The sequence below is a fragment of the Oncorhynchus mykiss genome, chromosome 22 (assembly GCF_013265735.2).
Source record: "Oncorhynchus mykiss isolate Arlee chromosome 22, USDA_OmykA_1.1, whole genome shotgun sequence".
NCBI lineage: Eukaryota > Metazoa > Chordata > Actinopteri > Salmoniformes > Salmonidae > Oncorhynchus > Oncorhynchus mykiss.
Genome location: NC_048586.1, coordinates 29,095,630 through 29,227,409, shown reverse-complemented (window position 1 = coordinate 29,227,409; position 131,780 = coordinate 29,095,630). Strand labels below are relative to the sequence as shown.

At 43.7% G+C, this 131,780-nt stretch overlaps 2 protein-coding genes across 13 annotated transcripts; both read right to left on the bottom strand.

The window, feature by feature from the left end:
- Positions 1–14,567: 14,567 nt before the first annotated feature.
- Positions 14,568–48,539, bottom strand: LOC110501703 (E3 SUMO-protein ligase RanBP2). Of its 6 annotated transcripts, XM_036959060.1 has the most exons (31): positions 48,314–48,539; positions 47,640–47,728; positions 47,410–47,521; positions 46,222–46,374; positions 45,678–45,908; positions 45,451–45,593; positions 45,099–45,294; positions 44,706–45,006; positions 44,444–44,625; positions 43,266–43,444; positions 36,783–36,906; positions 36,295–36,453; positions 33,279–33,416; positions 32,962–33,093; positions 32,025–32,240; positions 31,775–31,885; positions 31,500–31,641; positions 31,267–31,367; positions 23,503–28,276; positions 22,939–23,016; positions 20,063–20,218; positions 19,874–19,960; positions 19,553–19,758; positions 18,440–19,430; positions 18,177–18,287; positions 17,882–18,027; positions 16,539–16,812; positions 16,255–16,430; positions 15,966–16,139; positions 15,413–15,746; positions 14,568–15,371 (listed from the first exon to the last, which is right to left on the bottom strand). In XM_036959060.1, exons 1-30 carry the CDS (start codon positions 48,383–48,385, stop codon positions 15,441–15,443), a joined length of 10,260 nt encoding a protein of 3,419 aa, XP_036814955.1. In that variant the 5' UTR covers positions 48,386–48,539; the 3' UTR covers positions 14,568–15,371; positions 15,413–15,440. The 6 variants fall into 6 exon arrangements, with proteins under 6 accessions (XP_036814955.1, XP_036814954.1, XP_036814956.1 ...); XM_036959059.1 differs by having other exon boundaries at positions 14,568–15,746; XM_036959061.1 differs by having other exon boundaries at positions 14,568–15,746; positions 19,553–19,755.
- Positions 48,540–59,656: 11,117 nt separating this feature from the next.
- Positions 59,657–125,297, bottom strand: LOC110501702 (LIM and senescent cell antigen-like-containing domain protein 1). 7 transcript variants are annotated; one of them, XM_036959055.1, is made up of 11 exons: positions 124,626–125,297; positions 79,661–79,820; positions 72,483–72,549; positions 72,125–72,245; positions 71,585–71,734; positions 64,056–64,206; positions 62,919–63,011; positions 62,555–62,603; positions 62,316–62,391; positions 61,798–61,971; positions 59,657–60,011 (listed from the first exon to the last, which is right to left on the bottom strand). In XM_036959055.1, the coding sequence occupies exons 1-10, from the start codon at positions 124,661–124,663 to the stop codon at positions 61,842–61,844; spliced, it is 1,035 nt and encodes a 344-aa protein (XP_036814950.1). In that variant the 5' UTR covers positions 124,664–125,297; the 3' UTR covers positions 59,657–60,011; positions 61,798–61,841. The 7 variants fall into 7 exon arrangements, with proteins under 7 accessions (XP_036814950.1, XP_036814952.1, XP_036814949.1 ...); XM_036959057.1 differs by lacking the exon at positions 124,626–125,297 and adding an exon at positions 104,959–105,086; XM_036959054.1 differs by lacking the exon at positions 124,626–125,297 and adding an exon at positions 92,956–93,331.
- Between the last annotated feature and the right edge of the window lie 6,483 nt (positions 125,298–131,780).

Genomic DNA, 131,780 nt, shown 5'->3' with positions numbered 1-131,780 from the left:
GTTGATAGTGTTAGGTTCTAATTATCAGAGTAAAAACTTGACAGACAAGTTTATTTTTAAACCAAGTTTATTCTTCCCAAAGGATCGAACAGCTGAATCGACAAAGGCATGGTTACAATAGTGGTGGTATATGTACCCCACTTTAGGTGGAATCTCCTCCTTCTCGCTAAACATTGCTATACATCTTTATTGCTAGGCAGGAAACGAAGTGATATGGGCAATAAACGGTTCCTTTTCCCTTAACGTGACCTGACCTCGACCCCCTTATCCACGGCTCTCTCCCCTTATCAGTACTGCCACGTGACTGCTTTCCCTGCATTCAGCCCCTCCCACCCACCATAACACTCCCTCCTACAGACATCTCCTGGTGTAAACTCTGGGCTATTGCACCCCTCATGTCTCTATTAGAACTAATGATTAATAATAGTTAAAGCTCAGAAATCCAAACCCATCAGTAGTATAGATTCTGGAATGTTCATTCATGTTACCGCTTCTACCTCAAACACGACAGCAAATTAGTGATGGGTCCTTTGCTATTGAACAGATCTTTTTCGTGAACGTCAGGAACCAAATCGTGAAAGAGACGTTGTCAGGTGCGTGAATGAGGACAGTACCCCCCCACTCACCGAGCGCCTCCTGGCGCACTCGAGGAGGAAACCTGGCGGCAACGGAGGAAATCATCGATCAGCGAACGGTCCAGCACGTCCCGAGAGGGAACCCAACTCCTCTCCTCAGGACCGTACCCCTCCCAATCCACTAGGTACTGGTGACCACGGCCCCGAGGACGCATGTCCAAAATCTTACGGACCCTGTAGATAGGTGCGCCCTCGACAAGGATGGGGGGGGGGGGGGGGAAGACGAGCGGGGGCGCGAAGAACGGGCTTAACACAGGAGACATGGAAGACCGGGTGGACGCGACGAAGATATCGCGGAAGAAGAAGTCGCACTGCGACAGGATTAATGATCTGAGAAATACGGAACGGACCAATGAACCGCGGGGTCAACTTGCGAGAAGCTGTCTTAAGGGGAAGGTTCTGAGTGGAGAGCCAAACTCTCTGACCGCGACAATATCTAGGACTCTTAGTTCTACGTTTATTAGCAGCTCTCACCCGCGCCCTATAACGGCAAAGTGCAGACCTGACCCTCTTCCAGGTGCGCTCGCAACGTTGGACAAAAGCCTGAGCGGAGGGGACGCTGGACTCGGCGAACTGAGATGAGAACAGCGGAGGCTGGTACCCGAGGCTACTCTGAAAAGGAGATCGCCCGGTCGCAGACGAAGGAAGCGAGTTGTGGGCGTATTCTGCCCAGGGGAGCTGTTCTGACCAAGACGCAGGGTTGCGAAAAGAAAGACTGCGTAAGATGCGACCAATAGTCTGATTGGCCCGTTCTGCTTGACCGTTAGACTGGGGGTGAAAGCCGGAAGAGAGACTGACGGAAGCCCCAATCAAACGGCAAAACTCCCTCCAAAATTGAGACGTGAATTGCGGACCTCTGTCCGAAACGACGTCTGACGGAAGGCCATGAATTCTGAAAACATTCTCGATGATGATTTGTGCCGTCTCTTTAGCAGAAGGAAGCTTAGCAAGGGGAATAAAATGAGCCGCCTTAGAGAACCTATCGACAACCGTAAGAATAACAGTCTTCCCCGCTGACGAAGGCAGTCCGGTGACAAAATCTAAGGCGATGTGAGACCACGGTCGAGAGGGAATGGGAAGCGGCCTGAGACGGCCGGCAGGAGGGGAGTTACCGGACTTAGTCTGCGCGCAGACCGAACAAGCAGCCACGAAACGACGCGTGTCATGCTCCCGGGTGGGCCACCAAAAACGCTGGCGAATGGAAGCAAGCGTACCCCGAACGCCAGGGTGGCCGGCTAACTTGGCAGAGTGAGCCCACTGAAGAACGGCCAGACGAGTAGGAACGGGAACGAAAAGAAGGTTCCTAGGACAAGCGCGAGGCGACGGAGTGTGAGTGAGTGCTTGCTTTACCTGCCTCTCAATTCCCCAGACAGTCAACCCGACAACACGCCCCTCAGGGAGAATCCCCTCGGGGTCAGTGGAGGCTACTGAAGAACTGAAGAGACGAGATAAAGCATCAGGCTTGGTGTTCTTAGAGCCCGGACGATAAGAAATCACGAACTCGAAACGAGCGAAAAACAGCGCCCAGCGCGCCTGACGCGCATTAAGTCGTTTGGCAGAACGGATGTACTCAAGGTTCCTATGGTCAGTCCAAACGACAAAAGGAACGGTCGCCCCCTCCAACCACTGTCGCCATTCGCCTAGGGCTAAGCGGATGGCGAGCAGTTCGCGGTTTCCCACATCATAGTTACGTTCCGACGGCGACAGGCGATGAGAAAAATACGCGCAAGGATGGACCTTGTCGTCAGAGAGGGAGCGCTGAGAAAGAATGGCTCCCACGCCCACCTCTGACGCGTCAACCTCGACAACGAACTGTCTAGAGACGTCAGGTGTAACAAGGATAGGTGCGGATGTAAAACGATTCTTGAGGAGATCAAAAGCTCCCTGGGCGGAAACGGACCACTTAAAGCACGTCTTGACAGAAGTAAGGGCTGTGAGAGGAGCTGCCACCTGACCGAAATTACGGATGAAACGACGATAGAAGTTCGCGAAGCCGAGAAAGCGCTGCAGCTCGACGCGTGACTTAGGGACGGGCCAATCAATGACAGCTTGGACCTTAGCGGGATCCATCTTAATGCCTTCAGCGGAAATAACAGAACCGAGAAATGTGACGGAGGAGGCATGAAAAGTGCACTTCTCAGCCTTCACAAAAAGACAATTCTCTAAAAGGCGCTGGAGGACACGTCGAACGTGCTGAACATGAATCTGGAGTGACGGTGAAAAAAATCAGGATATCGTCAAGGTAAAGATGTTCAGCATGTCTCTCAGGACATCATTGACTAATGCCTGAAAGACAGCTGGAGCGTTAGCGAGGCCGAAAGGAAGAACCCGGTATTCAAAGTGCCCTAACGGAGTGTTAAACGCCGTCTTCCACTCGTCCCCCTCCCTGATGCGCACGAGATGGTAAGCGTTACGAAGGTCCAACTTAGTGAAAAACCTGGCTCCCTGCAGGATCTCGAAGGCTGAAGACATAAGAGGAAGCGGATAACGATTCTTCACTGTTATGTCATTCAGCCCTCGATAATCTATGCAGGGGCGCAGGGACCCGTCCTTCTTCTTAACAAAAAAAAACCCCGCTCCGGCGGGAGAGGAGGAGGGGACTATGGTACCGGCGGCAAGAGCTACAGACAAATAATCTTCGAGAGCCTTACGTTCGGGAGCCGACAGAGAGTATAGTCTACCCCGGGGGGGAGTGGTTCCCGGAAGGAGATCAATACTACAATCATACGACCGGTGTGGAGGAAGAGAGGTGGCCCTGGACCGACTGAACACCGTGCGCAGATCGTGATATTCCTCCGGCACCCCTGTCAAATCACCAGGCTCCTCCTGTGAAGAAGAGACAGAGGAAACAGGAGGGACAGCAGACATTAAACATTTCACATGACAAGAGACGTTCCAGGAGAGGATAGAATTACTAGACCAATTAATAGAAGGATTATGACAAACTAGCCAGGGATGGCCCAAAACAACAGGTGTAAAAGGTGAACGAAAAATTAAAAAAGAAATGGTTTCGCTATGATTACCAGAGACAGTGAGGGTTAAAGGTAGCGTCTCACGCTGAATCCTGGGAAGAGGACTACCATCCAAGGCGAACAAGGCCGTGGGCTCCCTTAACTGTCTGAGAGGAATGTCATGTTCCCGAGCCCAGGTCTCGTCCATAAAACAGCCCTCCGCCCCAGAGTCTATCAAGGCACTGCAGGAAGCTGACGAACCGGTCCAGCGTAGATGGACCGACAAGGTAGTGCAGGATCTTGAAGGAGAGACAGGAGTAGTAGCGCTCACCAGTAGCCCTCCGCTTACTGATGAGCTCTGGCTTTTACTGGACATGAAGTGACAAAATGACCAGCGGAACCGCAATAGAGACAGAGGCAGTTGGTGATTCTCCGTTCCCTCTCTTTAGTCGAGATGCGGATACCTCCCAGCTGCATAGGCTCAGCACCCGAGCCGGCAGAGGAAGATGGTAGTGATGCGGAGAGGGGGGCAACGGAGAACGCGAGCTCCTTTCCACGAGCTCGGTGACGAAGATCAACCCGTCGCTCAATGCGAATAGCGAGTTCAATCAAGGAATCCACGCTGGAAGGAACCTCCCGGGAGAGAATCTCATCCTTTACCTCTGCGCGGAGACCCTCCAGAAAACGAGCGAGCAAAGCCGGCTCGTTCCAGCCACTGGAGGCAGCAAGAGTGCGAAACTCAATAGAGTAGTCTGTTATGGATCGATTACCTTGACATAGGGAAGACAGGACCCTGGAAGCCTCCTCCCCAAAAACAGATCGATCAAAAACCCGTATCATCTCCTCCTTAAAGTCCTGATACTGGTTAGTACACTCAGCCCTTGCCTCCCAGATTGCCGTGCCCCACTCACGAGCCCGTCCAGTAAGGAGAGATATGACGTAGGCGATACGAGCAGTGCTCCTGGAGTAAGTGTTGGGCTGGAGAGAAAACACAATATCACACTGGGTGAGGAACGAGCGGCATTCAGTGGGCTCCCCAGAGTAACACGGCGGGTTATTGATTCTGGGCTCCGGAGATTCGAAAGCCCTGGAAGTGGCCGGTGGATCGAGGCGGAGATGGTGAACCTGTTCTGTGAGGTTGGAGACTTGGGTGGCCAGGGTCTCAACGGCATGTCGAGCAGCAGACAATTCCTGCTCGTGTCTGCCTATCATCGCTCCCTGGATCTCGACGGCTGAGTGGAGAGGATCCGAAGTCGCTGGGTCCATTCTTGGTCGGATTCTTCTGTCAGGTGCGTGAATGAGGACCCAAAAGCGAATTAACAAAACAGAGTTTCTTTAATGACGAAACACACGTAGGCTCAGATGGACAGGCAGATTCCGACAGGACAGGACAAGGTTAGATGAACAGTCAGATTCCGACAGGACAGGACAAGGTTGCAGCAAACACGACGATAGTCTGGTTCAGGCATGAGTAACACAAACGAGAATCCGACAAAGACAGGAGCAGGAACAGAGAGAGATATAGAGACCTAATCAGAGGGAAAAAGGGAACAGGTGGGAAAAGGGGTGAACTAGGTAGTTAGAGAAGACAAGGAACAGCTGGGGGAAAGAGGGGAAGAAAAGGTAACCTAATACGACCAGCAGAGGGAGACAGGGTGAAGAGAAAGAACAGGAACAGGACACAACATGACAATACATGACAGACGTTCATTTTGGCTCCCTGATTTGAACCTACTACTACTGCTTTTTGAGCTCAAAGTAAAGTTTTTCTGCAGATAAGTTACAAAATAATTATCTAAAGAAACTGGCCATCTTTTATTTCACCTTTATTTAACCAGGTAAGCCAGTTCAGAACAAGTTCTCATTTACAACTGCGACCTGGCCAAGATAAAGTAAAGCAGTGCGACAAAAACAACACAGAGTTACACACAAACAAACGTACAGTCAATAACACAAAATAAAAGAAAAATCTATGTACAGTGTGTGAAAATGTAGAAGATTAGGGAGGTAGGCAATAAATAGGCCCTAGAGGTGAAAATAATTACAATTTAGCATTAATATTGAAGTGATAGATGTGCAAATGATGATGTGCAATTAGAGATACTGGGGTGCAAAAGAGCCAGAGGGTAAGTAATAATATGGGGATGAGGTAGTCAGGTGGGCTATTTACATATTGGCTGTGTACAGGTACAGCTGCTCAGACAGCTGATGCTTAAAGTTAGAGAGGGAGATATAAGTCTCCAGCTTCAGAGATTTTGCAATTCGTTCCAGTCATTGGCAGCAGAGAACTGGAAGGAAAGGCAGCCAAAGGAAGTGTTGGCTTTGGGGGTGACCAGTGCAATATACCTGCTGGAGCGCATGCTACTGGTGGGTGTTGCTAATAATTTGGAGAGGTAAAAATGACCTACCTTTTGCACAATATATTTGAGATTTGCTAATTTTTTCATGGTACTAGGTATATTTTTAAAATCATTTTAAACAAAGTTTCAAAAGGCCATCACCGAAAAGACTTGGAATGCCCATAGCCACTTTTCCATCCATAGTTTTTATGAAAGTCATACTGTGTTAATGAAAACCACGACAGTTTTGGTAGAAAGAGGAAGGTTCGGTACAATTTCATTAATACCTACAGTGGGGCAAAAATGTATTTAGTCAGCCACCAATTGTACAAGTTCTCCCACTTAAAAAGACGAGAGAGGCCTGTAATTTTCATCATAGGTACACTTCAACTATGACAGACAAAATCAGAAAAAAAATCCAGAAAATCACATTGTAGGATTTTTAATGAATTTATTTGCAAATTATGGTGGAAAATAAGTATTTGGTCAACTACAAACAAGCAAGATTTCTGGCTCTCACAGACCTGTAACTTCTTCAAGAGGCTCCTCTGTCCTCCACTCGTTACCTGTATTAATGGCACCTGTTTGAACTTGTTATCAGTATAAAAGACACCTGTCCACAACCTCAAACAGTCACACTCCAAACTCCACTATGACCAAGACCAAAGAGCTGTCAAAGGACACCAGAAACAAAATTGTAGACCTGCACCAGGCCGGGAAGACTGAATCTGCAATAGGTAAGCAGCTTGGTTTGAAGAAATCAACTGTGGGAGCAATTATTAGGAAATTGGAGACATACAAGACCACTGATAATCTCCCTCGATCTGGGGCTCCACGCAAGATCTCACCCCGTGGGGTCAAAATGATCACAAGAACGGTGAGCAAAAATCCCAGAACCACACGGGGGGACCTAGTGAATGACCTGCAGAGAGCTGGGACCAAAGTAACAAAGCCTACCATCAGTAACACACTACGCCGCCAGGGACTCAAATCCTACAGTGCCAGACGTGTCCCCCTGCTTAAGCCAGTACATGTCCAGGCTCGTCTGAAGTTTGCTAGAGACCATTTGGATGATCCAGAAGAAGATTGGGAGAATGTCATATGGTCAGATGAAACCAAAATATAACTTTTTGGTAAAAACTCAACTCGTCGTGTTTGGAGAACAAAGAATGCTGAGTTGCCAATTGGTGGCTGACTAAATACTTTTTTGCCCCACTGTACATATAATTTGTTCGTTCTACATGGTGGGATCTTTTATGTCGGCAAAATTAATTATGCAAGTGTAGCGGATGTGAAATGGCTAGCTAGTTAGCGGTGGTGCTTGCTCTGAGACCTTGAAGTAGTGGTTCCCCTTGCTCTGCAAGGTCCGCGGCTTTTGTGGAGCGATGGGTAACGATGATTCGAGGGTGACTGTCGATATGTGTAGAGCGTCCCTGGTTCGCGCCCAGGTTGGGGCGAGGGACGGACGTAAAGTCTATACTGTTACATAAGAAATGGTGGTGGAAAGGTTAGTCCCCTCCTGTACGACTGCGTGGCCAAGCATGACATCAACACCATCATTAAGCTCGCTGTCGACACAACAGTGGTAGGCCTGATCATAAACAACGATGAGACAGCCTATAGGGAGGAGGTCAGAGACCTGGCAGTGTGGTGATCGTGGACTACAGTAAAAGGAGGGCTGAACAAGCCCCCATTCACATCAACGGGGCTGTAGTGGAGCAGGTCGTGAGCTTCAAGTTCCTTGGTGTCCACATCACCAACAAACTATCATGGTCCAAACACATGACAATGCCTATTCCCCCTCAGGAGACTAAAGATTTGGCATGGGTCCTCAGATCCTCAAAAAGTTCTACAGCTGCACCATTAAAAGCATCCTGACCGGTTGCATCACTGCCTTGTATGGCAACTGCTCGGTATTCGACCGTAAGGCGCTACAGAGGGTACTGTTCATCACTGGGACCAAGCTTCCTGCCATTCAGAACCACTGTACAAGACGTTGTCAGGGGAAGGCCTAAAAAATTGTCAAAGACTCCAGCCACCCAAGTCATAACCTGTTCTCTCTGCTACCGCACAGCAAGAGGTACCGGAGCACCAAATATAGATCCAAAAGGCTCCTTAACAGCTGCTACACCCAAGATCTGAGACTGCTGAACAATTAGTCAAATGGCTACCTGGACCTTGTCCTGTTTTTACACTGCTGCTACTCACTGTTTATTATCTATTTATAGTCACTTTACCCCTACCTACATGTACACATTACCTCAATTACCTCAACTAACCTGTACCCCCATACATTGACTCTGTACCGGTACCCCCTGTATGTAGCCTTGTTATTATTTTATTGTGTTATTACTTTTTACTTTAGTTAATTTAGTACATATTTTCTTAACTTTTAACTTGAAACTGCATTGTTGGTTAAGGGCTTGTAAGTAAGCGCGGTAAGGTTTACACTTGTTGTATTCGGCGCATTTGACAAATAACATTTCTTTAGATTTAAATTATCCCTCCTCTCTAGCAACTTGCGCCGCCCATTGGAATGATGTTTTTTATTTATTTATTTATTTTACCTTTATTTAACCAGGTAGGCAAGTTGAGAACAAGTTCTCATTTACAATTGCGACCTGGCCAAGATAAAGCAAAGCAGTTCGACAGATACAACAACACAGAGTTACACATGGAGTAAAACAAACATACAGTCAATAATAAAGTATAAACAAGTCTATATACAATGTGAGCAAATGAGGTGAGAAGGGAGGTAAAGGCAAAAAAGGCCTTGGTGGCAAGGTAAATACAATATAGCAAGTAAAACACTGGAATGGTAGTTTTGCAATGGAAGAATGTGCAAAGTAGAAATAAAAATAATGGGGTGCAAAGGAGCAAAATAAATAAATTAATTAAATACAGTTGGGAAAGAGGTAGTTGATAGGGCTAAATTATAGGTGGGCTATGTACAGGTGCAGTAATCTGTGAGCTGCTCTGACAGTTGGTGCTTAAAGCTAGTGAGGGAGATAAGTGTTTCCAGTTTCAGAGATTTTTGTAGTTCGTTCCAGTCATTGGCAGCAGAGAACTGGAAAGAGAGGCGGCCAAAGAAAGAATTGGTTTTGGGGGTGACTAGAGAGATATACCTGCTGGAGCGTGTGCTACAGGTGGGAGATGCTATGGTGACCAGCGAGCTGAGATAAGGGGGGACTTTACCTAGCAGGGTCTTGTAGATGACATGGAGCCAGTGGGTTTGGCGACGAGTATGAAGCGAGGGCCAGCCAACGAGAGCGTACAGGTCGCAATGGTGGGTAGTATATGGGGCTTTGGTGACAAAACGGATTGCACTGTGATGGACTGCATCCAATTTGTTGAGTAGGGTATTGGAGGCTATTTTGTAAATTACATCGCCAAAGTCGAGGATTGGTAGGATGGTCAGTTTTACAAGGGTATGTTTGGCAGCATGAGTGAAGGATGCTTTGTTGCGAAATAGGAAGCCAATTCTAGATTTAACTTTGGATTGGAGATGTTTGATATGGGTCTGGAAGGAGAGTTTACAGTCTAACCAGACACCTAAGTATTTGTAGTTGTCGACGTATTCTAAGTCAGAGCCGTCCAGAGTAGTGATGTTGGACAGGCGGGTAGGTGCAGGTAGCGATCGGTTGAAGAGCATGCATTTAGTTTTACTTGTATTTAAGAGCAATTGGAGGCCACGGAAGGAGAGTTATATGGCATTGAAGCATGCCTGGAGGGTTGTTAACACAGTGTCCAAAGAAGGGCCGGAAGTATACAGAATGGTGTCGTCTGCGTAGAGGTTGATCAGAGACTCACCAGCAGCAAGAGCGACCTCATTGATGTATACAGAGAAGAGAGTCGGTCCAAGAATTGAACCCTGTGGCACCCCCATAGAGACTGCCAGAGGTCCGGACAACAGACCCTCCGATTTGACACACTGAACTCTATCAGAGAAGTAGTTGGTGAACCAGGCGAGGCAATCATTTGAGAAACCAAGGCTGTTGAGTCTGCCGATGAGGATGTGGTGATTGACAGAGTCGAAAGCCTTGGCCAGATCAATGAATACGGCTGCACAGTAATGTTTCTTATCGATGGCGGTTAAGATATCGTTTAGGACCTTGAGCGTGGCTGAGGTGCACCCATGACCAGCTCTGAAACCAGATTGCATAGCAGAGAAGGTATGGTGAGATTCAAAATGGTCGGTAATCTGTTTGTTGACTTGGCTTTCGAAGACCTTAGAAAGGCATGGTAGAATAGATATAGGTCTGTAGCAGTTTGGGTCAAGAGTGTCCCCCCCTTTGAAGAGGGGGATGACCGCAGCTGCTTTCCAATCTTTGGGAATCTCAGACGACACGAAAGAGAGGTTGAACAGGCTAGTAATAGGGGTGGCAACAATTTCGGCAGATAATTTTAGAAAGAAAGGGTCCAGATTGTCTAGCCCGGCTGATTTGTAGGGGTCCAGATTTTGCAGCTCTTTCAGAACATCAGCTGAATGGATTTGGGAGAAGGAGAAATGGGGAAGGCTTGGGCGAGTTGCTGTTGGGGGTGCAGTGCTGTTGACAGGGGTAAGAGTAGCCAGGTGGAAAGCATGGCCAGCAGTAGAAAAATGCTTATTGAAATTTTCAATTATGGTGGATTTATCAGTGGTGACAGTGTTTCCTATCTTCAGTGCAGTGGGCAGCTGGGAGGAGGTGTTCTTATTCTCCATGGACTTTACAGTGTCCCAGAACTTTTTGGAGTTAAGTGTTGCAGGATCAATTTTCTGCTTGAAAAAGCTAGCCATGGCTTTTCTAACTGCCTGTGTATAATGGTTTCTAGCTTCCCTGAACAGCTGCATATCACGGGGGCTGTTCGATGCTAATGCAGAACGCCATAGGATGTTTTTGTGTTGGTTAAGGGCAGTCAGGTCTGGGGAGAACCAAGGGCTTATATCTGTTCCTGGTTCTAAATTTCTTGAATGGGGCATGTTTATTTAAGATGGTTAGGAAGGAATTTAAAAAAAATATCCAGGCATCCTCTACTGACGGGATGAGATCAATATCCTTCCAGGATACCCCGGCCAGGTCGATTAGAAAGGCCTGCTCGCTGAAGTGTTTCAGGGAGCGTTTTACAGTGATGAGTGGAGGTCGTTTGACCGTTGACCCATTACGGATGCATGCAATGAGGCAGTGATCGCTGAGATCTTGGTTGAAAACAGCAGAGGTGTATTTAGAGGGCAAGTTGGTTAGGATGATATCTATGAGGGTGCCCGTGTTTAAGGCTTTGGGGAGGTACCTGGTAGGTTCATTGATAATTTGTGTGAGGTTGAGGGCATCAAGTTTAGATTGTTGGATGGCTGGGGTGTTAAGCATGTTCCAGTTTAGGTCGCCTAGCAGCACAAGCTCTGAAGAAAGATGGGGGGCAATCAGTTCACAAATGGTGTCCAGAGCACAGCTGGGGGCAGAGGGTGGTCTATAGCAGGCGGCAACGGTGAGAGACTTGTTTTTAGAGAGGTGGATTTTTAAAAGTAGAAGTTCAAATTGTTTGGGTACAGACCTGGATAGTAGGACAGAACTCTGCAGGCTATCTTTGCAGTAGATTGCAACACCGCCCCCTTTGGCAGTTCTATCTTGTCTGAAAATGTTGTAGTTTGGAATTAAAATGTCTGAATTTTTGGTGGTCTTCCTAAGCCAGGATTCAGACACAGCTAGAACATCCGGGTTGGCAGAGTGTGCTAAAGCAGTGAATAGAACAAACTTAGGGAGGAGGCTTCTAATGTTAACATGCATGAAACCAAGGCTATTACGGTTACAGAAGTCGTCAAAAGAGAGCGCCTGGGGAATAGGAGTGGAGCTAGGCACTGCAGGGCCTGGATTCACCTCTACATCGCCAGAGGAACATAGGAGTTGTAGAATAAGGGTGCGACTAAAAGCAATAAGAATTGGTCGTCTAGAACAGAGAGTCAAAGGAGGTTTCTGGGGGCGATAAAATAGCATCAAGGTATAATGTACAGACAAAGGTAAGGTAGGATGTGAATACAGTGGAGGTAAACCTAGGTATTGAGTGATGAAGAGAGAGATATTGTCTCTAGAAACATCATTGAAACCAGGAGATGTCATTGCATGTGTGGGTGGTGGAACTAATAGGTTGGATAAGGTATAGTGAGCAGGACTAGAGGCTCTACAGTGAAATAAGCCAATAAACACTAACCAGAACAGCAATGGACAAGACATATTGACATTAAGGAGAGGCATGCTTAGTCGAGTGATCAAAAGGGTCCAGTGAGTGGAGAGGTTGGTTGAGGGTCACGGCGATTTAGACAGCTAGCCAAGCCAACCGGTAGCAAGCTAGCATAGGATGGAGTCTGTTGTTAGCCACCTCTTGCGTTCGGTCAGTAGATTAGTGGGGTTCCGTGAGGTAGAGGGGATTAATCCAAATCACACAACAACAACAAAAATAAGAACAATAGATATAGTTATAGAGGCCCGAGAAGAAAACATAATAATAATAAAAATAAATAAATTGTCCGATTGTCTATTCAGATAGCAGCCGGTAAGACAGCTAACGGTTAGCGGGCCGCAGATGGGCGTTCAGGTAACGTCGCGACAGAGGAGCCAGCCGGATCTCCTTCAGGTAGATAACGTCGGCAGTCCAGTTGTGAAGGCACGGTGGGGCTCCGCGTAGGCAGTGAAACGGGTCCGGATAGGTGACTGCAGCCCAGGAGTGAATGATGGAACTCAGGAGTGATTGACGGAGCTGGCTAGCACCGGAACAATCGATGTTTGCTCCGGAATCGACGAAAGCCGACTGTCACACGGATAGCAGCTAGCTAGCTGTGAGATCCGGGTATGAATGTCCAGAGAGCAGTTGAAATCCAGGGACATGGAGAGAAAAATTGGTCCGGTATGTTCCTTTCCGAGCCGCGCTGCGCCGTACAAAACTGGCGATAGATTTTCGAGCTAAAGGATAGCTGATGACCACAAACCGTGGTTAGCTGAATACTAACGATTTGCCAGTAAAGAAGCTAACTAGCTTCTGATTAGCTTCTGGATTAGCTTCTGGGCTAGCTCCTGGCTAGTTTCTGGCTAGCTTCTTGGAGTTTCTGGCTAGCTTCTTGGAGGATTACAGATCTGAGGTAAATAATATTTTTTTTATAAATATAAATTGGTGAGGCTGGTTGCAGGAGAGTGTTTAGAAGATGAGTTGATGGAAAATAAAAATAAAATGTATGTGAAAAAAGTTGTAAATATATATATATATACAGGACACGACAAAAGACGTCTGAACTGCTATGCGATCTTGGAGAAGGAGATACCATACCATCTATACCATAACAGATGAGAGGAAGGGATGTTTTAGGATGTGGGTAGCGCAACTCCAGGTGAGCTGATTAGGTTAGCCTCAAACAATCCCCACTGAATACAGGCTCTACTCCAGATAAATTGTATTACCTTAAATAATCATCACATGCATTCACGATCAGGATGATATGAAACTAGATTTGTACCACAAAGCAGGATAAATGATTTGCCTAAATATTCTGAAATCATTTTAAACTGTTTTAATTGGGCATGGGCTCGTTGACTCAACAACCAAACACATACGTGTTGCTTTCTTAGTGAACCAGAAAAGCAATAGTTATGGTTGTTTATCAAAGGTAGCCTGATTTCTAGTACGCCCCACAGTCATCTTTTTAGGTGCATTCTGTCGATAACGAAAAGCCTGAAACCAATACGTCTGTAGTTTTTGTACACTTAGCTAAAACACATACAATATACAGTAGCAGTCAAAAGTTTGGACAAACCTACTCATTCCAGGGTTTTTCTTTATTTTTACTATTTTCTACATAGTAGAATAATGGTGAAGGCATCAAAACTACAAAATAACACATATGGAAACATGCAGTAAACAAAAAAGTGTTAAGCAAATCTAAATATATTCGATATGAGATTCTTCAAAGTACCCACCATTTGCCTTCATGACAGCTTTGCACACTTGGAATTCTCTCAACCAGCTACATGAGGTAGTCACCTGGAATGCATTTAAATTAAGAGGTGTGCCTTCTTAAAAGTTAATTTGTGGAATTTCTTTCCTTCTTAATGAGCCGAGCAGTGGAAAAAAATAGTGGTCTGGGTCTGTTGTTCATGGTTTGGGCTAGGCCCCTTAGTTCCAGTGACCGGAAATCTTAATGCTACAGCATACAATGACATTCTAGACAATTCTGTGCTTCCAACTTTGCACCAACAGTTTGGGGAAGGCCTTTTACGGTTTCAGCATGACAATGACCCTGTGCACAAAGCGAGGTTCATACAGAGGGAGTTTGTCTCAATCGGTATGGAAGAACTTAACTGGCCTGCACATAGCCCTGACCTCAACCAAATCAAACACCTTTCGAATGAATTGGAACGTTGACTGCGAGCCAGGGCTAACCGCCCAAGATCAGTGCCAGACCTCACTAATGTTCTTGTGGCTGAATAGAAGCAAGTCCCTGCAGCAATGTTCCAACATCTAGTGGAAAGCCTTCCCAGAAGAGTGGAGGCTGTTAAAGCAGCAAGGGGGACCAACTCCATATTAATGACTATGATTTTGGAATGAGATGTTCAACAAGCAGGTGTCCACATACTTTTAGTCATGTAGTGTGTTTGAAATCGTAAAGGGCATCCTCATAATTATCAGTATAAAGCAACTTTATTTCTAAAGACATTCTCCAGCATCATTTATATATTGACAATAAGAATGGTTTCAATTCCAAGTGATATTTGTCAACAGAATACCATAGAAGGTTCTTACACAACCAAAAGTTATGTCATACCTCTCCCAAAGTGTCACACAGCAGGTTATAGTTCATCATATTCCTACTTTCCGAGTTTAAGATGAACAAGGTTCGTCTCAATGATTTGTACATTATGAAATAAATGTATACACAAAAACACACCACCACACCTAAAAGTATTCACAGGGAGCAGGAGAGAGGAAAATCGTTCAAATGAACAGAGGTTGGTTCTTAAACAAGGTTTCTTGTTAATCTCAATGAAGGCTTAATTATGCAAAACAATCCAGTTAGGGAGCTTATGAAGGAACCAGTGTTTTCAACTTTTAATAGAACACATGAAAAGAACCCCCCCACCCAAAAAAGAATTGAATGTATACACAAAAATAAAGTCTGGAGATTCACACAGTCACATGCTGCCCTCAGGGTGGGGCAACACTTATGAAAAGGAGACCATCTCTGTCTCAAATGACACCCTATTTCCCCTGTAGTACACTACCAGAACCCTTAGTGCACTCCACATGGGCTCTGCAAAAAAACTAAACATGTTTCACATTACATGAGGTATAGGGTCTCATTTGAGATTTTCCTACTATAGTTGTCCACTCCACAGTTTGAAAGCCTATCACTGTCCAGTCCATGGCCAGAGCGAAGGCCGATAGACGTCCAGTCAGTGACCAGATCTCAGCCCTACAGTTGAGATGTCAACAGTCAGTGACCAGATCTCAGCTCTACAGTTGAGATGTCAACAGTCAGTGAACAGAACGAAGCTCTACAGTTGTCCACATTCGGTGATGACAATCTTCTTGCTGGGTTGGCCAGTCTTGGTGCCCAGCTTTCCCATGCTGCGAACCACATCCATGCCGTCTCTGACGAAGCCAAAGGCCACATGTTTGAAGTCCAAGTGCTCAGCCTTCTTCAAAGTGATGAAGAACTGGGAGTTGTTGGTGTCTCGGCCGTGGTTGGCCATGGACAGCAGCCCCGGGCCTGTGTGGCGCACGTCAAAATTCTCATCCTCAAACTTGTGACCGTAGATGGATTTCCCTCCTGTCCCATCCTGGTTGGTGATGTCTCCACCCTGAGGAAAGAGGACAATACAGAGACCGGACCAAGCAGAGTTATACATTCTTGCAGAGGTTTACAAAATGTTTTGTGTTCCAAGAGGCACTAACTGTGACCTATGTTTTGGGAAACATGGTATTGAAGGTTATGAAAGCACTTTGGCTCTGATTGTTGTCTGGTTTGAGGCTAACCCCACTCTGGTTTGAGGCTAACCCCACAACTCCCCGCTTCTCACCTGACACATGAAGTCGGGTACGACCCTGTGGAAGACAGTGTTGCGCAGCCCGAAGCCTTTCTGTCCTGTACACAGAGCTCTGAAGTTCTCAGCTGTCTTGGGGACGATGTGAGAGAACAGTTCTATGGTGACCGTTCCCAGGGGCTCGTCGTCAGCGGAGATAGAGAGGTACACCTGGGGGCAGGGTTTGGTGGATTCTTTAGAAATATTATGAAACATTATTGTAGGTGGAGGGGACAAAAGTGGTAGGCGGTCCACCTATACATTAGCAGACAGGGGAAACACTGACCTGGGGATTGGTGTCTCTGGAATGTTCCTGTACCCTGGACAGCTGGGGGGAGGAGAGGGTGGAGGCCTCTGATTGGCTCATTCGACTCTGACACTCACAGAAGATCTTCCTGAAACTCTCGGCCAGCTCCGCGGTCTTAAACTTGGCTGCCAACTGTTCCACCTTACCCTCACCCTCTGGATTTTTTTGTTGTTGATAAAAAATATTTATCAATTCAAATTATATACGAATCAATATATTTATGTAGCTTTGTGTGTGTGTTGCCGAGCTATGTATAGACCTACCTGAAAAGTCAGTAGCTGTCCAGACTAGGGCTTGGTTAGAGGTGTTCATGGGTTTGAGCTCCATGCTCTGACAGATGGTGTGATTGGCACAGACCTTCAGCACCTGCTCCCTCCTCATCAGCACCCGGTAGAACCTCTTATCGGGGTGGAAGAGGATCTTGATGTCTCCCACACCCCTCTCCTTCCACTGGCCCAGGTCTCTCTCCCAGCGGTACAGCTTGGTACGCTCCTTAAACAGGATCTCCTCATCCTCCTCCCCTGACTTAGTCTCCACCTGGACAACACAGTTACATGCAGGTTAATGACGAGACCAAGGGCTCATTAATCAGGAGGGTGTAAGATTACAGAACTCATATAGAAATGTATTGAGTAGAACATGCAAGATTCTCTGTCATATAGATAGTGTAGAGCTGGCATTACTCCACATTCTATGCCTCCACCTAGAACACATTTAGTCAGTTATAACGATGACGTAGAGTCTCTGCTTGGAACTCAGCATTAAAGGAAAGGTTCACCCATTTTGAACGTTATACTGTTTTTGTGCATCTATGAGTGATGTTCTATCGATTCCCTGGGTAATTTCATGTTTTCATGTGTATCAGAGTTATTGTGGTTCGAGCAGGCAGAAATGCCTCCGGTATGACGTAGCACTGTGATAAAGTCGCTCACTACACTGGAAATGAAGAGGAATAAGCCTTTTAGATCGCAAAATCATCTATCATACATGTCAGATTTCAATACTGGCTGATGTCACAACTCGGGAGGATGTCTTCTCTCAATGTTTCCCATGTGCCTTAGAGACTCCACTCTGTAAGGCACATCGATCTGCAGTTTGAACACGGTGAGATTGTAGACTCCTAAATTGATAGTGCAGTTTGTTTAGGAGATTTTACAGCTAACTAACATGCTGATATTATCTTCTGTATTATAGCGTGTAGCTACGTTTGCCCGTAGAAAGAGCATTGCATTGTGGATTTTGTAGACGACTTGAGATGCAACAAATTTCCATGTTGCTACAAACCTTATTATGATGGCAAAATGAAAAATAAATTCACAAAAAATGTTTCTCACATTTTAGTGTTATTTAACCCTGTAAATTAAAGAATTTGTGGTTTTATTTGGATTTTTCCTTTAAAAAGCGAGATTGGGGTAAGGCCCTGCGATAGACTGGTGTCCTGTCCAGGCGGTGTACTTGTACAACAAGCTGCCTCACTACAGAAACCGGTCTGCTCCTATGAGCCGTTCTGGCTCGCACACACCAAGGCTACTTACTTTACTTCATAACATGACATTCCCAGTAAGGGGAAGTGGAGATAGATGAGTAGCAGTGCATTGATAAGTACCTCTGGTAGAGAGACTATGGGTTCAAAGTCAATGCCCACATTATTAGTGTCCCCTTCATCACACTCCTCCTCCCCTCCGTCAGCTTTGGCTGGGTCTGCAGCTCCAAACAAAGTAGCCCCGGCGTTCGCCCACGAGAAGTTGGAATCTAACAATGAAAGATAAAAAGTTAAATGAAATGTTTGTTTTCACTGAAACAAAGCTCAGTTGTCATGGTGACAAATAGAAATCTTAAGAACACACATCATATTGAATTTTCTTCAGTCAATCGTATTCAGAAAACTTAGAAGTACCAACCTTGTTTTCCAAAGGCAAATTCCCCCCCAGTGTTCTGTGCCAGATCAGCAAAGGAGAATCCTTCCCCTCCTAGAGCACTGAAGCCCAATGAGCCAAATGAGTTAGGAGCATCTGTAAAAGAGAAAGTAAGGAAGAGAAGACAGCTCAGTTTGCTGCATTGGTGTCAGAAGTGGGATTGTGTTGCTGGGAGGACATAGAAGGAATTGCCTAGAGTTAAGTGTGGGTAGAATTCAAAAGGCTTTGCAGTGATAAATGTTTCATACCCTGAGTAGTGGTTGTAGTAAATGTAGTATTGGAGTCAGGCTCAGAGGTCTTCTTGGCAGACAGGTCTATAGGGCTGCTGCTGGTAGCTGCAGGAGTAGATTCTGACTGATCTGGAGCCTGTTCCCCGCTGCTGGCAGCAGGGTTTAGAGTTTGACAAGAAACACAACTGCTTGCAGACTCCTCATTTCTAACAAGACACATGTCACACTCCCACTGCCCTGGTTTTTTGCCAAACTGTGCACCAAATCCAAAACCAAATGAGGGGGTTACCAAAGCTGGGGCACTAGCAGCAGGTTTTTCTGAAGGGTTTGGAGTTGTAGCCTGCTCCCTGCTGCGGGAGACGGCAGTCTGCGATGGTGTTGAAGTGGAGTCTGACTGATCTGGAGTCTGCTGCTCCTTTGTAGAGGACTGGACCTCTGCCTCCTGAATGGTTAATGACTGAACTGAGACCTGTTCTTCTGCTGTAGAGGACTGGATGTCTGCATCCTGGATGGAAACTGACTGTTCTGTGGCCTGTTCCTGGCTACCTGGGGTTGGGATGTCAGCCTCCTGAATGGTTAAGGACTGATCTGGGACATGTTCTTCTGCTGTAGAGGACTGGACTTCTGCCTCTTGGATGGTAACTGGCTGATCTGTGGCCTGTTCCTGGCTACCTGGGGTTGGGATTTCAGCCTCCTGTATGGTTAAGGACTGATCTGGGACATGTTCCTCTGCTGTAGAAGACTGGACTTCTGCCTCCTGGATGGTAACCGACTGTTCTGTGGCTTGTTCCTGGCTACCTGGGGTTGGGATTTCAGCCTCTTGTATGGTTAAGGACTGATCAGAGACCTGTTCTTCTGCTGTAGTGGACTGGACTTCTGCCCCAGACTGATCTGAAGCCTGTTCCTGGCTGCTGGGGTACTGGTCTGGGACCTGTTGTTCTGGCACTGTATCGCAGGTGCTGGAGGACACATCCTCAGATGAAACAGGGTCTGAGCTTCTCTCAGCATCCTGAAACACAATAACTAAAACAGTTAACATTTGCTTGAGAGAACCACTTTCAATTTCTTATAACCCAATATCACAAAAGTTGTTTACCTTTGTGCAAACAAATGCATATCATATAATCTCACCAGAGCCTCCTGTGCTTTGCGGAACTCTGTCTCAAAGTCCTCTGGCTTGTCCTTCTCTGCCTCGCTGTCGCTGCCTACACCACAGAAGAAGGTTGAAGGCAGCTGCAGGTTCCTGGCTTTCTGTTCCTCCTCTGGAGTTGGCCTCTTCTCCCATAAAACCTCAACCTCTGGGTCCAGACCTTCAACACCTGCCTCGGCCTGGCCTGCTGAGAGGAGACGAGTGGGGCAGGTTTATTCGTGAAGTAACTTTTGAGGAGAAATTTCACTCCAACCTGTCCTATTCATACCCATCTCTATAGCTGCTTTGGCCATGAAACTTACCAGAACCTGCACTTGCAGCCTCTCTCTCAGGAGGATCCCGGTACAGTTTTCCATTCAGGGCTTTAACTGCTGTCTCAAAGTCCTCATCTGCAATATTCACAGCACAAACTAACGTTAGCAACACTGTCAACTACAATTACCAAACGGTTGCTGATGCAGGTAAAAAAAAAGTTTGAGAGTGTTTCTCACCATCAGTCTGGTCGTCGCTGGTATATCCTGGTTCGTTCTGGTAGCAGAAGAAGGTGAGAGGCAGCAGGAGTTCCCTAGCCAGAAAAGCCTGCTCAACTGTTGGCTGCCTCACATACACCACTTCCACCTCACTGTCGGCCTCCGCATGGGAGGGTGCTATAACACAACACAAATGGTGAGACAACTCAGTCAGGAGGCCCCCTTCCTACAGAAAAGTGTACAGAACAGAGAGACACTGAGAGCAGGAACCGATTAATACAACTATATTCATCTACAAGGGGAATTTGATTTATTATTATTATTGAAAATTGCATCTACAGAAACTGTAATCTGATTCTAAAAGGCAGGCTAACATTTTATTAACTAGAAAGTCACAAAACCATTTCACTAAGCAGATAGGTGCATGTCTAGGGTTAGTTCCTCATCAAAACACATGCATCTAAAATAATTGACACCGTGCATTTCACCACACCGAGCGAGATGTCTCCTGTATCTCTGACAATGCTATTACTACTGAGTAAGTCAATCTCAAAAGCATCATAAACATTAGAACCATGGATCTATAGTGTACATGAGGCCAACCATAGAGGATAGCAGTTATACCATTTCTTCCTGCTGCTCTAAAACCAATTCAAAGATTACTGTCTAGTGGTAGAACAAGTTTTGCTTGTGACATACAGAACATGCTACCGGAGTTTCAACTCTGGCTCTTTCACTGGGACATATTGTAAATCTCTGGAACAAACCGAACCAGAGTGGGATTTGATTTTACACTGTTGCTACACATCCTGGACTACAAATGTGGGTGTGACAGCACATTTCTGTCAGCAAGCATGGTTGGAATCTCCCCGTGTCTCCTTTTAAACAGAGGGAGAAGTACTCTGAATCAGCGTCAACACAACTGGCTGCTACCAGGAACTTAGTCATTTCACCCCTCCAATAGCTAAACAGCTATCCTAACTTTCATCTGTAGAAATCTATATTTCACTAGAGTAAGAGTTAATGTCGAGTATCACACATGGGCATGCAGCTCATTAGGTTTGTACAGTGCATTCAGGAAGTATTCAGACCCCTTCCCCTTTCCCACATTTTGTTAAGTTACAGCCTTATTCTAAAATGGATTAAATAAATAAAACATCCTCCTCAATCTACACACAATACCCCATAATGACAAAGCGACATTTTTAGAATAAAAATGAATAAAACACTTTATTCTTTTTTTAACCCCTTCTTTCTCTACAATTTTGTGATATCCAATTCATATTCACAGTCTTGTCCCATCGCTGCAACTCCCGTGCAGACTCAGGAGAGGCGAAGGTCGAGAGCCATGTTGTTAGTATAATTTAATTATTATATAGGAAACACTGTAACTGATGACCGTGTCAGGGTGCTTTCAACCGGACCACCACAGGAGTCGCTAGAGCACGATTGGACAAGGAAATCCCGGTCGGCCAAACCCTCCCCTAACCCAGATGATGTTGGGCCAATTGTGCCATGGGCCATGGGTCTCCTTAGACTGCTGCGCCACTCGAAAGGACCAGAATTTTTTGCATATTTCATTCAAATAAAAAACAAAGAACTTATTTACATAAGTATTCAGACCCTTTGCTATGAGACTCGAAATTGAGCTCAGGTGCATCCTGTTTTCATTGATCATCCTTGAGATGTTCCTAAGACTTGATTGGAGTCCAATTGTGATAAATTCAATTGATTGGAAATGATTTGGAAAGGCACACAACTGTGTGTGGTCCCACAGTTCATGTCAGAGAAAAAAATCAAGCCATGAGTTCGAAGGAATTGTCCGTAGAGCTCTGAAACAGGATTTTTTCAAGGCAAAGATCTGAGGAAGGGTACCAAAACATTTCTGCAGCATTGAATGTCCCCTAGAACACAGTGGCCTCCATCAATATAATGCTTTATCTTGGCCAGGTCGCAATTGTAAATGAGAACTTGTTCTCAACTTGCCTACCTGGTTAAATAAAGGTAAAATAAAATAAAATAAATAAAAAATCTTAAATGGAAAAAGTTTAGAACAACAAAGACTCTTCCTAGAGCTGGCCCCCTGGCCAAACTGAGCAATTAGGGGAGAAGGGCCATGGTCAGGGAGGTGACCAAGAACCCATTTGTCACACTGAAAGAGCTTCAGAGTTCCTCTGTGGAGATGGGAAAACCTTCCAGAAAGACAACCATCTCTGGAGCACTCCAACAACCAGGCCTTTATGGTAGAGTGGCCAGACGAAAGCCACTGCTCAGTAAAAGGCACATGACAGCCTGCTTGGAGACAGCCAAAAAGGGTCTAAAGGACAGACCATGAGAAACAAGATTCTCTGGTCTGATGAAACCTAGATTGAACTCTGACATGAATGCCAAGGTTCAGGTCTGGAGGAAATCTGGCACCATCCCTACAGTGAAGCATGGTGGTGGCAGCATCATGCTGTGGGGATGTTTTTCAGCGGCAGGGACTGAGAGACTAGTCAGGATCAAGGGAAAGATGAACAGAGTAAAGCACAAAGATCCTTGATGAAAACCTGCTCCAGAGCGCTCAGGACTGGGGCGAAGGTTCACCTTCAACAAATTAGTGAGTAAAGGGTGTGAATACTTAGGTAAATGTAATGTTTATTTTTTAGACATTTGCAAAAATGTCTAAACCTGTTTTTGCTTTGTCATTGTGTGTAGATTGTGGGAACCAACAATTTTAGAATAAGACCAATGTAACAAAATGTGGGAAAAAATCTACTGTCTCTGAAAACTTTCCGAATGCACTGCATGTTCCACTCGTTGCGTGCTGGTTAAGACCGGCTACCAGGCAAGGCCAGACAGGTGCCAGCTGTGTAGGTGACGTGTCACAGAACACACATAGTGTGGTGACAGAGTACCTGGGGGCTCAAATTGGGTGGATGAGGTGCTGGTCCAAAAAGTCTTTGGGTTATCTTTGAAAAGCCTAAAGTCCAATCCTACAAAATAATGGTTGGCATGTGAGACAAACTAGAATTGGGGGTGGTTGGATTAAGAAATGAAGATGTATGAATGCATATTTGGTTAGCTTCAAGTTGCTGAACGTCATTGCATTAAGTAAGCGTAATGGATTAGGCCTATATCAATCTTTCTATATTTCGGTCCTGTCCCATAGAGAATGCTAGAGATATCTTTATATAAGTTCCATTATGGTGTCTGTAAACTCACGGGCAGCGCCATTGAGGCAATTTCCATTATTATTACCTCCTTCTTCTCCTCCTAGTTGGCAAACAAACTGAAAGGGTGCATACTGCCAACTAGTGTTTGCTCAGAAGTATAATTTACTGGCAGATGACTCGGATTAAATCATGTGATCCTTCCGTAACCCATAGGAAGTTCCACCCAGTTGACTACTTTCAGAATGGTGGGGACAGTGAACCACAATATCAACAAAAACGATCAAGAAAGGAAAACAAAAGGCTTACCCTTTTCTGAGATTTTGAATGCAGTTAAAGGCTGGGAGGTCCGACCGCTGTCTTTAACCTTGGAGCTCTCTGGAGAACTATCCTCCTTGGATGACGGTGGGCTGCTGCCGAAAAACTTTTGGAGAGAGTCTGTTCCAAAGAGGAACTTGGGTGGGGACATCACCATCCTGGAGAGGTTGAGAGGGCTATGTGGAGTACCGGTGGAGGACTTACAGTCAGGGGTGTGTAAAGTCTCATGATACAGCTCCGTCCGTTCTGTGGTGGTCTCCTCCAGGATGGCCACAGCAGCTCGTCCACACACGGTTGTCCCCGTCGCTATTGCTTCCTCCTGAGTAAAGGTCTCACTGGAGGCGATTGGAGTGACCAGAATCTCATTCTCTTGGGCAGTTTTAGCCTGGTCAAATATATCTCTGAAGGAGTTAGCCACATCCTTCAGTTTGAATCTCACAGCTAACTGCTCAACATTTCCCTTAGTTACCTCGGCAAAGTCAATAGCGCTCCAGACCCAGGCCTTCTCAGCACCCTTCATGGGCTCCAACTTCATAGAAGATGTGACCCAATGGTTGGCGCAGATTTTCAGGACTTGGTCTCTCCTCATGATGAGTCTTACTCGTTTGGTATCGCAGTTCTGCAGTATCTTGAGGTCTCCGATGCCTCTCTCCTTCCACTGGTTCAGGTCTTTGTCATAGCGATACAGCTTTGCCCTGTGGCTGAAACACACATTTTCATTCTCCTCTCCAGTGGAGATCTCCACCAGGTCTGGCAGGGGAACCACAGGCTCAAAGTACAGGCCGTCCCGCTCCTCCTCCTGGCTAATGTCCTGCTCCTCGTCCGCAGACACCCCGCTCTGGTTCATCTTGGCCAGCGACTTGGCGGGACTGACGACAGGCTGGAAGCTGAAGTTGAAGCCCTCTGTGGATTCTCCAAAGCAGAAGAGGTTCTTCCTGATTGGGCTGCTTTCCAGGGGTAAGGCGTAGACAGAGGTGTCAGCACTGTTGTCCAGAGCCTCCTCTCTCAGGTCATAGTTGTCCCATTCTAAGGTAGGGCCAGTGTTCTCTGCGTGGGGCTTGATATTCAGACCAGAGGTGTTACTGGCTGTCGTGATGTTAGCATGGCTGTCGTCCTCCTTGATCTTGGTTTTGTCATCGGTCAGGAAAGATTTAAGATCTTTCAGGCCGGACTTCATCTCCTCTGCCTTCTGGATGAGATGTGCAGTTCTGCCTGTGTCAACAAGCTTGTGAGGAGTCTGCAGTGGGATGTCTAACAGGAGCCTCTGACACTCCTCAAACTTCAGCTTGAACTCCTCAGCCAGCTCAGGGGTTTTAAACTTGGCAGCGAGTTGCTCCAGTCTGGCATCTCCATCAGAGAAGTCATTAGCCAGCCACATCCAGGCCTTGTCGGAGCCAGCCAAGGGCTTCAGGTTCATGGTGGTGGTGATCCAGTGGTTGGCACACACCTTCAGGACCTGCTCTCTCCTCATCAGCACTCTGAGCCTGCCATTGGTGGCGTTCTTCAGGAACTTGAGGACCCCAACGCCCCTCTCCTTCCACTGGCTGATGTCTCCATCAAACCTGAAGAGCTTCACTCTCTGGGAGTAGAGGGCCTGTTCGTCCTCTTCTCCTGTGACCAGGTCCACTTTCTCTGGCATCTGGACCACAGGCTCAAACTGGATATCGTCAATATCCTCTGTCTTGTATATGCCCTCTTCATCCTGGTCAGCTGAGGTGTCTGCCCTCTGGTTTGACTGAAGGGATGTGAACAACTGCTCACCAGCGCGGGTGAAGCCTTTGAAATTGGAGTCAGTCTGACCAAACTGGAAGTCTCCTTGTGAGTTTTTAGCCAAGTCTGCAAAACTGAAGTCGTTGGGTTTGCCAATGAAGAGGGGATTTTCATCCTGACCCGTCTTGTCCACTGACAGCACTGATGCATATACACTGACACCAGATTCCTTCTCTCTGTGCTGCTCTGCGATATTCTTCAGGAACATTGACGCAGATCCTGAAGCAGGGGTCTGAGTTTCAGCTGGTAGGGTTTCCTTTGCAGTTTCCTGAGTGCCAAACTTAAAGCCACCTGCTGGGATGGGCATGGTGAAAGAGAAGCCTGCAGCACTGGGGGTACTGCTTTCAGCCTGAGGAGGGGTCTCAAACTTGAAGGATGCAGGGGAACTTTTATCAACTTTGCCTGTGCCAAACTGCAAAGAGCTGTCACCCTTGAAGTTCGCTTTAAACCCAGTGCCTGTGGGTTGAGTAGAGGCAGTCCGACTCCCGAAGTTAAAGCTGAAGGATGAGCTGGAAGTGGCGGCTGTGGCGGCTGTGGCTATGCTCTTAAAATTGGGATTGGGCATCTGACAGGAGACACATTGACTAGCAGAGTCGTTGTTTCTGACTAGACATGTGTCACAGTCCCACTGTCCCTCCTGCCTGGCAAACATGGCCCTAAGAGAGGAGCTGCTAGCATTGGGGTTGGGTGTCTGGCAGGAAACACACTTAGAGGCAGATGCATCATTCCTCACTAGACAGGTGTCACAGTCCCATTGTCCATCCTTCCTTGAAAAAGCAGCACCAAAGTCTGACACTGTTGGCTCTGTTGTTGGTGCTACCTCTACTGTTGATTTTGCTGAAGGGTTAGGAGTTTGACAAGAAACACAACTGCTTGAAGAAGCCTCATTTCTTACAACGCATGTATCACAGTCCCATTGCCCTAGCTTTTTGCTGAATTGGGCACCAAATTCAGACCCAGTTGAGAGGGTTGCCAAAGCCGGGGCACCAAATGGCATGGTTGAGGGCTTTGATTCTGCTGCTCCATCTACATCTGTTTTGGCTACAGAGTTTGGAGTTTGACAAGAAACACAACTGCTAGCAGACTCCTCATTTCTAACAAGACACGTGTCACACTCCCACTGCCCTGGTTTTTTGCCAAACTGTGCACCAAATCCAGACCCAATTGAGAGGGTTGCCAAAGCCGGGGCACCAGCAGCAGGTTTTCCTGAAGGGTTAGGAGTTTGACAAGAGAGACATCTGTTTGCAAATGCCTCATTTCTTAAAGTGCATGTATCGCAGTCCCACTGCCCTGGATTTATGCCGAACTGCACACCAAATCCAGAGCCAAATGGCATGGTTGAGGGCTTTGATTCTGCTGCAACTTTTGTGGTTTCTTGCCTCTTTCCAAACTGGGCACCAAAACCAGCAGCAGGTATATAAGTGGTGCCACTGGTTCCAAACGTAAAGGAGGAGGGTATCTGAGCTCCAAAAGACCCAAATCCTTTTCCAATAGATCCTGCGCTGCTGGTGTCTTTTGACGAGTCAGCTCCAAATCCAAAGGTAAATCCTCCCACTGAAGCTGCCCCACTAGTAAAGCCTTTGATGTCAGTAGCCGGTGCGCTGTCCAGCTTTGATGGGGCATTAGGGTTGGCAGTCTGGCAGGCAACACACTGCATAACTTTAGCTGCATTTCTTACACAGCACACATCGCAGTCCCACTCCCCGTACTTCTTTGCAAATTGGGCAGCAAAGTTTGTCGCCAATGGAGCAGAGAGTTTAGGAAAATTATTTTTCCTATATGACTGATCTTGCTGCATTTTTGGAGATTTGGGAACGATCTTCTGAGCCTCTTCAAACTTTGTCTTGAAGAGCAATGCCTCGTCTTCCGTTTTGTACCGGATTGCCAGTTGCTCAGGCCTTGGTTCCTCATCTGCATAATCAACAGCATTCCAGACCCAGGACTTGTCAGATCCAGCATTTGGTTTCAGGAGCATGTCTGGCGTGATGTAGTGGTTAGCGCAGATCTTCAGAACCTGCTCCCTCCTCATCAGCAGACGCACTTTCCCTGATGTATTGTGCTTTAGGATTTTGACTAAGCCGATACCTCTCTCTTTCCACTCTTTTGTCTCCGCATCAAATCTGAACAGCTTGGCCCTGTTACAGAACATCTCCTCCTCTTCCTCCTCTCCAGTCTTCACGTCTACTTTGTCAGGGAGGGGCACAATAGGCTCAAAGTGAGGCCCATCCTCGTCCTCCTCCACATGAGTGCTGTCGTTATTGCTCTCGGCTCCCTTCTCCTCCTCTGCTGTGTTTGCCAGCCCAAATACCGGCGTGGTTACATCAGTGAAACTAAATGGCTGGTCAAATTTTCCAAACAGGTTTGGTTTGTCCTGGATCTGGATTGTGTCAGCAAAGGAGAACTCAGACGCACTTTTAGGGCCAAAGGTAAAAATCCCTCCCTGACTAGGAGGCTCTTGTGGCTTCCCCTCTGAGGGACCCTCAGATTTGGTGGGAATGTCTGACGTCAGAAGACCTAACAGGCTCTCATTGTTTTTGGACTTGAAGGTGAAGTCCCCGTCATTGGATTTAAAGTTGGAGTTGAATTTAAAGGCAGCGGATGATGGAGTGGACTGGGCGACTATTCCAGCACCAAAGCTAGGCAACTTAGGAGGCTCAGCAGGGATCGGCTGGCCAAAAGAGATCTTCCCAAAGCCCACAGGCTTCCCCTCGATGCTCTTTGGTGGTTGGACAGGTACAATGGAGGGCTTGGTGAAGTAGCCAGGCTCTGGGAGGGGAGGGTTTGTGGTGGGCTGAGAGTGTCCGTAGTATTCCTCACTGTATGGGGAGAGTAGACTGGTTGCTGGTGACTCGAAGCGGAGAGGGGCGCCGAAGACCTGATCTTGAGGAGGGTAGATGCAGGCTGGTGTTGACTGTAGGGGAGGTGTGTTTGTGGGCTGCTGGTAGGCATACATGTGCTGCTGGGGTGGCAGGCGGTTGATTCCATACACAGGAGCCTGAGACACAAGAGAAAGAAAAATGTATTCAAACTAAAACCTGTGCATTTCATATTTGCCACTGAAAAGTAGGGCTGGGCAATATCAAATTAAGTAAATTAATTCCAATGTATGTCTTTGCGCAATATTCCAAATGCCTGTATTGCAAGAATCAAGGTTTTTTTGTACTTTTCCTTTTTATAAAGGAAACGTCTCGTCTCCTTCGCTTCTTCTGTACACCCTCCCATTGACACCAGAGATCTGCATATAATGACGAGATGCACGTCTCCGCCCTAACAATGGGAGTTGGTGTCACCAAGGCAGGAAGGCATGCGACAAGCTTAGGCCCACAATAAGCCCATAGAAACGCATTTGGCTTATTTTGAACAGACTTTGCCTCTTCCTCACAGAATCACAGGCACACACACCAAGCCCCTCACGAAAACAAAGATGAGAGATCACATCTTCCTCCCTGAGGAGCTGTTTTAACTCACTATTTGCATTTGACGTCTGGTCCAACAGAATCGGTCATATGGACACCAAAACACATTGAGAAATGATTTTACCATAATAGAGATGTTAAAACGAGAGTAGCCTATCAATGACCATTGATTCTGGAAAATGAATGCTCAGTTTGTCGCATGTGGCATTGCGGTATCAAGTACCGCTAGCAGCATTTTAGCCAAATACTTTTATACTAGCTGTCTAGTCTGTGTTTTATAAATGTGCAATAAGCATAAAACACAACTGTATAAAGAAATTTCAACTTGTTTCTGAGGCCACTCGATTTCAATATCTGAACAAAGTGGACAAGCTAACATGCTGTTCAAACAGTTGGAGATGGACAGAAGGGTGTGTTGATAATCCAACTGTTCTGCCTTCTTAGCTAGAAAATAGATCCAGGTTAGCTAAAATTTAAATATAAAGATTAGCTAACTAGTCACTAGCACATGGGCTTGTGCTTGAGATGAATTGAGACCTTTATTAATTTTCTATAGCCTAATGCCTGCTACAAGAAGTTAGTCATTATTAGTGAATGTGCATTTTGCATGGTTCTGGTTAGACAGATCTGTGCTTACAAAAAGGCAGGTTAAATCATTTTGATAAAATATTACATTAGTGGGTCTTATTTTTATTTATTTAACTAGGCAAGTCAGTTAAGAACAAATTCTTACTTACAATGACGGCCTACACTGGCCAAACACAGACGAAGCTGGGTCAAATGTGCGCCGCCCTATGGGACTCCCAATCACGGACAGTTGTGATGGAGCCTGGATTCGAACTAGGGACTGTAGTGATGCCTCAACCACTGAGATGCAGTGCCTTAGACCGCTTTGCCACTTATGATTGTGGACGCCCTATATTTAGCCGAGGTATAACTTCACAAGCCCTGAATTCATTAGATTATTTCTGACTGTTTGAAATGCAGTGTATTTGACCTTTTAACTGTACAAAGCTTACTTCGAGAACTTTTTTTTTTTTTAGATATACGTACTAGTCAACTGTTTGGACACATACTCATTCCAGGGTCTTTCTTTTTTATATTTTCTACATTTTAGAATAATATTTAAGACTCTTCAAAGTAGCCAACCGTTGCCTTGATAACAGCTTTGCACACGCTTGACATTCTCTCAACCAGCTTCATGAGGTAGTCACATGGAATGCATTTAAATTAACAGGTGTGCCTTTTTCATTTGTGGAATTTCTATCCTTCTTAATGCATTTGAGCCAATCAGTTGTGTTGTGACAAGGTATGGGTGGTATACAGAAGATAGCCCTATTTGGTAAAAGACCAAGTCCATATTATGGCAAGAACAGCTCAAATAAGCAATGAGAAACAGTCCACTATTGCTTTAAGTCAATCTGGAAAATGTCAGGAACTTTGAAAGTTTCTTCAAGTGAGGCCGCAAAAACCATCAAACGCTATAATGAAACTGTCTCTCATGAGGACCACCACAGGAAGGGAAGACCCAAAGACTCTGCTGCAGAGGTAACTTGCCAGCCTCAGAAATTGAAGACCAAATAAATGCTTCAGTTCAAGTAATAGACACATCTCAACTTCAACTGTTCAGTGGAGACTGCGTGAATCAGGCGTTCATGGCCGAACTGCTGCAAAGAAACCACTACCAAAGGACACCAATAAAAAGAAGAGACTTGATTGGGCCAAGAAACACGAGAAATGGATATTAGACTGGTGGAAATCTGTTCTTTGGTCTGATGAGTCTAAATTTGAGATCTTTGGTTCCAAACGCCATGTCTTTGTGAGACGCAGGGTAGGTGAACGGATGATATCCGCATGTGTGGGTCCATGAAGCATGGAGGTGGTGTGGGGGTGCTTCGCTGGTGATACTGTCAGTGATTTATTTATAATTCAAGGCACACTTAACCAGCATGGCTACCACAGCATTCTGCAGCAATACACCATTCTATCTGGTTTGCGCTTATGGGGACTATCATTTGTTTTACAACAGGACAATGACTCAACACACCTTCAGACTGTGTAAGGGCTATTTGACCAAGAAGGAGAGTGATGAGTGATGCATCAGATGACCTGGCCTCCACAACCACCCAACCTCAACCCAATTGAGATGGTTTGGAATGAGCTGGACCGCAGAGTGAAGGAAAACCAGCCAACAAGTGCTCAGCATATGTGAGAACTCCTTCAAGACGGTTGGAAAAGCATTCCAGGTGAAATTGGTTGAGAGAATGCCAAGTGTGCAAAGCTGTCATCAAGGCAAAGGGTGGCTACTTTGAAGAATCTCAAACCCCTTTTTTGGTTACTACATGATTCCATATGGGTTATTTCATAGCTTTGATGTCTTCACTATTATTCTACAATGTAGAAAATAGTCTTAAAAAATATATTAAAAAACCTTGAATGAGTAGATGTGTCAAGAAATCAATATATTCATTTTTAGGCCATATCACCCAGCCCTACTGAAAATACTATCCCACTTTAAGTAACTAAACCATTCTCAATTCTTAAAGAATCCCAAGGTATAAACACATACCTTTGTTGGAGTAACATTGGCTGCCGTACGAAGGAGATACTGTCCGGCATTATAAGCGGGGGATTGATTGTAATACATAGAGGGTGCCTGTGTGGTGGCAACTGGAAACAAAAAGAGGAGGAAAGAGGGTATAATCAACATTCAGAATTTAATATCCTAAAAACATTGCTATTTCATTATTCCTTATATCACACAGTCAAACTACACAACTCAGTTGTGTACTGTGTTCCTACCAGTGAGGGGTGCTCCATGGAAGGTCTGTGCTGGGGGGTAGCCCTCCTGCATGCTCTCAGCCCCGTACCCATCTCCATACATTCTTTGGTGGGGTGACGCCATGCTGTCTGACGAGTGATGCCTCAGGTCATGGACCTCATTCTGCAACACAACCACACAGCACTTATCAACATAGAAACCATACATTAACATCTATAATTTAATTAATATGCACACTTGACATGGCTAACATCCATCTCCCATATCCTCAAAAACAATGAAGCCAAGGGCTGACCTTGAGGCTCTCCACCTGCTGGCAGAGCATCTGCAGGAGGGACTTCTGGTCCTCCGCCCAATGAGGTGGCGTCTTTGGGGAAATCTGGAAATGGAGGATAGTTTTTCCCCCCCATAAAGATATTTAAAATATTTATGTGAGAAAAACAACCTGTACAGTAAATCTGAGTGCATGTATGTTCATGTTTGAAAAATAGGAAGAGCAACTGTCTCACATATGTTTACAAGTCAACATTTATAATTAAAAGTACCAGGTGTCTTTTGGAGGGAGAGGCCAAGCTCTTGCTGGGGGAGGGGGTTAATGGGGCGAATTTGACACAAGAGACTGAAGCAGCAGGCTTAGTAAACTTTAGGCTGGAGTGGACCGGTCCGCCGTCGTCCTCTTCATCCATCGCTTCTCCACTCTCCTCCAGCTGCTGTTTCACATCGTTCAGGAGATCCATCACCTCCTCCATCGAAACGGGCAGCTGGGACATAACACAGTGAATATGGTTGAATGTCATGTCATGCTTCCAACTCTTAAACGTTTGATTATATGAAGGTAACTGTAGCCTACTGTTCAGGTGGGTTAAATGGAAACTCAAATCTGGACACTGATTGTAGGCCTATAACTTCTCACATAGCTTTAATATTAACTGCGGCAGGATTAAGCATTTCTTGCAGTAAAATGATACACAAAATATAGGCAACATTTTTACTCGGGAACAGGAGTGGAGAAATATGATTTCTTTCTTTCAGCATCTTGAGAGAATGGGAATGCTCAGTTAAATACCATCGGTAGAGGTGCCATCTTTATCTTTTTGTTGTTGTTGAGTTATTGCATTTTCTCAGATGTCAACTAGATTGAAGCATTCATTCTATCAATTTATTCTGGTGAGCAAGGGTTTATTTAGTCTTCTAGGGCAACATTTAATGACAGAAGAGAAGCTGCATGTATTTAATTATAGAGAAGATGACTAACAAATAGCCTACCAAAATGTCAGAAATTATTAGTAGAAACGTATCAAAATCATGCAACAACAAAAAAATCAAGCAACCCTATCAAAGAATGGTTCTGCGGTCTTTGACTATAGCCTATAGCGCATATTCTATATTTGTGGGTTAGGGTTGGGTGCAGGCCTCAGATTTAGCAATTGCGGGCAAGTGAACAAATAGCTGCCCGGCGCACCACTAGTGTGTGTGTCTAACCTTATCCATGTCGTCAGCGTTGGCGTTGTAGATCTTGGACAGGTAAGTTCTGAACTTCCTGAGGAACATGATGCACCTGTCCTGTGTCTCCTCCACCCCGCTACCGGCCTCCTCAGACAGACGCTGGAAGATCTACAAAACACAGATATATCAAAAGACAATTCATAACAAACACATTTTGTATGGTAAAACAGAGAAAAATGCTGGCAGAATTTATTTTTATTTTTTTACTGGGAGCTGCACTTAAAAGCATGGTGATAAAGTGCAGGTGACAGACTCCAAGACCAAGGTCGAGCAGTGAACCCCTCACTACATACCCTAGCTAGGTGCCAGTTAGACGAGATGTTGTTAATGGTCTCCAGGGTAGCGATAGCCTCCTCTGTCTTCCCCTCGATGTCCAGGAGGGTCGCAAATGCTATCTTGGCCTCCTCCTCAAAGCCCTTCACTGATGGGATCTGCGATGAACACAAACACACTAACCAATGAAAATAGAGCAATGCATACATTAAAACTGGTCTTGTCAATTTTCCAGCTTGGCAACAGTGATTACATGACGCCGGAGTGAATAGCGGCCGTTTTACAGGCTCCTGACCAATTGTGCTATTTTGTGTATTTTTTTGTCGTAATCTGAACTTTTTTGTACATAATGTTTCCACTATTGTTTCCTATGACCGAAAAAAAGCTTCTGAACATGAGAACAGCTATCACTAACCTCCATTTGGACGAGGACTTCTACTTCAATGAGTCGGAGGCAAAAGACATGGATTATCCCGGACCAGGCCCTGATCCACGACACTCGTATAGAGGCCGGCACACGAGCACCCTGGTGAGACTACCCTCGGTTCTATTGGCGAATGTGCAATCGCTGGAAAGAAAATTGGACGAGCTCTGTTCGAGACTATCCTATCAACAACTGTAAAATACTATGCTTCTTGGAGCTACAGCTGAACAAGGATATAGATAATATAAAAGCTACGTGGTTTGTCAATTCATCGACAGTACAGAACGACAGATCCAGGGCGGTGGTGGTGCGTTTCTTTATTAACAACAGCTGGTGCGCATTCTCAAATATTAAGGAAGTATCGATGTTCTGCTCGCCTGAGTTAGTGTAACTCATGATAAGCTGTAGACCATACTATTTACCAAGAGTATTAATCTGTATTTTTCCTAGTTGTATTCACCGCCACAAACCGATGCTGGCACTAAGACCGCACTCAACAAGCTGTATAAGACCATAAGCAAACAAGAAAATGCTCCTCCTTATGGACTGCACCAGATTTGCCAGTTCTTGCTGTGAGATGTTACCCCACTCTTCCACCAAGGTACCTGCAAGTTCCCGGACATTTCTAGGGGGAAATGGCCCTAGACTTCACCCTCTGATCCAACAGGTCCCAGACGTGCTCAACAGGGTTGAGATCGGGGCTCTTCGCTGGACATGGCAGAACACTGACATTCCTGTCTTGCAGGAAATCACACACAGAACGAGTAGTATGGCTGGTGGCATTGTCATGCTGGAGGGTCATGTCAGGATGAGCCTGCAGGAAGGATATCACATGAGGGAGGAGGATGTCTTCCCTGCAATGGCAACAAGCTCAGTCCGATGATGCTGTGACACACCGCCCCAGAGTATGACGGACCCTCACCTCCAAATCGATCTCACTCCAGAGTACAGGCCAACGGTGTTACGCTCATTCCTTCGACGATAAAGACAAAACTGCGACTCGTCAGTGAAGAGCACTTTTGTCAGTCCTGTCTGGTCCAGCGACGGTGGATTTCTGCCCATAGGCAACATTGTTGCCGGATATGTCTGGTGAGGGCCTGCCTTACAACAGGCCTACAAGCCCTCAGTCCAGCCTCTCTCAACCTATTGCAGACAGTCTGAGCACTGATGGAGGGATTGTGCGTTCCTGGTGTAACTTGGGCAGTTGTTGTTGCCATCCGCAGGTGTGATGTTCAGATGTACCGATCCTGTGCAGGTGTTGTTGTGACACGTGGTCTGCCACTGCGAGGACGATCAGCTGTCCGTCCTGTCTCCCTGTAGTGCTGTCTTAGGCGTCTCACAATACGGACATCGCTATTTATTGCCCTGGCTACATCTGCAGTCCTCATGCCTCCTTGCCGCATTCCTAAGGCACGTTCACGCAGATGAGCAGGGACCCTGGGCATCTTTCTTTTGGTGTGTTTCAGAGTCAGCAGAAGGGCCTCTTTAGTGTCCTAAGTTTTCATAACTGTGACCTTAATTGCCTACCGTCTGTAAACTGTTAGTGCCTTAACGACCGTTCCACAGGTGCATGTTCATTAATTGTTTATGGTTCATAGAACAAGCATGGGAAACAGTGTTTAAACCCTTTACAATGGGGATCTGTGCAGTTACTTGGATTTGACAAATTATCTTTGAAAGACAGGGTCCTGAAAACAGGACGTTTCTTTTTTGCTGAGTTTATGTATGTATGAAAGTGGAGGAGAGATTGAATTAATCCCTGCTTGTATTTATGGGAGGTATTGACATGTTGAATGCACCGAGCTGTCTGTTTGAACTACTGGAGTACAGCTCGGGCACCCATGCATACCAAACAAGACATGCCACCAGAGGTGTAGTATCCATGTAGTCTCTTCACAGTCCCTAAGTCCAGACTATGGAAGGAGCACAATACTAAATAGAGCCATGACTACATGGATCTCTATTCTACATCAAGTAACTCATGCAAGCAGTAAAATTAGATTTAAAAAAACAGATAAAAACCTTGTGGAACAGCGGGGACGGTATAAAGCAACACAAACATAGGCAGACATATGATAGCATACACACACGTACACATGGATTTTGTACTGTATATATGTGGTAGTGGTGGATTAGGGGCCTGACGGCACACGGTCTTGTGAATGTATTGTAATGTTTTGAAAATTGTATAAACAGTCTTAATTTTGCTGGACCCCAGGAAGAGTAGCTGCTGCCGGGACCCATAATAAATACAAATATAGATCCTGATTGCCTAGTCACTTTTAACCCGACCTACATGTACTGTGTACACAGTGTATTACCTCAATTACCTCGTACCGCTGCTCATTGACTCGGTACTCCTTGTATATAGCTTCGTTATTGTTTTTATTGTGTTACTATTTCCCTTTTTATTTAAACAAAATGTGTCTTAACACTGCACTTCTTTGAATGGGCTCGTAGGTACGCATTTCACTGTAAAGTCTACACCTGTTGGATTCGGCGCATGTAACCAATAAAATTCAATTTGATATCAAAAGTCTACACACATGCCAATGCTTTAACTCAGCAGACTAACAGTGTTGGTCAAAGAAGCAGCTGTGGTGGTAGCTCACCTCTATGTCTCTAGAGGGGAAGTGTATGAACAGGGGGTCCAGGGGTTCAGGGATGCCACGTCTCCTCTTGATCTTGTCCAGCAGGGGGAGCACCACGTTCCAGTAGTGGACACTCCGCCTTATGTACTCGTGGTCGCAGTATGAGTTCACACCAAACCCCTGGGAATTACATCAGAACAGATTTAATGGAATTACATGCAGAAATGTAATTCCTTCAAAACCATGAATTTTTACTAAGGACACCTCATTCAGTGTTGCATTCTCAGTTATTTTGTTTTATATATAGTCATAATTTACTTTACCAAAGGGATTTTGTGGAATATTCTCGCTAGTCTGAGAGTTATAAATAATAATCATACAAAGTTATAAATACTATTGAATAAATGCGGAGGTAATCATTTCAGACAGACACCTAGCACATATCATGTTCACTAATGTAGTGTGTGACAGAAAAAGGCAGGTGTCTCATCTGGCTGAGGTGTGTGTACCGCTGAGCTGAGGTGCTGGGCCCAGTGTATGGGCAGGGCTGGTTGAAGGCCATGTTTCTCTCCGGCTCGCAAGGTGCTTAGTCCATGTTGAACTGTCATCCTCAGTTTGGCTGACATGCCAGGCCTACAAACACAGATACACAGAGAGTATTATACATACTAGGCCCGCAGACAGAAGCAGAACCATAGTCATGTTAACCACAGAGCCATCAGTCAGCGTGACTTCTCCATCCTGGGCTTTTACATTTTAACACTGACCTTAAATCAGATCTTATGGTAACACTTTACTTCATAACCATGTCATAAAAGCTGAAAAATTGTCATAACCTGTCATAACCCGTACATTTAGACCTGTTGTGACATATTGCATTATTTTATGGCTGTTATGACACCTACATAGGAGTGTCAAAATCCACATTTACTCAAATGTGTTTTTTCCCTGCCAAGAAGTTTCCTTTCGTTTGAAAGTTTTTTTTAATGTCCTTTGTTGTTGAAATTAATTATTTGCAGTCATGTTTCCCCCCCCATCATATTTTAAATAACTTGTAGAAAATATACTTTATGGCACGGTCATGAAGCATTATGACCATCCTGTGTCACATTACTTGGACTAAGAAAATGCATTGACACTGTCATGAAGCAGTGTGACCATCCTGTGTCACATTACTTGGACTAAGAAAATGCATTGACACTGTCATGAAGCAGTGTGACCATTTTGTGTCACATTACTTGGACTAAGAAAATGCATTGACACTGTCATGAAGCATTATGACCATCCTGTGTCACATTACTTGGACTAAGAAAATGCATTGACACTGTCATGAAGCATTGTGACCATCCTGTGTCACATTACTTGGACTAAGAAAATGCATTGACACTGTCATGAAGCATTGTGACCATCCTGTGTCACATTACTTGGACTAAGAAAATGCATTGACACTGTTATGAAGCATTATGACCATCATAATCATATAAGCCAGATAGGCCTATCACGTACATGCCCTTATGTCGGTTGTCAGTCAAAAAGAGGGTGTCCTGTCCTGCTCCTAAAATATGCTACTGCATTCATCCCATTCATCAGAAACAGAGCATTGGGGTAGGTGTGCACAATTAAAATAATTTAATATGTTGAATTTCATACTGTTGACAAGTTGGCTATAGTGTAATGGAATGTTTTGCCTTGTGTGGAAGGTTGAGATACTCTTATGTAGGTGTCATAACCAGCCATAAAAATAACGCAATATGTCACAACAGCTCTAAAAAACAAAAATATAAAAATGCAACATTTTCAACTAAATAAATTCATTAGGCCCTAATCTCTGGATTTCACATGACTGGGTAGGGGCGTAGCCATGGGTGAGCATAGGCCCATCCACTTGGGAGCCCGGCCCAGCCAATCACAATGAGTTTTCCCCCACAAAAGGGCTTAATTACAGACAGAAAGACTCAGTTTCATCAGCTGTCCGGGTGACTGGTCTCAGAAGTGAAGAAGCCAGATGTGGAGGTCCCCGGCTGGCGTGGTCACACGTAGTCTGCAGTTGTGAGATCGATTAGACGTACTGCCAAATTCTCTAAGACGACGTTGGAGGTGACTTACGGTAGCGAAACGAACATTAAATTATCTGGCAACAACTCGTGGACATTCCTGCAGTCAGCATGCCAATTGCATGCTCCATCAAAACTTGAGACATCTGTAGCGTTGTGTGACCAAACTGCACATTTAGAGTGGCCTTTTATTGTCCCCAGCAGAAGGTGCACCTGTGTAATGATCATGCTGTTTAACCATCATCGGATGGGGCCCACAGTGTCTCCTGACCCCTCCTGTCTCAGCCTCCAGTATTTATGCTGCAATAGTTTATGTGTCAGGGGGCTAGGGTCAGTCTGTTATATCTGGAGTATTTCCCATGTCTTATCCGGTGTCCTGTGTGAATTTAAGTATGCGCTCTCTAATTCTCTCTTGCTCTCTCTCAGGGGACTTGAGCCCTAGGACCATGCCTCAGGACTACCTGGCATGATGTCTCCTTGCTGTCCCCAGTCCACCTGGCCGTGCTGCTGCTCCAGTTTAAACGGTTCTGCCTGCGGCTATGGAACCCTGACCTGTTCACCGGACGTGCTACGTAGCACCCAGACCTGCTGTTTTCAACTCTCTAGAGACAGCAGGAGCGGTAGAGATACTCTCAATGATCAGCTATGAAAGGCCAACTGACATTTACTCCTGAGGAGCTGACTTGTTGCACCCTCGACAACTACCCTGATTATTATTATTTGATCATGCTGGTCATTTATGAACATTTGAACATCTTGGCCATATTCTGTTATAATCTCCACCCGGCACAGCAAGAAGAGGACTGGCCACCGCTCATAGCCTGGTTCCTCTCTAGGTTTCGGCCTTTCTAGGGAGTTTTTCCAAGTCACCGTGCTTCTACACCTGCATTGCTTGCTGTTTGGGGTTTTAGGCTGTGTTTCTGTACAGCACTTTGATATATTAGCTGATGTAAGAAGGGCTACATAAATACATTTGAGATGTGATATATAGTACCAGTCAAACGTTTAGACACCTACTTATTCAAGGGTTTTTCTTTATTTTGACTATTTTCTATATTGTAGAATAGTGAAGACAAAAAAACTATAAAAGAACACATATGGAACACCGCGTTAAACAATTCAAAATATATTTTATATTTCAGATTCTTCAAAGTAGCCACCTTTTGCCTTGATGACAGCATTGCACACTCTTGCCATTCTCGCAATCAGCTACAGTGCCTTGCGAAAGTATTCGGCCCCCTTGAACTTTGCGACCTTTTGCCACATTTCAGGCTTCAAACATAAAGATATAAAACTGTATTTTTTTGTGAAGAATCAACAACAAGTGGGACACAATCATGAAGTGGAACGACATTTATTGGATATTTCAAACTTTTTTTAACAAATCAAAAACTGAAAAATTGGGCGTGCAAACTTATTCAGCCCCCTTAAGTTAATACTTTGTAGCGCCACCTTTTGCTGCGATTACAGCTGTAAGTCGCTTGGGGTATGTCTCTATCAGTTTTGCACATCAAGAGACTGACATTTTTTCCCATTCCTCCTTGCAAAACAGCTCGAGCTCAGTGAGGTTGGATGGAGAGCATTTGTGAACAGCAGTTTTCAGTTCTTTCCACAGATTCTCGATTGGATTCAGGTCTGGACTTTGACTTGGCCATTCTAACACCTGGATATGTTTATTTTTGAACCATTCCATTGTAGATTTTGCTTTATGTTTTGGATCATTGTCTTGTTGGAAGACAAATCTCCGTCCCAGTCTCAGGTTTTTGCAGACTCCATCAGGTTTTCTTCCAGAATGGTCCTGTATTTGGCTCCATCCATCTTCCCATCAATTTTAACCATCTTCCCTGTCCCTGCTGAAGAAAAGCAGGCCCAAACCATGATGCTGCCACCACCATGTTTGACAGTGGGGATGGTGTGTTCAGGGTGATGAGCTGTGTTGCTTTTACGCCAAACATAACGTTTTGCATTGTTGCCAAAAAGTTCAATTTTGGTTTCATCTGACCAGAGCACCTTCTTCCACATGTTTGGTGTGTCTCCCAGGTGGCTTGTGGCAAACTTTAAACGACACTTTTTATGGATATCTTTAAGAAATGGCTTTCTTCTTGCCACTCTTCCATAAAGGCCAGATTTGTGCAATATACGACTGATTGTTGTCCTATGGACAGAGTCTCCCACCTCAGCTGTAGATCTCTGCAGTTCATCCAGTGTGATCATGGGCCTCTTGGCTGCATCTCTGATCAGTCTTCTCCTTGTATGAGCTGAAAGTTTAGAGGGACGGCCAGGTCTTGGTAGATTTGCAGTGGTCTGATACTCCTTCCATTTCAATATTATCGCTTGCACAGTGCTCCTTGGGATGTTTAAAGCTTGGGAAATGTTTTTGTATCCAAATCCGGCTTTAAACTTCTTCACAACAGTATCTCAGACCTGCCTGGTGTGTTCCTTGTTCTTCATGATGCTCTCTGCGCTTTTAATGGACCTCTGAGACTATCACAGTGCAGGTGCATTTATACGGAGACTTGATTACACACAGGTGGATTGTATTTATCATCATTAGTCATTTTAGGTCAACATTGGATCATTCAGAGATCCTCACTGAACTTCTGGAGAGAGTTTGCTGCACTGAAAGTAAAGGGGCTGAATAATTTTGCACGCCCAATTATTCAGTTTTTGATTTGTTAAAAAACGTTGAAATATCCAATAAATGTCGTTCCACTTCATGATTGTGTCCCACTTGTTGTTGATTCTTCACAAAAAAATACAGTTTTATATCTTTATGTTTGAAGCCTGAAATGTGGCAAAAGGTCGCAAAGTTCAAGGGGGCCGAATACTTTCGCAAGGCACTGTACATGGGGTAGTCACCTGGAATGCATTTCAATTAACAGGTGTGCCTTGTTAAAAGTTCATTTGTGGAATTTATTTCCTTCTTCATGCTTTTTAACCAATCAGTTGTGTTGTGACAAGGTATACAGAAGATGGTCTTTTACCAAATAGGGCTAAGTCCATATTATGGCAAGAACAGCTCAAATAAGCAAAGAGAAACAACAGTCCATTACTTTAAGACATGAAGGTAGTCAATCTGGAAAATTTCAAGAATTTTGAAAGTTTCTTCAAGTGCAGTCGCAAAAACCGTCAAGCGCTATGATGAAACTGGCTCTCATGAGGACCGCCACAGGAAAGGAAGACCCAGAATTACCTCTGCTGCAGAGGATAAGTTCATTAGTTACCAGCCTCAGAAATTGCAGCCCAAATAAATGCTTCAGTTCAACAGACATCTCAACATCAACTGTTAAGAGGAGACCGTGTAAATCAGGCCTTCATGGTCAATTGCTGCAAAGAAACCACTACCAAAGGACACCAATAAAAAGAAGAGGCTTGCTTGGGCCAAGCAATGGATATTAGACTGATGGAAATCTGTTCTTGGGTCAGATGAGTGCAAATATGCGATTTTTGGTTCCAACTGCCATGTCTTTGTGATACGCAGAGTAGGTGAAAGGATGATCTCCGCATGTGTGGATCCCGCTGTGAAGCATGGAGGTGGTGGTGTGATGGTGCTTTGCTGGTGACACGGTCAGTGATTTATTTAGAATTCAAGGCTCACTTAACCAGCATGGCTACCACAGCATCCTGCAGCGATACGCAATCCCATCTGTTTGCACTTATTGGGACTATCATTTGTTTTTCAACAGGACAATGACTCAACACACCTCCAGGCTGTGTAAGGGCTATTTGACCAAGAAGGAGAGTGATGGGGTGCTGCATCAGATGACCTTGCCTCCACAACCACCCGACCTCAACCCAATTGAGATGGTTTGGGATGATTTGGATCGCAGAGTGAAGGAAAAGCAGCCAACAAGTGCTCAGCATATGTGGGAACTCCTTCAAGACTGTTGGAAAAGCATCCCAGGTGAAGCTGGATGAATGCCAAGAGTACACAAAGCTGTCATCAAGGCAAGGGGTGGCTACTTTGAAAAAAATCGCAAACAACTTTTTTGGTTACTACATGATTCCATGTGTGTTACTTCATAGTTTATGTCTTCACTATAATTCTACAACATAGAAAAACATTTAAATAAAGAAAAACCCTTGAATGAGTAGGTGTGTTCAAACTTATGACTGGAACTGTATATGTCATGACAGTGTTATGACACTGGGTGTCAAGTGTTACCAACATATAATATCAGTGATCAGTTCAAGTGAAGGAAGGAGGAAGGGTGGGTGCCTGGGTCATTTTTACAGAGCTTGTTTGTGTAGTCTCGTGTGGCCTTGCTGGGTCATTGTTACAGAGCTTGTTTGTGTAGTCCCGTGTGGCTCCGCTGGGTCATTTTTACAGAGCTTGTTTGTGTAGTCCCGTGTGGCTCCGCTGGGTCATTTTTACAGAGCTTGTTTGTGTAGTCCCGTGTGGCTCCGCTGGGTCATTTTTACAGAGCTTGTATGTGTAGTCCCGTGTGGCTCCGCTGGGTCATTTTTACAGAGCTTGTTTGTGTAGTCCCGTGTGGCTCCGCTGGGTCATTTTTACAGAGCTTGTTTGTGTAGTCCCGTGTGGCTCCGCTGGGTCATTTTTACAGAGCTTGTTTGTGTAGTCCCGTGTGGCTCCGCTGGGTCATTTTTACAGAGCTTGTTTGTGTAGTCCCGTGTGGCTCCGCTGGGTCATTTTTACAGAGCTTGTTTGTGTAGTCCCGTGTGGCTCCGCTGGGTCATTTTTACAGAGCTTGTTTGTGTAATCCCGTGTGGCTCCGCTGGGTCATTTTTACAGAGCTTGTATGTGTAGTCCCGTGTGGCTCCGTTGGTAGAGCATGGCAGTATAAAAAAAAGCTGAAATATATGCACTCACTCTGGAAAGTAGTGTCTGCTAAATTACTAGAATGTAAAATGTAGTAAAACACTTGATTTCAGACAACTATCACATAACTACAGAGATTATAACCCATCGTGACTCACGCTGCTCGTTTGTGTATGAGCCTGTAGACTGCGTCCCACCAGTCCCTCTGTCTGTCTGTGAAGAGGCGGTGGAGGAGTGGCAGGGGCAGGCAGCGGGGCTCATGTTGATCAGTAGAAGTGATCCTGGCCCTCTCCTGGAGCTGGGTGTGACTGCACCACACCACCCCACACAGGAACACCTAGACAGGAGGGAATCATCCCAGTGTATTGTTAGAAGGACCTAAACAAGTTCTTTGCATTAGTTTTTAGTGCATTACAGGTCATTGTATGAATGAAAAATTAAGCAAAAGGAAACCATCAATGATATGATACGAAGGACAGTATTAAGATCGTTATAAGGCCGTAACTGAACAGCATAGATATTGTTAGTGCTGAGCGAATAAACAATATTTGTTATTTTCCTGTTTTTAAACAACTAATTGACCGATGTCGTTCAATTATTTGAATTCCAATTCGTTACGGTTTTTTTTCTGATCTCAATGCGCAGATTGCGCTGCAGTTTCTCTAGAGATAAATCAGATCTAGCTCAAAATGAGATGCGATGAGGTATGGAGTTGTAGTTTCCAACAGGCCAATGTTCTACATAATTTAGTGCAGAAAACATGATAATTAACTACAATAACCATAATCCATCGTGCAGCTAGTTGTCGGTGTGTGTTTCTTTTACACCTGCTAGGTAAGGGAAAGAAGAATGCGCGATCAAGAAGTAATTCCAAGAGAGCAGTTTCTTCATGAGGGAGTACCTGAAAATACACGATCTAAGTGATTGATAGTTGGTATTCAGCAGTCATAAAAGTGTTCCTTATTTACTTCGAAGAACTACTAAAATAGTGATTTTGTCAGACATCAGCTCTATAGAGATGAGATGACTTGAAATAAAGTAATCAAATAAAACAAATGTAATATACACAACTGAAATATTTTATTAAAGTAATGTGAATAAATGATGGTTAATAAGTGATAAGCAGTCATGGGCAGTCACTACCATCATGGGACTTTTATGAATTGTTTTATTCTGTGATACAGCATTCAACCCACATAATGCATAGTGCATTTAATGTTAAAAATAATCTAACCCGAATTCGAAAATTATAATTATTTTGTAATAATCTAACCGGAACAACCCCAAAGAGCACTAAAACACTCAGGACTAGATACTGTAGAGCAACCACGCCCACCTCCAGGTCTAGCAGGCAGATGGACTCTGGTGTGTTGGTGTCCAGTTTGGAGGTCTCCAGGTTGAGCCTGGGGAACAGCTGTTTGAGCCAGTCCCTCAGAGCAGGCCTCTGGGCCAAGAGAGACCATTGGAGGCCCAGCCAACACAGCTGCTGGAGATCCCCACCATGGAGCTGGATGGAGCCTAGAGACAAAAAAGTTAGAGATCTTATGTGTGAGATCAGCTGGGCTCCTGTTGTGTAGAGCCACACACACGCATCATACCGTTATCCCATTTGGTAAGGTCAGATATCTCTGGAGCCTGTGTGTTGATGGAGCGGATGTCATCGTTGCCAATGAAGGAAGTCCCGACCGGAGCCAGAGGCCCAAACAAAAACTCAAACAAAGCGCCCTGACCACTACGGTTCCCAAACGCCTCCACCACTTCTCTGACAAAGGTGTGTGTCTCGGGCTTGAGGTTGAGCAGCATGTGTCCAGCCTGGCTCTTTCTGTCACTAGCCAGCAGCTCCAGAGGCTGAGGAGGAGACTGGTCCCGTTTAGACACCTTGCTCTTTGGCCTGGGGACCTAAATATGACAAGTAGGAAGAATGAAAACAAGAAGTTGGATACACAGGGACTGTTATTTGCTACAAAGCCTCTAGCTTGTGTGTGTGTTACCTGGTAGGCCAGCAGATAGCAGAGAGCAGCCAGATCAATGACAGCCCGCCACTGCTGTTCTCTCTCCTGAGCCATCTTCAGCAGCAGAGTGCCAGCATGCAGGTACAGATGTCCCCTCATCTCCACATAGACCCCAGACAGATCATCTGTTACACTGCCCTCTGCCCTCTTCAGGCCCTGCATCGCACAGTCAAAACTACACAGAAACAGAGAGAAATGGGGTTAAATACTCACACACACAGTGCTACAATCTAATAGGACTCTACAGAGTGGTGCTCTAATGAAGGAGCTCTGTTGGTAGACTAGTACAGCATTCACATGTCCCTGCCTAGCCTGGATGTAACAAACACACCTCCAGAGGGCCTGGATGCTAGGCTGCAGTCCTTTCCCCTGCAGAGTCAGTCTCAGCAGGCTGCAGTGTGCCAAAAGTAGCTCTCTCTGCCGATGTTGCCTCATCTTCTCATTGGACGAAACACTGGGCTGGGCTAGGGATTCCTGAGAAACACACAATTCATCACTTTACCATCGTACATGTAATTCCATAAGAACATAATTGTATTTTGTGAGCATCCTGCTGACCTGTAGAGTGTGTACTACAGTAGAGTACCAGTCCAAGCTAGATCTAAGCAGGCCTCTCTTCTCTGTGGCCAGACAGTGTTTGACAGCCTCCTCCAGCCTGCCATCGGAGGAGAACAACTGAACCAGCTTGATGTTGATATGGGCATCGCCAGGCCTCACAGCCAGCTCTGCCTGCAGTAGGTCAAACAACTGGTTCCATCCCTGTTGGCCCTGTTGATTCAGTAGGTGCTCCTAGAGGGAGAGTTAGTTAAGTAAAACAAGGACTTTTAAAACAGTTGTTTCTAGCCCCCATGCCCATCTGCTGCTAAACAACTGCTCCTAAGGGGAGAGACAGTGTGGAGGGCATATGCATTAAACAGCTGCCAGCTCAACAGGCACTCCTGACGATAATGTGTCAACCCAGTGCCACAGTTTGTAAACATTCCTCCAGTCACAATGCAGTCAGTCTTTAGCCTTGACCCACTATTTTAGGTTAGGCAAACCATTTTAAACAACCTAAAAATAATTTTAATACAGGAAATCAATACTGTGTTAGAGCTCTTACCTTGAGGTTGAAGACAGCAAGGTGTCCAGGCAGCAGCTTGGCAGCTTTCTCCACCCAGAACTCTGCTCTGTTGTCTCTCTCGGTCTTACTGACCAGCAGCTCAGCCACCTTCAAAACCAGGTCCCTCTGGGCTGGGTTCAGGTCCACAGACCGCTGGATGGACACACGGACACACATACACACAATTAAAGACCAGAAAGCATCGTCAGATAGCTGTGAACACCCATTGCATATAGGGCTGGGCAGTATGGAGTAAAACTGCATCAGAATGAGTTGCCAATTCCTTATATAATTGTGTTCTATGCTTATTGCACATTTATAAAACACAGATTCGATAGTTAGCATAATAGTCTGGCTAAAATGCTGCTAGCAGGCCTGCAATGCCATGCGCGACAAACAGCAAACGTTTTCCAGAATGAATGTTCATTGATACTCCTGTTTTAGTAGTGTCTGCTCTGCACACAATTTGAGGAGTAGAGACATAAAAGGGGTATAATTAGAAAGGTTAACTTCACTATTACAGTAAAATAATGTCTCTGTTTCTGTGTCCATATGACTGTTTCTGTTGGACCAAACCACTTGTCAGAGAGGAAGAAGTGATCTCTCATCTTTGCTGTGGTGAGTGGCAGGGGCTTGGTGTGTGTAAACAGAGAGAAAGAGGCAAAGAGAGAGGTTTCACTTTTGCCAAAAATCTGTCCAAAATCGGTCTTCCCTCCTTTGGGAAAACAACTCCCATTGTTAGGGAAGAGACATGAGCATGTCGTCATTATATACAGATCACTGGTTTTAAATGGGAAGGTGCACACAGCACAGAAGGAGCGAAGGAGACAAGACCAAAAAGACACGAGAACAAGCGGACATAAACGGCCCATAAAAACGAGAATTTAAAAAAATTATTGCAAAACAGGCATTTGGAATATCACGCTAAAACATTAATTTGATATATTCCCTAGCACTAATCGCACACAACTGGCAGATTTGTTTGTTCAAAAACAAATAAATCATATCCAGGTTGGCCAGGTCGCAATTGTAAATGAGAACTTGTTCTCAACTTGCCTACCTGGTTAAATAAAGGTGAAATAAAAATAAAAAATATCAAACTGGATGACTGCCAAAGCCTAAAGGACAGGGTAATAGGATACTATAGCAGTAGTATGTATGTAAGTGAGCAACTGAGAAGGATCTAACCTTGTAACATCCTATGGCCTTGTTGATATCTCCTTCCCTCTCATAAAGTTTGCCCAGGAACTTGTGTGCTTTGGGGTCTCTTTCCGCCACCTTCAGATATGCGGATACATGTCTAACAGAGGGGACCAGGCATTCAGAATAGAATCACAATACACACAAAAACGGCATTGTTACCCACTTCAATGTCATCAATGTCAACAATGTCTGCGTTGGTTGTGTTCAGGGCTTACCTTTTAGCAAGTTCATACTCCTTAGCCTCGAAGTATAATTTAGCAAATAAAAATCCTTTAATTGGTTTCTGTGGGAAGATCATATAGGCCTAATTTAAAGTAAGGTTACACTCTTGGTTATAACAACTAGATCGCTAACGTTACAGATTACATACATATGACATTTTTAGTTAGCTAAAAATGGTAGCTAGTTAGCCAGCTGGATCCATTCAAGTATACATTGTTAGCCATGTACACATCAAGTAAGAAAGGTAATGATGGCTCTTTTCCAACGGATCGTAGGAAGAGTGACATAGCCATAACGTTAGTTTGTTAGCCGGCATAAAGCAAGCTGATGGACAGGTTTCAAAAGCTAGCCAGCCCTGCTGCCAGCCTTTTCAACGAGGAAGTGTTCCTTGCGATGGAATAACTTGAGGTGTCCCAGTTCACATTTTAGTTAGCCAAGATAGTTAGCCAAAATGATCCGTTAGCTACTTATTGTTTCAAAATTAGTCTATTAATAGTATTTCGATAGCTACGTTAAAAGCGTTATGTACTATTACCTGTAATAGCTACCAGCTAGGTGTAGCTAAATGCCAGGCCAAGATGGCAGTAGCAGTTGGCTTAGCCTAGCCTGTTGCTAGCTAGGTAGTATACGCAGGCTGAAGAGCCAGTTGGGGCCGGGTTTGACTCACCTCTTTGAGTGAAGGAGAGGAACTCTCTACTGAATAAATATATTCGTCCACTTCGGCCTTATTTCGCCGCATGGCTGTGTAAAGCGTATTTTCTTATAATTCAAAACTAAAATTGCATAGAGTGACAAAACTCATCCGGAAAAAGCAGGAATCGTAAATATTTCCTCCACTGCTTCGCTAATTCGCCCTTTCTCCCCGCTTCTGCCGCGACAACGTCAAATGGCAGCGGTAGTCACGTGGTACAAAACGTAATTTAAGCATGACCTGTGATTGGTCGATACTTAGCCGATACGTTTTGAAAACGCACAGAAACGCAGCAAAAAAAGAAACATCCTCTCACTTTCAACTGCGTTTATTTTCAGAAAATGTATAATGTGGAAATATTTGTATGAACATAACAAGATTCAAAAACTGAGACATGAACTGAACAAGTTCCACAGACATGTGGCTAACAGAAATGGAATAATGTTTCCCTGAACAAAGGGGGGGTTTAAATCAAAAGTAACAGTCTGTATCTGTTGTGGCCACCAACTGCATTAAGTACTACAGTGGATCTCCTCCTCATGGACTGCACCAGATTTGCTAGTTCTTGCTGTGAGATGTTATCCCACTCTTCCACCAAGGCACCTGCATGTTCCTGGACATTTCTGGGGGGAATGGCCCTAGCCCTAACCCTCCGATCCAACAGGTCCCAGACGTGCTCAATGGGATTGAGATCCGGGCTCTTTGCTGTCCATGAACAGAACACTGACATTCCTGTCTTGCAGGAAATCATGCACAGAACGAGCAGTATGGCTGGTGCCATTGTCATGCTGGAGGGTCATGGCAGGATGACGCACAGCGTTGAGATTGCCTGCAATGACAACAAGCTCAGTCCGATGATGCGGTGACATGCCGCCCCAGACTGACGGACCCTCCACCTCCAATTCGATCCCGCTCCAGAGTACAGGCCTCGGTGTAACGTTCATTCCTTCGACAATAAACGCGAATCCGACCATCACTCCTGGTGAGACAAAACCGCGACTCGTTAGTGAAGAGTACTTTTTGCCAGTCCTGTCTGGTCCAGCGACGGTGGGTTTGTGCCCATAGGCGATATTGTTGCCGGTTATGTCTGGTGAGCACCTGCCTTAAAACAGGCCTACAAGCCCTCAGTCCAGCCTCTCTCAGCCTATTGCGGACAGTCTGAGCACTGATGGAGGTATTGTGCGTTCCTGGTGTAACTCGGGCAGTAGTTGTAACTCGGGCAGTAGTTGTTGCCATCCTGTACCTGTCCCCCAGGTGTGTTCGGATGTACCGATCCTGTGCAGGTGTTGTTACATGTGGTCTGCCACTGCGAGGACGATCAGCTTTCCGTCCTGTCTCCCTGTAGGGCTGTCTTAGGCGTCTCACAGTACGGACGTCGCAATTTATTGCCATGGCCATATTTGCAGTCCTCATGCCTCCTTGCAGCATGTCTAAGGCATGTTCACGCAGATGAGCAGGGACCCTGGGCATCTTTCTTTTGGTGTTTTTCAGAGTCAGTAGAAAGGCCTCTTTAGTGTCCTAAGTTTTCATAACTGTGACCTTAATTGCCTACCTTCTGTAAACTGTTAGTGTCTTAACAACTGTTCCACAGGTGCATGTTCATTCATTGTTTATGGTTCATTGAACAAGCATGGAAAACAGTGTTTAAACCCTTTACAATGAAGATCTGTGAAGTTACTTGGATTCTTACGAATTATCTTTGAAAGACGGGGTCGCACTGCTCAGTAACATCACAGATCAAACAATGAGACAGATATTTCCCTGGATGTATGAATGTGAAGCATCAGGTTGGCGTTTCCACTCACTACCAAATATGGTAGAGAGAGGAAGCCCATTGGCGGACATTTTAGGAAGATTGAACAAGATGGAATGAGATGGATTTTGGCCTACATTCTGCAAATCTTCTAATCAATTAAATATTTGATCTCAATACAGTTTTCTGTTCCTAAAACTAGAATATGTTATGAACAGAGCGGACTAAGTTTTGTAGACTTCAACCTTTGCAAAAAAAATTAATAAAAATGCACTGTTTATAAGGAGTGCAAAGGCAAATTGAGTTATTGCACATGCGAACTTCACAGAGTAGGCCTTCCCTAACGGAAATATGCAGAAGGAAGGTCCAATCAAAAGTTTGGACACACCTATTCATTCCAGAGTTTTTCTTTATTTTTACTTAGTAGAACATTGTAGAATAATAGTGAAGACATCAAAACTATGAAATAACACATATGGAATCATGGAAAGGAGGATACCTAGTCAGTTGTCCAACTGAAATGTGTCTTCTGCATTTAACCCAACATCTGAATCAGAGAGGTGCGGGGGCTGCCTTAATTGACATCCACTGCACCCAGGGAACAGTGGGTTAACTGCTGTTCAGGGGAAGAAGGACAGATTTTTACCATATCAGCTCAGCGATTCAATCCAGCAACCTTCCATTTACTGGCCCAATGCTCTAACCACTAGGCTACCTGCCAGGCTACCTACCAAAAAAGTGTTAAACAATTCCAAATGTATTTTATATCTGAGATTCTTCAAAGTAGCCACCCTTTCCCTTGATGACAGCTTTGCACACTCTTGGCATTCAGATTACTGCACCTGTACATAGCCCACCTATAATTTAGCCCAAACAACTACCTCTTTCCCTACTGTATTTATTTTATTTAATTTATTTATTTTGCTCCTTTGCACCCCATTATTTTTATTTCTACTTTGCACATTGTTCCACTGCAAATCTACCATTCCAGTGTTTTACTTGCTATATTGTATTTACTTTGCCACCATGGCCTTTTTTTGCCTTTACCTCCCTTATCTCACCTCATTTGCTCACATTGTATATAGACTTGTTTCTACTGTATTATTGACTGTATGTTGTTTTACTCCATGTGTAACTCTGTGTCGTTGTATGTTCGAACTGCTTTGCTTTATCTTGGCCAGGTCGCAATTGTAAATGAGAACTTGTTCTCAACTTGCCTACCTGGTTAAATAAAGGTGATGAAGAGATAAAGATAAAGATAAAGCAAAGCAAACAATTACACAGAGTTACACAGAGTTACACATGGAGTAAACAAACATACAGTCAATAATACAATAGAAAAAGTATATATACAGTGTGTGCAAATGAGGTAGGATAACGGAGGTAAGGCAATAAATAGGCCATAGTGGCGAAAAAATGACAATATAGCAATTAAACACTGGAGTGATAGATGTGCAGAAGATGAGTGTACAAGTAGAGATACTGGGGTGCAAAGGAGCAAAATAAGTAAAATAGATAACAGTATGGGGATGAGGTAGTTGGATGGGCTAATAACAAGTGGGCTATGTACAGGTGCAGTGATCTATGAGCTGCTCTGACAGCTTGTGCCTGAAGCTAGTGGGGGAGATATGAGTCTCCAGCTTCAGAGATTTTTGCAGTTCGTTCCAGTCATTGGAAGCAGAGAACTGGAAAGAAAGGCGGCCGAAGGAGGAATTGGCTTTGGGGGTGACCAGTGAAATATACCTGCTGGAGTGCGTGCTATGGGTGGGTGCTGCTATGGTGACCAGTGAGCTGAGATAAGGCGGGGCTTTACCTAGCAAAGACTTACAGATGACCTGGAGCCAGTGGGTTTGGCGACGAATATGAAGCGAGGGCCAGCCAAAGAGAGCATACAGGTCGCAATGGTGGGTACTATATGGGTCTTTGGTGACAAAACGGATGGCACTGTGATAGACTGCATCCAATTTGCTGAGAAGAGTGTTGGAGGATATTTTGTAAATGACATCGCCGAAGTCAAGGATCGGTAGGACAGTCAGTTTTACGGGGGTGTGGTGGCAGCATGAGTGAAGGGTGCTTTTTTGCAAAATAGGAAGCTGATTCTAGATTTAATTTTGGACTGTAGATGCTTAATGTGAGTCTGGAAGGAGAGTTTACAGTCTAACCAGACACCTAGGTATTTGTAGTTGTCCAAATATTCTAAGTCAGAACCGTCAAGATATTAATGTTTCAAGAACGGAGTGTGGATATTTGGCCTGTTGAATCAGTTTTATGGCTGACTGAATGGAAGATGAGAATTGTGAATTTTCTTCTCCACTGGTAGGAGTAGAAAGGTAACTCTAGGTAAGAAATTACGAGTCCTCACTGTCCGTTACACAGTCAGTACAAATGTGTCTGACACCAAGACAAGACCTAGACACTCAATGTGTGGTCTCGAGACCGGATGCACTACAACACTGCTATCTCTAGACAATGTACCGCAATCACTCAAATTATGAAATGAATACAACCAAATCAGCCCTAATGCCTCTCAATACCTTGATGGAGGACTCCATCTCTACTTATGGAATCCCAATAGTTTCCCATTTTAAGTATTTGGGAGTAGATACAGTATATAGTTGAAGTCGGAAGTTTACATACACTTAGGTTGGAGTCATTAAAACTAATTTGTCAACCACTCCACAAATTTCTTGTTAACAAACTATAGCTTTGGCAAGTCGGTTAGGACATCTACTTTGTGCATGACACAAGTCATTTTTCCAACAATTGTTTACAGACAGATTATTTCACTTATAATTCACTGGGTCTGAAGTTTACATACACTAAGTTAACTGTGCCTTTAAACAGCTTGGAAAAATTCCAGAAATTATGTCATGGCTTTAGAAGCTTCTGATAGGCTAATTGACATAATTTGAGTCAATTGTTGGTGTACCTGTGGATGTATTTCAAGGCCTACCATCAAACTCAGTGCCTCTTTGCTTGACATCATGGGACAATCAAAAGAAATCAACCAAAACCTCAGGAAAAAATTGGAGACCTCCACAAGTCTGGTTCATACTTGGGAGCGATTTACAAACGCCTGAAGGTACCACGTTCATCTGTACAAACAATAGTATGCAAGTATAAACACCATGGGACCACGCAGCCATCATACCGCTCAGGAAGGAGACGCGTTCGGTCTCCTAGTAATGAACGTACTTTGGTGCGAAAAGTGCAACTCAATCTCAAAACAACAGCAAAGGACCATGTGAAGATGCTGGAGGAAACAGGTACACAAGTATCTATATCCACAGTAAAACAAGTCCTATATCGACATAACCTGAAAGGCTGCTCAGATATTGCAGTGGCCATCACAAAGCTCTGACCTCAATCCTATAGAACATTTGTGGGCAGAACTGAAAAAGCGTGTGTGAGCAAGGAGGCCTACAAACCTGACTCAGTTACACCAGCTCTGTCCGGAGGAATGGGCCAAAATTCACCCAACTTATTGTGGGAAGCTTGTGGAAGGCTACCCAAAACGTTTGACCCAAGTTAAACAATTTAAAGGCAATGCTACCAAATACTAATTGAGCGTATGTAAACTTCTGACCCACTGGGAATGTGATGAAAGAAATAAAAGCTGTAGTAAATCATTCTCTCTTCTATTATTCTGACATTTCACATTCTTTAAAATAAAGTGATAATCCTAACTGACCTAAAACAGGGAATTTTTACTCAGATTAAATGTTAGGAATTGTGAAAAACTGAGTTTAAATGTATTTGGCTAAGGTGTATGTAAACTTCCGACTTCAACTGTATTTCCTTCCTTATAGATAAAATCATTGCCAGAACGCGCAAACCAATTCAACCCGACCTCAATAATTGAAATAATATCGCTGTTGCTTTAACTGGCCGGATATCAATTTTCAAAATGAACATATTGCCACGACTAAATGTCTGTAGTTCAATGCTTCCCATGGCTCCCACCTCTGACTATTGGAATAAAATTCATAGTGCGGTTTCAAAATGTGTATGGCAAAGTAAACGATCCCGGATAAAATTGATACATTTACAAATAGTGAAAAACAGGTCTATTCGTACCAAACATGAAATTTTATTTCCAGGCTAGCATTTCGTCCCATCGTAAATTGGTTTAGACATGATTCTCTCTTCTGTAGAGAGAGATATGGTTTATCCTATTGCACTGGAGGAGGTGGTCTTCACTGATACTGTAGATCCCTTAAACAATGTCAACTACGCTTTGGTCCTATTATTGCTTAAAAAATGTTTATTTGGTGCAAAATGAAAAACAATGTAACTGGGAATCAAAATGGCATACCCCATGCATCAGTATTTCAGAATAATGTCTTGTGATCTGGAGGCCTTTTGCATCACCCCAATGGTCCAAATGCGGAGTCCGTACCACATTACGCCCCTCACCGATATCATGGACAGTAGTGGTTTGAGAACATTCCAAGAAAGATACATGCACATTACCAGGCAAGTAACTTTTCCTATATTTACAATTTAAGTCAGCTGTGCACTAATTGGTCTTTTGACCAATCACTTCAGATCTTTTCATGTCAGCTTTTTTTCAGAGCTGATCTGATCGGTCTAAAGACAAATTACTGAAAAAAAGATCAGAACTGTCTAAACACAGTCTACATGTATTGCCAAAGGCTGGTTCAGCTATATGGCCCCATATAAATATATTTAATAAAAAATACTACACTGAACAAAAATATAAACATAACATGTAACAATTTCAAAGATTTTACTGAGTTACAGTTCAAATAAGGAAATCAGTCAACTGAAATACATTTCTTTGGCCCTAATCTGTGGATTTCACATGATTTTGAATACAGATCTGAATCTGTTGGTCACAGATACATGAAAAAAAAGGTAGTGGCATGGATCAGAAAACCAGTCAGTATCTGGTGTGACCGCCTCATGCAGCGCAAAACATCTCCTTCGCATAGAGTTGATCAGGCTGTTGATTGTGGCCTGTAGAATGTTGTCTCACTCCTCTTCAATGTCTGTGCAAAGTTTCTGGATATTGGTGGGTGTTTCAATATGCTTGTGTTGTAGTCACGACAGACAAAGATATATATAGTTAACCTCTACAGGATCGGTGTCCGCGGGACGGTTGAGCTAATGTGCGCTAATGTGATTAGCATGATGTTGTAAGTAACAAGAACATTTCCCAGGACATAGACATGTCTTATAAGGGCAGAAAGCTTAAATTCTTGTTAATCGAACTGCACTGTCCAATTTACAGTAGCTATTACATTGAACGAGAGAGATTGTTTGAGGAGAGTGCACAACAACAAAAAACTTATCACAGCAACTGGTTTGATACTTTCACCTCTGAAGGTAAATAATGTACTGTACTTACATTCAGAAATCTTGCCCTAATTTGTCATCCTGAGGGTCCCAGAGATAAAATGTAGCATAGTTTTGTTTGATAAAATATATTTTTATATTCAAATGTAGGAACTGGGTTCTACAGTTTGAACACATGCTTCCCCTGATCTACAGTGCCTTGCGAAAGTATTCGGCCCCCTTGAACTTTGCGACCTTTTGCCACATTTCAGGCTTCAAACATAAAGATATAAAACTGTATTTTTTTGTGAAGAATCAACAACAAGTAAGACACAATCACGAAATGGAACGACATTTATTGGATATTTCAAACTTTTTTAACAAATCAAAAACTGAAAAATTGGGCGTGCAAAATTTTTCAGCCCCTTTACTTTCAGTGCAGCAAACTTTCTCCAGAAGTTCAGTGAGGATCTCTGAATGAAAAAAATGATTTGATTTGTTGATAGTGCTGTTAAAAAGGCAGAGGCGCGCTTTATCATGGACAGACTTCTCCCCATCTTAACTACTGTTGTATCAATGTTTTGAACATGACAGTTTACAGTCCAGGATTACTCTAAGCAGATTAGTCAACTCAACTTGCTCAATTTCCACATTATTCATTACAACATTTAGTTGAGGTAAATAATAGCCTTAAGCCAAGCACTGTATGAATCAAGGCTGTGAATGTAGCATAGACTATTATATTGTAGTATAGCAGAGGAATAACGCAGGGTTTTAAAGTCCCATTTAGCAGAGGAATGTGTAATTGTATCACTCTATGCAAATCAACACACTGCAACATATTTTTGTTCAAATATAGTTAAATACTGTGACAAACTAAACACATTTTCAAAAGGTCAAAAGGGATATGATGCTTTCTTTTCTGGCAGTTCATTCCTTGCTAAGAGGATCTATAGATGGAGGAAGTAACACTCATCAGAGGATAGGTTTACTGAGCTTATACACACATTCCCACATCTTACAGTACTCATAAATCCACTTTAATACACACCAATAGGAAAAGGAAAAATGGACATTGCAGTTACAAGAAAATCCATTTATCAACGGAATTGTTTGTCTCTGCAATTTTTTTTTCTCCATTTGAAAAGACAAAATAATGCATGACATGTAAAGCATGAAGAAAATTATTGGCAGATATTGTTTGATTCCATTACTATTATATAAAAGGGTATTAATGTTTATTCTGAGCATATTGATTGTGAAAAACACAGTAAACAGTAAAAAACGCCCTTCAGTGACAATAGACCTTACATATTTATATTTATATGAAAATGGTACATTCATATAAATATAACAATATAACGCCATGTACAATGTTGTGGACTGTCACGCCCTGACCTTAGAGAGACATTTTATTTCTCTACTTGGTTAGGTCAGGGTGTGATGTGGGGCTGGCATTCTATGTCTCTTTATTTCTATGTTTTGGCCGGGTATGGTTCTCAATCAGGGACAGCTGTCTATCGTTGTCTCTGATTGGGAATCATACTTAGGTAGCCCTTTCCCTCCTTCAGTGTGGGTAGTTAACTTTGTTAGAGGCATTCATAGCCCTGTTAAGCGTCACGGTCGTTTTGTATTGTTGGCGACATGTCTAAAAAAAGAGGAATATGTACGCTCAACACGCAGCACCTTGGTCCGCTTCTTACGACGCCCGTGACATGGAGGCCCAAACATCTCTATATGAGATATGCATACATGTGTCACCTCATTCAGTATTATCTTTGGATAATATTTCAATAATTCCTGAAAAATGTACACAATCCTCTTGTACGAATATGACTCTTGTTTCTATATGACCTGAACTGCTGGGATGGAGGCTACTTTCTCAATAAGCTTCCCATCAGATCTGGGTCAAATAGTACTGTTCAAACATCAGATACTTCAAGTACTTGACATGCTCTTGATTTAGCTTACTGGTGTACAGGGTGGGCAGAGTTTGCAATTTTGGCACAATTCAAATGGTTCCATTATAATAAGCAAGCTAAATCAAGCGATCTTCAAGTATTTGAAATAGATGTATATGTGTGTATATACATACATACATACATACATATATACATACATACATACAGTGCATTTGGAAAGTATTCAGACTTATGTGAGACTTATTCTAAAATGGATTTAAAAAAATGTTTTCCTCATCAATCTACACACAATTATGGAAAGCAATAACAGGTTTTTAGAAATGTTTGCACATTTATTACAACCCCCCCCCCCCCCCCCCCCCCCCAGAAATAGCTTATTTAAATAAGTATTCAGACCCTTTGCTATGACACTCGAAATTGAGCTCAGGTGCATCCTGTTTCCATCGATCATTCTTGAGATGTTTCTACAACTAGATTGGAGTCCACCTGTGGTAAATTAACTTGATTGGACATGATTTGGAAAGGCACACACCTGTCTATATATATGTTCCCACAGTTGACAACGCACGTCAGAGCAAAAACCAAGGGTTTGTGTCTAAGCACAGATCTGGGGAAGGGTACCAAAACATTTCTGCAGCATTGAGGCTCCCCAAGAACAGAGTGGCCTCCATCCTTCTTAAGTTTAGACACCCTATGCCTTGATGACAGCTTTGCACACTCTTGGCATTCTCTCAACCAGCTCCATGAGGTATTCACCTGGAATGCACTTCAATTAATTAACAGGTGTGCCTTGTTAAAAGTTCATTTGTGGAATTTATTTTCTTCTTAATGCTTTTGAGCCAATCAGTTTTGTTGCGACAAGGTAGGGGTGGTATACAGAAGACAGCCCTATTTGGTAAAAGACCAAGTCTATTTTATGGCAAGAACAGCTCAAATGAGCAAAGAGAAACAACAGTCCATCATTACTTTAAGACGTGAATGTCAGTCAATTCGGAAAATTTCAAAAACCATCAAGCTCTATGATGAAACTAGCTCTCATGAGGACCGCCACAAGGAAGGAAGACCCAGTCACCTCTGCTGCAGAGGATAAGTTCATTAGAGTTACCAGCCTCAGAAATTGCAGTCCAAATAAAAGTTCAAGTAACAGACACATCTCAACATCAACTGTTCAGAGGAAACCGCATGAATCAGGCCTTCATGGTCGAATTGCTGCAAAGAATCCACTACTAAAGGACACCAATAATAAGAAGAGACTTGCTTGGGCCAAGAAACATGAGCAATGGACATTAGACTGATGGAAATATGTTTTTTGGTCTGATGAGTCCAAATTTTGGATTTTTGGTTCCAACCGCCATTCTCTTTGTGAGACACAGAGTAGGTGAACGGATGATCTCCGCATGTGTGGTTACCACCATGAAGCATGGAGGTGTGATGGTGGGGGGTGCTTTGCTGGTGACACTGTCAGTGATTTATTTAGAATTTAAGGCATACTTAACCAGCATGGCTACCATAGCATCCTGCAGTGATACGCCACTTAGTGGGACTATCATTTGTTTTTCAACAGGACAATGACCCAACACACCTCCAGGCTGTGTAAGGGCTATTTGACCAAGAAGGAGAGTGATGAGTGCTGCATCAGATGACCTGCTCTCCACAATCACCCGACCTCAAACCAATTGAGATGGTTTGGGATGACTTGGACCGCAGAGTGAAGGAAAAGCAGCCAACAAGTGCTCAGCATAGGTGGGAACTCCTTCAAGACTGTTGGAAAATCATTCCAGGGGAAGGTGGTTGAGAGAATGCCAAGAGTATGCAAAGCTGTCATCAAGGCAAAGGGTGGCTACTTTGAAGAATATAAAATCTGAAATATATTTTCATTTGTTTAACACTTTTTTGGCTACTACATGATTCCATATGTGTTATTTCATAGTTGTGACGTCTTCACTATTATACTACAATGTGGAAAATAGTAAAAATAAAGAAAAATCCTTGAATGAAAGTTGTGTCCAAACTTTTGACTGGTACTACATATATCTATATATATATTTATATTGGATCCAGTTCTGCTGCACAGTAATGTGATTATGTGTAGCATCAGTAACATAGCCTAGGTGTCTGTCTGTTTCTACTTGTATGGCATGACATTGATAAAGTAGTTGGCTAAGGCAGAAACAACCTTATCAATATTCTTTATTCACCTGACAAAATACCAGGACCATTGATGCATACTTAAATATACAAGTTGGGTTATGAAGGGACATTTTAAGCTAAAAGAATTATGAAATATATGAGATAAGTTGATAAGTATATCAAGGATATATATGAATATAATATGAATATGTATTCAGACAAAGGCACTGATTTGGGGATGACCCTTTCTTGTGTAGTCTCTCTCTCTGCTCATGGGTTGTCGCTATTTAACCAGGCATGAAAGGACTGAAGGATATTGCAAATCTGATTTTCATCAACCTATGAGGGGTTGGGTAGTGGTTTTAATCCCTAAATTTACACCAAGAACAAAGGTCATGTGCTTGCTCAAACACTCTGATATCACTTTTGTCTGTTCTAGCATGTCTGTCTGTCTGTCTACTTCCGGGCCACGGTCTCTGCCAGCTTCTTGAGCCTCTTCTTGAGCTCCAGAGGAAACTTCTCGTAGCACTTCTTACACACCGGCTTCATGTCAAACTCCACAAACTTGTTCCTGTAAGGAAGAGACAAAAATACAATCTTTATGATCAGGGTTCTGATTTTATTTGTCTTTCATTTATCTATCTATATATCACAAGTCTTAAATTCTAGCACTACTTTCCCTTCGGCTCCCCCTCCTGCCCCCTCTCTTCCCCTCCTGCTCCCTCTCTTCCCCTTCTGCCCCCCCCCCCTCCTGCTCCCTCTATTTCCCTTCTGCCCCCCTCCTGCTCCCTCTCTCCCCTCCTGCTCCCTTTCTTCCCCTTCTGCCCCCCTCCTGCTCCCTCTCTCCCCTCCTGCTCCCTTTCTTTCCCTTCTGCCCCCCCTCCTGCTCCCTCTCTCCCCTCCTGCTCCCTCTCTTCCCCTTCTGCCCCCCTCCTGCTCCCTCTCTCCCCTCCTGCTCCCTTTCTTTCCCTTCTGCCCCCCTCCTGCTCCCTCTCTTTCCCTTCTGCCCCCCCTCGTGCTCCCTCTCTCCCCTCCTGCTCCCTCTTTCCCTTCTGCACCCCCCTCCTGCTCCCTCTCTTCCCCTTCTGCCCCCCCCCCTCCTGCTCCCTCTCTTTCCCTTCTGCCCCCCTCCTGCTCCCTCTCTCCCCTCCTGCTCCCTTTCTTCCCCTTCTGCCCCCCTCCTGCTCCCTCTCTCCCCTCCTGCTCCCTTTCTTTCCCTTCTGCCCCCCCTCCTGCTCCCTCTCTTCCCCTTCTGCCCCCCTCCTGCTCCCTCTCTCCCCTCCTGCTCCCTTTCTTTCCCTTCTGCCCCCCTCCTGCTCCCTTTCTTTCCCTTCTTCCCCCCCTCCTGCTCCCTCTCTCCCCTCCTGCTCCCTCTCTTCCCCTTCTGCCCCCCTCCTGCTCCCTCTCTTTCCCTTCTGGCCCTTCTCCTGCTCCCTCTCTTTCCCTTCTGCCCCCCCCTCCTGCTCCCTTTCTTTCCCTTCTGCCCCCCCTCCTGCTCCCTCTCTTTCCCTTCTGCCCCCCCTCCTGCTCCCTTTCTTTCCCTTCTGCCCCCCCTCCTGCTCTCTCTCTTTCCCTTCTGCCCCTTCTCCTGCTCCCTTTCTTTCCCTTCTGCCCCCCCTCCTGCTCCCTCTCTCCCCCTTCTGATCTCTCCTGCTCCCTCTCTTCCCCTCCTGCTCCCTCTCTTCCCCTTCTGCTCCCTCTCTCCCCCTTCTGCTCCCTCTCTCCCCCTTTTGCTCCCTCTTTCAGACATCCAGTCCAGCGAGTGCACAGAGGCAGGAAACGATTGGTGTTTTACCCATAAACAAACCATGATCTGGTGAACAAAGCCTTCTCTTTACACTCTGACAAAATACACACTAGCGTACTGTACATGCCTCTAGCCTCAACCATCTGATCAGAGAGAAAAGGACTTCCAGTCAGATTATTGCAGCATTACTACAACGCTGAATTATTATGTTAATCCCCTAAGTGTGTCTGGTTGAGGAATGGCCATATGGAGTAACCATTTCCTGCGGAGATCCTAAATATGGTCAACATTGGTGGGAAACACCGGCACTGATGCTTAGGCCAAATAGCTTAGGCCAAATATCTATCTGTACTGGTTATTAATCATTATTTATGATCTGTGTCTAATCTCTACTTCTGTTGATTGCTCATACTCTATAACTGATATAGTACAGTGATGTTGAATGTGATGTGATGAAAAATGCATGGTTCATAGTTTATGTTTAACAGATATTTGATCTCTGTGTCTAAAACCCTTTTTTAACTGACTTGTCAGGGTGGACGGATGAAAGATAGATAGATAGTAAAAGCACAACACAAGAAAAAGAGAAGGAAAGGAGGTGAAAACTAACCAATGAATGGAAAGTGGAAGTGAGGAAAAAGGAAGGAGAGAGGTTTATAGACACATGGGCACTTTCTTCGTCTTTTCTTTTTCTCGTTTGGCAAGACGGAGCTTCATGTCGTCTGGCAGGCGCTCGTAGCAGTGTTTACACACAGGCTTCAGATCCACCTCTACAAACTTATTCCTGGTACGACCAGGAAAGAGGAGGAAGTGAGGAAGAAAGAGGAGATGGGAGGATATGGACAGACAAACAGAGACAAGTGAAAGAGAGGGACAGAGATAAAGGAATGACACAGGCAGATGGAAAAAGCTGGGAAATAGATCAGGTCGTCACAGGTACAGTGGAACAGGTAGAGCAGTAGAGACATATGAGAGCCAAAAGTGGACAGAGATATTGCTTCAGGTGGGCACAGAGCAGAAAGAAAGGTTTCAATTGAATTGAAATCTATAGTCCAAAAGATAGTCTAACCTCATTCCAATGTGTCAGCACACAGGATGGTGTTGCTGTGTTAACTCAGTCAGACTTACTTGAGGGTGAGCTTGGTGTTGCAGGTGGAACAGGCAAAGCAGTTGACACACCATGCCTTGTTCAGGGCTGATACCACTGGAACACACAACACAAACACGTCAATTACATTAGCCTGGGTACCTGGCAAGACAATGACAACATGGCGAAAGCAGAGACAGTAGTAGTTTATAAAACGAATATGACATATTACATTCAATATTTGTTTGACTGTATATGATATTAGGTGATAATATCTTACCATCACCCTCAATGACACGGTTGCAGTGGTAGCAGACATCTCCAAAGAGCTGTAGGAGAGGAGAGAGTCAATAGCCAGGCACACAATTCACTTTACATATTACAATGTCTTTACTCTTTACTGTATTCTTCAAGAGCCATGCAATTCACTTCACAGTCTTCATTTGTTGCATTGCTACATTTGTACTTCCACCACTAGATGTTCCCATAAAACTAGCCAAGACTGGAGGTCACATTCAAATGATATACAGCTAGATGCAATCCCTCAAAGGCTTGCTTAAAGATAAATAAAATACAGTGCCTGGATTGGATTGAGTTACTATGTAGAGACCTTGGGCTGTGTGTGCAGCCTTCTCCTACATTACCTGGTTGTAGTGAGTCTCACAGTAGGCCAGTCCTTTGCGTTCGTAGTGGCGATGGCCCAGGAAGGGCTTCTCACACTTAGCACACACAAAATGCTGCAAACACACACAGCATGGCCCCACACAACAGGTTAGTACAGACAGACCAGCACAGGTCAGTTTAATCCATATCAGTCTAGTTCAGAGCTATTAGGAGTCAGTCCCATCCCGTCTGAGATTAGTGGGTTCAGAGGGCAGCAGCAGGGCAGGAGCGCCCCCTGTGGAGGCACTCACCTCTACAGACAGACAGACACAGGAGGAGCCTTGTTTGTCTGGGAGGTCCACCCGGGGGCAGAATGCAGCACAGACCAGACAGAGAGCAGGACAGAATGCAGCCAGGAAGGGTCTCCCATCAGTCACTCTAACTAAACCCTCACCATGTTAAAGTGTTTTTCACAGTAGGTGTGGTCCCCACGCTCGTAATACGGGGAGCCATGAAACGGACGCTCACACAGAGCACATACATGGTGCTACAGGAGGGGGGAAGAGGAGAAAAGTAGAGGGAAAAGGCAGCAGATATATGAACAGAGGAATGTCAGAGGGAAAGAAAGAGGAAGGATATGCTCCATTCTGAGATAGTCCACACACGGCCACAGAGATATGAACAGAGGAATGTCAGAGGGAAAGAAAGAGGAAGGATATGCTCCATTCTGAGATAGTCCACACACGGCCACAGAGATATGAACAGAGGAATGTCAGAGGGAAAGAAAGAGGAAGGATATGCTCCATTCTGAGATAGTCCACACACGGCCACAGAGATGATATGAAAGCAGGGTAGAAACAGAACCACATACAAACTGCCTTGAATACATTTCTACTGTGATGTTCTCAGGAATCATAGAACTAACTCTAACAATGGGAATTCCAAACCACCTGTTGTATAATAGGAAATAGTTGTTCAGCGACAAAGACAGACGAAGCAGTACATACCAAAGATCCTAATATATTATTAATATGGCTACAAAATACCATAAACATACACAATACATTATCTGAATGTTCCATAACATTGCAACCTCCTGAACAGGTCCATATTGTAAGAGTGATGTCATCATTTAATTCGATTTTTTTTTATTTTAAATTTGAACTTTATTTAACTACCTCGACATGCCACTGCTTGCCCATGGCATTGACCACGCGGCCCTCGATGGGTCTCCTGCAGGCTCCACATATGGGAACGCCCATCTTGTCATGGCAGGGCAGGCAGTACAGCTCTCCCTTCAGCTCCCTGGCATCAGCCGTCAGTTCCTTACTAGGGGGGAGAGGAGGGACAAACCTTATGAGCATCAACAACAGCTGTTATTGGGGTGGTGGTTATTGTGTTCTGAATTCACAACACAAACCAAGTGGTGGTGTTGCATAGAGGAATTAGTCGTCTACAGACTTCCTGAATGAATTTTCACCATCACAACTTCTACCTCAAGGACAAGCTGACAACTGTAGGTTTGTTTAAGGACAGGCAGTCTTACGGGAAAGGTTTGGTTAGGTTGGAGGTGCCTCAACTGCTTTTAACTGTCATCTAAAAGAGCTACTGCGATAATCATTCTTCTATCATCAGTCCCTCTCTCCCTACTCTCTTCCTCCTCCTCCCTCTCTTCTCTCCTTTGGCTGACTTGTACATGGGTAAACTCTAATAAACCCAACCTTGAGAAGTCCTATCCTGCTACAGAAAACATTCCCTGTCTATAGCAGCTCTGTGGAGAGACCATATCCACATGTACATACTACCTCAATCAGCCTGACTAACCGGTGTCTGCATGTAGCCTTGCTACTGTATATAGCCTGTCTTTTTACTGTTGTTTTTATTTCTTTACCTACCTATTGTTCACCTAATACCTTTTTTTTTGCACTGTTGGTTAGAGCCTGTAAGTAAGCGCACGTGACAAATAAACTTTCATTTGATTGTATTTCAGAATTTCAGTGTCTACCACTGACAGGCTATATAGTATATGAGAAGGGCTTACCAAGAAACTTTCAAGGGGATTCATTCGAGGTAGAAAGAACTTGGAGCACTCAACAAAAAAAGCAGAGATGTATTTATTTTAGCTCACTAATCCATTGTACAGGATGCAAACAAGTGACTGATGTTTTGAGATCAAGCTGACATCACCTCAGAGCGACCTGACTATTGCACTTAACTCCAATTTATAGCCTATTTGCCCATTGAGACACAACAAGGTAAGAAAATAATAATGATGATATGTTCCAAGCTAAATGGCAAATTATAACAAAATAATACTAATAATAACAGAAATAGTGTGTGTCGTTAATCAATATGCCAGTTCAATATAGATAATATTTGGGTGTCTGTGAATCCAAAGTCACAGAGACCCCAAAAATCAAGGCAACAACATTATAGAAACGATGACAAACAATGACAAAAATCATCTTAGACCCTTAGGATCCACAGTGTCTGAGAACTGCCAGAATGCCTCTGTTTTAGTTTACGTACAATGTCACCTCCTCTTGGTGAAATGTGGTTGTGTTTATGGCTACAAAGAGCAGGAAGATGAGCCATGGTTGGCTTCTACGCAGTGGCGCGCAATAGCATAGTCCGTGTTTTTATTAGGAATATCAGCCGTGTTGAGAATGGCAATGCAGTGTTTAGAAACTATAATGCATCTGGTATTTCTGATAAGAGAGAACAAACGACTGTCAAAAAGAGCCCTCTGTTCTCACAGACAGGTGGCTCACAGAACATGATTTTGCTAAACTGCCTCGCAATACTCCTAAACAAGGCAGCTAATCTCACTAATGATGAACAGAATGCTTTAAAGGAACTGAAAGACAATCCAGATATTGTGATAGAAATTGCTGAGAAGGGAGGGTCTATTGTGGTATTAAGCAGGGAACAATACAAGAGTGAGGTCTATGCTCAACTCTGACACTAAGTTTACATGTACGTCATTTAGCAGACTCTCTGATTCAGAGCGACTTTCAATAGTGAGTGCATACATTTTCATTTTTTTGTTATGTCCCTCTCCGTTGCAACCCCACAGACATTATAAAAAAGGATATAGTTTAATTGATAACGCTCTTTGAGAGGATTTGATAATAGAGAGACTTTCTCATTACGCTGTACCCAGCCTGTCTAGTTTATTATGGCTTATCGAAAACACATACAAGTATGGGGGAAAAACTCCTCAGGTAACATCTTGGTTACACTTGATGTTAGCTTAATTAGCCTACTCCTCTCTATACAGAAGTAAATAAAATCATTCAAATTAGGCTACTAAAGCATGATTTGGCCACAGAGGATCAAGAGCATTGCCCGCAGTCGGAAGGACTGCAAATAGGTCCACATGATTGTTAGGTTGCGACTGGAAGTAGTAGCCTACAGGCCCAGCCAGGCATATCACAATATCTCTAAATACAATTGCAGGAAAACATTGTTTGGAAAGCAAATTGTTATTGCTGTAAAGATATGTACATTGTGACAACACGATCAATACTAACGTTCTTTTACCACCTCAGAACATGTTAGGAATACAAAATGCAAAGCTGCATTAATTGTAACAACACAAATGTCATATACAGCTGAAGTCCGAAGTTTACATACACCTTAACCAAATACATTTCACCTCCGTTTTTCACAATTCCTGAAATTTAATCAGAGTAAAAATTCCCTGTTTTAGGTCAGTTAAGATCACCACTTTATTTTAAAGAATGTGAAATATCAGAATAATAGTAGAGAGAATTATTTATTTAAACTTTTATTTCATTCATCACATTCCCAGTGGGTCAGAAGTTTACATACACTCAATTAGTATTTGGTAGCATTGCCTTTAAATTTTTCAACTTGGGTCAAACGTTTCAGGTAGCCTTCCACAAGCTTCCCACAATAAGTTGGGTGAATTTTGGCCAATTCCTCCTGACAGAGCTGGTGTAACTGAGTCAGGTTTGTAGGCCTCCTTGCCCGCACACACTCTTTCAGTTCTGCCCACAAATGTTCTATAGGATTGAGGTCGGGGCTTTGTGATGGCCACTCCAATACCTTGACTTTGTTGTCCTTAAGACATTTTGCCACAGCTTTAGAAGTATGCTTGGGGTCATTGTCCATTTGGAAGACTCATTTGCGACCAAGCTGTAATTTCCTGACTGAGGTCTTGAGATGTTGCTTCAATATATACACATAATTGTCCTTCCTCATGATGCCATCTATTTTGTGAAGTGCACCAATCCCTCCTGCAGCAAAGCAACCCCACAACATGATGCTGCCACCCCCGTGCTTCACAGTTGGGATGGTGTTCTTCGGCTTGCAAGCCTCCCCCTTTTTCCTCCGAACATAACGATGGTCATTATGGCCAAACAGTTATGTTTTTGTTTCATCAGACCAGAGGACATTTCTCCAAAAAGTACAATCTTTGTCCCCATGTGCAGTTGCAAACCGTAGTCTGTCTTTTTTATGGTGGTTTTGGAGCAGTGGCTTCTTACTTGCTGAGCGGCCTTTCAGGTTATGTCGATATAGGACTAATTTTACTGTGGATATAGATACTTTTGTACCTGTTTACTTGCATACTATTGTTTGTACAGATGAACGTGGTACCTTCAGGCATTTGGAAATTGCTCCCAAGGATGAACCAGACCTGTGGAGGTCTAAAATTGTGTTTCTGAGGTCTTGGCAGATTTCTTTTGACTTTCCCATGATGTCAAGCAAAGAGGCACTGAGTTTGATGGTAGGCCTTGAAATACATCCACAGGTACACCTCCAATTGACTCAAGTGATGTCAATTAGCCTATCAGAAGCTTCTAAAGCCATGACATAATTTTCTGGAATTTTCCAAGCTGTTTAAAGGCACAGTCTACTTAGTGTATGTAAACTTCTGACCCATTGGAATTGTGATACAGTGAATTATAAGTGAAATAATCTTTCTGTAAACAATTGTTGGAAAAATGACTTGTGTCATGCACAAAGTAGATGTCCTAACCGACTTTCCAAAACTATAGTTTGTTAACAAGAAATTTGTGGAGTGGTTGAAAAACGAGTTTTAATGACTCCAACCTAAATGTATGTAAACTCCCGACTTCAACTGTACATGCTGAAATGCATCTGCAGTGCTGCTTAATAAGTTGGTCAAACTAAACAAGAATTTAAACTCCTCATCCCGACAGCATCATTGCATCAATGCAGCGTAATACATTCTGTCGTCAAACTTGTTTCATTAATACAAAATTGTTACTGGATATATATGTGCAACAAAAGTTCAACATTCACCTTTTGGTACAAATTCTGTCAAGTCTAGCATACAATTTGATGCATACATTGGATAAATCCAACATATGCACCACACAGAAAGTACTGTGCTGCATCTGCAAGGCAATGTTGCAAGGCAAACACAGTGTTACATTGGATATTAATGTACATTTTAATGTACTTCTGTTGTACCAAAACACAAAAATGCTGTTGGTCAGATCGAGGTGTTACACCTTGATCACACAGCACCGATAGTGTCTTTGCTCAAAATAGTAAGCAGCATCATCTGTATATGTGTGCAACAAAAGTTCAACATTCACTTTGCTACCATTTCTGTCAAGCAGTCTAATCATACAGTTTCACACATACGTTCGATAAATCCAAGGTACACCGAAGGCACTGCAACTTTAATAATACTGTCGATGTGATCAAGGCACAAGGCTACTATATTCCTAATAAAAACACGGACTACGCTATTGCGCGACACTGCATACAAGCCAACCATGGCTCACCTTCCTCCCTGTGCTCTGTAACCATAGAACACTTCCACATTTCACCAAGAGGAGGTGACATTGTACGTAAACTAAAACAGAGGCATTCTGGCAGTTCTCAGACACTGTGGATCCTAAGGATCTAAGATGATTTTTGTCATCGTTTGTCATCGTTTCTATAATGTTGTTGCCTTGATTTGTTGGGGTCTCTGTGACTCTGGATTCACAGACACCCAAATATCATCTACATTGAACTGACCTATTGATTAGCGACCCACACTATGTCTGTTATTATCAAATCAAACTGTATTAGTCACATACGCCGAATACAACAGGTGTAGGTAGACCTTACAGTGAAATGCTGAATACAACAGGTGTAGGTAGACCTTACAGTGAAATGCTGAATACAACAGGTGTAGGTAGACCTTACAGTGAAATGCTGAATACAACAGGTGTAGGGAGACCTTACAGTGAAATGCTGAATACAACAGGTGTAGGTAGACCTTACAGTGAAATGCTGAATACAACAGGTGTAGGTAGACCTTACAGTGAAATGCTGAATACAACAGGTGTAGGGAGACCTTACAGTGAAATGCTGAATACAACAAGTGTAGGGAGACCTTACAGTGAAATGCTGAATACAACAGGTGTAGGGAGACCTTACAGTGAAATGCTGAATACAACAGGTGTAGGAAGACCTTACAGTGAAATGCTTACTTACGAGCCCCTAACCAACAATGCAGTTTAAAAAAAATAAGAGTAAGACTAAGAAATAAAAGTAACAAATAATTAAAGAGCAGCAGTAAAATAACAATAGCGAGGCTATATACAGGGGGTACCGGTATAGAGTCAATGTGTGGGGGCACAGGTTAGATGAGGTAATTGAGGTAATATGTACATGTAGATAGAGTTATTAAAGTGACTATGCATAGATTATAAGTAGTAGCAGCAGTGTAAAAGGGGGACAATGCAAATAGTCTGGGTAGCCATTTGATTAGATGTTCAGGAGTCTTATGGCTTGGGGGTAGAAGCTGTTTAGAAGCCTCTTGGACCTAGACTTGGTGCTCCGGTACCACTTGCCATGCGGTAGCAGAGAGAACAGTCTATGACATGGGTGGCTGGAGTCTTTGACAATTTTTAGAGTCTTCGTCTGACACCGCCTGGTGTAGAGGTCCTGGATGGCAGGCAGCTTTGTCCCAGTGATGTACTGGGGTGTACGCACTACCCTTTGCAGTGCCTTGCAGTCGGTGGCCTAGCAGTTGCCATAACAGGCAGTGATGCAACCAGTCAGGATGCTCTCGATGGTGCAGCTGTAGAACCTTTTGAGGATCTGAGGACCCATGCCAAATCTTTTCAGTCTCCTGAGGGTGAATAGGTTTTGTCATGCCATCTTCACGACTGTCTTGGTGTGCTTGGACCATGTTAGTTTGTTGGTGATGTGGACACCAAGGAACTTATAGCTCTCAACCTGCTCCACTACAGCCTCGTCGATGAGAATGGGGGCGTGCTTGGTCCTCTTTTTCCTGTAGTCCACAATCATCTCCTTTATTTTGATCACGTTGAGGGAGAGGTTGTTGTCCTGGCACCACACGGCCAGGTCTCTGACCTCCTCCATATAGGCTGTTTCGTCATTGTCGGTGATCAGGCCTACCACTGTTGTGTCATCGGCAAACTTGATGATGGTGTTGGAGTCGTGCCTGGCCATGCAGTCATGAGTGAACAGGGAGTACAGGAGGGGACTGAGTACGCACCCCTGAGGAGCCCCTGTGTTGAGGATCAGCGTGGTGGATGTGTTGTTACCTACCCTTACCACCTGGGGCGGCCCGTCAGGAAGTCCAGGATCCAGTTGCAAAGGGAGGTGTTTAGTCCCAGGATCCTTAGCTTATTGATGAGCTTTGAGGGCACTATGGTGTTGAACGCTGAGCTGTAGTTAATTAATAACATTCTCACATAGGTGTTCCTTTTGTCTAGGTGGGAAAGGGTAGTGTGGAGTGCAATGGAGAGTGCATCTTCTGTGGATCTGTTAGGGCGGTATGCAAATTGGAGTGGGTCTAGGGTTTCTGGGATAATGGTGTTGATGTTAGCCATGACCAGCCTTTCAAAGCACTTCATGGCTACATACGTGAATGCTACGGATCGGTAGTCATTTAGGCAGGTTACCTTAGTGTTCTTTGAACACAGGCACTATGGTGGTCTGCTTAAAACATGTTGGTATTAGAGACTCGGACAGGGAGAGGTTGAAAATGTCAGTGAAGACACTTGCCAGTTGGTCCGCACATGCTCACATTACAAGTCCTTGCAATCCGTCTGGCCCTGTGGTCTTGTAATAATAATAATACTATTATTAGTATTATTTTGTGTTATAATTTGCCATTTACCTTGAAACATATCATCATTATTATTTTCTTACATTGTTGTGTCTCAATGGGCAACTAGGCTATAAATTGGAGCTAAGTGCAATGGTCAGGTCACTCAGAGGAAGATGTCAGCTTGACATAGAAATGTCAGTCAGGTGTTCCATCCTCATCAATGGACTAAGGTGAGCAAAAACATATCAATCTCTGCTTTTTTTGTTGAGTGCTTCAACTCCTTTCTACCACAAATTAGTATTTTTGGAAGTTTTTCTTCGTAAGCCCTTCTCATGATTTTTGTCATTGTTGTTGAGCACCCCTCCTTTCGTTTGTTTACTGAAGCGAAGGCCCACCTGAACTGTAGGCTACAGTACATGTATAGGTTGCATAGAGGTTGTGTAGAAGTTGAGTAAAAATGTGGCAGTGGTTGTATTCATACCACTAGGTTTATGTAGAGGGTGTGTGAAGTTTGTGTGGTGATTTAGCCGTGTTTGGGTTTAGGTTGAATGTAGGTTGTATAAATATTGTGTTTTGGTTGAGTAGTACTTATATATAGGGTTTGTGGAGTTGTTTCTAGATTGCTTGCATGAGTACCCGCAGTTGTTGCAGTTGAAGTGGTCCGGGTGGTAGGGGTCGTTCTTGAACAGCAGCGGCTGCTCCTCGATGATGGCGTGGCACTTCTGACAGATGTACTTCCCCAGACCACGGGCCTTTTCACGGTTATGACACGGGCGACACAGGTGTCTGAGGGAGAGAGAAAGAGAGTGATATACATGTTGGTAAAGAGTTCTGTCTGACAGGCTTTTTAGGGGCAGCAGAACAGACAGGAGGCCAGACACATCTCCAGCTGACCCTAGGGATCCCGGAGATGTTCCCAGAGATGTTATGACATGGGCGACACAGGTGTCTGAGGGAGAGAGATAGAGAGTGATATACATGTTGGTAGAGAGAGCTCAGCCTGACCCAGAGGCTGAAATACTGTTGCTACGTTAAAACTACAGGAAGGTGTTATCAGTGTGTGGGATTTCTCCTTGCTTTACAAAAGCTATACAGTGGAAAAGCTGCTGTCCCCTATCCCATGATGTTAAATCAGTAATGGCTGATCAGTGATCTAGTCCATGGTTCTGCACTTACCTGCCGGCGTTCTTGACGAAGCCCACGTCAGCAAGCACGGCCTGGCAGAGGTCACAGCAGAAACAGTCAGGGTGCCAGCTGTTGTTCATCGCCTTGATCACACGACCAATGATAAACTCCCCTGTGAGGAGGAGGAGGAGGGGGAGATAAGGGACAACACACTGGCAATATAGAGAGAAATAACTAAAGAAAAAAACTCTTGGCACAAGAAAGCAATTGGCGATAGAAGTCTACCCAGTTGTGTCTAGGGCTCAAGGTGAGGGAAGCAGGGTTAAAGGAGACCAAATATGACCTTAAGCTTCAGACAACACCACCAGTGTTAATAATTCTACTGTGTAGGTGCAGTTCCTGTACTCACCACACTGGTGGCAGCAGGGAGCAAACAGCATCTGGAAGTCATGCTCGCAGTACTTCCTGCCCTCAAACTGCAGAAGAAGAGAACAAGCATCAGAATCACTCAATGATTAGAACATACCATAGCCATAGATAGACCTGTACGTCTACAGATCTGTCTGTGGATATGATCTCCCTTTTTTGGGAACAGCTCTGGGATCCCTAGGGTCAGCTGGAGATGTGTCTGGCCTCCTGCCTGTTCTGCTGCCCCTAAAAAGCCAGTCAGACAGAGACACAACGAGAGAGAGAGAGAGTGGGATAACTCAGAGACAACCCACTGGGTACCGACATCATTTCTACATCTAGTTTTGAATTACATTTGGTTGAGTTGTCATCTAACTTGAATTCAACCTGAAATGAATAACGAATGTCCCCACGTCGTTGTATTTAGATTCAAAGTTGAGTGAAAAATAATACATTAACGACTTTTTGCAAATCCAATGATTTTCCTACGTTGATTCAACAACATCAAATGTTTTTGTTGCTGTTGAAATCACGTGGAAACAACATTGATTCCACCTGTTTTTGCCCAGTGGGAAGCTTCTAATGGGCCAGTAATGCATTTGGCTGAGTGCTGTGAGGTTGGGAGTCGATCCAGTTAATACACTTTACCCAATATCAAATTTGTGACAGGAGGTGAAGGTGTCTCCACCCTTATCTTCTTATATTACCACCCGTACCAAATACATATGATATCATATTTAGTTGTTTTCAGCATGAGGGCCATGTAAGCAAAGTTTGTAATACATCTAATTTAAAGCTGGAGTCTGCATTTGGTGAAATGGTGCCACTGGTCGCCCTAGGTGCACTTGTTATTGTTTATGAAAGGAGGAGAGGAGGACTATAGTCTGCTGTTCTATCATATGTACAATGATGTCCGAGGGGGAAACGAGTTTGTTGTTTGAAGTAACATCTTTGTTGTTATATCTCAAACAGACGTGGCAGTTCCACCGCTATAGATTCCAGGAGGCTAACACAATAAAGGGCTTGGGTTTACTTCAAGCTAGACACAGTTGTATAGAATGTGATGGGTGAGAGTGACAAGGATAATAAAGCTGTATTTACACAGGCAGTCAATTCTGATCCTTTGCATAATTATGGGCAAAAGAGCTGATCTGATTGGTCTAAAGACCAATTAGTAAAAAATATAAAAAAAAGATCAGAATTGGGCTGCCTGTGTAAACAGTCTAGGTAATGTTCCTTCTAATTTGTTGGGGCACTGAGCAGAAACCTGAACGTTGTGAGAATGTTGTGCAACTGCTGGCACACGTTTACAGTGAACACTGAGGCTGTACCCTGTACAGTTATTTAAGCATAATCTAGGCCTACCAACAAAACCAGTGGAGCAAATGGAAATAGCTTTTGATTTATATGATATAGCCTACAATAGCCTATATGTGGTGTTCAACGCAGGCCGACATTGCATGAGACTTTTAAAAATGTTTTTACATGAAGAAGGGCTTGACATTAATTAATTATTTTTTACTTGGTCTAACACCATGGGCCAAATAGGTGACTGACTGTAAATTGCTTTGCATTGTGTTGTATGATGCAAGAAACCACTTTGCAAGAAACCACTTTACAAAATACTATGTATTATTATTACCATACAGAGAATTAGACAACGTAGGCTACCCCACTGCCTATTGGCTTATTTGCATATTCAAGCCTGTCTCAAAATACAACACTGCCCCTTTAATTAAGACAAGCTTTTCACCTGACTGGATTTTCAAAGACAGCTTGAAATGTAGCCTCCACGTTTTGTGCTCTTGTAAGAAGCAGTAACTCCCCAATGCTGACCTATCCTCATCTATAACTGGGCTAATAACTCGCTAACATGCAAAGAATATAAACAAAAATGCACACGCTCTGATCTGAAAAGTGCATTCACTCACGGGTGATTGAAAGACCGCTCGTGGGCTACCCCGGCCAGTGGCGACCAATCATTGGGGTAATAAATCCGCATACAAACATGGTCTCTTTTTTGTTTAAGGCAGCTCCAAAATGCAGGCGTTTCAGTCTAGCTCCGTGCTTTCTGTGATGGTGGGGCAGCCAGCGGAAAATACGGAGCACAGGGGTTAGTAATGTTCTCTAATTGTGCTGTGATTGGCTCAGTGTCACTCATGGGGACACTACGTCCCCGCAAAATCTACAGGGAGAGCTCAAAAATTCAAGCCCCTTGGATGCTGCCATAGAGTTACATTAGAAGTGCCCATCCAAGAAGGCTCAATGTCATTGGCCACAGATAAAATTATGCAAAATCAATGTTATATCCACCGTTGCTTTGATAATGTCAAGATCATACTTTCAAAATCTTAGCTAGCGAACAGTCATCATCATGAATCAAGTTGACAATCTACTGGCAAACAGTTTTCAATCCTTGTCATACGAAGAAAAATTTGAAATAAAACGTATCGGACATAAACATTATACAAGTTGGACATTTCAAATTCAACAACGAGTATGGAAGGAATCAGTGGCTAACTGAAAGCTTTACAAAGTGCTGGGTTCTAAGAATATGAAATGTTACTTATTCACGTCACTGATGGAGTGCTAAGGTTGAGGGTCGACACCAGAAGTTAAGGGTTATAGGAGGAAAGTATACAGTGGGTGCAACTAAGCTTGGAATGTGTTGAGTGCAGGGAAGTGATTACATGTGACAGGCGGGTGAGGGGAGACGGGTGGAGATCTTAGAAACTAACAATGTCACTGAGGGAGAGAGGGTCATGTATAACCTTTACATTATGTCAGGATATGTCACTGAGGGAGAGAGGGTAATGTATAACCTTTACATTATGTCAGGATATGTCACTGAGGGAGAGAGGGTAATGTATAACCTTTACATTATGTCAGGATTTTTTATTGTTAGTAGAAACTGTCAGTAGAAACCACATTTGTTTAAGCAAGCCAGCCAAATCAGCTATTGTTTTTTAGAAGAGTAAATTAGGCTGAATGAACTGTGTCGTTGTCAGACAAGACTCCTCTGATAGCCAGGTGCAGCGGTGGTAAGGATTTACTCCATGGTGCTGAAAAGAAAGCTGATGGTAGAGAGGGAGAGAGGAGAGAAGGAGCTGATGGTAGAGAGGGAGAGAGGAGAGGAGCTGATGGGAGAGAGGGAGAGAGGAGAGAAGGAGCTGATGGTAGAGAGGGAGAGAGGAGAGAAGGAGCTGATGGTAGAGAGGGAGAGAGGAGAGAAGGAGCTGATGGTAGAAAGGGAGAGAGGAGAGAAGGAGCTGATGGTAGAGAGGAGAGAAGAGAGAAGGAGCTGATGGTAGAGAGGAGAGAAGGAGCTGATGGTAGAGAGGGAGAGAGGAGAGAAGGAGCTGATGGTAGAGAGGAGAGAAGGAGCTGATGGGAGAGAGGAGAGAAGGAGCTGATGGTAGAGAGGAGAGAAGGAGCTGATGGTAGAGAGGAGAGAAGGAGCTGATGGTAGAGAGGGAGAGAGGAGAGAAGGAGCTGATGGTAGAGAGGAGAGAAGGAGCTGATGGTAGAGAGGAGAGAAGGAGCTGATGGTAGAGAGGGAGAGAGGAGAGAAGGAGCTGATGGTAGAGAGGGAGAGAGGAGAGAAGGAGCTGATGGGAGAGAGGAGAGAAGGAGCTGATGGTAGAGAGGAGAGAAGGAGCTGATGGGAGAGAGGAGAGAAGGAGCTGATGGTAGAGGAGAGAAGGAGCTGATGGTAGAGAGGAGAGAAGGAGCTGATGGTAGAGAGGAGAGAAGGGTCTGATGGTAGAGAGGAGAGAGGAGTGGTGAAATTCCAGTGTGCCATCACAGCAGCAAGATTTGTGACCTGTTGCCACGAGAAAAGGGCAACCAGTGAAGAACACACACCATTGTAAACACAACCCATATTTATGCTTATTTATTTTACCTTGTGTCCTTTAACCATTTGTACATTGTTAAAAAACTGTATATATATATATGACATTTGTAATGTCTTTACTGTTTTGAAACCTCTGTATGTGTAATGTTTACTGTTAATTTTTGTTGTTTTTCACTTTATATATTCACTTTGTATGTTGTCTACCTCACTTGCGAGGGAGAGAGGAGAGAAGGGTCTGATGGTAGAGAGGAGAGAAGAGTCTGATGGTAGAGAGGGAGAGAAGAGAGAAGGGTCTGATGGTAGAGAGGAGAGAAGAGAGAAGGGTCTGATGGTAGAGAGGAGAGAAGAGTCTGATGGTAGAGAGGAGTCTGATGGTAGAGAGGAGAGAAGAGTCTGATGGTAGAGAGGAGAGAGGAGTCTGATGGTAGAGAGGAGTCTGATGGTAGAGAGGAGAGAGGAGTCTGATGGTAGAGAGGAGTCTGATGGTAGAGAGGAGAGAAGAGTCTGATGGTAGAGAGGAGAGAGGAGTCTGATGGTAGAGAGGAGAGAGGAGTCTGATGGTAGAGAGGAGAGAAGAGTCTGATGGTAGAGAGGGAGAGAGGAGAGAAGGGTCTGATGGTAGAGAGGAGAGAGGAGTCTGATGGTAGAGAGGAGAGAAGGGCCTGATGGTAGAGAGGAGAGAGGAGTCTGATGGTAGAGAGGAGAGAAGAGTCTGATGGTAGAGAGGGAGAGAGGAGAGAAGGGTCTGATGGTAGAGAGGAGAGAGAAGTCTGATGGTAGAGAGGGAGAGAGGAGAGAAGGGTCTGATGGTAGAGAGGTAGAGAGGAGAGAGGAGTCTGATGGTAGAGAGGAGAGAAGGGTCTGATGGTAGAGAGGAGAGAAGGGTCTGATGGTAGAGAGGAGAGAGAAGTATGATGGTAGAGAGGAGAGAAGAGTCTGATGGTAGAGAGGAGAGAGGAGTCTGATGGTAGAGAGGAGAGAAGAGTCTGATGGTAGAGAGGAGAGAGAAGTATGATGGTAGAGAGGAGAGAAGAGTCTGATGGTAGAGAGGAGAGAGGAGTCTGATGGTAGAGAGGAGAGAAGAGTCTGATGGTAGAGAGGAGAGAGGAGTCTGATGGTAGAGAAGAGTCTGATGGTAGAGAGGAGAGAAGAGTCTGATGGTAGAGAGGAGAGAGGAGTCTGATGGTAGAGAAGAGTCTGATGGTAGAGAGGAGAGAAGAGTCTGATGGTAGAGAGGGAGAAAAGGTCTGATGGTGGAACACACTGAACAAACAATAACATGAAGAGCTATCTATCCAAAATGGAGATGTATGGATAAACCACTTCTCCAACCTTTTCGGACATATCACAGAACCAAGAGCAAAAACATATACATGATAATTTACCAAACTTAGAATCAGCTATTAAAGAATACCAGAACCCACAGTATTCTCCAATTACATTGGAGGACAAAATACAAACCCTCCAACCCAAAAAGGCCTGTGGTGTTGATGGTATGCTAAATGAAATGATAAAATATACAGACCACAAATTCAAATGGGCTATTCTTAAACTCTTCAACATCATCCTCAGCTCTGACATGTTCTCTAATATTTGGAACCAAGGCCGGATCACCCCATCCACAACAGTGGAGACAAATTTGACCCCAATAAGTACCTTGGAATATGCATCAGCAGCAATCTCGGAAATTTCCTCTGCAGTATCATCAACAGTAGACGCCAACATTTTCTCAGTGAAAACAATGTCCTGAGCAAATGTCAAATTGGCTTCTTACCAAAATAACGTTAGACAGACCACGTATATACCCTGCACACCCTTACTGACAAACAAAACAAAAGCAACATTTTCTCATGCTTTGTTGATTTAAAAAAAGGATTTAGATTCAATTTGTAGCTAAGACCACGAATACACATTCTATTTCGACACAGTTGCCCTTGTCACAGCTGTTCGAAAGAACTGGACCAAGGTGCAGCGTGGTGAGCGTACATATTCCTTTTTATTTAGGATGATGACGCCGACAAAAAACAATAATCAATACAAACACAACCGTGACGCTTAAGGCTATAGTGCCAACAAACAAAGACAACTTCCCACACAGAAAGGAGGGAAAAGGGCTACCTAAGTATGGTTCCCAATCAGAGACAACGATAGACAGCTGTCCCTGATTGAGAACCATACCCGGCCAAAACATAGAAACACAAAATCATAGAAAACTAAACCTAGAATGCCCACCCCAAATCACACCCTAACCAAACCAAATAGAGACATTAAAAGGCTCTCTAAGGTCAGAGCGTGACAGCCCTGGAGCACACAAAGAACTACACCTACCTCGGCCTACACATCAACACCACAGGTAACTTCCACAAGGCTGTGAACGATCTAAGAGACAAGGCAAGAAGGGCCTTCTATGCCATCAAAAGGAACATAAAACTCAACATCCCAATTAGGATCAGGCTAAAAATACTTAAATCAGTTATCAAACCCATTGCCTTCTATGATGGTGAGGTCTAGGGTTCAATCACCAAACAAGAATTCACCAATTGCAAAACCCCAATCAAAGCAAAACCCCAAACAATGCATGCAGAGCAGAATTAGGACTATACCCACTAGTTATAAAATCCAGAAAAGAGCTGTTAAATTCCGTATCCACCTAAAAGGAAGGGATGCCCACACATTTAGACCCAACCAATTTGTTAGAAAACAAAAAGATAACTATTTGGCATGCTGGAAAGAATCAACAAAAAACAGAGCAAATTGGAATGCTATCGGCTATGTGCCCACTGCCCACAAAATGAAGTGGAAACTGAGCTACACTTCCTAAACTCCTGCCAAATGAATGAGCATATTAGAGACACATTTCCAACAGCTCACACAGACCAAGAAAGAATTTGAAAACAAATCAACATTGATAAACTCCCATATCTGTTAGGTGAAATACTGCAGTGCGCAGTCAGAGCAACAAGATGTGTGGCCCGTTGCCATGAGAAAAGGGCAACCAGTGGAGCACAGACAACATTGTAAATACAACCCATATTTATCTGTTTCTTTATCTTCCCTCTCATACTTCAACTATGTGCTCATTGTTACAACACTGTACATAGACAATACTATAACATTTGAAATGTCTATATTATTTAAAAACTTTTGTGAGTGAAATGTTTACTAATATTTGTATTGTTTGTTTCCCTTTTGTTTGTTGTCTATTCCGTTTGCTTTGGCAATGTAAACATATGTTTACCATGCCAATAAAGCCCATTGAATGGAATTGGTAGAGAGAGGAGAGCGTGTCTGATGGTAAGAGGGGTACAGTAAGTGAACGTCACCTCATAGAAGAGACCCTCAGGGAATTGTTGGAAGCACTGAGCACAGACGAAGCATCCCTCATGGTACAGCTCCCCGTTGCTGTTGACGATCTTCTCCGCCGGGGCAAAGCCACTCTTACAGCGCTCACAAATCGCATTGGCCAGGGCACTGGCCATGTTGCTGAGAGGGGAGAGAGAGGGGAGAGAGAGGAGAGAGAGAGGGGAGAGAGAGGAGAGAGAGAGGGGAGAGAGAGGGGAGAGAGAGAGGGGAGAGAGGGGAGAGAGAGAGGGGAGAGAGAGGGGAGAGAGGGGAGAGAGGGGAGAGAGAGGGGAGAGAGAGGAGAGAGAGAGGGGAGAGAGAGGGGAGAGAGAGGGGAGAGAGAGGAGAGAGAGAGGGGAGAGAGAGGGGAGAGAGGGGAGAGAGAGGAGAGAAGGAAGACGAGTTTACATTCAGTCTTCTTTTTATTTTTTCAAAACAAGGGAAAGAACCGGTCATAGAGTGAGTAACGTCACAATGAACACAGTGTAGAACCCTATTGGCAAGCCACACCACGGCTGAAGCACATTTATCACCCAACGCATAGAAGTAATAGTGTCTCTCTTTACACAACACATCCAGCTGGAGGTTGTATTCAGGGTTTGGAGATCAGGGTGGGTAAATGAGTGAAGAGAGCTGACACATTCCCTCATACACATACAGGCATGTACACACACAAGGATTCTCAGACCAGCTCACACTAAACCTTCTAGTGTGGGCTTTGGTCCAACCCGGCCTATCATAGCTACAGACACAGAATCTGGAAAATCTAAATGTTTTGTTTTCATGGGAGAAGCACTATCCCATCTGTCCTGGATTAACACATACTGACTGACATACAGTGCCTTGCGAAAGTATTCGGCGCCCTTGAACTTTGCGACCTTTTGCCACATTTCAGGCTTCAAACAAAGATAAAACTGTATTTTTTTGTGAAGAATCAACAACAAGTGGGACACAATCATGAAGTGGAACGACATTTATTGGATATTTCAAACTTTTTTAACAAATCAAAAACTGAAAAATTGGGCGTGCAAAATTATTCAGCCCCCTTAAGTTAATACTTTGTAGAGCCATCTTTTGCTGCGATTACAGCTGTAAGTCGCTTGGGGTATGTCTCTATCAGTTTTGCACATCGAGAGACTGAAATTTTTTCCCATTCCTCCTTGCAAAACAGCTCGAGCTCAGTGAGGTTGGATGGAGAGCATTTGTGAACAGCAGTTTTCAGTTCTTTCCACAGATTCTCGATTGGATTCAGGTCTGGACTTTGACTTGGCCATTCTAACACCTGGATATGTTTATTTTTGAACCATTCCATTGTAGATTTTGCTTTATGTTTTGGATCATTGTCTTGTTGGAAGACAAATCTCCGTCCCAGTCTCAGGTCTTTTGCAGACTCCATCAGGTTTTCTTCCAGAATGGTCCTGTATTTGGCTCCATCCATCTTCCCATCCATTTTAACCATCTTCCCTGTCCCTGCTGAAGAAAAGCAGGCCCAAACCATGATGCTGCCACCACCATGTTTGACAGTGGGGATGGTGTGTTCAGAGTGATGAGCTGTGTTGCTTTTACGCCAAACATAACGTTTTGCATTGTTGCCAAACAACACTTTTTATGGATATCTTTAAGAAATGGCTTTCTTCTTGCCACTCTTCCATAAAGGCCAGATTTGTGCAATATACGACTGATTGTTGTCCTATGGACAGAGTCTCCCACCTCAGCTGTAGATCTCTGCAGTTCATCCAGAGTGATCATGGGCCTCTTGGCTGCATCTCTGATCAGTCTTCTCCTTGTATGAGCTGAAAGTTTAGAGGGACGGCCAGGTCTTGGTAGATTTGCAGTGGTCTGATACTCCTTCCATTTCAATATTATCGCTTGCACAGTGCTCCTTGGGATGTTTAAAGCTTGGGAAATCTTTTTGTATCCAAATCCGGCTTTAAACTTCTTCACAACAGTATCTCGGACCTGCCTGGTGTGTTCCTTGTTCTTCATGATGCTCTCTGCGCTTTTAACGGACCTCTGAGACTATCACATTGCAGGTGCATTTATACGGAGACTTGATTACACACAGGTGGATTGTATTTATCGTCATTAGTCATTTAGGTCAACATTGGATCATTCAGAGATCCTCACTGAACTTCAGGAGAGAGTTTGCTGCACTGAAAGTAAAGGGGCTGAATAATTTTGCACGCCCAATTTTTCAGTTTTTGATTTGTTAAAAAGGTTTGAAATATCCAATAAATGTCGTTCCACTTCATGATTGTGTCCCACTTGTTGTTGATTCTTCACAAAAAAATACAGTTTTATATCTTTATGTTTGAAGCCTGAAATGTGGCAAAAGGTCGCAAAGTTCAAGGGGGCCGAATACTTTCGCAAGGCACTGTACTAACATACTAATTGTGTCAGAGCAGGTGTAGTAGGATTCAATCTTAGTCCTGTATTGACACTTTGTCTGATTGATGGTTCGTCTGAGGGCATAGCGGGATTATTTTCCTGCTCCTTGAAAGCGACAGCTCTAGCCTGCGTCTCCCCCTTATGAACCTGGTGTTCCTGAACCAGGAACATGAGGTTTATACGCGGTTTAATGACAACTTGCAGCCATAGTGACGGGTATGTGAGAGACACTTTGTGTGTACAGTATGTGTGTGCAAGGAGGAGAGGAGAGAAAATTAGTTCAAATAAGGGCATCTCTCGATCCAATCTCAGAGCTACAGGGAGGACTGCTACTCCCTGTCCCACACAAACTCAAGCCCACATTCATGTCAATGGATACCAATGTTTTTTTCAGTGACAGTAAGGGAGCGGTCTCTCCAAACAGTGTGTTGTTTATTAGTCAGACCTGATGTAATGAAGAGAGAGAAAAAGAGGGAGGAGGTGGAGAAGGGAGTGAAACGGGCTGCTTTTTTCAAAGGTCAGAATGTGTGCCCAGGAGACAAACACGCACGCACGCACGCACGCTCGCACACACACACACACACACACACACACACACACACACACACACACACACACACACACACACACACACACACACACACACACACACACACACACACACACACACACACACACACACACACACACACACCTCTCAGATAGATAGACAGAAGAATGGGGGAAAGGGTGAGGTGTCTATCTACTGTAACCTTCCTCCCTCTCATCATACAGCCTAGTAGCTGTACATCCTAGAGCAGGATCCACACTACAGACCACCAACGAACTATCATGGTCCAAACACACCAGTACAGTCATGAAGAGGGCACGACAACACCTTTTCTCCCTCAGGAGACTGAAAAGATTTGGCACGGGTCCCCAGATCCTCAAAAAGTTCTACAGCTGCACCATCAAGAGCATCCTGACCAGTTGCATCAATGGGGCCAAGCTTCCTGCCACCCAGGACCTTTATACTAGGCAGTGTCAGAGGAAAGCCCCAAAAAGATGTCAAAGACTCCAGTCACCCAAGTCATAAACTGTTCTCTCTGCTACCTCACGGCAAGTGGTACCAGAGCACCACGTCTAGGACCAAAAGGCTCCTTAACAGCTTCTACCCCCAAGCCATAAGACTGCTGAACAATTAATCAAATGGCTCCCAGGACTAGTTACATTGACCCCCCCTCTCTGTTTTTACACTGCTGCTATTCACTGTTTATTATCTATCCATAGTCACTTTACAAATGACCTCATCTAACCTGTACCCCTACACATTGACTCGGTACCGGTACCCCAGGTATATAGCCTCATTATTGTTATGTTCTTGTGTTACATTTAGATTAGATTTTTTTTAACTTTAGTTTATATAGTAAATATTTTGTTTTTACACTGCTGCTACTCGCTGTTTATTATCTATGCAGTCACTTTACCCCTACCTACAAATTACCTCGCACATTGACTCGGTATCGGTACCTCCTGTAAATAGCCTCGTTATTGTTATTTTATCGTGTTTATTTTTATAATTTTTTACTTTAGTTTATTTGGTAAATATTTTCTTAACTCTTTCTTGAACTGCATTGTTTGTTAGGGGCTTGTAAAGTAAGCATTTCACGGTCAGGTCTACACCTGTTGTATTCGGCGTATGTGACAAATAAAGTTTGATTTGATCTGATTTACAGTAACTCACTACATTCCAGAGCACATAGAACGTATTGGCACAAGATGTGGAATCAATGCAGAGGTTCCATCAAGATATTCTACAGCTATCATCACACTGTCTGATGTAATGTATGAACATATAGGGGCCATATTGTCAGGGCCTTGGTGTGACATCAGACAAAAGGAAGAATTCAGAAGCCCTTTTCTGGCTCTGCTAGTAGGAAATGACACAAGCCTCAAGCATTTCCCCCCAGAGACAGGAAGACAGAAAGACTATGAAGGAGGTGCTGAGCTGGTTGGTAAATACTTCATGATCAGTGTTGGGGAGTAGTTAACTACATGTAGTTCAACTAGTCATTTAATTACATTTTGATGTAGCTTGGTGGTAGTTGAACTATATTCAAATCTTGGTAGTGTTTTCAGTAGTTAATTACTTTTTTTTACCATGTAGTGGTGTAGCTAACTACTGGAACTACATACTATTTTTTTAGCAAACATTTTAATAAAATATGGGTGAAGTAGGCAAGAACTCTTTTTTGACATCAAACCTGCACAATTCACACTTGAAACCGTTTTTGTGTTTAATAGGCAAAATTACACATCTGACTCCAGAGTGATCTGTTTTTGCAGTTTGTTGTCTATGACATTTCAGATTTAGATATGACTTTTTTTCACAAAGTAGTTTGGATGTAGTGAACTTCCATGAAAGTAGCTTTTTTCAGTAAACTATTTTTTTTTGTTAAGGGTAGCTTTAGTGTTGCTTAACTTCTTCCAGTGTGAGGTGATTGGTCGTTTCCCCCAACACTGTTCATAATACTAACTTAGTGAGTTTGTTTCACAGGTAAAGAGAGAGGGAGGGAGAGACAGAGAGAGGGAGGGAGAGACAGAGAGAGGGAGGGAGAGACAGAGAGGCAGAGAGAGTGAGAGAGAGAGGCAGAGAGACAGAGAGGGAGGGAGAGAGACAGAGAGGGAGGGAGAGAGGGAGGGAGGGAGAGACAGAGAGAGGGAAGGGGGAGACAGAGAGAAGGAGGGAGGGAGAGACAGAGAGAAGGAGGGCGGGAGAGACAGAGAGAGGGAGGGAGAGACAGAGAGAAGGAGGGAGGGAGAGACAGAGAGGGGGAGGGAGGGAGAGGGAGGGAGAGACAGATGTATCATCAAGTTGCACAGGGTTTTGATCTTCTGACCCTCCCTGTGTTGTCTCTAGTGCTTATGTCTATAAAAGGACCAGGTTGTCATCACATATCTGAGCGACTGACACAGACTGTATGGTCTGTGCTAGAGTACCTGAGGCATCTAAGGATCGGACTTAACCTCTCTGAATAAGTCAAAGTCTCAAACTGTGTGACTCTCCTTATTGCCTTGCTAATGATTAGCATTCCAGACATTTTCCTTGAGACTAGAGACTTCAAATGTGACATATTTTCAGTGACTATACTGATAATGCTGATAACATTACCCCCAATGACCCCCATAATATGAGTAACATTCATTCTAACTATCCACAGGGCCACAACATAAGCTCACATATATTTAGCCTGCCCTCATCCCATAGATCCCTTCATGGCACAGAGTTCTCATGCCTGCCAGCATATTTCACTTTGCATAATACACTTCCCCCACACTAAAATAGTCCAGGGTCTCTGAGCCACAGTCTACTACCACACCTCGACAGCATGCACTGTAGCAGAAAACAGCCAATAGTCTATTCATGTCAAATAACTCTATAGAGTTCAGATCATCAAATTGTTCCTAATCATCAAACTGTTCCTAATACCAGAATTGTTCCCAATAATCAAACTGTTTCCAATACCAGAATTCTTCAAATTCTTCAAATTTCCAATAAGCATTTATCAATCAATCAAATGTATTTATAAAGCCCTTTTTAGATCAGCAGATGTCACAAAGTGCTGTACAGAAACCCAGCCTAAAACCCCAAACAGCAAACAATACAAACAAAGATCAACCACAGTCCAATGTGAAAACTCTAAACCCTTAATCAACTGAGTGGGTTTAATCCCCCAAATAATGTACAAGTTACAAGTTATACAGATCTTTAGCCATGGATCACACAGGTGATTTCAGAGATCCACACCAACAATCCACACAATCCTGTCACACACACCTTCTCCCCCAGTGTGTGTGTATCATGGCTCCAGGACTTACAAGCGTGCATAGAAGTCACAGAACTCCTTGTAGACTTTGACATCGCTGCGTCTCCTCTGAGACTTGGAGACGGGCAGCTCTGCCTCCCCACCGTTGGCATGACGATGACCGTTGAACTCCGCAGGGTGTGGTTCAGGGTCCTGGGCCTCCCCATTCTCCAGGATGGTGGGGGGCTGTGGCTGACTTTGAACCTGTACCTCCATAGTACACGTCCAAATACTAGTTAGTATAAGCTCCTAGTCCAACACACCCTTCCCCGGCCCTATCCAAATACAGGCTCTTTCCCAAACAGTCCAATCCAAAAAGTAGGAGTAGTCTAGAAAGTGATGGTATGAGCAGCACTGAGACAGAGAAGAAGACTGTCTGACTGCCCTGACTTCACACAGATCCCTGATTTACCTCCCTCCCTCTCTCTCTCTTTTTATCTCCCTTGCTCATACTCTCTCGTTCCATTTCACCCTTCCTCTCTCTCTTTTTATCTCCCTTGCTCATACTCTCTCGTTCCATTTCACACTCCCTCTCTCTCTTTTTATCTCCCTTGCTCATTCTCTCTCGTTCCATTTCACACTCCATCTCTCTCTTTTTATCTCCCTTGCTCATACTCTCTCGTTCCATTTCATCCTCCCTCTCTCTCTCTTTTTATCTCCTATGCTCATACTCTCTCGTTCCATTTCACCCTCCCTCAACTCTCTCTCTCACATGCAGGTTGGCATTTATGGTAATGAATTTTGCCCTGGAGGCAGCTCTGCAGAGTGGTCACTAGCTAGCACAGCCACAAAATCATAAAACCACATTTTAAACCTTAACCACAATGCTAACCCTAATGCCTAACCCTAACCTTCAGTTAAGGACAAAAAGGTCATTTTTGCAATATTATACATTTTGACTTTGCAACTGGCCCATCTAACGGACAGAGGTTACTGTGCCACTGGACACAAACACACACACCAGTGGGGGCTGCTGAGGGGAGGACGGCTCATAATAATGTCTGGAATGCAGTCAATGGAATCGTATTAACCACATGGAAACCACATCTTTAATGTGATTGATACCACTCCATTGACTCCATTCCAGCCATTATTATGAGCCGTCCTCCCCTCAGCAGCCCCCACTGACACACACTTCTACATTATCACTCATGGAGATATGTTGTGATTTCTCACTTCCAGGAGAGAAACAGATGGTTTGGCTAAAGTCATAGCTCTGTGTGTGTGTGTGTGTGTGTGTGTGTGTGTGTGTGTGTGTGTGTGTGTGTGTGTGTGTGTGTGTGTGTGTGTGTGTGTGCGCGCGCGCTCAGGGAGATCCACCACATGGATCCGAGTCAGAAACAGGCTGAGTTGAGCAACTCAGTGTTTTGCTCAAGGGAGATTAAGGAATGAAACATGCACTCTGCAATATTAAAACATAAATATTTTTTTAACCAGGCAAGTGAGTTAAGAACAAATTCTTATTTTCAATGACAGCCTAGGAACAGTGGGTTAACTGCCTTGTTTAGGGGCAGAACCACAGATTTTTACCTTGTCAGCTCAGGGATTCAATCTTGCAACCTTTCGGTTACTAGTCCAGCACTCTAACCACTAGGCTACCTGCCGCCCCAAATAAAATAAATCTCATCCATATTATGCCATTTTTAATCTACTGAATAAACACTTCACAAACATTTACAAATCAAAGTGACTGATAGTTGTTTATGTGGCTAAACCCATCACACCAGGGGAGCAACTGTCACTGGGGAAGGGGGTCCCCCCCACATTCAGAAATTTCATTTTTGTCCCCTCCAGTTTTATCATTGGAATGTGATACAAAACAAGGCAACGGTGTGCTTTAGGACCATGCAGATGCCTATAGCGGTCGGGTAGGCTGTTTGGGGTGTTTATCCGACTGGATAAAAAATGTATATATAAAAAAATATGTGTATATGCCCCCCCCCCCCCCCCCCCCCCCCCCCCCCCCCCCCACACTTCTAGAAACAAAGTTGCGCCCCTACATCTTCCTGGGGTCTGAAGTACAGAGATAAATAAATGACACTTCGACACCACCAAAAGGCCAGGAGCATAAATCTACAGGAGATGTTCAAATAACTCTGATTCAGTGGGAACATATTAATCTTTTGTAAGAAAAACTATTTATCCAGAAGAAAACCTATTCTGTCCAATTATTTTAAAGCTAGGGTAGTGTTCCCGCTCCAAATCTCAATGCTGTGTGGCAGCCTGTGTGTCTCTCTAGAGAGGAGTACTGTGGACATGTGTGTCTCTCCACAGAGTCTCTACCAGAGACTATAAACCAGGAGTGCACAGGCATTCCTCTCTCTGCTATTCCAGCCTGTTTCCATCATTCCACAAATAGACGCCCAGGAAAGTATCATTTCCAAAATAGGCGCTGGCAGCTGACGCCAGCCCCCATGTGTGTGTGTGTGTATGGGGGGGGGGCAGCAATTCCCTCCTTCCTGTCCCTGGTGTGTGTCCTACTGCTAGGTGCACATTCACATATTACTCCCATTAAAACTACTAGGAGAAAGAAGGCCTCACAGGAAAACAAATCCCTGGTGTTAACTGACAGGACAATGGGACGGAAGGCGGGACTAAAACAGGAAACACTCTGAACTGCCTTCCTAATTACAGCATACTGATTATACTGAGGAGAGGAGGAGCATTTCCATGTGGTCATGTCTCTGTTCATGTGGTCATGTCTCTGTTCATGTGGTCATGTCTCTGTTCATGTGGCTTTCTCTCCTGCAGGTTAAAGCCAGGGTTAGCCCCAACAACATGCAGACAAAGGTCCTCCAGTAAAAAGGACTCAGGACAGGGCCAACAACAGAGAAAAACCCTGCCCCCTGGGGTCTGCAGTACAGAGAGAAACCCTGCCCCCTGGGGTCTGCAGTACAGAGAGAAACCCTGCCCCCTGGGGTATGCAGTACAGAGAGAAACCCTGCCCCCTGGGGTCTGCAGTACAGAGAGAAACCCTGCCGCCTGGGGGTCTGAAGTACAGAGAGAAACCCTGCCCCCTGGGGTCTGCAGTACAGAGAGAAACCCTGCCCCCTGGGGGTCTGAAGTACAGAGAGAAACCCTGCCCCCTGGGGGTCTGCAGTACAGAGAGAAACCCTGCCCCCTGGGGGTCTGCAGTACAGAGAGAAACCCTGCCCCCTGGGGGTCTGAAGTACAGAGAGAAACCCTGCCCACTGGGGGTCTGCAGTACAGAGTGAAACCCTGCCCCCTGGGGGTCTGAAGTACAGAGAGAAACCCTGCCCCCTGGGGTCTGCAGTACAGAGAGAAACCCTGCCCCTGGGGTCTGCAGTACAGAGAAAAACCCTGCCCCTTGGGGGTCTGAAGTACAGAGAGAAACCATGCCCCCTGGGGGTCTGCAGTACAGAGAGAAACCCTGCCCCCTGGGGGTCTGCAGTACAGAGAGAAACCCTGCCCCCTGGGGGTCTGCAGTACAGAGAGAAACCCTGCCCCCTGGGGGTCTGCAGTACAGAGAGAAACCCTGCCCCCTGGGGTCTGAAGTATAGAGAGAAACCCTGCCCCCTGGGGGTCTGAAGTACAGCGAGAAACCCTGCCACCTGGGGGTCTGCAGTACAGAGAGAAACCCTGCCCCCTGGGGGTCTGAAGTACAGAAAGAAACCCTGCCCCCTGGGGGTCTGCAGTACAGAGAGAAACCCTGCCCTCTGGGGGTCTGCAGTACAGAGAGAAACCCTGCCCCCTGGGGGTCTGAAGTACAGAAAGAAACCCTGCCCCCTGGGGGTCTGCAGTACAGAGAGAAACCCTGCCCTCTGGGGGTCTGCAGTACAGAGAGAAACCCTGCCCCCTGGGGGTCTGCAGTACAGAGAGAAACCCTGCCCCCTGGGGTCTGCAGTACAGAGAGAAACCCTGCCCCCTGGGGGTCTGAAGTTCAGAGAGAAACCCTGCCCCCTGGGGGTCTGAAGTTCAGAGAGAAACCCTGCCCCCTGGGAGTCTGCAGTACAGAGAAAAACCCTGCCCCCTGGGGGTCTGAAGTACAGAGAGAAACCCTGCCCCCTGGGGGTCTGAAGTACAGAGAGAAACCCTGCCCCCTGGGGGTCTGAAGTACAGAGAGAAACCCTGCCCCCTGGGGGTCTGAAGTACAGAGAGAAACCCTGCCCCCTGGGGTCTGCAGTACAGAGAGAAACCCTGCCCCCTGGGGTCTGCAGTACAGAGAAAAACCCTGCCCCTTGGGGGTCTGAAGTACAGAGAGAAACCCTGCCCCCTGGGGGTCTGCAGTACAGAGAGAAACCCTGCCCCCTGGGGGTCTGCAGTACAGAGAGAAACCCTGCCCCGTGGGGGTCTGCAGTACAGAGAGAAACCCTGCCCCCTGGGGGTCTGCAGTACAGAGAGAAACTCTGCCCCCTGGGGTCTGAAGTACAGAGAGAAACCCTGCCCCCTGGGGTCTGAAGTACAGAGAGAAACCCTGCCCCCTGGGGGTCTGAAGTACAGAGAGAAACCCTGCCCCCTGGGGGTCTGCAGTACAGAGAGAAACCCTGCCCCCTGGGGGTCTGAAGTACAGAAAGAAACCCTGCCCCCTGGGGGTCTGCAGTACAGAGAGAAACCCTGCCCCCTGGGGGTCTGCAGTACAGAGAGAAACCCTGCCCCCAGGGGGGAGGAGTTTAGACTGCACTAAGAGAAAAATTAGGTGTTATGATGATTATGATGATGATGACAAAAAGCAGCTTTAGATGGACTCGACATCCATACAGAGATAATAAAAACATCTGATAATGCCAAAGGAAGACTTTGCTGTGTCCGAAGAGAGACAAAATGATCTTTGAGCCAGTATAAAGGTTTCTCCCCTGGGCTATATCCAACTCTGTCTGTGGATACATGATAGGATGAATATAACTGTTTAGACAGATGCTTAGCTAGGCCTGTTGGGAGGGTAAGCCATTACAAACAGTCACTTTGGGGTTAGTTTGTCTAGTGCATGTTCTAGAGTAAATACATAGACTGCCAAGACCTGTATTACAACACACAATAACACACTACAAACTGCAACAACACACATAGCACTAGATTAGCTACTTGACAGATGTGTTGTCAGAGTAACAGGCATGGTAATACAAAGTCAGATGGAATAGCAGTATAAATCACTATGGCGATGGTACAATATTTCCTGTTGGTGAGAAAGTGGTGCAACAGCACAGCTGCAAAGTGTCATTGCTCAACCAGAATACTCCACGCCTTCGTCAGGGCCCAGAGGCAGGGTTCTGCAATATCCTTCCACACTCTTCCAGGCAACGCCAGGCCAGACCGTCTCAAACTAACCTAACCACAGGCTCAAAAATTATCTCCCCAGGCCTCCTATACCTAGGGCCTCAGGTCATCCTGGCTAACCCTGGCTCCCCAAGAATCTTCCAAGCTTCCAGGCTAAGTATTTCTAAAACCAGTCATTGTTTAGTTGTGATAGCCATCTAACAGTCCAACACCACAGTAGCTGTGCATTTGCCCTCCCAGAGGGTGAGGAATGAGTTCTGACAAGTATGTTTCCTGGATAATGCTCAGGCGGTTATGGTTTCAGCGAGGGCTAGGTACACAGATCAGACTGGACCTACTGGCTAAGGCTGCTAGGCTGCTAGCACTAAGGAGAATGCTAACCAAACAAACCCCCTTCTCCTGCTGCACTGTGTCAACAGTAGTCATGGTAATGGAGAAATATAAGGGCTGTGTTAGCAACAACTAGAGGAAAGCCTGTGGCTGTGCACCTCAAACCAATGCTCAGCAAAGTGGACGAAAGAATACTCTAGGTGTTCTCTGTAGACATGTTAATTCCCTTTGTGCTAAGTGTACTGTATCTCAAACATTAGAAGATAGTTCCTCCCTGTTTTCCCATTGTTCCCAACATCCCTAAAACCTCTGCCCTGCCCCTCTGCCCTACTGGCATGACTCCACTGTTCCATTTCCTGCTGAGGGCAGAGTGAGAGGAGGAGGAGAGGGTTTGGGAGTATGTGTGACAACCTGGGAAGCAAGCTGCGTGGTCATGAGTCATGTTGTCATGTGAAGGTCACATCACATGGCAGGGACACACCACTACAACCAAAGATGTCACAGAGACCAGGTGACTTTATGGTCTGTTCTGTCACTGGCTCAATTCTGCCGACCAAGCACTTCAGTGCATCATGTTTAGCAGTGAAGGCTGGTGTGTGTGTGTGTGTTTTTATTTTTGCATAAGCCTAAGCTAGGACCTAATTGTACGCGCGGCTAATTATAAACATAGTTGACTAACAAATAGCCTATCATAATGTTGGAAATTATAAACAGAAACATATCTAAATTAGGCGAAAAAAATCCTGCACCCTCTGTCAAAAAAAGCTACAGCACATGTTCTATATTAGCGGATTATGGTTGGATAATATCACACAATATCACATATAGTCGGGTGGTTGTGGATGGGTGCAGGTGAACAATCACCACTACTGTGTGATATGATATAATATGGCTGTCCCTTGGGAGAGATATTCTCTCCCTCTATCGTCTCTGCAGCTGTATTGTGTTGTTCTCAGGTCACCTCTAAAAAGAGATTTGTCGGCATTCCTGACATTACAGACGTCTAATCACTGCATGATCAGGGGTGGAGAGAGAGGGAGATAGGAGGGGAAAGCGAGATAGAGGGAGATGAAGAGAGAGAAGGAGGAAGAAGGCGGGAGAGGGAGAGAAAGAGAGCAACAGAAACCCTTTACTCCAAACAGAAAATGTTCTGCAACATAAAACAGAGTTTCTATTGGACAAAATCAGGTAGGCCCCTCCCCGTTTGGTTTGCTCTGTTTGCTTCCATTTGGTTCTTAAAATGGTAAACGGTTTTATATATGTATACACTCTACACTTTACTTCACACTTATACAGTACACAAAGGCCACACAGACCACGTTCTCTGCATCTCTTCAACACAGAGTTCACCAAGCATTAACCCAGCCCCCACTACAATACACTCTCTGACCTGCTGTCTGTTTACTCTGCAGAATGGGCAAATAGAGAGAAATCAAAGCGGGGGGGGGGGGGGCAGTGTAGAGAGAAAAGGTTCTCACCTGAGGCTGTCAGGAGCTATGCTTCCATAGCTGTCAGGTCTCTCCTGTCTGCGTCTATACAGGTCTGAGTTAGACAACTCCTTCAACCGCAGAGAGTTCATCCCTCCTTCCTTCCCTTCCCTCTGTCCACCAGGGTGTGGATAAACACTCACAATAATCCTCCTCGTGTATGTGATCAGTAAACTCCAAGGCTCGACAGCCAACAACCACCACTGACCCCCACCAGTCTCCTCTCCAAGCCCAGAACGTCAGCTCACCCCTGGGAAGCCCTTAGCAGATCATTCCCCTCTCTCTCCTGGAATAGCAGGCTACTACATTACACACAACCTCTATCTCTGACAAACACACACCTCCAGGCACACACCCAAAGGAATAACCTATCAGGGGTGTGGCTCTGATCCAACACACCTATCAGCTCCTCGCTCTGCCCCCCTCCTCAGCCCCAGGGCAGGTAGAGATAGAGGGGGGAGGAGGAGGGATAAGGAGGAAGAATGGTAAAAAGGGTAAGAGGGAGTTGTACTGCAGTAGTCTATTGTCTTTACCTCTCTTTCTCCCCCCTCTCCCTGTTGCTCCCTCCCCCTCTCTTGTCCTCTTTATGCTTGTCATCTTGCCAAGCTATCCAATGACATTACCATTCTGATAGGATGTCAGTGTCCCCCCCATAGCCGGCCCTAGCCTTTTGAGGGCCCTATGCGAGCTTGCCCAACCAAATCTCTTTTGCCGTTTTAAAGCAAATGTCCGTCAATTGCACACATTTTGCCAAGACTTATTAATGATATCCGAGTGAAAGTGGCTAACAAAATCAATGGGGGCCCCCTGGAGGTCAGGGCCCCTGGGCACATGCCCTACGTGCCAGTCGGTATTTGGCCATGATTACTACGTTTAGATAGCTGGCCAGACTAACTATAATTTGTTAGTTGACATGGCTAATTGAGTGACTGTCAGTGACTGACATAACATGAGGAAAACTTTTGATGCAACTCAATTTCGAAATTGCACCCTGTGTATTCTACTATCCTACTTATGTAAGTTGAGACCCCCACTGTGTTCCAAAATGTTTTAATATATTAATATATATTAATTTTGTGGGTCAGGGGCTCCCTAGCATCTGGAGGCCCTAACCAACCACCTATGTCGCCTATGCCTGGAGCCGGCCCTGGTACCCCAGTCTCCATCTCCCTGTAGTCTCTCTTGATCTCCCGGGAGTTTCTCATGATCTCTCTGGAGTCTCTCATTGTCTCTCAACGTGTCTGTCTCTGCATCCGTCTGACTGAGAGAGAGGGTTTCTGTGATAGAAGAGAGCTGAACTGAACTGACAATACTGATTGACATAAATTGTATAATGCAATAGTCGTTATCTCATCCTCTCAGATTTCCTCAAATACCAAACAGCCCCCTTGGAGCCCCACAATATGAACCCATCCACAGCTGTCTGTGTGTACTCAGTGTGTGTAGTGTATGTATGTGTGTACTCAGTGTGTGTAGTGTGTGTATGTGTGTACTCAGTGTGTGTTGTGTGTTTATGTATGTACTCAGTGTGTGTAGTGTGTGTACTCAGCGTGTGTAGGGTGTGTATGTATGTACTCAGCGTGTGTAGTGTGTGTATGTATGTACTCAGTGTGTGTAGTGTGTGTATGTATGTACTCAGCGTGTGTAGGGTGTGTATGTGTGTACTCAGCGTGTGTAGGGTGTGTATGTATGTACTCAGTGTGTGTAGTGTGTGTATGTATGTACTCAGCGTGTGTAGTGTGTGTACTCAGCGTGTGTAGGGTGTGTATGTATGTACTCAGCGTGTGTAGGGTGTGTATGTGTTTACTCAGCGTGTCTAGGGTGTGTATGTGTGTACTCAGTGTGTGTAGGGTGTGTATGTGTGTACTCAGTGTGTGTTGTGTGTTTATGTATGTACTCAGTGTGTGTAGTGTGTGTATGTGTGTACTCAGCGTGTGTAGTGTGTGTATGTGTGTACTCAGTGTGTGTTGTGTGTTTATGTATGTACTCAGTGTGTGTAGTGTGTGTACTCAGCGTGTGTAGGGTGTGTATGTATGTACTCAGCGTGTGTAGTGTGTGTATGTGTTTACTCAGCGTGTCTAGGGTGTGTATGTGTGTACTCAGCGTGTGTAGGGTGTGTATGTGTGTACTCAGTGTGTGTAGTGTGTGTATGTATGTACTCAGCGTGTGTAGGGTGTGTATGTATGTACTCAGCGTGTGTAGGGTGTGTATGTACTCTGCTCACTATGTACTTCACACCCTTATAGCACATGTTTTCTTTACACTGAACTCACACAGGAAACACACACACACACACACACAGACACACAGAAACACACATACAGGGTCAGAGAAAGAGCCAGAAGAGTTCAGAGTTTACATTGTCACCATGAAGTGGTGACAGAGTGATGGCCACTCTGATCCCACATGAACACCCTTTCCTGTTCCTGTTTTCCAGTTTCCCAGCTAACCACATGTTACTCAGAGTGTGGTTGTCCTAAGGTTATTTTGCATATAACCTTCCCACAACGTTCTGGGAACGGTGCAGGATAGTGGCTTGGCTTTGGAACATTCTCAGCACATTTAAAAAAATTGACAAAATAACGTTATTTTCTTGGTATTTCATTACTTTAACAGAATGTTTCCTAAATTCAAAAGGCACTCGCACATCTGAGCAATCATTTTTGCAGGTGCATGGTAACAGTTGAACAAGATGAAGGAGAAAGGAAACCGCACACTGCTCTTAATAGTATCACTGATCTTTAATATGCTTACGTATCGGCCTCACGGCCTTCGTCAGAGCTTTTGTGAATTTCATAAACTTAGCACCCTTATGAAGACCTAGCCCCACCCACATCCGTTCCACGCATCGAAAGGCGTTGGAGGTGAAGGAAAAACAAATAAGTGCTACCAAATATAACAACATGTATTTCATAAATATTTGAATAAAGTGTGTAAATAAGACATATTAAACACGTCTGTAAAACCACAATGAGGACATATCAAGTTTTCATTAATCATTGGGTACATCTTACAAAAAACATCAGAGTAATCTTAAATAGGGACCTAATTCATGTTCAAATTCACAACATAACATATTTCATCATTAAGATTAAGACCTTTAGGAAATTATCTCCGGAGGGTGAAAATCCCAAAACATTCTCTTTTACTCAGAGTATTATTGATATCACCTCCCCTGTCTGATATCTTAACTTTCTCTACGCCCAAAATCTAGAGGTAGACATGTCATGCTTTAGGTCATTAAAATGTACTGCGATCGTTTCTCCTGATTGAACTTTGATGTTCACTAATTCTCTGTTTGAGAGAAGAGGTTTTACCGACATAGCAGAGCCCACATGGACATTTAATAATGTAAATAACATGGGTGGTGGAACACGTAATAATGTAATTTATTTGGAACCATTTTCCTGTGTGTGGGTGGCAGAAATATTCACACTTCATCATATTGTTGCACTGTGCGCATCCTCTGCATTTATAGCTACCATTTGGTAGAGGGCGAAAAAGAGCCTGGCTGATTTTCTTTTGTGGCTGGCAGTTAGCATGAACCAATTTATCGCGTAAATTGCGACCTCTCCTATACACAATAAGTGGTGGATTTTTAAATTCAGCCGGCCAAGTTGGGTCCGATGATAAAATATGCCAGTGTTTCTTGACCACATCTCCCGAGTTCAAAGTATATGTAGTTGTGAACATTACGGAGTGTTCTTTAGCTTTAGTATATATAGTTGTGAACATTACAGAGTGTTTTTTAGTATATGTAGTTGTGAACATTACAGAGTGTTCTTTAGCTTTAGTATATGTAGTTGTGAACATTACAGAGTGTTCTTTAGTATATATAGTTGTGAACATTACAGAGTGTTCTTTAGTATATGTAGTTGTGAACATTACGGAGTGTTCTTTAGCTTTAGTATATGTAGTTGTGAACATTACAGAGTGTTCTTTAGTATATGTAGTTGTGAACATTACAGAGTGTTCTTTAGTATATGTAGTTGCGAACATTACGGAGTGTTCTTTGGTATATGTAGTTGTGAACATTATAGAGTGTTCTTTAGTATATGTAGTTGTGAACATTACAGAGTGTTCTTTAGTATATGTAGTTGTGAACATTACAGAATGTTCTTTAGTATATGTAGTTGTGAACATTACGGAGTGTTCTTTGGTATATGTAGTTGTGAACATTATAGAGTGTTCTTTAGTATATGTAGTTGTGAACATTACAGAGTGTTCTTTAGCTTTAGTATATATAGTTGTGAACATTACAGAGTGTTCTTTAGCTTTAGTATATATAGTTGTGAACATTACAGAGTGTTCTTTAGCTTTAGTATATGTAGTTGTGAACATTACAGAGTGTTCTTTAGTATATGTAGTTGTGAACATTACAGAGTGTTCTTTAGCTTTAGTATATGTAGTTGTGAACATTACAGAGTGTTCTTTAGCTTTAGTATATATAGTTGTGAACATTACAGAGTGTTCTTTAGCTTTATTATATGTAGTTGTGAACATTACAGAGTGTTCTTTAGTATATGTAGTTGTGAACATTACAGAGTGTTCTTTAGCTTTAGTATATATAGTTGTGAACATTACAGAGTGTTCTTTAGCTTTATTATATGTAGTTGTGAACATTACAGAGTGTTCTTTAGTATATGTAGTTGTGAACATTACGGAGTGTTCTTTAGCTTTAGTATATGTAGTTGTGAACATTACGGAGTGTTCTTTAGTATATGTAGTTGTGAACATTACAGAGTGTTCTTTAGCTTTAGTATATGTAGTTGTGAACATTACTGAGTGTTCTTTAGTATATGTAGTTGTGAACATTACGGAGTGTTCTTTAGTATATGTAGTTGTGAACATTACGGAGTGTTCTTTAGTATATGTAGTTGTGAACATTACAGAGTGTTCTTTAGCTTTAGTATATGTAGTTGTGAACATTACGGAGTGTTCTTTAGTATATGTAGTTGTGAACATTACGGAGTGTTCTTTAGTATATGTAGTTGTGAACATTACGGAGTGTTCTTTAGTATATGTAGTTGTGAACATTACAGAGTGTTCTTTAGCTTTAGTATATGTAGTTGTGAACATTACGGAGTGTTCTTTAGTATATGTAGTTGTGAACATTACGGAGTGTTCTTTAGCTTTAGCAGGTCTTTTTTGTAGCAGTTCATCTCGTGTTTTTCCAACAGAATGTTTCCTAAAAGTTCAAACATGGCTATGTTTAATTTCAATTTTAGGAATGTTCTAGCAATGTTCTCCAACTGGATTGACATTGGAAATGTTCTCAAATCTTTCAGAGAATGTTAAGAACCAACGTTCTTCTTTGGGAATTACAGTACATCAGCATAACATTGTCTACAGGTTTCCTCATGGTTCTATTTAAAGTCATGGTGTCAAATTGATCAGAGAACGTTCAGAAATTTTTCATAAAAACCACAAGAAAACTTTAGTAATGTTCAAAAAAGGTTCAAAGAATGTTATTTTAAAACATATACAGTGCCTTGCGAAAGTATTCGGCCCCCTTGAACTTTGCGACCTTTTGCCACATTACAGGCTTCAAACATAAAGATATAAAACTGTATTTTTTTGTGAAGAATCAACAACAAGTGGGACACAATCATGAACATTACAGAGTGTTCTTTAGCTTTAGTATATATAGTTGTGAACATTACAGAGTGTTCTTTAGCTTTATTATATGTAGTTGTGAACATTACAGAGTCTTCTTTAGTATATATAGTTGTGAACATTACAGAGTGTTCTTTAGCTTTAGTATATGTAGTTGTGAACATTACAGAGTGTTCTTTAGTATATGTAGTTGTGAACATTACAGAGTGTTCTTTAGCTTTAGTATATGTAGTTGTGAACATTACAGAGTGTTCTTTAGCTTTAGTATATATAGTTGTGAACATTACAGAGTGTTCTTTAGCTTTATTATATGTAGTTGTGAACATTACAGAGTGTTCTTTAGTATATGTAGTTGTGAACATTACGGAGTGTTCTTTAGCTTTAGTATATGTAGTTGTGAACATTACGGAGTGTTCTTTAGTATATGTAGTTGTGAACATTACAGAGTGTTCTTTAGCTTTAGTATATGTAGTTGTGAACATTACTGAGTGTTCTTTAGTATATGTAGTTGTGAACATTACGGAGTGTTCTTTAGTATATGTAGTTGTGAACATTACGGAGTGTTCTTTAGTATATGTAGTTGTGAACATTACAGAGTGTTCTTTAGCTTTAGTATATGTAGTTGTGAACATTACGGAGTGTTCTTTAGTATATGTAGTTGTGAACATTACGGAGTGTTCTTTAGTATATGTAGTTGTGAACATTACGGAGTGTTCTTTAGTATATGTAGTTGTGAACATTACAGAGTGTTCTTTAGCTTTAGTATATGTAGTTGTGAACATTACGGAGTGTTCTTTAGTATATGTAGTTGTGAACATTACGGAGTGTTCTTTAGCTTTAGCAGGTCTTTTTTGTAGCAGTTCATCTCGTGTTTTTCCAACAGAATGTTTCCTAAAAGTTCAAACATGGCTATGTTTAATTTCAATTTTAGGAATGTTCTAGCAATGTTCTCCAACTGGATTGACATTGGAAATGTTCTCAAATCTTTCAGAGAATGTTAAGAACCAACGTTCTTCTTTGGGAATTACAGTACATAAGCATAACATTGTCTACAGGTTTCCTCATGGTTCTATTTAAAGTCATGGTGTCAAATTGATCAGAGAACGTTCAGAAATTTTTCATAAAAACCACAAGAAAACTTTAGTAATGTTCAAAAAAGGTTCAAAGAATGTTATTTTAAAACATATACAGTGCCTTGCGAAAGTATTCGGCCCCCTTGAACTTTGCGACCTTTTGCCACATTACAGGCTTCAAACATAAAGATATAAAACTGTATTTTTTTGTGAAGAATCAACAACAAGTGGGACACAATCATGAAGTGGAACGACATTTATTGGATATTTCAAACCTTTTTAACAAATCAAAAACTGAAAAATTGGGCGTGCAAAATTATTCAGCCCCTTTACTTTCAGTGCAGCAAACTCTCTCCAGAAGTTCCGTGAAGATCTCTGAATGATCCAATGTTGACCTAAATGACTAATGATGATAAATACAATCCACCTGTGTGTAATCAAGTCTCTGTATAAATGCACCTGCACTGTGATAGTCTCAGAGGTCCGTTAAAAGCGCAGAGAGCATCATGAAGAACAAGGAACATACCATGCAGGTCCGAGATACTGTTGTGAAGAAGTTTAAAGCCGGATTTGGATACAAAAAGATTTCCCAAGCTTTAAACATCCCAAGGAGCACTGTGCAAGCGATAATATTGAAATGGAAGGAGTATCAGACCACTGCAAATCTACCAAGACCTGGCCGTCCCTCTAAACTTTCAGCTCATACAAGGAGAAGACTGATCAGAGATGCAGCCAAGAGGCCCATGATCACTCTGGATGAACTGCAGAGATCTACTGCTGAGGTGGGAGACTCTGTCCATAGGACAACAATCAGTCGTATATTGCACAAATCTGGCCTTTATGGAAGAGTGGCAAGAAGAAAGCCATTTCTTAAAGATATTCATAAAAAGTGTTGTTTAAAGTTTGCCACAAGCCACCTGGGAGACACACCAAACATGTGGAAGAAGGTGCTCTGGTCAAATGAAACCAAAATTGAACTTTTTGGCAACAATGCAAAACGTTATGTTTGGCGTAAAAGCAACACAGCTGAACACACCATCCCCACTGTCAAACATGGTGGTGGCAGCATCATGGTTTGGACCTGCTTTTCTTCAGCAGGGACAGGGAAGATGGTTAAAATTGATGGGAAGATGGATGGAGCCAAATACAGGACCATTCTGGAAGAAAACCTGATGGAGTCTGCAAAAGACCTGAGACTGGGACGGAGATTTGTATTCCAACAAGACAATGATCCAAAACATAAAGCAAAATATACAACGGAATGGTTCAAAAATAAACATATCCAGGTGTTCGAATGGCCAAGTCAAAGTCCAGACCTGAATCCAATCGAATCTGTGGAAAGAACTGAAAACTGCTGTTCACAAATGCTCTCCATTCAACCTCACTGAGCTCGAGCTGTTTTGCAAGGAGGAATGGGAAAAAAAATTCAGTCTCTCGATGTGCAAAACTGATAGAGACATACCCCAAGCGACTTACAGCTGTAATCGCAGCAAAAGGTGGCGCTACAAAGTATTAACTTAAGGGGGCTGAATAATTTTGCACGCCCAATTTTTCAGTTTTTGATTTGTTAAAAAAGTTTGAAATATCCAATAAATGTCGTTCCACTTCATGATTGTGTCCAACTTGTTGTTGATTCTTCACAAAAAAATACAGTTTTATATCTTTATGTTTGAAGCCTGAAATGTGGCAAAAGGTCGCAAAGTTCAAGGAGGCCGAATACTTTCGCAAGGCACTGTACATTCTGTTCTTAGCATCAACAAAACTCCGTCTGTCCTCTATCTTGTTAAGTACAGTTGTGGCCAAAAGTTGAGAATGACACAATATTCATTTTCACAAAGTCTGCTGCCTCAGTGTCTTTAGATATTTTTGTCAGATGTTACTATGGAATACTGAAGTATAATTACAAGCATTTCATACGTGTCAAAGGCTTTTATTGACAATTACATGAAGTTGATGCAAAGAGTCAATATTTGCAGCGTTGACCCTTCTTTTTCAAGACCTCTGCAATCCGCCCTGGCATGCTGTCAATTAACTTCTGGGCCACATCCTGACTGATGGCAGCCCATTCTTGCATAATCAATGTTTGGAGTTTGTCAGAATTTGTGGGTTTTGACCATTTCCTGTGTATACGATGCTCTTATGTCAGGACTAACACTGCCTGGGCTAGATAAACCCCGACTTAGATGGGAAAAAATATGGGTATTGATCTTGATGAGGATCTATGGAGTGACCTATGCAGGGATGGTGTTACATCCACATTGAACTCCAGATACAGACTGATCCAGTTTAATTTCCTCCATCAGCTCTATATCACCCCATCTAGACTGCACAAGTTCAACCCAGATATCTCCTCCCTATGTTTTAGATGTGGCTCAGATGAAGGAACATTCCTCCATTCCACTTGGCAGTGTTCAAAACTACACGGTTTCTGGCAGGGGGTATGCGATACCATATCCTCAGTTCACGGGGTTGCATTCCCTTTAGACCCTGAGGTCTGTCTACTGGGTAACTTTACTAACACCAATCTTAGGCAAATCCATACTATAAAGCTAACAGAAATATTGCTAGCGATTGCCAAGAAATGTATTGCCTTGAAATGGAAATTGGATTCCTCCCTGCCAGTTGCAATGTGGCTATCGGAAGTTAATAGTTGTATCCCTTTGGAGAAAATCACTTACTGCTGGGGGAATAAGTTAAAGACATTTTACAGAATTTGGCAACCTTTTATTGACTATATGGAGAATCTCCCCCCACATCACATTGATTGAATCTATATATAATCCTCACATAATGTTTCACACGTAATGTATAATATGTAGCCTACGGCAGGTGATCCAATGTCTCGTTATTTTTTTTTTCTTATTGTATGTTTGTATATATAATTATAATTATTTATTTATTTTTGTTACGCTCGTCTGTTACTGTCACTTTGTCCTATCGTTGTCTAATATATTTTTACGTTTGTTTTGAATGTTCTTAATTGGAAAATGCAAAAATAAAATATAAAAAATAAAAAATAAAGAATTTGTGGGTTTTGTTTGACCAACCGCCTCTTGAGGATTGATCACAAGTTCTCAATGGGATTAAGGTCTGGGGAATTTCCTGGCCATGGACCCAAAATATCCATGTTTTGTTCCCCGAGCCACTTAGTTATCACTTTTGCCTCATGGCAAAGTGCTCCATCATGTTGGAAAAGACATTGTTCATCACCAAACTGTTCCTGCACGGTTTGGAGAAGTTGCTCTCGGAGGATGTGTTGGTACCATTCTTTATTCATTGCTGTGTTCTGAGGAAAAATTGTGAGTGAGCCCACTCCCTTGGCGCTGAAGCAACCCCACACATGAATGGTCTCAGGATGCTTTACTGTTGGCATGACACAGGACTGATGGTAGCGCTCACCTTGTCTTCTCCGGACAAGCTTTTTTCCAGATGCGCCAATAAATCAGAAAGGGGATTCATCAGAGAAAATTACTTTACCCCAGTCCTCAGCAGTCCAATCCCTGTACCTTTTGTAGAATATCAGTCTGTCCCTGATGTTTTTCCTGGAGAGAAGTGGCTTCTTTGCTGCCCTTCGCTGTGCGTGCAGATGCACTCACAGCTGCCTGTTGCCCTCACACCTGCCTGCTGCCATTCCTGAGCAAGCTCTGTACTGGTGGTGCCCCGATACCGCAGCTGAATCAACTTTAGGAGACGGTCCTGTCACTTGCTGGACTTTCTTGGGCGCCCTGAAGCCTTCTTCACAACAATTGAACTGTTCTCCTTGAAGTTCTTGATGATCCGATAAATGGTTGATTTAGATGCAATCTTACTGGCAGCAATATCCTTGCCTGTGAAGACCTTTTTGTGCAAAGCAATGATGATGGCACGTGTTTCCTTGCAGGTAACCATGGTTGACAGAGGAAGAACAATAATTCCAACTCAATCAGCATGACAGAGTGCTCTCCAGCCTTGTCCTCGTCAACACTCACACCTGTGTTAACAAGAGAATCACTGACATGATGTCAGCTGGTCTTTTTATGGCAGGGCTAAAATGCAGTGGAAATGTTTTTGGGGGATTCAGTTCATTTGCATGGCAAAGAGGGACTTTGCAATTAATTGCAATTCATCTGATCACTCTTCATAACATTCTGGAGTATATGCAAATTTCCATCATACAAACTGAGGCAGCAGACTTTGTTAAAATTAATATTTGTGTCATTCTCAAAACTTTTGGCCACAACTGTATGTTCAGGAGTGTTGGCTGCGCCTACTAATTGGCCACACCTGATCTAAATGAGTGTTTGTTTCCTTTGAAATGGGGTCTGTTTGAATAGACTAAAATGAACGGTTTTGTATGAGTTAAAAATAACATCAGGTGCAAGCTCCATCCTGGTGGCACAGTGGACTAATTCTATGGATAGAGAACAGGAGATCATAGGTTTGAATCTCACTGACACCATGTCACAAAATAAATATGTTTGCATGATTAATGCCTAAGCTCATTTATTTCCATGGGTCCTATCTGTGCTTGGAGTTCAAAACAGTTAACCTAAGCTAGCACTGTTATTAAAATTCTTGTTGAAACATGTTCTCAGAATGTTATTTAATTACCATAAAATAAACTATAATTTCCGTTCTCAGAAAGTTAATATAACCTGCCAGGAAAACTTTAAAGGAACCATAGTAAAAAGTTCTCAGAACCTCCCTGCAAGCTAAAGATTAACGTTCCTAGAACAGGTCAAATGTTCACTTCCATTCTCTGAATGTTTAAAACATTTTCAGTTTTACCGGTCTGGAAACGTATGGTTTCGTTTCCAAAACCAATGGGAAACCAAAAACTTTAGTTCCCACAGCTTCCAAGGAACAAAATGTGCAAGCTTCGTTGGGACTTTATTGTGTGTGTGTGTGTGTGTGTGTGTGTTTGTATATGTGCGTGCATGCTTGTGTGCATGCGTGCTACTGCAGACAATATCACAATCCCTAACCCCACCCATATCAGACCGATGTCAATCTCTACACCAACATGAGAGCAACCCAATCAAACATCTGCAGAAGATCTGCAGAAGGTGATATCACAAGGACCTGTGACATTAACAGAAAATAACAGTCATCACAAACTAGAGACAAACAAACACACAGACAGAGAGAGGAGCAAAAGAGAGAGAACCAGAGACACAGGCAGGTCCTGGTGTAGCAGAGGACTAGACTGGCTAAAACATTTGAAGGTATAGGCCTACAGCAACTAAACAATGACCCACACAGACACAGGGAAAAAACAACTGTCCAAAATTAAGATGAATGAAATGTAATGAAGTGGTATACTTACCTTTTACTCAGTGCTGAGGTGTGTTGAGTCTGCCCACAGAATATTATGAGAATATGCTATAACCTGATATTGTTCCTCTTACTCAGAGGATGTTATTGGCTAATACAGTGAGAGAGGGAAGTTTGTGTGTGTGTGTGTGTGTGTGTGTGTGTGAGAGAGATATTCATGCCATAAGGCTAGTTCTGTCTCTAGAGTCAACATGCCCAGCAGCTTTCACCTTCACTAGCCTGCCTTAACCTGCACTACATTCCACACACACACACACACACACACACACACACACACACACACACACACACACACACACACACACACACACACACACACACACACACACACACACACACACACACAAACACACAAACACACAAACCTCCCCTCAGGTTCCTCTAAATCAGGGATGGGCAACTTTGATGGGGTGGGGGCCACAAAAAATCTGAACTCATGGCCGCAGTGGCTCGCGGGTCTGTGTACCCACATCCATATCCACACATGCAGTCAGAGATGGCCATAGCCTTTTGGGGGCCCTAAGTTAGTCTAGCTGGCTAGACTGACTGCAACACTGACACAGTGGAGTACTGTCCTTGAGATTTACTTGGTTGCTTCCCAGATATAATTAATTATTTCTATGGAAAAAGACATGTGCTATTTGAATAGATTTTGCCAAAAGAAATAAAAGAGTGATATCAGCCAGTGTAGGAAAGCCAAGTAACATTATGTCCAAATCCAACAGAACATGAAGATACTGCCCCTTTCTGGACTTAACAGGTACTGCAGTCTTATTGACAAATACTACAGTCGATTCTGTTCTTACGGCCATCTAGTTTAAATATTTGAGATATTTCTTTCAAAGAGACATTGAATCAATATAACTGAGACGAGCAAAAACCCACTAATACATTGTTTTCTCTACAATCAAGATCTGATACTGCAGATTGTGTAGGTTGCATGTAGAAGAAACAGAATACTATAACATAGTATGTGTTACCAAAGTATTTTGTTAGGCTGCTGTGTGGTTGTTGTTGTTTGTGTTGTCACTACTAGTGTCCCTAATGTGTCTGTTGCCATGTCTCTCTGCTCAGCCATATCACTTCCTATTTGGCTGCCTGTGTGTGTGTTTTTGTGTCATGGTGTGGTAGTAGATAGTGGCTCAGAGACCCTGGACTATTTTAGTGTGGGGAGAGTTTGTTATGCAAAGCGTAATATGCTGGCACCTGACAGGCATGACAAGTGTGTGTGTGTGTGTGTGTGTGTGTGCGTGTGTGTGTGTGTGTGTGTGTGTGTGTGTGTGTGTGTGTGTGTTAGTGGCTGACTGTCTCAGGGTGCAGTCCTGTGGTAATAGTAAGGGCTAGAGTAGGGACAGGGCTAGGGAAAGAGTAAACTGTGTATATAACAACATATCATCTTTGTTTATTGTGTGGGTCACAGGAGGATACCAAGAAGAGGTTTTGGTGTTGGATCACTCACATTCCTAGAATGACTGACAGCCACAGAGAAGTTTGGGAAGCAGAACCACTGCTCTTCTTAATTCACTTCACCACTGCTGTTGTCTACTGTAACCACCAGAGGGGGCTGTATACATGTGTAAGTTACCAACCTTAGACTGAATAGGAGACTCCTCAATGTGGGAGTTAGCCAAGTACAGTAAGTGCTAATGTAACAATTTGAGGTCCTGAGCGCTCTGGAGCAGGTTTTCATCAAGGATCTCTGTGTACTTTTCTCCGTTCATCTTTCCCTTGATCTTGACTAGTCTCCCAGTCCCTGCCGCTGAAAAACATCCCCACAGCATGATGCTGCCACCACCATGCGTCACTGTAGGGATGGTGACTGGTTTCCTCCAGATGTGACACTTGGCATTTAAGCCAAATAGTTCAATCTTGGTTTCATCAGACCAGAGATTCTTATTTATCTTTACTGTCTGATAGTCCTTTAAGTCCTTTAGCCGTTTGGCAAACTCCAAAACTCCTGTCATGTGCCTTTTACTGAGGAGTGGCTTCTGCCTGGCCACTCTACCATAAAGGCCTGATTGGAAGAGTGCTGCAGAGATGGTTGTCTTTCTGGAAGGTTCTCCCATTTCCACAGAGGAACTCTGGAGCTCTGTCAAAGTGACCATCGAGATTGGGGTCAACTCCCTGACCAAGGACCTTTCCCCCCGATTTCTCAGTTAGGCCGGGCGACCAGCTCTAGGAAGCGTCTTGGTGGTTCCAAACTTCTTTCATTTAAGAACGATGGAGGCCACTGTGTTCTTGGGGACCTTCAATGCTGCAGACATTTTTTGGTACCTTTCCCAAGATCTGTGCCTAGACACAATCCTGTCTCAGAGCTCTATGGACTCTTCCTTCAACCTCATTGCTTGGTTTTTGCTCTGACATGCACTGTCAACTGTGGGACGTTATATAGAGAGGTGTGTGCCTTTCCAAATCATGTTCATTTAATTGAATTTATCACAGGTGGACATCTCAAGGATGATCAATGGACACAGGATGCACCTGAGCTCAATTTTCGAGTCCCATAGCAAAGGGTCTGAATACTTATGTAAATTAGGTATTTCTGTTTTGTATTTTTTTTATGCTGGTTTCTGCTTTGTCATTATGGGGTATTGTGATGTCATTATGGGGTATTGTGATGTCATTATGGGGTATTGTATGTAGATTGATGAGGATTTTTTTTTATTGAATCCATTTTAGAATAAGGCTGTAACATAACAAAATGTGGAAAAAGGGAACTTTCCGAATGCAATGTAAGTGCTTGGATTTTTTCAACTTTGGAGAATCTCTCGTAAGATGGGTAAAATGTACATACAACAATCTTCTATGACAAAAAATAAATAACAGTTACTTCTCTTTGAATTGCCAAGAGGTGTAAAACAAGGTTGCTCTTTGTCACCATACCTATTTAATATGGCCATTGAACTGTTAGCTTTAAAATCAGATCAACAATAGTATCAATGTACACCAATGATTAAAGCATTCTCTTGAGTCCTCAATCTTCAACCTTGAAGAGCCTTATTGAAGACCTGGATAATTTCTCCAGTTTCTCTGGACTAAAACTCAACTATGATAAGTGTACTATATTATGGATTGGGTCTCCAATAGATACAGTGGTGCAAAAAAGTATTTAGTCAGCCACCAATTGCGCAAGTTCTCCCACTTAAAAAGATGAGAGAGGCCTGTAATTTTCATCATAGCTCCACGTCAACTATGACAGACAAAATGAGAAAAAAAATCCAGAAAATTACATTGTAGGATTTTTTATGAATTTATTTGCAAATTATTGTGGAAAATAAGTATCTGGTCACTTACGAACAAGCAAGATTTCTGGCTCTCACAGACCTTCTTCTTTAAGAGGCTCCTCTGTCCTCCACTCGTTACCTGTATTAATGGCACCTGTTTGAACTTGTTATCAGTATAAAAGACACCTGTCCACAACCTCAAACAGTCACACTCCAAACTCCACTATGGCCAAGACCAAAGAGCTGTCAAAGGACACCAGAAACAAAATTGTAGACCTGCACCAGGCTGGGAAGACTGAATCTGCAATAGGTAAGCAGCTTGGTTTGAAGAAATCAACTGTGGGAGCAATTATTAGGAAATGGAAGACATACAAGACCACTGATAATCTCCCACGATCTCGCAAGATCTCACCCCGTGGGGTCAAAATGATCACAAGAACGGTGAGCTAAAATCCCAGAACCACACGGGGGGACCTAGTGAATGACCTGCAGAGAGCTGGGACCAAAGTAACAAAGCCTACCATCAGTAACACACTACGCCGCCAGGGACTCAAATCCTGCAGTGCCAGACGTGTCCCCCTGCTTAAGCCAGTACATGTCCAGGCCCATCTGAAGTTTGCTAGAGAGCTTTTGGATGATTCAGAAGAAGATTGGGAGAATGTCATGTGGTCAGATGAAACCAAAATATAACTTTTTGGTAAAAACTCAACTCATCGTGTTTGGAGGACAAAGAATGCAAAGTTGCATCCAAAGAACACCATACCTACTGTGAAGCATGGGGGTGGAAACATCATGCTTTGGGGCTGGTCCCTTCTGCAAAGGGACCAGGACGACTGATCCGTGTAAAGGAAAGAATGAATGGGGCCATATATTGTGAGATTTTGAGTGAAAACCTACTTCCATCAGCAAGGGCATTGAAGATGAAACGTGGCTGGGTCTTTCAGCATGACAATGATCCCAAACACACCGCCCGGGCAACGAAGGAGTGGCTTCGTAAGAAGCATTTCAAGGTCCTGGAGTGGCCTAGCCAGTCTCCAGATCTCAACCCCAAAGAAAATCTTTGGAGGGAATTGAAAGTCTGTGTTGCCCAGCAACAGCCCCAAAACATCACTGCTCTAGAGGAGATCTGCATGGAGGAATGGGCCAAAATACCAGCAACAGTGTGTGAAAACCTTGTGAAGACTTACAGAAAACGTTTGACCTCTGTCATTGCCAACAAAGGGTATATAACAAAGCATTGAGATAAACTTTTGTTATTGACGAAATACTTATTTTCCACCATAATTTGCAAATAAATTCATTAAAAATCCTACAATGTGATTTTCTGGAATTTTTTTCTCATTTTGTCTGTCATAGTTGAAGTGTACCTATGATGAAAATTACAGGCCTCTCTCATCTTTTTAAGTGGGAGAACTTGCACAATTGGTGGCTGACTAAATACTTTTTTGCCCCACTGTACAAGGCTTTACATTTCAATGTGGTCTCCCAATTAAATGGGCGGATGGTGAAGTCGATGTGCTTGGTGTTAGGGGTGCTGCCAGGGATTTTGGGCCCCATGAAAAGACATCACATTGGGCCCCACCACCACAGGCCACACCAACCCTGCGTTAACATCCTGAGAATCAAGATGTTAACTTATATTTACTGATTGCTGTAACCACACACCTCCAGAACCCAATCGACCCATTCAAAGCTTTAAATAACTCTACCTTTGCAGGCTTGCATCTCTCTTGTAGTTCAAAATTTACTGTACGATATTTACTGACAGTGAGCTGTGAAAGTATAACACTGTGCAGACATGCATGCAACATTCTGCATACAGTGGAATTCACTATTTGATGCAAGACTGATCCCCCTCTATAAGAAATGTGCTAAAGTCCATCTTTTACAGTCTAAATGTCATTTGAATGGTAAAACTCTTGAATGGTAAAATACTTGAATCTTAACATTAAAATAAATATAACTTAAATATACATCAACCTCGTCAATTAAAATAAATAACATTATCATCTATTGAATAATATAACAAACAAAATAATAAAATCAGCAGCAGATTGTTTAACTAAGTATACATACCAACTAGAAAATATGCATAGTCACTTCACCTCCACCGACAGATCACCTTAACTAACCTGTACCCCCGCACACTGACTCGGTACCGGTGTCCCCTGTATATAACCTCATTATTGTGTTACTTTTTTTTATTACTTTTTATTTTAGTCTACTTGGTAAATATTTTCTTAACTCTTCTTGAACTGCACTGGTTAAGGGCTTGTAAGTAAGCATTTCATGGTAAAGTCTACATTTGTTGTATTCGGCGCATGTGACAAATAAAGTTTTGATTTGATATGCAGCTGTAAAAGTGGAAATGGAAATGAAAAGGCCTGATGGTGGCGCTAGAGGAAAGGTCAAGAGGAAATGGAAATTAAAAGGCCTGATGGTGGCGCTAGAGGAAAGGTCAAGAGGAAATGGAAATTAAAAGGCCTGATGGTGGCGCTAGAGGAAAGGTCAAGAGGTCACCAAATCAATAGGTTTCTTCCACTTGGGGTCTTGATTGTGCACAACACATTTTTATGGCAATCCAGTCATTACTTTGAGATATATCTTGTTCTCAGTCTGTTCTCAGTCTTGTTCTCAGCCTGTGGGCATCATGTGCGTAGTGATCCAATATCCATAGCCATGCCATTTAACAGTTATCACTGACCCTTGCTCAGCCTTACTCACCAAGAGCCCAGTGCCGAACCTTCTTGCTAGCAAAGTCCCTGATCAAGTCTTTGAAGTCCAGCTTTCTAGCTAACTGACGTTCAATGGACAGCATGGCAAGACTGCAAAGCCTGTCCTGGGACATAGTGGACTTCAAATAGTTTTTTATCAGTTTTAGTTTACTGAAAGCTCTCTCGCCACCAGCAACGGTCACAGGCAGTGTGGAAAATATACGTAAAGAAATGCACACTTCTACAGAAATGCTTTGCAGCTGCATCTTACAAATTGCATTCAGGAGACCAAGAGGGGACAAGTTAGGGGGGAAAGTGGCAGCATATACAGTGTTCAGGTGTCTTACTTCATTTGGAAACCCAGGTGTAAGATCTCTAGAATACTTCATGATCAGTGGTTGGCACACAGAAGGGACTTTATCCTCACTAATCTGCCCAACTTTCAGAACAGCAGAACATTTTTCTACAATTTTTGCGGTGGTGTGGAACCTAATGTCCAAGCCACTTATGATGTTGTCCATAGCAGTAAAAAACACGGTCTCATCATGGAATCTCTTATTTTTCTTCTAAATTGCTAAACTGAGGTGCAACATCCATTTGCATAGCAATCAGTGTTGCCTCAGACAGGAGAGACTCCCATCCATCTCAAAGAATCTCTTCGTTTAAGGCTCTGATATTGGCTGCCTCAAGTGAGATTTTTCCTGAATGGAGAATCAGGATATTAACTTTTTGTCAAAAATAAGAAAAATAAACTGTTAGTTTTATTAATAAATTGTAAATAAAATAATATAACAATGATGATAGGTTAATAATTTAATATAGATTTTTCATAACCTAATGTTCTAATAATTTTTTAGGGCCCTGTCTGTCACAGGCCCTTAGAATCATCCTAACTTTTCCCCCCATACGGCGCCCCTGCTTGGTGTACATATCGTGGAAAAGTTGAGCGATCTCGCAAAACTTTGCAAAGTAGACAGATTTCCCTGATTAATTGTCTAGTTATATCGCAGTTTACATATGATTCATGGCCCTACCGACTCCAGGAGAATCCTTTTTCAAATCATGTGAAAAAAAGTATTTCACTTTATTTGGAAAGGCAAGTTAAACCTCCATATTTATAAAACGAACACGAGCCTTAAATATTAAGGCATTAAACCTCTCTCTTAAAGTCTCCATTGTACTGAAATTGTATCTAAATCCAAACTGTTTTTTAGCAAGATTCTAAGAGGCCCATCCAATGTTAAAAAGCGGGCTCTTTTCCTTTGTGCAGATTAAAACCTCACATTTTCAGTGGATTGACAAGGGATCTCTGTTGAAAGTATCACCCTTTTTTAAAGGAAGTCATACAGAGTCATACAATTTCAATTTCCTCCTCCAAAAAAAGGCAGATCTAATATTACAGCCAATAATATGGCTAAATCCCAATGTACTGAGAGAGAGAAAAAAAATATTGGAAGAAATGTACAAGAAGGGTATAATATTTATGAAGAACATTGTAAACAAGGACGGTAAAATGATGTCACAAAAGCAACTAACAACAGTGTATGGAGGTGTATGCACTAAACACAATTATAACCAACTCATTGCGGCTCTGCCACAAAATTGGCAGTGACAATCACTTAAAGAAGAAATTAAAGAATTAGTCTGTCTGCCACCCATTAAATATCATACATGGCTTGAAATGATTAGTATATAAATAAATAAATGTATCAGTTTCACTTAAAGTCAAAAGGATTGACATCAATGCCGTATGAAATTCAAGTCAGTTGGGAACATGTTTTTGATGTACCAATACCGTGGCATCGGGTCTATGAACTGACATACAAAACAACAATTGACACATAAATCCGTTCATTTCAACATCCAGGAATGGATGTTATGTCATAATATCAGGGTTCAGATAGACCAGCCTATGTATTGTTAGAGGATCTGAAGAACCACAATCAGTCAACGGGAAACATCATTATACTCTATTTTAGGGCAATATCGGTAGACATTTTACAAATAGGGAGGTTCAAGACACTTATAAGACATTGCAGTAAAATGCAGGGATGTATTGCAAAAGGAAATTGTTAAATGGAATTATACTGGGAAAGATGGGTTAACCTGTGGACACAGGAGGGTTGGAGTTGAGATCAGAATGAATGGTGGATTGGCCACTGTGGGGGGAAATCCAGCACTTGCAGGAAGAGGAAATTATTTAACTACATGCACAGTACATGTGAGCAAAAATAGCTGTAAGTAGCAATAGAAGTATTGTTGTCCGTTAGTTTACAATCAGGGGAGGGATGGTACACTCTTTCAAAAAAGGGTTCCAAAAGGGTTCTGCGGCTGTCCCCATAGGAGAACCCTTTTTGGTTCCAGGTAGAACTATTTTAGGTTCAATGTAGATCCCTCTGTGGAAAGGGTTCTATAAGGAACACAAAAGGGTTTTACCTGGAACCAAAGGGGGTTCTTCAAAGGCGTTCTGCTCTGGGGACAGGAAGAAAAACCAAGGTATTAAAAAATGTGTAAATGTGTGACAGCTACAGAAGTTATCTGACTGACAGTAGCTCTGATGTCCAATGTTCCCACTGAGCTCATTCCTGCTCAGGGTGGAGCAGAGAGAGAGAGAGAGAGAGAGAGCTCTGATGTCCAATGTTCCCACTGAGCACATTCCTGCTCAGGGTGGAGTGGAGCAGAGAGAGAGAGATGTAGACAGAGAGAGACTCAGGAGACTAGAAGGACATCCGCTCTCCACATCATGACCTTTCAATTCAATTCAAAGAGCTTTATTGGCATGGGAAAGATATATTTGCATTGCCAAAACAACTTCTCTCTGCGTCTCAGCCATGACAAAGACCCCTCTCTCTTTCCCTATACCCATCAACCCCATTCCCCCTCCTTTCCCCCAACCGTAAACAACTCAGGAAAGGAAGTTATACAAGCAAAGTGTGTGTGTGTGACATTTTTACTTTTGACTAATTTATCAGACACATACACACATACACACATACACATACACACACATACACACATACACATACACACACATACACACATACACACAAACACACACATACACACACACACACACACACACACATACACACATACACACATACATACACACACAAACACACACATACACACATACACACATACATACACACACAAACACACACATACACACATACATACACACATCCACACATACACACATACACACAAACACACATACACACATACACACACACACACATACACACATACATACACACATTCATACACACACATACACAAACATACACATACACAAACATACACATACACACATACACACACACACACACACACACACACATACACACATACACACACACACACATACATACACACACAAACACACATACATACACACATACACACAAACACACAAACACACATACACACACATACACACACACACATACACATACACACATACACATACACACATACACATACACACACATACACACATACACATACACACACATACACACATACACACACAAACACACACACATACATACACAAACACACACACATACACACACACACACATACACAAACACACACATACACACACACATACACACACAAACACACACACATACATACACACATACAAACACACACATACACACATACACACATACACAAACACACACATACACACATACACAAACACACACACGCACACAGGGGGGGTAATTAACAGGCAGGAAGCGGATCTGCTGAAACATGCCTCAGGGGGTAGAATGGAACTACGGTAACGACTAACAACTAAGGACTGATGGGGAGAGATAGCGTCATCACATTCACTGCGCCAGACCTGAACAGTATGGATATGCAGCTCCTAGCCAGTACTGTATGTTATTAGAAACTGGGTAGTTAGAGCCATGAATGCTGATTGGCTGAAAGCTGTGGAATATCAGACAATATACCATGGGTATTAAGCAAAATGACTTATTTACTGTTCTAATTTCGTTGGTAATCAGTTTATAATAGTAATAAGGCACCTCTGGATTGGTTGCGTTGTGCCTAAGAACAGGGCTTAGCAGTGGCATATTGGCCTGCACCACAACCCCTTGGAACATATTGCATAAAAGACATCCAAGTGAGTTTTTTTACTTTTACTGTTGAAAAGCGATATCCTAAGCATAAATACAGTAAAGTACAAACACTAAAGGGTAAAAAAAACACAACTGCAGACACAACTGCAAACTTCAAGGAGTAGGGCATTCAAGGAGTAGGGCATTCAAGGAGTAGGGCATTCAAGGAGTAGGGCATTCAAGGAGTTGGTCTGATGGGAATCTGATGTCGTCAGCTTGAGGAATTACAATAGAGGAGCAACAGAGAGCAAAAGAGGAAAGGTGCAGTAATATCTAACAAGTAATATCTAACAATACACACAAATCTAAGTGAAGGAATGGAATTAAGAATATATAAATATATGGACGAGCAATGTCAGAGCGGCATAGACTAAGATACAGTAGAATAGAATACAGTATATACATATGAGACGAGTAATGTAAAAAATGCAAACATCATTAAAGTGGCCAGTGATTTCAAGTCTATGTATATAGGGCAGCAGCCTCTAGGGAAATGGTGAAGGTTATTTAACAGTGTGATGGACTTGAGATAGAAGCTGTTTTCAGTCTTTCGGTCCCATCTTGATGCACCTGTACTGACCTCGCCTTCTGGATGATAGAGGGGTCAACAGGCAGTGGCTCGGGTGGTTGTTGTCCTTCGTTGTCTTTTTGGCCTTTCTGTGATATCAGGTGCTGTAGGTGTCCTGGAGAGCAGGTAGTTTGCCCCCGGTGATGCGTTGGGCAGACCGCACTACTCTCTGGAGAGCCCTGCAGTTGCGGGAGGTGCAGTTGCCGTATCAGGTGGTGATACAGCCCGATAGGTTGCTCTCAATTGAGCATCTGTAAAAGTTTGTGAGGGTTTTAGGGGCCAAGTCCCCTGAGATTGAAGAGGTGCTGTTGCACCTTCTTCACCACACTGTCTGTGTGGACCATTTCAGTTTGTCAGTGATGTGTACGCCGAGGAACTTGAAGATTTACACCTTCTCCACTGCGGTCCCGTCGATGTGGATAGGGGGGAGGCTGCTCCCTCTGCTGTTTCCTGAAGTCCACGATCAGCTCCTTTGTTTTGTTGACGTTGAGAGAGAGGTTATTTTCCTGGCACCACTCTCCCTGGGCCCTCACCTCCTCCCTGCAGGCTGTCTCGTCACTGTTGATAATCAAGCCTACTACTGTTGTGTCATCTGCAAACATGATGATTGAGTTGGAGGCGTGCATGGCCATGCAGTCATGGGTGAACAGGGAGTACAGGAGGCAGCTGAGAATGCACTCTTGTGGGGCCCCAGTGTTGAGGATCAGCGAAGAGGAGGTGTACTTCACCACCTGGGGGCGGCCCGTCAGGAAGTCCAGAACCCAGTTGCACAGGGCGGGGTTCAGAACCAGGACCTCCAGCTTAATGATGAGCTTGGAGGGTACTATGGTATTGAAGGCTGAGCTGTAGTCAATGAACAGCATTCTTACATAGGTATTCCTGTTCTCCAGATGGGATAGGGCAGTGTGCAGTGCAATGGCGATTGCATCGTCTGTGGATCTATTGGTGATAAGCAAATTAAAGTGGGTCAGGTAAGGTTGAGGTGATATGATCCTTGACTAGTCTCTCAAAGCACTTCATGATGACAAAAGTGAGTGCTAAGGGGCGATGGTCATTTAGTTCAAATACCTTTGTTTTGGGTACAGGAACAATGGTGGCCAATTTGAAGCATGTGTGGACAACAGACTGGGATAGGGACAGATTGAATATGTGCGTAAACACTGCAGCCAGCTGGTCTGTGCATGCTCTAAGGACGTGGCTAGGGATGCCGTCTGGGCAGGAAGCCTTGCGAGGGTTATCATGCTTGAATGTCTTACTCATGTCGGTCATGGAGAAGGAGAGTCCACAGGTCCTTGGTAGCGGGCCACGTCGGTGGCACTGTGTTATCCTCAAAGCGGGCGAAGGAGTTTAGCTTGTCCGGAGCAAGACGTCGGTGTCTGCGACATGGCTGGTTTTCCTTTTGTAGTCCATAATTGTCTGTAAACCCTGCTACATACGTCTCGTGTCTGAGCTGTTGAATTGCGACTCCACTTTGTGTCTATACTGATCTTTTGCCTGTTTGATTGCCTTACGGAGGGAATAACTACACTGTTTGTATTTAACCATATTCCCAATGACCTTGCCATGGTTAAATGCCATGGTTGATGCTTTCAGTTTTGTGTGAATGCTGCCATCTATCCACATTTCTGGTTAGGGTAGGTTTTAATAGACACAGTGGGTACAACATCCTATATACTTCCTGATAAACTCAGTCACCGTATCAGTGTATTCATCAATGTTACTCTCTGAGGCTACCCGGAACATAACACAGTTCACGTGATCAAAACAATCTTGAAGCGTGGATTCAGATTGGTCAGACCAGCGTTGAATAGTCCTTAGCACAGATACTTCCTGTTTGAGTTTCTGCCTATAGGAAGGGAAGAGCAAAATGGAGTCATGATCAGATTTTCCGAAGGGAGGGCGGGGGAGGACCTTGTAGGCATCCCGGAAGTTGGAGTAGCAGTGGTCGAGTGTTTTAGCAGCGGCAGTACTATAGTCGATATGTTGATAGAACTTCAGTAGCATTTTCCTCAATTTGCTTTGTTAAAATCTCCAATTACAATAAATGCGGCCTCGGGATATGTTGTTTCCAGTTTGGATAAAGTCCAGTGAAGTTCTTTGAGCGTCGTGGTATTGGCTTGAGGGGTAATAATATCGTCTGTGACTATAACCGAAGAGAATTCTCTTGGGACGTAATATGATTAGCATTTGATTGTGAGGTATTCTAGGTTGGGTGAACAAAATAACTTGAGTTCCTGTATGTTATCACAATCACACCATGAGTAGTTAATCATGAAACATACACCCCCGCCATTCTTCCTGGGGAGGTATTTATTCGTCTGCGCAATAAATTGAGAACCCAACTGGCTGTACGGACTCAGACAATACATACAGAGAGAGCCATGTTTCCGTGAAACACCGTATGTTACAATCCCGGATGTCTCTCCGGAAGGAAATCATCGCCATGAGCTTGTCAACTTTATTATCCAAAGACTGAACATTAGCCAGTAATATACTCGGAAGCGGTGGGTGGTCTGCGCTCCAACTACCTCTTCTCCGCCGGCGTTGTTTTGGATCAGCTTCTGGAATCAATTCAATTGGGGGTACGAACAAAGGATCCGATTCAGGAAAATCGTATTATTGATCGTAATGCTGGTAATGCTGGTGAGTTACTGCCACTCTGCTGTCCAAAAGTTCTTCCCAGCTGTATGTAATAACACAAAAAAATTCCTGGGCTAATAATGTAAGTAATAACACATAAAAAAACGAAATACTGCAAAGTTGCCTAGGGGCTAGAAGCACAGCTGCCCTCTCTATCGGTGCCTTAACAGCACTGAGTATTTTTCTAAAATGTTTATTAATGAGTTGATACTGTCGCAAAGCTAACTAAAAAGCAGCATTCCCCAAGAGAGGATGGCTTTCACTTTAGCAGTGATAAATTCATGAACTTCTTTGAGGAAAATATCATGATTATTAGAAAGCAAGAGTCTGCACAACTCTGCCAGGATCTAGGATCAAGAGAGATGCTCAAGTGTTTTAGTACTATATCTCTTGACACAATGATGAAAATAATCATGGCCTCTAAACCTTCAAGCTGCATACTGGACCCTATTCCAACTAAACTACTGAAAGAGCCGCTTCCTGTGCTTGGCCCTCCTATGTTGAACATAATAAACGTCTCTCTATCCACCAGATGTGTACCAAACTCACTAAAAGTGGCAGTAATAAAGCCTCTCTTGAAAAAGCCAAACCTTGACCCAGAAAATATAAAAAACGATCGGCCTATATCGAATCTTCCATTCCTCTCAAAAATTTTAGAAAAGGCTGTTGCGCAGCAACTCACTGCCTTCCTGAAGACAAACAATGTATACGAAATGCTTCAGTCTGGTTTTAGACCCCATCATAGCACTGAGACTGCACTTGTGAAGGTGGTAAATTACCTTTTAATGGCATCAGACCGAGGCTCTGCATCTGTCCTCGTGCTCCTAAACCTTAGTGCTGCTTTTGATACCATCGATCACCACATTCTTTTGGAGAGATTGGAAACCCAAATTGGTCTACACGGACAAGTTCTGGCCTGGTTTAGATCTTATCTGTCGGAAAGATATCAGTTTGTCTCTGTGAATGGTTTGTCCTCTGACAAATCAACTGTAAATTTCGGTGTTCCTCAAGGTTCCGTTTTAGGACCACTATTGTTTTCACTATATATTTTACCTCTTGGGGATGTCATTCGAAAACATAATGTTAACTTTCACTGCTATGCGGATGATACACAGCTGTACATTTCAATGAAACATGGTGAAGCCCCAAAATTGCCCTCGCTAGAAGCATGTGTTTCAGACATAAGGAAGTGAATGGCTGCAAACTTTCTACTTTTAAACACGGACAAAACAGAGATGCTTGTTCTAGGTCCCAAGAAACAAAGAGATCTTCTGTTGAATCTGACAATTAATCTTAATGGTTGTACAGTCGTCTCAAATAAAACTGTGAAGGACCTCGGCGTTACTCTGGACCCTGATCTCTCTTTTGAAGAACATATCAAGACCATTTCAAGGACAGCTTTTTTCCATCTACGTAACATTGCAAAAATCAGAAATGTTCTGTCCAAAAATGATGCAGAAAAATTAATCCATGCTTTTGTCACTTCTAGGTTAGACTACTGCAATGCTCTACTTTCCGGCTACCCGGATAAAGCACTAAATAAACTTCCGTTAGTGCTAAATACGGCTGCTAGAATCCTGACTAGAACCAAAAAATTTGATCATATTACTCCAGTGCTAGCCTCTCTACACTGGCTTCCTGTCAAAGCAAGGGCTGATTTCAAGGTTTTACTGCTAACCTACAAAGCATTACATGGGCTTGCTCCTACCTATCTCTCTGATTTGGTCCTGCCGTACATACTCACAAGACGCAGGCCTCCTAATTGTTCCTAGAATTTCTAAGCAAACAGCTGGAGGCAGGGCTTTCTCCTATAGAGCTCCATTTTTATGGAACGGTCTGCCTACCCATGTCAGAGACGCAAACTCGGTCTCAACCTTTAAGTCTTTACTGAAGACTCATCTCTTCAGTGGGTCATATGATTGAGTGTAGTCTGGCCCAGGAGTGGGAAGGTGAACGGAAAGGCTCTGGAGCAACGAACCGCCCTTGCTGTCTCTGCCTGGCCGGTTCCCCTCTTTCCACTGGGATTCTCTGCCTCAAACCCTATTACAGGGGCTGAGTCACTGGCTTACTGGGGCTGGGAGGGGTGTGTCACCTGAGTGGGTTGAGTCACTGATGTGATCATCCTGTCTGGGTTGGCGCCCCCCCCTTGGGTTGTGCCGTGGCGGAGATCTTTGTGGGCTATACTCGGCCTTGTCTCAGGATGGTAAGTTGGTGGTTGACGATATCCCTCTAGTGGTGTGGGGGCTGTGCTTTGGCAAAGTGGGTGGGGTTATATCCTTCCTGTTTGGCCCTGTCCGGGGGTGTCCTCGGATGGGGCCACAGTGTCTCCTGACCCCTCCTGTCTCAGCCTCCAGTATTTATGCTGCAGTAGTTTATGTGTCGGGGGGCTAGGGTCAGTTTGTTATATCTGGAGTACTTCTCCTGTCCTATTCGGTGTCCTGTGTGAATTTAAGTGTGCTCTCTCTAATTCTCTCTTTCTCTCTTTCTTTCTCTCTCTCGGAGGACCTGAGCCCTAGGACCATGCCTCAGGACTACCTGACATGATGACTCCTTGCTGTCCCCAGTCCACCTGGCCGTGCTGCTGCTCCAGTTTCAACTGTTCTGCCTTATTATTATTGGACCATGCTGGTCATTTATGAACATTTGAACATCTTGGCCATGTTCTGTTATAATCTCCACCCGGCACAGCCAGAAGAGGACTGGCCACCCCACATAGCCTGGTTCCTCTCTAGGTTTCTTCCTAGGTTTTGGCCTTTCTAGGGAGTTTTTCCTAGCCACCGTGCTTCTACACCTGCATTGCTTGCTGTTTGGGGTTTTAGGCTGGGTTTCTGTACAGCACTTTGAGATATCAGCTGATGTACGAAGGGCTATATAAATACATTTGATTTGATTTGATTTTTAAGAACATATTGGGAGGGATCTTAGACCATTGCTCCATACAGAATCCTTCCAGATCCTTGATGTCCTTCATCTGTGTCACGCCCTGATCTGTTTCACCTGTTCCTGTGATTGTCTCCACCCCCTCCAGGTGTCGCTTATTTTCCCCAGTGTATTTATCCCTGTGTTTCCTGTCTCTCTGTGCCAGTTCGTCTTGCATGTTAGTCAAGTCAACCAGCGTGGTTTCCCATTCTCCTTTTGCTATTCTCTTTTTGCTAGTCCTCCTGGTTTTGACCCCTGTCTGACTCTGGACTACTTTCCTGCCTGCCTGAACATCCTGCCTGCCCTGACCTTGATTCTGCCTGCCCTTCGGTACCTTTTGGACTCTGAACTGGTTTTGACCATTTTGCCTGTCCACGACCATTCTCTTACCCTATTGGATTAATACATATTGTAACACACCAAACATCTGCCAAACATCTGCCTCCTGTGTCTGTATCTGGGTCTCGCCTTATGTTATGATAATCTGTGCTTATGAACTGCCCTCTTCAATTCAAACTATAGCTTTCAATGGGTTTCAAGCCCAGAGACAGAGTTGTTGATTTTGTGGACAATTAACCATTTCTTTGTGGATATTGATGTGTGCTTGGGGTTATTGTCTTGCTGGAAGATCCACTTACGGACAAGTTTCAGCCTCCTGGCAGAGGCAACCAGGTTAATGACTAAAATGTTCTGGTACTGTGTAAAGTTGATGATGCCGTTGACCTTAACAAGGGCCCCAGGACCAGTGGATGCAAAATAACCCCATAACATCAAAGATCCACCACCATATTTTACAGTAGGTATGGGGTTCTTTTCTGCTTATGCATTCTCATTTAAACGCCAAACCCACCACTGGTGTGCGAGGCCAGAGCTCTATTTTCAAGTCATCCAACAAAAGTAAACACCTGGAGTTGGCTAAACGGCATAAGCATATGGATTGGAACCGGTGATTTGGTCAGATGACATGAAAACGGACCTCTTTGGCCATGTACACCAGTGGTGGGTTTGGTGCAACAAAGCAAACATTGGTGTCATATGAAGCTTTACCCCTTGCTCTGTTATACAAGTATTTTGATTTCAATTATTGTTTTACATTTATTTATTGAAAATATAACATTTTAGATACAATTTATACAGTGAGCGCCAAGAATATTGGAACATGTATATTTTACATTTGTATCTAAAAGCATAATATCATACCTCACCAAAAATGCTAACCCCAGTTATTGTAATGGTGAGAGGTTAGCATGCCCAAAGTGCTGGGGTACAGAGCCAAAACAACAAAAATGTTAACCAGGACATTTTTGTTTTGGCTCTGTACAGCAGCACTTTGGTTTGGAAATGAGAACATTCGAGGGTATTTTCATCCATATCGGGTGAACAGTTTCGAAATCACAACACTTTTTGTACATAGTTTTAGGGGACCAAAAGTTTTTGGACAAATTCACTATGTGTATTAAAGTAGTCAAACACTTCGTATTTAGTCCCATATTCTTAGCACACACTGATGACATCAAGCCCGTGACCCTACAAACTTGTTGGATGCATTTGTGGTTTGTTTTGGTTGTGTTTCTGATTATTTTGTGCCCAATAGAAATGAATGGTAAATAATGGATTGTGTCATGTTGGAGACCCTTTTATTGTAAATAAGAATAGAATATGTTTCTAAACACTTCTACATTCATGTGGATGCTACCATGATTACGGATAGTCCTGAATGAATTGTGAATAATGTTGAGTGAGAAAGTTACAGACGCACAAATATCATACTCACAAGACATGCTAATGGGGCGGCAGGGTAGCCTAGTGGTTAGAGCGTTGGACTAGTAACCGGAAGGTTGCGAGTTCAAACCCCCGAGCTGACAAGGTACAAATCTGTCGTTCTGCCCCTGAACAGGCAGTTAACCCACTGTTCCCAGGCCGTCATTGAAAATAAGAATTTGTTCTTAACTGACTTGCCTGGTTAAATAAAGGTTAAAAAAAAAATAAAAAAAAATCTCCCACCCTTACAATAACAGGGGAGGTTAGCATTTTTGTCGAGGTATGCTTTTAGATACAAAAGTAAAATATACACTGAGTGTACAAAACATTAGGAACACCTTCCTAATATTGAGTTGCACCCCTTTTGCCTTCAGAACAGCCTCAATTCATCAGGGCATGGACTCCACAAAGTGTCAAACATTCCACAGGGATGCTGACCCACGTTGACTCTAATGCTTCCCCACAGTAGCTTCAAGTTGGCTGGATGTCCTTTGGGTGGCGGACCATTTTTGATACACATGGGGAAACTGTTGAGCATGAAAAACCCAGCAGCATTGCAGTTCTTGACACACTCAAACGGGAGCCCCTGGCACCTACTACCACACCCCGTTCAAAGGCACTTAATTATTTTGTCTTTCCCTTTCACCCTCTGAATGTCACATATACACAATCAATGTCTCAACTATCTCAAGGCTTAAAAATCCTTATTTAATGTTTAACCTGTCTCCCTTCATCTACACTGATTGAAGTGGATTTAACAGGTGACATCGATAAGGGATCATGGCTTTTGCCGAGTTCAAAGCAACTGGGAGCTCGGATCTCCGAACTTGAAAATATCTGACTCCCGACTAGAGTGTGTGCAAAACAACTGGGAACTCTGAAAAAAAAAACAAGCTCAGACTAGGAAAAATCCATTTGATCAGTCATCCAATTTGGAATTCCAACTTGGGAACTCTGGCCTCTTTCTAGAACTCTGACTTTCCGACCTGAAGATCACTGTTGTCATGATTTGACCTTGTATTTTTCAGAGTTCCCAGTTGTTTTGAAAGTGGCATTTCACCTAGATTCACCTTGTCTGCATATGTCATGGAAAGAGCAGGTGCCCCTAATGTTTTGTACACATGGTCTTTTTTTTGTCTGGGTTTCGTAAGGAATCACGAACACAGACGGTATAGCACTGTTGTCCCGTAGTGACCACAACAAGGTTTCAGATGGTCCCAGGCTGTACTTTCACCAAGTTTGCATCAAGTAGGTCAAAACCTGTAAAGTAGGCCTACAACTGTACAGTCTAATTCAGGCTTTAAATCTCAGCAGCACTGCAGAGCAGCAAACAAAGACAACTTTTGCTCATATCTCATTGTGAATAGGCCTAACCAGAGTGATCATCACTGCCCCAGCTGTTCAGTAGCCTAATACAATATAACTCAAGTAGGTGATTGTTAAAGTGATTGTTAGATTGTTGCAGTAGTGATCATACCCTGACTGGTCTAATGTAAATCAAGTATGGATAGATGATAGTTAAGCACCGCATCAACTCATCTGTGCACAACTACACCCCGCAGACAGACAGCGCTGTGCATGATCATTGAATGCAACAGGCTGCAGCTTTGTTTGTCCTGAGTCAACACACAGACTACCAACACTTTTAAGAAGCAAATTTGGCCGATCATAACACGTGTTTTCTTTTCGGTACTCACCCGTTGCCATTGGTCATTTCTTCGGCCACCCCCAACATCTTCTTGGCTGCAGGGGTATTTCGTCTCCAACGGCACTTTCTTTCCAGATGTTTGGGGCTGGAGTGGATGTATTTTTTTTTTGTATAGGCTATTGTTTACAGGCGATACTTTCTTAGTAATGGCGAATGAGCCTCGCCTATTTCTTTGTCGCTGTGTCTGGCTACTGCGTTAAAATGTAATTTAATCGGACTAGACCCGCCCTCTAAGCTTCTGATTCATGTAGGACCACGATAGCCTACAGTAGACTAGTATTTACTGTAAATACCAGCTGCATCTATGGACAGCAGGTTAAATATAAAACTTCAACTTTAAACCTCATGCACTAGCTAAATGTTATTATTATATTGTGCTGTGCATTTCCAACATATTTCCTCGCTAAACATGGACGGATGTTTGCGGAAATCTACCCGAGCAGCACCGATTTCCCACAGTGAAAAATGTGTAATATTTGCAAAACTATTACACATAAATGTGAGCTCTAAGTCGTATAGCCTACTTCTTACATGCTATTGGAGAAAATAACTGGGCGCAGTAGGGCGCTGCTCGAAAATGTTGTAGTCTACTGTAGACCATTTGATGTATTAACATTAGTTCAAATTAAAACGAGATTTAACCATAAGAATGTAAACTTTAAAAAGACCTACTAGTGCTCAGTGTGCTTAGGTCATGTAATTGGAACATACAGTATATTTCCTTAAAAGGCTACATTTCCCGAATAAGACGATAGGAAAACATCTGGAGGACCTGCCAACGCTGTAGGCTCTCCAGACCCGTAGACTGAATAGGTTATGTTGGGGGGAAACGCCTCCCTTAATGAACATGTCTATTTTCAGATACAAAAAAAGTCTACGTTTAGTAAGATTTAGATATGTGCATACTGGCCATCCTTAGGCAAGTGGGCAGAATTAATAGTTTATTTATGTGTGTTATTTGATAAAAACAGAAACGTTGAAAGGGGGCATTTGTCCCCAGAAGATTAGTGTGTTAAAATCAATTTTATTTTGAGTAATTAACTCTTAAAAGCTAAATGCATCATACCTGCTGTATTTCTGTATTTTGAAAGTTATATATATCTTGAACATTTGATTGCTGACATGCTAAACATCTTGGAACTATATCAACAATGGACTAATGAAACAAATACTAATGAAACAAAAGTTTTTGGGAGAAATTTTCCCTTAAAGTCCCAGTGCAGTTAAAAGCGTAATTTTCCAGTGTTTTATATACACCCAATGAACAGTTTATTAGGTACACCCATCTAGTACCAGGTTGGACCTGCCTTTGCCTCCAGAACAACTACCAATCAAGGGTATCAAGGGACCTAACTTGTGCCAGGAAAACGTTTCCCACACCACTACACTACCGCCGTTGAAACCAGGCAGGATTGGGCCATAGACTCATGCTGCTTATGCCAAATTCTGACTCTGACATCAGGATAACGCAACAGGAACCGGGATTCGTCGTACTGGAGCCGCTTCTTGTTTTTAACTGATAGGAGTGGAACCCGGTGTGATTGTCTGTAATAGCCCATCCGTGACAAGGAACGAAGAGTTGTGCGTTCCAGGATGCCGTTCTGTACACCACTGTTGTACTGCACAGTTATTTGCCTGTTTGTGGCCTGCCTGTGTTAGCTTGCACAATTCTTGTTATTCCAGATAATGGCGCCGAAGGAGATGGCCGCCGTTTTACGATCCCATAACCAATTGAGCTATTGTGTGTTTTTATTTTGCGTTATATGTAACTTATTTTGTACATAATGTTTCTGACACCATGTCTTATGACCAAAAATAGCTTCCTGATATCAGGGCAGCGATTACTCACCCCGTACTGGAGGAATTCTTCTTCTTCAACGAGTCGGACGGGAAGGATTTACACCAGACACCCGACAAGGCCCTCATCCCCGTCATCCGCAGGAGGAAAAGATGGAGATATCGTGGACGACATTCCAGGTGCCTTGTAAGGATCCGTCGCCGAGAGGGTAATCTACCTTTACCATCGGTCCTATTAGCCAATGTACAATCAATCGATAATAAAATAGATGAACTACGAGCACATATATCCTACCAACGGAACATTAAAAACTGTAATATCCTATGTTTCACCGAGTCATGGCTGAACGACAACATGATTAACATACAGCTGGCGGGTTTTAGGCTTTTTTGGCAGGATAGAACAGTGGCCTCTGGTAAAACAGGGGTGGCGGCCTATGCATATAACAGCTGGTGCACGAAAGCTAAGGAAGTTTCTAGGTTTTGCTCACCTGAGGTAGAGTATCTATATTTTTCGTAGCTGTCTATATACCACCGCAGATGCTGGCACTAAGACCGAACAATGAGCTGTTTACGGCCATAAGCAAACAGGAAAATTCTCATCCAGAGGTGGCGCTCCTAGTGGCCGGGGACTTTAATGCAGGGAAACTCAAATCGGTTTTACCTAATTTCTATCAGCATGTTAAATGTGCAACCAGAGGGATAAAACTCTGGACCACCTTTACTCCACACACAGAGATGCATACAAAGCTCTCCCTTGCCCTCCATTTGACAAATCTGACCATAATTCCATCCTCCTGATTCCTGCTTACAAGCCAAAAACTAAAGCAGGAAGCACCAGTGACTCGGTCAATAAGACAGTGGTCAGATGAAGCAGATGCGAAGTTACAGGACTATTTTGATAGCACAGACTGGAATATGTTCCGGAATTTAAAAAAAAATATATATATATTTCACCTTTATTTAACCAGGTAAGCTAGTTGAGAACAAGTTCTCATTTACAACTGAGACTTGGCCAAGATAAAGCAAAGCAGTGAAACACAAACAACAACACAGAGTTACACATGGAATAAACAGGCGTAAAGTCAATAACACAATACAAAAAAAGAAAGTCTATATACAGTGTGTGCAAATGAGGAGGTAGGCAATAAATAGGCCACTCGGGTACATTTGGCGGGGTGAGTGAAGGAGGCTTTGTTGCGAAAAGGAAAGCTGATTCTAGATTTGATTTTGGATTGGAGATGCTTTATGTGAGTCTGGAAGGAGAGTTTGCAGTCTAGCCAAACACCTAAGTATTTGTAGTTGTCCACATATTCTAGGTCAGAACCGTCCAGGGTAGTGATGCTAGTCGGGCGGGCGGGTGCGGGCAGCGAACGGTTGAAAAGCATGCATTTGGTATTACTAGCGTTTCAGAGCAGTTGGAGGCCACAGAAGGAGTGTTGTATGGCATTGAAGCTTGTTTTGAGGTTAGTTAACTCAGTGTCCAAAGAAGGGTCAGATGTATACAGAATGGTGTCGTCTGCATAGAGGCGGATCAGAGAATCACCCGCAGCAAGAGCGACATCATTGATATACACAGAGAAAAGAGTCGGCCCGAGAATTAAACCCTGTGGTACCCCCATAGAGACTGCCAGAGTTCCGGACAACAGGCCCTCCGATTTGACGCACTGAACTCTGTCTGCAAAGTAGTTGGTGAACCAGGCGAGGCAGTCATTTGAGAAACCAAGGCTATTGAGTCTGCCGATAAGAATACGGTGATTGAGTCGAAAACCTTGGCCAGGTCGATGAAGACGGCTGCACAGTACTGTCTTTTATCGATGGCGGTTGTGTAATCGTTTAGTACCTTGAGCGTGGCTGAGGTGCACCCGTGACCAGCTCGGAAGCCGGATTGCACAGCGGAGAAGGTACGGTGGGATTCGAAATGGTCAGTGATCTGTTTTTTAACGTGGCTTTCGAATACTTTAGAGAGGCAGGGTAGGATGGATATAGGTCTGTAACGGATTCTTCCGATGGCATTGAGGAGTAAACCACATCAGTCACTGGCTTCATCAATAAGTGCATCAATGACGTCATCCCCACAGTGACCGTATGTACATACCCCAACCAGAAGCCATAGATTGCAGGCAACATCTGCACTGAGCTAAAGGGTAGAGCTGCTGCTTTCAAGGAGCGGGACTCTAACCCGGAAGCTTATAAGAAATCCCACTATGCCCTCCGATGAACCATCAAACAGGCAAAGCGTCAATACAGGACTAAGATCGAATCGTACTACACTGGCTCCAATGCTCGTTGGATGTGGCAGGGCTGGCAAACTATTACAAACTACAGAGGGAAGCACAGCCAAGAGCTGCCCGGTGACACGAACCTACCAGACGAGCCAAATTACTTCTATGTTCGCTTCGAGGCAAGTAACACTGAAACATGCATGAGAGCACCAGCTGTTCCGGACGACTGTGTGATCACGCTCTCCGTAGCCGATGTGAGTAAGACCTTTAAACAGGTCAACATTCACAAGGCCACAGGGAAAGACGGATAACCAGGACGTGTACTCCGAGCATGCGGTGACCAACTGGCAAGTGTCTTCATTGACATTTCCAACCTGTCCCTGACTGAGTCTGTAATTAAACATGTCTCAAGCAAACCACCGTAGTCGCTGTGCCCAAGAACACTAAGGTAACCTGCCTAAATGACTACCGGCCCGTAGCACTCACGCTAGCCATGAAGTGCTTAGAAAGGCTGGTCATGTCTCACGTCAACACCATTATCCCGGAAACCCTAGAACCACTTCAATTTGCATACCGCCCCAACAGATCCACAGATGATGCCATTTATATTGCACTCAGCATTGCCCTTTCCCATCTGGACAAAAAGAACACCTATGCGAGAATGCTATTCATTGACTACAGCTCAGCGTTCAACACCATAGTGCCCTCAAAGCTCATCAATAAGCTAAGGACCCTGGGACTTAACACCTCCCTCTGCAACCGCCCCCCAGGTGGTAAGGGTAGGGAACAACACATCCGCCACGCTGATCCTCAACACGGGGGCCCCTCAGGGGTGCGTGCTCAGTCCCATCCTGTACTCCCTGTTCACTCATGACTGCATGGCCAGGCACGACTCCAACACCATCATCAAGTTTGCCAATGACACAACAGTGGTAGGCCTGATCACCGACAACGATAAGACAGCCTATAGGGAGGTCAGAGACCTGGTTGTGTGGTGCCAGGACAACAACTTCTCCCTCAACGTGATCAAGACAAAGGAGATGATTGTGGACTACAGAAAAAGGAGGACAGAGCACGCCCCTATTCTCATCGACTGGGCTGTAGTGGAACAGGTTGAGAGCTTCAAGTTCTTTGGTGTCCACATCCCCAACAAACTATCATTGTCCAAACACAATAAAACAGTTGTGAAGAGGGCATGACAAAGCCTATTCCCCCTCAGGAGACTGAAAATATTTGGCATGGGTCCTCAGATCCTCCAAAGGTTCTACAGCTGCACCATTGACAGCATCCTGGCTGGTATGGAAACTGCTCGGCCTCGGACCGCAAGGCACTTCAGAGGGTAGTGCATACGGCCCAGTACATCACTGGGGCCAAGCTTCCTGCCATCCAGGACCTCTACACCAGGCGGTGTCAGAGGAAGGCCCTAAAAATAGTCAAAGACTCCAGCCATCCTAGTCATAGACTGTTTTCTCTGCTACAGCACGGCAAGAGGTACCGGAGAGCCAAGTCGAGACAGCTTCTACTCCTAAGCCATAAGACTCCTGAACAGTTTATCAAAGGGCTACCCAGACCCCTCTTTTACGCTGCTGCCACTCTGTTTATAATCTACGCATAGTCACTTTAACTCTACCTACATGTACATATTACCTCAATTACCTCAACTGGTGCCCCCGCACATTGACACTTTACCGGTACCCCCTGTATATTGTCCTGCTTGTTATTTTACTGCTGCTGTTTAATAGTTTGTTTATTTTATTTTGTATTTTCTACCTATCTTTTTAAACTTCTTAAAGCATTGTTGGTTAAGGGCTTGTATGTAAGCATTTCACTGTTGTATTCGGCGCATGTGACAAATAACATTTGATTAACGTGCTGTTTTGACCCACAGGACTGCCGCTGACTGGATGTTTTTTGTTTGTCGCACCAGTCTCGGTAAACCCTAGACACCGTTGTGTGTGAAAAGCAAAGGAGGCCGGCTGTTTCTGAGATACTGGAACCGGTGCATCTGGCACCTACGATCATACCATGCTCAAAGTCGCTTAGGTCACTTGTTTTTCCCATTCTAATGTTCAATTGAACAGTAACTGGATGTTTACCTGCCTGCTTTATATAGCAAGCCACAGCCACGTGACTCACTGTCTGTAACAGCAAACCATTTTTGTGAACAAGATGGTGTACCTAATATACTGACCACTTAGTGTATATTTCCATACTGAGGTTGGAACAATACTGTGCAATTGTGAAAATAATGATGCCCCTTTAGTGTAAAAGTTGTTTGAAAAGACTGGTGACGTCAGCTATTTCATTTTTTAAACTTTTCCTGTTGAAAAACAATATCCCACGTATAAATACAGTAATGTACACACTTGAAGGTAAAATTTTTTTTAGGGGTAGTAAAATAAAAAAAAATTACGACTGAAGTGCAAACTTCATGGAGTAGGCCGGATGATGCGCTCCGATGTCATGGGTCTCCCACCTTGCTTGAGGAACAATAGAGGAGTAACAGAGAACAGGTCAGAGGACGCCTGGATCACCAATTGAGATTTACCTTTATTAAGTAAATCAGGTGATACATGAGCTGGAAAGGAGACTGGAATATGACTTTACATTTCTTCTCTCTAAATGTGTTGAGTATTGCTCTTTAGGTTTCCCTATTGGTAAATACAACTTTTATATACACTGCTCAAAAAAATAAAGGGAACACTAAAATAACACATCCTAGATCTGAATGAAATATTCTTATTAAATACTTTTTTCTTTACATAGTTGAATGTGCTGACAACAAAATCACACAAAAATTATCAATGGAAATCAAATTTATCAACCCATGGAGGTCTGGATTTGGAGTCACACTAAAAATTAAAGTGGAAAACCACACTACAGGCTGATCCAACTTTGATGTAATGTCCTTAAAACAAGTCAAAATGAGGCTCAGTACAGGCACGTGGCCTCCAACGCCTGGGCATGCTCCTTATGAGGTGGCGGATGGTCTCCTGAGGGATCTCCTCCCAGACCTGGACTAAAGCATCTGCCAACTCCTGGACAGTCTGTGGTGCAACGTGGCGTTGGTGGATGGAGCGAGACATGATGTCCCAGGTGTGCTCAATTGGATTCAGGTCTGG

Bases quoted from the DNA above. Each gene is read 5' to 3' on its own strand.
- LOC110501703 (XM_036959059.1), bottom strand. From the start codon at position 48,385: ATGCGGCGAAATAAGGCCGAAGTGGACGAATATATTTATTCAGTAGAG. The intron at 45,007-45,098 runs GTAACACACACA...TGTCATATTTAG, and splicing joins GCTATCTGCTGGCCTACCAG to GTCCCCAGGCCAAAGAGCAA. The intron at 16,431-16,538 runs GTAGGTCTATAC...AAAAAAATCCAG, and splicing joins GACAGCTACTGACTTTTCAG to AGGGTGAGGGTAAGGTGGAA.
- LOC110501702 (XM_036959052.1), bottom strand. From the start codon at position 86,128: ATGGAGGTACAGGTTCAAAGTCAGCCACAGCCCCCCACCATCCTGGAG. The intron at 62,392-62,554 runs GTAAGATATTAT...TGTGTGTTCCAG, and splicing joins CCGTGTCATTGAGGGTGATG to TGGTATCAGCCCTGAACAAG. The intron at 61,972-62,315 runs GTAAGTCTGACT...TGGTCGTACCAG, and splicing joins AACACCAAGCTCACCCTCAA to GAATAAGTTTGTAGAGGTGG.